The 144,179-nt window shown below is 42.7% G+C and overlaps 6 protein-coding genes across 10 annotated transcripts in view; 4 read left to right on the forward strand and 2 right to left on the reverse strand.

Annotated features, from left to right (window-relative positions):
* The first annotated feature begins 810 nt into the window (after nt 1-810).
* Nucleotides 811-29,561, forward strand: LOC110978673 (uncharacterized). Of its 2 annotated transcripts, none has more exons than XM_022233839.2 (5): nt 811-1,211; nt 12,441-12,566; nt 15,337-15,420; nt 17,125-17,460; nt 24,655-29,561. In XM_022233839.2, exons 1-5 carry the CDS (start codon nt 1,034-1,036, stop codon nt 24,660-24,662), a joined length of 732 nt encoding a protein of 243 aa, XP_022089531.2. In that variant the 5' UTR covers nt 811-1,033; the 3' UTR covers nt 24,663-29,561. The 2 variants fall into 2 exon arrangements, with proteins under 2 accessions (XP_022089531.2, XP_022089530.2); XM_022233838.2 differs by having other exon boundaries at nt 812-1,211; nt 17,122-17,460.
* Nucleotides 29,562-37,911: 8,350 nt separating this feature from the next.
* LOC110978672 (brefeldin A-inhibited guanine nucleotide-exchange protein 1-like) lies at nt 37,912-93,107 on the reverse strand. Of its 2 annotated transcripts, none has more exons than XM_022233837.2 (34): nt 92,833-93,107; nt 86,668-86,698; nt 84,162-84,309; nt 78,489-78,635; nt 77,620-77,799; nt 75,972-76,146; nt 74,803-74,874; nt 74,108-74,456; nt 73,426-73,660; nt 72,990-73,089; nt 71,949-72,197; nt 71,115-71,319; nt 70,284-70,430; nt 69,341-69,596; nt 67,521-67,683; nt 66,211-66,362; nt 64,808-65,095; nt 62,747-62,891; nt 62,344-62,478; nt 61,775-61,944; nt 61,116-61,267; nt 60,112-60,284; nt 59,604-59,764; nt 58,700-58,833; nt 57,624-57,744; nt 49,054-49,189; nt 48,111-48,249; nt 47,382-47,478; nt 46,151-46,322; nt 45,015-45,157; nt 43,218-43,401; nt 42,001-42,139; nt 40,986-41,103; nt 37,912-40,723 (listed from the first exon to the last, which is right to left on the reverse strand). In XM_022233837.2, exons 1-34 carry the CDS (start codon nt 92,954-92,956, stop codon nt 40,583-40,585), a joined length of 5,481 nt encoding a protein of 1,826 aa, XP_022089529.2. In that variant the 5' UTR covers nt 92,957-93,107; the 3' UTR covers nt 37,912-40,582. The 2 variants fall into 2 exon arrangements, with proteins under 2 accessions (XP_022089529.2, XP_022089527.2); XM_022233835.2 differs by having other exon boundaries at nt 57,615-57,744.
* Nucleotides 93,108-94,826: 1,719 nt separating this feature from the next.
* LOC110978661 (cytosolic carboxypeptidase-like protein 5) lies at nt 94,827-117,257 on the forward strand. 2 transcript variants are annotated; one of them, XM_022233813.2, is made up of 16 exons: nt 94,827-94,985; nt 96,143-96,478; nt 97,225-97,396; nt 98,251-98,414; nt 99,013-99,190; nt 100,129-101,213; nt 101,787-101,922; nt 102,639-102,823; nt 103,541-103,719; nt 104,474-104,955; nt 106,969-107,088; nt 110,740-110,852; nt 111,759-111,949; nt 112,458-112,521; nt 113,181-113,268; nt 113,719-117,257. In XM_022233813.2, the coding sequence occupies exons 2-16, from the start codon at nt 96,279-96,281 to the stop codon at nt 113,809-113,811; spliced, it is 3,450 nt and encodes a 1,149-aa protein (XP_022089505.2). In that variant the 5' UTR covers nt 94,827-94,985; nt 96,143-96,278; the 3' UTR covers nt 113,812-117,257. The 2 variants fall into 2 exon arrangements, with proteins under 2 accessions (XP_022089505.2, XP_022089506.2); XM_022233814.2 differs by lacking the exon at nt 106,969-107,088.
* Nucleotides 117,258-117,322: 65 nt separating this feature from the next.
* LOC110978662 (TATA box-binding protein-like 1) lies at nt 117,323-124,606 on the reverse strand. 2 transcript variants are annotated; one of them, XM_087148475.1, is made up of 6 exons: nt 124,547-124,606; nt 123,492-123,872; nt 123,276-123,358; nt 121,553-121,720; nt 120,678-120,772; nt 117,323-120,198 (listed from the first exon to the last, which is right to left on the reverse strand). In XM_087148475.1, the coding sequence occupies exons 2-6, from the start codon at nt 123,792-123,794 to the stop codon at nt 119,939-119,941; spliced, it is 909 nt and encodes a 302-aa protein (XP_087004601.1). In that variant the 5' UTR covers nt 123,795-123,872; nt 124,547-124,606; the 3' UTR covers nt 117,323-119,938. The 2 variants fall into 2 exon arrangements, with proteins under 2 accessions (XP_087004601.1, XP_087004602.1); XM_087148476.1 differs by lacking the exon at nt 124,547-124,606 and adding an exon at nt 124,127-124,320.
* A 75-nt stretch (nt 124,607-124,681) lies between these two features.
* On the forward strand, nt 124,682-132,488 carry LOC110978663 (uncharacterized). The gene is made up of 7 exons (XM_087148477.1): nt 124,682-124,982; nt 128,756-128,898; nt 129,470-129,577; nt 130,462-130,599; nt 131,170-131,298; nt 132,151-132,240; nt 132,309-132,488. The coding sequence occupies exons 2-7, from the start codon at nt 128,758-128,760 to the stop codon at nt 132,471-132,473; spliced, it is 771 nt and encodes a 256-aa protein (XP_087004603.1). The 5' UTR covers nt 124,682-124,982; nt 128,756-128,757; the 3' UTR covers nt 132,474-132,488.
* The window catches only part of LOC110978636 (uncharacterized), a 17,470-nt gene continuing 5,566 nt past the window's right edge, over nt 132,276-144,179 (forward strand). Inside the window, exons 1-4 of the mRNA XM_087148474.1 lie at nt 132,276-132,308; nt 134,581-134,762; nt 141,818-141,958; nt 143,407-143,675. Of these exons, the coding sequence (XP_087004600.1) occupies nt 134,582-134,762; nt 141,818-141,958; nt 143,407-143,675 (591 nt within the window). The 5' untranslated portion in view covers nt 132,276-132,308; nt 134,581. The remainder of the gene's footprint in view (nt 132,309-134,580; nt 134,763-141,817; nt 141,959-143,406; nt 143,676-144,179) is intronic.

Raw genomic sequence — 144,179 nt, forward strand, 5'->3', positions numbered from 1 at the left:
ATGGCATGACCAAAATGGATCTCCAATTGAAGTAGACACGCAAACAAAACTTTGACGCATAGCAAGACCCCCCTCCCAAAGAAACTCAGTTTTAGCTTAAAGCTTGGAATGTTTCTCTCGAACAGCTGATGACCAGGGTTGTTGTTGCTATTTCATTTTAACACAGCCCATCTAAGGCGTTGCCGAAAATGGTAAAAAAACTGTTCAACAATAAGACTTTAAGGTAAAATAACCAAAGAAACAAGCAGTGCGATTGTCATAATTTACAATCATCTACGGAATAATTAAATTTAAAAACATAACAAACAACAAAAGTAAAGCCGAACCTCAACCCCCAAAATTCTTTTCGACAAGAAAGATGAGCTACTTTGTAAGTTCTCTTTTTTCTGAAGCCAAAAAGTACCGGATTGACTAAAATATACAAGGTTTTAGCCAATTTATTTCTCCTGTGCTGCTTTGGTTATAATATTAACAAGGCATTATGTTCCCGACTGCATCTTTATTAGAAACTCCGCATGGGGTGCTCAGGAGAATTAATCCAAGATCTGGGAAAATTTGTTGTAGCCTTCCCGGAAGCCTGAACGAGGACAATATTCGTCTGCATCTGGTATACTGCGCGTGCAAGACTAATGGACTTCCACCGTGACTGCATTTCAATTCCTTTTTTTCATTGGCATAGTGCATCTCTCCTGGTGACGGTTACCCCTAGCAACGGGTCACAACATCGAAATACCTAGCACGCGTGCCCTGAATAGCACAATCACGTGGGCTTTTGTCTGCGTCTACATACGTAATGCTGTGTGTACACTTGTTAACGTCGTATCACAGGTGTATTTTGTATCGCACCACGCACCAGTTCAGTGACAGGATCGTAAGGGTCAGGTGTTCGGGCTAAGAAACTGGTTCGTCGTGAAGGCAAGATTCTGGATGAGTTATATTTGCTGAGCCTTAAAAGAAATTGGAGACACGTTTTTAGAAGTGTTTTGGGGACAAGTTCTGTGGGTTTTTAAACCGGATCTACAGAGAAGAGAAAATGGGGTGTTCCGGTAGCACGCAGACGAAACAGCAAAGTCCGCAACAACAGCCCAACAATGCACCGCAAAAAGCGGTCCAGGAGCCCGCGGTGGTCCCCCATAAGCAGACCGAGGAGGGGGTGAACGGTGCTACGCTTCCACCAACAGACAACAAACACATAGAAGATCAAACTACAGGTTAGCTTTTAACTCTTTCGAATTCCTTTTCCCTCTAGTTTGAAACTTGTGTTAATTTTGTGTTTATTTGAGGGCTGCCTAGTCCACGACGTTCCCAATCAATTATAAATAATAGGGGGTGGCGACAGCGAAACAGGTGGGGATGGTGGGGCGGGGGAAGATGTGATTGGAATTGATTCTCTAAAGGCCATCACAGTGACTTGGTATTAATGGGAAACGGTCAATGTAGAGAAACTGCATTTTTTGAGAGAGTCAAGAATTGCCAACATATTACCAGTGGGGAGGGATACAACGCGAAAGTTAATGGGAACATAAGATCAAAGCTGAGGGCTTTTCAAAAGTTTGCATTCTGCAGATATTCATTGAGGAAGTGCCTTACATTGGTTGGAAGTGATATGTAGATGTACCTCCAGAATAATGGGTTCTGTTTGAAGGTTTTTTTTATCAAAAGACATTTTGATGACATCTGTCTGTAATGCTGTTGCCAACAACCACGATGCCACAAACTGATCAGTGCAATGTGAAGATGCTTGTCTTTACCAATACATGGAATTTTCAGGCTCAGATCTTTTTCGAGACGGTTTATAAAAAGAACTCAGTGGAGAAAAGCAGTAATTACAAAAGTATTACTGTTCTTAAAAATGTTGTCTTGTATTGTTTGTGTCTTTCAAGTGAAACACCGTGAAAAGTGTAAAAGTAAATTACTCACTGACCTCTCAGACCGTGAAACAAAAAAGTTGGAAAGTTTTTCCTTAAATTTTAACCCCCCAAAATCCCGTACATACATGTACATGTATGCAGTCTGGTAAGTGACTATTTAAATGGCAGCTGAGCTCATCCACCTTTGAAAATATAGACATGTATGCACAAACAGCAGCAATTTATTGACCATTCAAGTAATCCTGAGGTTTAAAGGAGCAGTTTCCTTTTTTGCCTTGAAGGAATGTTCATTTTCTTCGAATTTGGGAAGGATTTGTGTTTTGGGTATGTGGCTACCCATGTTTTATTTCATGGACTGCCTGGTACACCTCTCAAGATGTGCAGTGAGGATATTGTTGGTGATGGGACGATGTTGAACAAGTTTTGCCATTTTTTTCCACTTTGTTTTCAGTATTGTAACAAAAAAATTGAGTTTGTTAGTCAGACTCAAAGCAATGTACATGTTAAACACAGGTCACTACCCGCAAAATCTACAATTTATTCATGATATGTATCAATCTGATTAGTAAATCAGACAAATTAATCAGACTTTAATCAAAAGTATGCAAAACTGTGGAGATAGAGTTGGACTGAGGCCAGATTACATATCATCAGCCCCCATGATGGATTTTTTGGCCTAAAACTAGCATTTTCTATAGAATAAATTACCCGGAATTGGTTAATCATGAAGATATCAGCCTCCAGTGTTACAAGACTATGCATGCACAACAGAGGGTGCTGTCAATTAAAATTTATGACTCACTGACTTACAAAACTGGAGTGTGGGTGGATCTTAGTACATGGTATTAATAGACTATATGGCAGTGTTACCTGGTCTGATATGTTAATAACTGTGATGCAGATTTTGGTAGGATTTAGTTTGCTTCAAGAGGGGATTGAAATGGTTTGAATAATTAAGTATGCTTACCATCTGAATTGCCTCTCAGTGGAGTTTTTCAGATAGGGGATTTTACTGGAAGGAGAATTTGGGGATGATAGTAAAGTGTTAGAAGATATCACAAGTGCTCATAAAATCGCATGTTTTGGACATGAGGCAGCGACTTATCCTTTGTGTGAAAAATGCATTTTGTAAGGACAGATTAAATAATGCCCAAAGTTGAACACATTTAAATGCAAGTTAGTTTCACTGCAAATATGTCATTAGGGCAAATTTGCTTCGCTTTGCGTTATGCCTGAAGTATGTAATAGCCTTGAACGTGTTACATTTTGTTAATTATTCTCAATAAAAGGGAATTTGCTTTTAAACGGAAGTAGGTCAAACAATTGGCATATCAAAGAGGTTATTAAATATGAACACATCCACTCTCCCCCCCCCCCAAAAAGATGCAAATTTTAGGGTTTTCTTCATTGAAAAGAGAGAAGGAAAGGTTTTGAAGATGATATGCTTTATTTCTTTTCTCTTCAAGAACCAGCATCTGACTTCAGAATAGCAATCGCATGAAAACAGCCCTCTAAGATTAGCATACCTCTCCCTCCTTCCGCCAAAAAATGGACGTCCCCCTCCGACAGTTTGGTCCTTAATCCTCCCAGTTACTAAATTGTAAACCGGAAAGTTAAATGGTTCATAACGATTGAAGGGATCGATGTACTGCAATTGTGTCATTAGTTGTTGTTTTTTTCAATTAAAACTTGCTCGGTATATGTCAGGTTATTGATGCAGAAATGAACGTGACTTTATTGAAGGAGGAAAAACAAAGACATTATGCGTAGGCATTTGGGGTTCATACAAATTGTACATTTGAGTGTTGTGGTGGCTTAGCAAGGTCATTTTGATTTGTGGGTAAGATTAACAGGAAGGAGGGTTATCCTTGGTAACCGACCTTTGTAAAATGAAGTTCACGGCGGCAACAGTAAAGGGCCAAGAGGCTTTTTGTAAAAAAGCTCTCACGAGGTAAAAGACATAATGGCACCCAGCCCCCATACTATGTTACCTTGAGTTCTCTGCACCTAATTATCTTTTTATAGGCAAGTGCATTAGTGTGCTGAAGTAAACAGATGTACCCGAATTTAAGAAATGGCAGTATCTCATTACAGGGAACATGAGCAATTACAACATATGTGATCCAGGGACCAGCTGGAACACAGCTTTTCTAGAGATGCTAATTAAGCTGGTACCCGGGCCCTTATTTCACGGGGATTGGCAATGGAGAGAACACAAGGTCAGGATAATGCTGTACATGAAGAGCGGGTAGACTATCGGTTAATGGGTCATACTCGAAATGCGGCAAATCAGCTGAATAGAAGAAAATGAGGCAGTATTTGGGGGGGGGGCTTTGAGAAATTATTGTTTGGATTGACATTTGTGGGCAGCTGCGTCTGTTTATGATGATGAGTGCAACACAATCCGCTGTTGCGTAATTTGATTGCCAAAAATAGACGCGGTGATGAAATTGAATGCTGTGAAGGATACAGAGGTCTTGAATTCAGAGATTGTTGTAAGTTGACAAGGTCGTCAGATTTTACATCAATGAGATGGGCAAAAAAGGTTCCGATTCAGTGATGAAGGCTTCGTCTCATTATTATTTGGCGATGAAATTTCATTACATGTTTTCTTTTCGACTGACACACAATGTGCGTCCCGTATTTGAAACTGTTGTGAAATTCTGAGGGAAATCTGCTCTTTAACCTTTTAAGCACTTTCTCGTTTTTTTTATGTGCATCTTGTGCGAAAATGAAACAAAATTTCTTGTTTTCTACATATTGATCACTGCAACGAGCATTCGAAATACGAACCCATCATCCACCACAAAACAGTAAAACTAAAAACTGACAGAAAAATTACTGACAAGCTTTCTGTTATGCCCCTTTTACTCACACCCCAAAGTATCTGTGAAGTGGAGTGGGTATTGTATTTTGAAACATATCGGACAAAGTGCTGGCAGAAATTCAATACCCTCAGTGAATTGCACATTAAACAAAGAAGGACAGTTCGATGACGGCAAACATTGGATTGGACACGTATCTCGACCATTGTCTGCCCGCATCCAAGAGCGACCATTTTCTCACTGGCTATGGATGTTTGCTTTTGCTTACTCTATGTCACAAACTCAAAGACACGGCCACACATGGGCCAAGTTGGTTGTGGACGTGATACCTTGCCTTCCAGATCATGCAAGATATCGTGTTTTGGGGAATCAATTTTCTACGTGTCTCTACGGGCAACCGTTTAAAAGTAGACTAGGTATTTATTCTGGGTCCTGTTCTCCTGCAAAAAGTATACAGACAGACAAAGTATAATGCAAACTGACTCCAGTTGGGAGACCGTCTACGTTTGTTTTCTCAAACAACTTTGCGATCAGTGTACTTACACTCCAGCATGGTCTAGGGTTGCTATGTACAGTCATTGATCAGTTGATTACTGGTTGGATGGAAGAACCTTTTTATATAGGAGCGGTGAGATTAAGAGAGATACACGTACCTGCATATTGCCAGGGATACTAAAAACTTCAAGAATTAATGAGTTCAGAAGAATTCTTGAGCATTTTGGTGGGTATCCTATCCTGTCTGTGTACTTCGTATTGAGGGCAACCTGTATCAGGGATAAATTAAGTGTCAGATGGAAATTAAGGAAATTTATGTGAAAAAAATACACATACTGCCCCCCCCGAGAGAGATTCACGATTTTGAAGAAAATATCGATAATAAAATTGTGACAGAACAAAAAATAAGCATTATGTACAAGTAAATCCTCTCAGAAATTCACCTGGTCTTGAAATTGTAATTTCTAATAACCAAAGAAATAGTGGTTTGAGTTGACAAGTTACTAGCTGACCACTTTTGTTGACCAACCGGTGAGGTAACTAGGGCTAAATTTCCGGGGGGGGGAGGTACTCCCATAGTTACGCCACTGTGGCCAACTAGTCATCAGTTTTGAAAGTAGCATCCATGTGCAAAAGAGCCGATTAGTAAAGTTACCAATTGACGCTGAACATATCACAACTTAATCTCCTGTAAGTATCATCTAAACCTTAAAGGTCTGAGGATCTTTGTACCACGGTCTCAACATGTTTTCTTCTTTAGAGCGTTGTTTACCCCAAGGCTAACAATTGGCTACCTTATGGCATTTGTTTACTCGTCAAAGGCTAACATGGAGTTTCTTTTACAAGCTCTCCTTGGGCGCTAGGGATCATTCAGGTGTCAACGAGTCTTCTGTGTATGCTGAGGAAGGGATGAGTGTTGGTTACTCAAAATGGCTGCCTAGCAACGCGGGGTAGGGCATGTTGTGATGATTCAGTGGATCATTGTTCAGTTGTCATTTGAACACTCCTTCATTGACGAATGCGTGCTCTGAAGGCAGCATGTTGTGTGTTCTATCGTGAACCTGCACAGAATTCAAATTTGACCAAAGATGCTCAGTGTCTGAGTTGCACTTGGAAAACAGAAGCCTATGTTCTTTGTCTATGGCGAAGGATAAATTAACGGAGAAGTTTCACCAGGATACGACATGGCATATTGAAGGAATACACCCCCATGCAAAAGTGCATCCCTGATAATTCAGACCATAGGGTTTAACTCCCATCACAAGCAATTGCAAATTTTTCAACCGCCAAGATGCATGATCTAGAAAAGTGAAATTTTCCAGTTGTGTGAGAATTATATTTTGTGCCTGGCATACTTTGCGTGAGTGGCTAATGGAAACAGATCCGATGAGAAAATAGGTCCAAAACCTCTTACCTTCTCCTATGGTCATTGATTGATTTAGACTAAAAAAAGACATCCCAGTATTGTATTCCAGACCATCACAAGACCAGTCAGAAGACCATTCACAAGCAACAGGGTCTAGTTTAACAGCCTCTGACTTGAATTCAGACTAGAAGTCTTGTGGATTTTTTTGTGGAGGTCTTGGGAGGTTTCTCACCTACAACATTGCTAAAAGCAACATGCATGTAAGAATCAGTCACTCTAAAGTTCACAATTTTTGATCCAGCATTAGAGCCTTTTTCAAGCATGGCAGGTGTATCTACGTGCAGTGTCTGTTGCACTCCACTGTTTTTATTCAGCAAAGTGGGGGAGCCAGTGATGAGGCTGCCAGGCATCAGCCATTAACAGACCAATAGCCCCTCCTTATTATAGGACCTGCCAAAGTGGGGGGGGGTGGGGACATGCCATCCCATTCAAAAAAGTGGGAGGGGGGGCTGTGGCTCCCCGCCCCAACTTCCACCACCAATTAAGCAAGTGCATGCATCCTTCCATTTTGCTTTGTGATGTCTGATGTTTCCGCTGTGTCATAAATTTTCCTTGGCCTTGTCATTAGTCAGGTTATATGGGCCTTTATTTATGGCTGCTGCATTAGGCCAATAACTTTTACAGGAGGAGGTTTCTTTAGTTGCCCCCCCAATAAATTGGAGTAGATTTCCTTATGTCATTGGTTGCTATGGTAATTGGTCATAGATTTTTAAGTGAAAGATACATGTAGCATACTGCAGTGTTGACATTGCTACACCAAAAGTGTCTTCAAACGTTTTTGTAAATTCCTTTCTTCACATGTTTCCGATGAAACAAAAATCCACTGTCCAATTACTGTTAAATTAGTTACTGTACCCATGGAGAGTTCCAGTCAGTAAAAGTACAGATAGTCCAGATTCCAGCTAAATGAATATCTTTGTAGCTTCTTACTTTGTTTTGCAGTGCTGTACTTTTTTTGCGGAGCCATCAGGGGCCAGTTTCATAGAGCTGCTTAAGCACAAAATTTGCTCAAGCGGGAAAAAACTTTGCTAAATAAACAAAGGTTACCAGCTCAAACTCTGACTGTCATGCTAACCAAAAACAGCTAAATACAATCCCCAAACAATATACATCACACAGAGTTTTCACTGGTTACCTGATTTATCAAGTAAGGTTTTCTTGCACTTGAGCAAATGTTGTGCTTAAGCAGCTCTATGAAATTGGCCCCAGGGTTGTCTGCAAAATGTTGACAATTCATCATTCATAAACAACAGTAGCTACATGTACAGCGGCCGGGCTAAGGGGGGGAGGCCACCCCCCCATGAAAAATTGTTGCCCACCCATTTGCATATCCAGATGTGATCACGAGTACGTACATGTATGTGTCCAACATCAGACCCCCCCACTTTAGCGCAAAATTTCCGCCCCCTCCTCCCTCAGAATCCTTGCTGGTCACTGTACATGTGTAACCAGAGCCTGATATACTGTATTCATGTATAACTTGGAAAGCTCAGAGTGATTTTTGAACATTACTGCTGTAACCAAGGGAAGTGCGAGGAAGGCAAGGGGGCTTGTCGCCCTCCCCACTGGGAAAAATATGAAAAATAAATAAAATCATAACATGAGGGGGAAAAGTAAAAGCAATGGAAGGAAAAAAGGACATGAAAAGGGATGAAAATCACCATACTTGCTTGAAAAAAATTCGAACTGGACCCTTTCCTACTATCGTAACTGTTTCTTAATTCCAAGCTGATGAGTGGTTCAGTCCTAGAAGTTTTTCCTCCCGGAAAAAGTGGTTCTCCCCTCCTCCTTATGTCATTTTTTTTCGAGGGGCCACAGTTATTCAGAAATTTCTTCCCTTCACCAATTGTCTCGCTGGCTGGATGTCTGCCAGCCTCTAAGCATGCATGCATTCATGTTGTCATGCGGCGGGTGTTGACCCACAGACCAGAAAAAAGGACTTTTGGGCATGAACTTTGGAGAAGTATTACATTGTGAATTGCGCACCGTATGCCTTCCTGCTAGACTTAGTTACAGTTCAGTGCACAGCTATGCATGATAGTTTCAGGAATACTTTACTTCATTTTAATTGCTATCATGCGTATGAGTTCCTTTTGATTTGTATTAATTAACGGGTGCGTGAACTGTAAAAAGAGTATTCAAGTGCATATGTAGCTCTGTAGTGGAAGCTTGGAAAAATAAGATCATGTCCTCCACGTTAAAAAGTGTGAAAGAAAGTCCTTCAGGTTAACCAAGTGACTGTCATTTTCTTGATGATGTGTAATTTATGTATCCCACTAAAGTATGTGTAAGCATGAGAAATCGACGATTTCAAATCGTCGTTCATTTGAGCTTGATATGGCATTCACTCTTGCCCTCAAACACATCACAAAACAGTCACTGCAATCACTGTAGAGAGATGTGAAAAAAAAACCCAGTTCACTCATGTATAAAATGGGGGGCTCTATCTATACCAACATGATATGTTGGATGTATTGTTCATACATATGAGACCTTCAAATATCACCCGATATGGGGGGTCAATGTCCTTAGCAACAGGGCAATATTTACACTTGAAAACATGGCAACAAGAGACCATCAACACCACATGGGCACTTGTGCGTCTCTACAGGGCTCGATACCAAAATATTTGCACTGCAAGTGGGCTCACACACACCTTGCACCCACGGTTGTGCTTGCATAATATCCACTCAGAGTTTTACAACGTAAGTGATAATTCTTGTTTGATTCATCAGTACTCGAGCTCATGACCGTTGACATTTTGTTGATGTGTTCAATGAAAGATCCAGGTGCAGGTACATGCAGCTCTGTTGGTGTCTTAAGTATTGCAATACATCTTCCATAATTCCTTAAGGGCCATCCATAATTCTCCTCATTTTCATAAATTTTCATCGGGGTGTGATCCCTGGCAACATGGTGTTTCATGTTTCATGGCTTCTGGCTAGTGCCCCCCCCCCGAACAGAGATATTGACAAATGGGAAGAACCACCAACGTACATGTAGGGCTGGACAGCTCAGTTGGTAGAGCACTGGTACGGTGTTCCAGCGGTCGCAGGTTCAAATCCCACTCCAGTCAATTTCTTTGCTCATCTTTATAATCATTTTCATAAGTGTACAAAAAGTAGACTTTTTACTACCCCCTCCCCTCCTCCCCCCCCCAAAGTCAACATCAGCGGGCAAAAAATGACAACGGATGGCGAGCTGACGGATCCTTCGACGGATCATCATTTTTCATATTCAGACAAAATGTACGCAAGGTCTTTAACCCCCTCCTCCCTGAGGATGAAAACTACGGACAGCACCGTAAGATTTACCCAGCCCCAATCTCAGTTGATAAGTTCACAGTAGTTAATATATCAACCAGTCCCTTTGTTGATTTGAAAGTCACCACTGCAGTGTGTGATAAGAATGTACATGTGCACCTGGGTACATGTTCCAGGATACATGTATATGGCTAGATCTTTTTATGTCGCTGTGTCGTTTATGATGGAGTGAGCTACACTCGGCATACCCCCCTCAGGGAAAATACCTTTTCCATGAGGACTTTTGCTGTCAGCTGATGAACTGGGTATTTAATAATTTACAGACAGATGCCCTGTTTGTTCGGCTTCAGCTCGATTGGATGGGGTACCCTCCTCCCCTGTTGAACATGGGTACATGTCCCCCCGTCCCTCTTTGCAAGCTATGGATCTTTCACAGGACTCAGTCGTGAGATTTTTGCACTTGTGGGAAGGGTCACGGCATGAAGTGCTTTGTGGGTATATTTATATGTAATTGTATGTATTTCCAGAAATGTTAATTTTTCTTCATCACTAACAATTAAATTCAGCGGTAAATTCATGCTTTGATAAACGACCATTGTGATATTTTCAGGGGTACTGGAAAAGATCTAAAAAGAGAGAACAATAAAGTCGAAATGTTAAAAACTTAATTCCAAAGACTGTATGGTGCTTATTACTCATCAAAGTTTGACCTCCATGTAATAAATTTCAAAGTTTGAAGTACATGCTGACTTACAGATGGATTGATATGCCTCGTACTGAAAAACATCTCGATATATATGTCATAGTACACACTACGCAGAGCAGAATAAACACGTTGACAAAGTAGTGTCCTCTTGCACTTTGTTCTCCAAAATGGTTGGAGGCATCGTTCCCGTCAACACAAAGAAAATATGAACAAAGATATAACCGTAAGCTCAGATAAGAGTGGCCCAATTTACAAAGGATCATTTTTGGAGTGTTTTGATCAATTAATCATTTAATGCTGAACGCAGGCTACAAGGCAGCATGAAACGTTGAAGCTGTTCCCCATTTTGGGAAGCGCCAAATTACTCCCGTGTCAGGCTATCTATAGCCAAGAAATTCGATTATACAGCAAAGATGTGAATGTCACACATTGGTGTAATTGATTTCTTCTTGGCTGGCCAAGAAGTCTTTTCATCTGCGGCTGCTCAGCATCTCAGCTGCGCTTTACACATTGTTACCTCCATCTACTGATGTTTTTCTTGTTACCAATTATTTTTTTTTGATTGTACGCTGGGCATGTAATCCTGCTACTGGAAATTTCAGCCATAATGCGGCCGCACCACTCTCACACAGAGGCCCACACCTTTATGTGTCTTTTACAAATAGGCCTTACGGTGTTGGGATGTGACTTATTGCAACATGCACCTTAAATTTCAGAATGATGTTTGCGCAGATGTGTTACATTGGTATCTGCTCAGATCAGTCCGTTTTAAGGCCTTAGGTACATGTACATGTACTGGTACGTGCAATGATTCCAATGCCGGACGTCACCGTAGGCATACATGTACGTGCAATAGAAATGTGCCATTTGACATGCAGTGTGCAACCTCATTGACGAACAGTGCTAAAAGTGTTGATCGATTGCCACAAGACCGAATCAGTTTTTGGATGTATGTAGGCTGTGGATCTTAGAAGTTGCACACATGTACTTCCACCTTCTGATCTTAATCATTTTGCCTGATGTGGTAGATTTTGACTTGAGTATACCAGAAAGTTCATGCTCGGGTAGCACGCCTAGGATGGCCCCTCCCGACTATGACAATGTGGCTAGAGTTGGACATGGGCAAAACCTACTTTGTAAATGTGGCACAACTTACCAAGTACCCATGGTCTCATCAGATGTGGACACACAAAAGATTTGGGTCTCGAGGTGATTAGTCCCTGATTCATGATGAACCAAATAATTTATCTTGAAACAATGACTGTTTTTCTTAACTTCAATCACTTGCACATTATGTTATTGTCTTGGTTCATTTTCCCTACATTCAGTTTACAGCCATATGTTGAATATTGCATCCTGATCTTTCAGAAGTAGCAGAGCGAATATGATTTTGACCGGGAAAGTACCATTATTTTGAGGGTAATTGTGTCCTGTAACACCATTCATGGGTAATTCCAGAAATTAGCTAGGTCCAAAAGTGTGACAATTTTGTGTCTCTATTAAACCTGACCTTTGTTATTTGACATGGAAATCACTGGAATCGATTTCAAACTATTACTATTTGTTTGGCAGGTCTTTTGCTAAATTTATCACTCCTGGACAATGTGATGTGTTCTGAACTTACAAAATCATATGTCAGGTGTGACAGGGACACGAATAAAAAAGGACCCCTAATTCATGGAACTACCCTCATACCATTGATATTATGAGCGATATTTGAGAATGATTATTTTCATGGTAAACAGTGTTAATTTTTGGAAGGACATGTTCTGTTCTGTTGCATCAAATGTATACAAGATTGGTTGATTTTATGTGAACTTACCACCCTTTTTGGATTGAAATTTCTTGATTCAGTACCTCCCAAAGATCAAGAGGCAGAGAAAGAGGAGGAGAAGAAAGACGAAGAGAAGCCCACAGAGGACAGCCAGCCTGAGCCGGTGGATACGAGGACAGAGGAGGAACCAGCACCGGCTGAACCAGGTAAGGCCATCTTGAGCATCATTGGACAAGTGGAAAAATCCCTGTCGTCTGATTGGTGGGTTCTGGATCAGGTGGTGTTGAATTATTCATCCCGGCTCTCAGCCACAGCACGAAAGTAGTTTATAAATGATGTATGTTTGTGAGTGTAGTGGAAAGAATGACTTCATGAGGTGACAGGTTGAATGTTCTATGAGGAAACGACAAAGGATCATTCATTATTTGTTTTACACCAAGCCAGACTAAATCCTCTCTGTGTATAAGTCGTCGTCTTGCTGTCTCAGCTTTTGGTGTAAAAGCGTGACATAATGTTGTACATTCCAAGCTGCGACTGGAATTACATGTATGTCTCTCTGTTTGAAGAGCTGGGGCCGTGCCTTCCCTGCGCGTATGATAAAGTGTCCTTTGCTTGTTTGAAGAGGGGCGACTGTGCCCACTACATACAGACACGTACATGTACAGACACGTACATACTGTAGGTCAGCGTCATATTTAACAGAGTATATTTAACTGTCTCAGTTTGCTTGTGTGAAGAGCTGGGACTGTGCCCACTGTGTACATAGTTCAAAGTTATATTTAACGGGATATATTTAATGGCCGCAAGGTTGAATATACCGAGTAAGTCAGTGACATATGATCAACCACTAGCGTGACAGGGATTTTTCTCGTTTAAAGACGTCTAATCCCTGAACACATTTTTTGAACTTGTAGCTGTGGTAGGAATATCCTGACAGTTGAGTGCCGGGGTATACAGGAACGAAGGATGAATGTTTGATATTCATGCAGGAAAAAAACGTTTCGTTCAGTGGCAGAAACTTCGCTTTGCCTTGTGGAGTAGAACACTTTAGCTGCTACTGAAAGACGTCATTTCTTCCATCGCGCAAACGCTCCATATGTGTATTTGTACATGAGAGAACTGATTCACTGTACATGGGGGAAGGCCTCTTTGTGCACAAACCAATGGAAAACTCCAAAGTCAGTACGGCTAATCATCTGGCTATTTACACCCATTTATCTGCATTTGTATATTGCACCTGTGCATTTTCACAGCTGATGAACCCTGAAATGCACACCCCAGAAACACTCATTTGATAAATGAGCATTTCATTTTGCTCTGCGCCAACATTGCATTTGTGCCGCAGGTGATTTGGCCGTTCCTTTCAATGCATCATACAGAAAATGCGCTTAGGACACCGTTCACGCGTGTTGTCAATGTTGCGGTGTATTTAGAAAGTAGGATTTGAAATTCACTCCATCTAATTTCATTATGTTCTTTAAACGTACGGATGATTTCAGAATGTCTGTACTCATAGCAACTTTAAAGTATCTCTGTCAGGGAATGAAGAGTGATAGTGCTCCGGTAATTAAATACATTTCTGTTGGTGTGACAAGTTGAGTGCACTTTTGTGGGAGAATTTTTTTTTTTTTACAAAAAGATTTTTGACGTTAGTAAAGACGAGCTTGATCGAAAATGTAAAAATAAGAGAAGAAAAAAGGAAACAAAAGTTGGGCGAGAGAAACTAAGAGAACGAAGAACAGAGATGACAGTCAACAATTTATCTGAAAATGCTTAGAAATCTACCCCCATCCACAGTTAATGGTTCAACAGTTTGCTGCTGGGGAGTGCTCCTCCAATAGCCCTGCCAACCCTCCCCCCAAAAAAGAAAAATCCTGGTGATGTCCATGATCATGAGGCCAAATTTTCACACAAACCAACTACATGCATGAACAACATGAGAAGTTCTAAAAGTACAAATGTATTCGCAGGGGAATCGAGGGGAGGGGACATTTCTCCTAACCTTTAAAAAGATGGCTATATTTGGCCCCTCCCCCACGCACACACCACTTTCTACCACACCATTTGAGCTACGAAAAAAATTGCCCCCCAAATAATCTTTGTTTGCCCCACTTTCAAAACTGTTCTGCTGCCACTGTTCTAATGTCAATTAATGCAGAAAAGGTCATTTGAATGCACTTTTTTCCTTCAAGTCTCGATCCCATGTGTCTCACCTGATAAGAATTTTACAGTAACGTGAGCAAATGCTTGACCGTGGTGAAGAGAGCCACACATGCAGAAGGTTGCAAAGTGCAAGAGTTCCTGCAAGAGTGCGCTGTCTGTGTCATAGCAGCATGGAAGTTAATCAATCAGGCTTTATTCCCTCACTAATCAAACATGGGACAATTCCTTTTGATTCAGAAAAAAAAAATTATGAAAAAAAAGTTCACACTCTCTGCATTGTGAATTGAATTTCAGGACTGTATGTTGGCCTTTTATATTGGACAGAGATTCAGAGATTAAGATGAATTCAAGATACATCTCAGGACTGTATATTGGCCTGTGATATTGGACAGGGAATCTGAAACTTTGATGAATTAAAGATAAATTTCAGGATTGCATATTGGCCTGCGAATCAAAGATTAAGATGAGTTAAACTTACATTTCAATGTATTAAATGCCTATTGGCCAGGGAATCAAAGGGACCAATAAGGTCCCTCTCACCCCAAAAAAGGAACCAATCACCAATGTGTTGGTGTTTTAGATACAACAAGAGAAGAATGGCTGTTAGCATAGGTACATGTACATTTCACGTCCTTCCTTAAGTGCTTTCAGAGAAGTAAAATTCCTCACACCTCGGGATACTTACAGGATCTGCTCTTTCTGACAGTTTTCTCACATATTCCTAATGTATCAGTTTGCCCATTGCAAGGAAAAACAAACATTCCTAAAGACGAATCCAGGATAGCATTGATTGATTCCTGATCTGGTCCACAGAACCGGAGCCTGCCCCAGCTCAGGAGGAAGCAAAAGAAGGCACTCAAGAAGATCAAGCAGCCGAGCAGGATGAAGTAGCACCAGGTGAGATGCTCAGAACAGCCCAAGATAGTCCCTGATTCTGGGGGACATCTTTCAGGAATTTGATTCACAACACCTGAAATATCTGCAATTGTGTATCTTTCCGGCATGCTCATTTAAATGACGTGAAAATTCACTCCACCAGTCTAAAACTAGGAAAATGATGTAATTTAAGTGAGGTTCAATCAAATATTTGACTTCCGCTTTCGAAAGTATACAGCGTAAGGTCTTTCTTCACAGTGTTCTAAATGAAATTTGTAAAGTCTTAAATTTTACAACATCCTGAAAGGAATTTGCAATATTTGTAAATTGCCCATTGCATAGTATACGCGTAATGTGCAGGACAGCTGTACAGTGAATATGCATGTACATACTTTCATCATTAATAGCCAAACTGATTCACTCCAGACGAGATCTGCCTCATATACTTTATTCTTCCCCATGTCACCTTATTTGGGTTTAATATCCCCAGTGAGAGATTACTTCGGACATATTTACGACTTGAATGTCATAAAACTCATTCTTTTTTAGAATCGCTGACAGTGTTAACCTTAACATCCGGGTTGCAGTTTGTAGACTGAAAAGTAGGTTGAATAGAAATGGTCTTCAATGATACTCAGACAAAACAGTGAGCAATAAATTGTTCAGAGAAAATTAGTAGGACAAATATTGTTTGTTTTACCTTATGAAGCAAACAAACCCGGCCAGGAAAATGGAGTGACATCTGTAAAATAAATTACAAGAAGAGACAGAATTTTCTTCATCTTGTGTAGACAGGTCTTTTGATTATTTTAAATTTTGAATGAGTTGCACCTCTTTAAGAGGAAAAACAAATCTTCTCGTGAGCCAGTTAATCAACAATCCACAAATGCGAGAAAAAACAGTTTGACCACAAAATGTTAAACAAGAAATCTTGCTCTACTTCGCTGACTCAAAACTCAATGACTTTTCATTTATTTCGGGCAGTCCAAGTTATTTGTCGGTTTGTGAAGTTAGAGAAATCCTGGACAGTGCGATTGACGCAATGTCCTTGATGTGATATTTTGCCTCTGTGCAGGTTGCCACAGCAACCACTCCCCAACACCCAAGGCAATTCGCTGAAAGTGTGTATATCATTACCCTGCGGTTGCTGTGTGCTGTTTTAAGAGTTCTGTGTGTGTGCGTTTGTCACCAGCAACCACATCACTGCATAGCTTCAATATGAATATTCATCAGCCCGCATTTAGTCTTCGTTTGCCATCTGTTTGAAAGCATTATTTTGTCAAAAGAAGCTTTTTGCAAAGCAGTCCCTGTGTTACCCTTGATAATGTAGAGATCCCCTTGCCTGGATTTCATTACGTGACACTACAGCTGTGCAAAAATTTTTTTTCAATTTTACGATTTACTTGTATGTTGTGTAATTTGGCGATCAGAATTATAAACAACGAGGCATGATGCTTGCCGACAAGTGAAAAGTAGGCCTTGCATGCCTTGTCGACCTAAAGAGTGCTGTGACTGGCCAATATCACACAAGCCTCAAGCTGAAGAAAATGTGCACGAACACGTTGCCATACCAGTTATAGCGTGTCCTCAGATTTTGGCCGTGTGTTTATGCTTTGAGCATTTTTCTTTCACATACGGCATCACATGTTTCCCATGCAGGTGTAAGACAATGATCTAGTCTTTTTAGATAAACAAATTCCAGAATTAATTAACTCCCATCAGCAGAGGCAGTTGCCACAGTAGAGGGAGGAGAGGACCCACAGCCTGCACAAACGTGTGGTGAAAATGGAGAGTTGGTACATGAAACAGTGGTTGAGTCCGTGCAGCCTGAAGACAGAGCCCTAGAGGACCCCCAGAACTCAGACCATTCACAAACAGAACAGTTAACCAACATGCAGGACACAGCAGATGGGGCCCATAAGAAAGATGACGATTCCGGAGAGGCCATCACGGAGGGTCAGGAAAGGGTGACAGACCCCGCCGCAGAACCCCCTACAGAGGAGGGTGGGGATATGGACAGACAAAGTGTCACAGACTCCAAGACGGATCCAGCGACTGAAGGTGATGAACGCTCGCCATCTCCTCCACGCATTCTGCATGATAAGACATCTATTCATACATGATCATTATCAACACATTCAACAGCACCCAGAGTGCATTCTCCTGCTGTTTTTTCCCCTGTTCATCATCGCATGACTTCGCAATCGCCTGTTAGCTTGTCCCCTGTCGGCTTGGCTTTGTGCGGTACCATCTTCCTCTTTGCGAAATCTTTTTTCATTGCCTCATCTTCCAACTGATCTGCAGCTCACATTGTCCATATACATTTCTACATGCATATGCGTACATACCAGTGTGCTGTGAACTTACAGTTCCATGGTGATCGTAGTATAGCTACATGTACATATTTCATTTTTGCTGCTTTTTGATGTGAATTTGAGCATGTGATGTGAGACAGCAGAATATGCCACCGTAACAAACATTTTTATGATGATTTGGTCGTTGACACGTACAAGCATTTGGCTATAAATGCACTTTCTGGAAAGTACATTCTACTAGACATTACCAAGGGCAAATCCAGGGCCAAATTTTTTTTGGAGGGAGGCCAAAATTGTGGTTTTTTTTTGGGGGGGGATGGATAACGTGCAGATTCTTTTTGTAATTTTTATGGCCTTTCCGGAGGGTGAGGCCAATTTGTATTGAACATTTTTTTGTGATTTTGGAGAAGGGAATTGCTGGGGGGGGGGATGGAAATGTCCCATAGATCCTGTAGCCCCCCACCCTAGGCCCACAAGTTGATATCAAAGTATGGAATAATAAATATAGTTTGCTTTATTGTCCTCGGAATGTTCTTTATGGTGGTATTCTGTTAAGCTTGACGACGTGTAGTTTGTACAATATAGTTTCATGTGCATGCAATGTCTGCAGCTCTCGGTCGTTACAATGTATGTTGTTTCTCGAACCACCCCCCCTCCTTGTACACAAGGTATGTGCAGTGTCAGTAACTCTTCTGCCCCCTTTCCCCTCCGGCGAACCTACCCCCCCCTTCTATTGAAGATGATCCAGAGAGCTTCTCTCTGACTGTGCTTTTCGTTGCATTTGATGGTCATTTTGATGACATGTTATAATATGGATGACTCGGAATACAGTGCGCCACCAAGAGGTTGTCACAAAGAGGCCATTAGCTTTACGGTTTACGACCAAAAAATGGGCGACTTGCCACGAGCAAATGTCAGTAGACAATTTATTAAATGCGTGATGGATTGGGGCATTCCGTGCCTCATAAAAATTACCATTTTTATATTAATACCGATGCTCCAAACAATTCCGGAATCTTCAACCCAGGGAAAAAAGTCAAACAATTCAGGTTCTCCATGCCCAGTGCAGTCAACTTGTAATCGACCATTTTCTAACAGTGCACTGTGAAAGGGGCACCTCTTAAGCCCTGTCCACACTGGAATTTTTTGGGTCAGACTTACTGAGACGATGGGTACTTTTCTCATTTAAGTCCAGCGTAGACATCCCGGGAAGTTTTCCTCGTGGTTATTTTTACCAGGCACGGTTGTTTTTACTGGCCAACATCTGCCCAGGAAAAATTCTTGAGTCACTTTTCCACGAGACGGAAAGTCCAGCGCTGACAGCTTGAGTCGGTTAAAGCATGGATAGTGGCTCAGGAGAGCGTACATCCGACCCCGAGCTCAGTGGAATGCTGCACACAGTTCAGAGATTAACTGCCATTTCCAGATGAAAATAAGGATAGTAACATTGTCTATTAAAGGATAACAACAAATGCAGAAAAGTCACACAAAGTAATCTCATACGTCATCGCAATGACAGTTTGATTACTTCTCCTGCAGTTTTAAGAAAATTTTCCTGTGTCAATAGTTCAAGTGCAGATAGTGGTCACATTTGACCATTTTCATTTTACAAGTTGCTCAGTAAACCCTTGGGGGAAAGAGTCCAGTGTCGGTATGGCTTTAGTGGTGCACAGCATTGCGAATCCCCGTCAAATCAAGATTTGAGGCAAATTCGATGCCCATCTGGGTTCACTAAAAACAGGAAACGATGGAATACACATGGCCATGGACTCCTGTGTTTCTTTTTTCTGAATTCAAATGAACTCAGATCCACCGCAGCTGAGTACATCAATTTGGCTTGTGTGGAGAAATCAGATACGATGAGTTTCAGAACAAAATTTGTACCCACTCAGCCAAACAGGCCTCCACTAACCAGGGAAAGAAAATTCATCCGAATTGTTGCCCGGAGCTGTTTGCCACCGCTGTTTTTCTTCCATCATATCCAGGCAAGGACAAGCATTCTGCCCAGCATACGGAATCAGAAATAATTGTAAGCGCAAAAAAAGAAAAAGTGAAATTCGGGCCATGCTAATTTGGAAGTGCAACTCGGGAAAAAAAAGCAAACCCTCAAGGGCCCATTGTCAGCATCTGAGAATGCTGTCACTCATTAGCGAGCAGTTGCATCCTGTGATTGAATGCTGGGACTGTATTTGTGAACAATACGTCTGTGTGCACGGCTTTTGCAAATGGTTATAATTATCGCCTATTATCACTGTGGGTCTCTTGTCTGGGACATTCTGTGCAATTTCATTTTTTACAGCTGTAGACTTGAAGTTGTGATTTGCATGTCAGATGAAGCATGTTGATGTATTTTGGATTGAATTTTTCAATGTTCTTGTGCTCCACTGTATCAACTGTGCAATGTTGCTCTCCGCTCATTTTTAAAATAAATAAAATAAAATAAATGCACTCATGGCATAAATTTTCCAGGACCCAATATTATCAAGTTGTACCGTTGGACTGGGCCTCAGTAGATTCAGAGCCCCCTTCTCTAAAAAGCCAGGATCTGCTCCCTCCCACCAATAAGCTACCATCGGTTTCTGGTTGGTAGAGTTTGAATTGGCCCTGTTGGATGTTGGAAAAGTTTATGTCTCAAAACAGAAATGCATTTTTTTACATTCAAAACCTTGTTACTGGTAGGTCTTTGTATGATATAACCACAATCCTTGAATATGCCAAGAAAAAAAAATAAGCAGTGAATTGGACGGCTGAAAACCTAGGAAAAGTTAATTTGTCGTATTTCATGGGTAGCATCATATTCATCAGTTGCGCCCTAAGTGACGCACATGATGGCACATGGTGGAGCACCACATGGCATGCCGTGCACAGACTTTGTGCACTCCAGTCAGTCCGGGGTGCAGACTATATGCACAGTATGCCACCTGGTGGTGCAACTGACGACTTGATCTGCATTCTGTGTAGTGAATCCTCTTACAATGGGCATTGTAAGGGTGGAGAGAGACATTGTCCCCCCAGTAAAACGGAAACTGAAAAGAGGCAAAAACTCTATAAAAATGGAGGAAAGGGCTATGAAAATCACTTATTTGTGTGATAACACCTTAGAATTGACCCTCTTTTTCCGTTGATAGTTTGTTAGTTAGCTGCTGATGGGTGCTTTGACTGCTCCTTCCCTGCCCTCCCCCCCAAAAAGAGCTTAACCTTAGCTTAAACCTTAAGCTTAAACCTTAAGCTTAAACCTTAAGCTTAAACCTTAAGCTTAAACCTCCCATTCTGCCAACATCCATGCCTGTCACATTTCTTGGTTTATTTCAAAGTGTCCGTAGCAACAATTTATAATCAGAAACAATTCACGCTGACCCATGTTCCAAATCTAATCTTCAGACAGGTTTGTCCAGGGCCGTTTTCCAATACTCAACTTCGGCTCCGTCTCAGGTTTCAATTGTTTTGTTTTTACTAGATGACTTTGAAGCTGTAAACGTAGTAATCAGTCTAATAGTGCCACAGAACATCAAATAAGATGCAAGAAAGCCAAAATTTACAGTAATCCAATGTAATTTAAACGCTCGAGGCCCACAATCGGGGATTGGTTTGGGGAATGAAGCCTGAGACAGAGACAAAGTCAAGTATTGGAAAACGGCCCAGGGTTGTGTCAGAAAATCTAACAGAAACGAGGAAGATTTGTAAGTAATGAAAACAAAGCACAGTATGTGGAAAGAAAAGAATTTTTCTTTGCATTTGTGCCAATCCCCCCTCCCCCCAAAGGGACCCACCCATTTCAGATACCCTGAAACATAATTGAACATTAACATTCTAACTTGCATTGCGCACAAATTGGAAATCTATGAATGTGGTGCGAAAACATCAGATGCATGTTGCTATTGTGTGCTGTTGCTATGGTGCCAACACGTACGTAATAATCTTTGGTTTTTATTGAGCCGACGTTTGACTGATATAGCAACATCAATGCCTTTCATTGACTCTTTTTTTTTTCACTGGAATTAAGTCCTTGGTAAAAGTACAAGATGACTGGTTTTATTGACTATAAAGAAATTGACTTTCTTAAAGATAAATGTTAAGACCACTTCACATTGAAAATGAAGGACATTAAAACTGATGAGTCGCCGTGGCCATGTGGTCTTAATATTTTGAAAACTATCGAGTGTGATTAGCTGTGGAGACTGTATGCTCATGATTTCATCTCAACTAAACTGAGGAGTTGGATTTGCGGGTGATGAATCAATTTGCTTTGGGATGCTCTGTATTGCAAGGGAAATAAATTTCTGGCTTTAGGTGGAAGTGTTAAAGTATGGCCCAACACCACCTTCGCAACTTTTGAGTTGCAGGGCTTAAGCAGAATCTTGTGCAGTGGGTCAATATAGGAATTATCCACATTTTTCATCCACTTTATTTCCATTGATATCAGGAAGCCAAATTGAGTGATACATCAAAACGATTTCAGTTTGCTCTTTCTTATGCACTCTAAAACAGCATACCTGAGAAACCTTTGAGACTCATTACGTTGGGTCGTGTCGAAAATTTGTACACAAATTTGGAAATGAAAGTTTGTTTTTCGTAGATAGCTTTCATCTGGCATCCAAATCGAAAAAAATGGACACATTCATAACTGGTTGTTAATGAAGCAAAGAAACACTTGGTCGCTGCTTAAAGTGAAACCTTTGGAAATCCATGATTTTCAGTTGCTTGTTCTTAATACAGAATGCAAATTCCTGAAGACAAGAATATCTTCATGTCTCCAAACCTAAGGGTTCGAGAAAGGGAATCATCTAAAACAACATTCACTGGCATATTTTGTCAGTGGGCAGTGTGTCATTGCTGTCAAGATCTGATGCACAGTGCACTGCCGTTGCATATTGGGTACATGGATATGTACTGTAAGCTATGTTACCCCTCAAAGGGGGGAGCAGGTTAGCGTAGCGGATCTTTCCTCGCTTTGCACCAATGAGGCCCAGGTTCGAGTCCTGGCTTGGCCCAGGCTTTAAACCCATTTGGTTTCCAGTCTATACATGCTCTTGCAGGTTTTCACCGGGTACTCCGGTTTCCTCCTGCCTCTAAAACTGGACCTTCTTCCTAACTCCGTAATGTGATGCTGATTAATAAAGTGTATGAATAAATGTACAGTTATTGGCGCAAATAACCTGAGTTGCTGAAAGCGCCATTAAAACAAAACAACAACACCCCTCAAAACAACCAAGAAACAAAGGGATTTGAATTATGTTAAAGGATCAGTCAGTTGTATATTGTTCATCTGACCCGTCAAATTATGCAGGTGCATGAGAGATGAGAATTATTATTTTTCTCCCAAAGAAGATAAGAATGGCTTTATAATTGGGTTGTGGGTTTCAGTAGTCTTCTTGACAAATTTATAGTGCTCTGCCCTTTTTTCCATGCTTAAAGCTTTGAGGCAAATATGAAGGAAGAAAAAATGTAATTGTAATGTGATTGTGGACGGACAAAAGTGAAAAAGACTTTGTGTCTGAACATGCAGACACAGACTATAAAAAGACCAATGCACTAAACACGTCTGTGTGGTTCGTCTGGCAAAAGAACCCATTCAGTTTCCCTGATAAGTCATCAGAATGGGAGATGGGAAGATTTAAACTCGTGCGTTGTCATGGTTATTTGGTGGCGTCATGTTGTGGCTGATGGGCTGTCCTGTGGAGATAATTGTTTGCGACAATGCGGTGGTGGATTCATTGGTCCTTCTTCCCCAAAGAGGATGTCCTCACAGTTGTCAAAGCAACATGCAAATTTCTTCCTAAGGAGCCAAGGCATGAATTTTTAATGATGTGTCGTCACTCCTTCCTTAACTTTGCAATTACAATGCGAAGTTAGATCTCTCTTGCCCGTTTGTTTCTGTTTTCTGAACATAAAGGGAAAAAATTAATCAAAAAATGCTTTCGTGCTGGCTTTTTGATCATAGCGTCAAAAAGAAATAGTTGAGGAAAGGGTTACTGTAACACTGAAGCTTAACAGCTGGTAGTTAAATTTTAAAGATAAAAAATGAGCATGTCATTTTTCTATGGTTGTTTGTGCATGCATGGTGGTTGCACTTCAGAACATTGGTTCAGCCTGACTGCCCGACATGTAAAAACTCAAAATGCATGAATATTTATCAGTCTTCAGTAAGAAGAAAGGACAGTGAAGGACTCTCACTTGTTTCATTCCCAACTGATGGGCATGTTATTATTGCTGAAGGTTTGCATTTCATTGCGGTTTTTAACATCCAGTCTTTCATTTTCTAGCAATCTAATTTGGAATCTCTTTTTTTCCATTGAGGTTCATTTTTCTTTGGCATGGAACATTGCATGTTGTAAAGTACCCCTTGCATCGCTGGTGTATGGTACTCATGCGCTCATAAAGTACTTCGGGGAACCCATTCTAAAAGCTGTAAAATGTGAAATTTGGGAGTGGTAGGTGTGAAATTAACCCCAACCTTCCCCTTTTGTTCAAAATCCATCAGGAGGGATTTTTTAAGAACGAGTAGGCTTGGGGAAGGTAAATCCCAACCACTTTGTGTTTACAAGGGGCGTGACCCTTCTTAGAAATGTTCCACTGGTCCCCTGCACAGTGATGGATTTTGGTAAGTTGGTTCCTGCAACAATATTTGGAAAGTTTGGCATCACCATAGTTATCAGCAGCATGAGTGTTGTTACGGTAGTAACTATAGTATATGTATTAGACATTCTCGTGGCTTTTTCAAAATGGTAGAAAGCATTTACTTTGTTGGGTTTTGTACAGAGCTACTGTCTTGGGACAGAGGCTGTTCATCAGTTACCACAACGCTTTGTTACCATGGTCACCGGATTCGTCTGCTGTAAGCAAAACATCGTGCGTGTCATAACAAAATCATTTGTCTGGCGGGAAGTATCATTATGGCACTGAAATCTCATTTTCTGCTGATTTCTTCTCTCAATTTCAGAAGCGTAAGCTCCAAACGAGCTTCCTGATGACACCATACGGCCCGTGAATGAAGCTAAGCTCAGTGACTAGCGACCCACAAAGGATGGAATTTGTTTCTTTTTTGCTTTTAAAAGGGGTGTACATATTTTTTTGTATATTAAAGGATCACGAATATTTCAAGAGAATCTCTTTGTATATAGTTTCTGTACAAGAGAAAGCCCGGTGTGATGACTCACGTTGTTAGAATTTGTTTAGAAATAAAATAATCATGCAAGGAGTTAAACCCCCTCATTCCCGGCCCTAAGCCCCTCCCAGAAAAAGTTATCGCTCCTCCTCACTAGTTTTCCCCTCTTCAAAAATGAATCCCGCATTTCGAGAATGCATCTTGAAAATGTGATTACAAGGTCTGATTACATGTTAGGTGTATGGTCAGACGCACAACAGGCTAGGAACTGCATGTAGACAAAATAGATTCTGCACAAAAGTATGAAGGTGAGCTTGCCTTCAGGGCTCGGGTTCTATTAGACAATTCAATACTGGAGTGTTAAAAATTTAAGGTTATTATAAACCCTAATTTGGGCAGAAATGTAAGAGATATGCCTTATAGACATGATAGAAGATGAAGCCACACATAAATGTCTTTCCCAGTATTTGCGGGGGACCCAATTTCAGTCGGATTCCCCAATGTAGTGTATTCATTTGAAAACGTTAAATAAAAAGAACCAGACTCTATTCTACGATTTCAATCTGACCCCCAGAATCACCTGGTACCATCACTGGCAGCGGAAGGGGAGGGGGCAGGCAGGCCAGTGCCCTCCCCCCCGCCCCCCACTTTTTCAACTGGGGGCAGGGCCCCCCTTTTTGCAGGGCCTGTAATGGGGTGGGTTTAATGGATCGGCCTAGCAATGGCTGATGCCTGATAGTCTAACAACTGCCCCCCCCCCACCTTTGAAAATCATTCTGCCACCACTGGGTACTATCCCATTAAGGGTTTCAATTTCAAATGTATACAATACATTAAAGAATACAACTGAAATTGGGTACCCCGAATACAGTCAATCATTGTCACCGCTGTAAAACCAGGCACGATTCTCCGCACACAACTTTGCTTTATTTCGTAGTTGTCAGCGTAGTCTGCAAATACGCAAGATTTTCCTTTTTACCTTAACAGTGGAGTATGTTCACCTCATCTTGTCTAGGAATATCCCGTAACGCAGTGTTTCCTGTTGAAACCCGAGATTTGCTACATTTACCTGTTCCCAAGCTCACATTGGACAAAACATACATGAGATTGAGAGTGTATCTAGTAGTATAATTGGCAGTGGACTTTGAAATGGGTAGTGTTTTACAGCTTTCCCACTCTCAAATCACCTGTGCCTTGAAAAACTGTTGTAACTCAGAAATAAAATATAAACATGCCAACCTACCGATATGGCCCGCCGTGAACTGTGTTGAAATGCTGCACTTGCAGTGATGAACCAAATGGGCCGTGGATGAACCAACTCCTTTTGCCCACGTTTTGGCAGTGAATAACCAGGGTTGAGTCCATCAAAAATCCAGTCACAAGACCAGTCATATGACCAGTCACACACAGCAGGACGAAAAGTGACAAAGGAATGTTTTTGTCACAGTTCATTTCAACATTTTAATTGTGACCCGGTTTAAGACGCTGACCAGCAGGGACTTGCGATGGAGTGGACACAGCCCACATTGTAACAAGTATGGGCAAGATCGAACAGTATTGGTGTTAACTGGTACACGTACAGGTTTTGTGTGTGTGCAATGTTTTGGATACCATGCTGGTTTAATCAGGTTTTAAAAGAATGCTTAATCAATAGATATTATACTCATGCTCTTTTTGCAACAATTTGTAGAATATGTGTAGTTATGAATACAAAACATCTATCGTTTCCACGGGTAAAGAAGTTTATTTGATATGCTATTTTAACTTAAACTTGGATCAAAACTTCAAAAAACTTAAGATAGTTGTTATTAACTCTCAAATATGCACGAGTCAGAATGATGGAAAATTATATTTTGATGTATAAAATGGTCGCTGTGAAGTTAAACTTTGATAAGGGGACTTTTGGGGTGTGCAAGAAAGAGATACTTTTCCATCATAATGTTTCACACCGAATCACTGTGCATAGCACTGATGCAGTTAGGGAATGATTCACTTAAGACTAGCAGAACTGCATAGAACCACACGTAGAATGGTGGGAAGGTATATTTTAATTTATAAATTGGTTTGCTACGATGTCAAACTTAGATGAGGGGACCTTGTAGGAGTGTGTAAAAAGTTATATTTTTCCACTGAATCTGTGCACGTTGCACTGGTACATTTATCGAAAAGTTCGCTTAGAAAAAATTAGCCTTTTTATACGTAGATAATGGCGTTCTAAGAGATGAAATGTGTGAAATCTGATTGGGTGAGAGATGAGGTACATATTGGTTAATGTGAATATTCATGAAGTTGAGGTCTGTCATGTTTTTTTTCTGTTGGATTGATAGGGTGCCATAAGATCCATACCTTTGCAAAATGTTGCAACTGGAGGTTTCCACAGGGTCCAGGGAGTTGTGTAAATAATGTGAAGGGGGAGATGGGTTAGATATGGTCAGTAAAGTTTAAAGTTCAGTTACATAATGGAAGCTAATTTTGTCTCCCCTCGCGTGAAGTGGTACAGTATATACTGAAGTAGTGTCAAATCATCTCACGGTTGTTGGCACTGCACGAGCAGAGATTCAAACTTTTTTTGCAAATAGTACCCTAGGACTCAGCCCACAGGAAAGATTGATCTTTTTTCGTGGCATTTAAGTGAGTGCAGGAATTATAACGTATCCAACAAATGCATTATAGTTTTTGGCTAATCGATGGTGCAGAAAAAGAATTGCTCGATGGTATCTTCTGTAGGCCTTTTTCACCCACGTGACTGGATTGCGCTAAATGTAAACAATGCCACCACGTACGCGTGGACCGCCGTGGCCACGGTGATCGCGAGTATTCCTACGGGCAGCTTCAACCACGTGTAAGCGCAAGTGCGAACGCAGCATGCATGACTAGCTCATTTTGAGTACTAATACTATGCACTCATTACCACCACAACACACCGCGGTCCAGCCACGGACGTGTATAATAAAATGGACTCGCAATGCCCTAAGTCAGCTTATAGAGTCACTGTATCCACTCGCGGCCATTTCACCGAGCCGAATACAAAGCTTTCCTGGCAATGCCCGCCTTTGTTCTTCCTGAGGTCGATAAAAGGGAGCCAACCTTCGGCTCTGTAAAATGGCCGCTGATTGGCTTCTTTTTCATACAAAGGCGTTGCAAGTCCAGGTTTTTTTGTATACGTCCGTGGGTCCAGCGCGATTGTGACATCATAAAGGTCTTTTGAGGTTGTTAAATTGATTTGAATATAGAGACCGGTGCGAATATGAATCCAGATAGTCTGTACATAGGCCTAGTTGTTTGAAAAGAGTGTGATTTCTCTTGAAAAAGAACAACTCATCAAAGTTGGAAATTGGTCGAGGAGCTGAGAAATTTCATTGTCAGATAAGCACAATTTGTGTGTGTACATTTTTTTTCCGTAAAGGGTCAGCAAGTTGAATAAGATAAAAATTCGTGTTCTTTGCTTTATCCTCTAAATTACGTTTATGATTGTTTAGAAAGTTTGCAAGTGTGAAAAATTCTTGACAGTTGTAGGAACACATTATAAATGTCACAAATTATCAGGCCTACTCCATGAAAATATTCCATGGCCTGCCCTTTGTTAATGAGTCATTTCGTCGTTTCTTTTGTGTCCAAATCAAAAGTTCTTGTCTGAAACGTGGTGCTCTGTGTTGCAGTTATGTAACCTCTTCGGCTGCGAGGCAATCACAAGTCACAAAACAAGTTCAATCACATGCAGGCCAAATCATAGGTACATTTAAAGTCACGTGGCCAAATCAAATGTCAGTGCCATGTCAAATCACAGGCCAAATCATAGTCGAATCACTACCAAATTGTAAACTGTAGTCACGGGTCTAGTCACAAGCACATACAAGCCCACTGAAGTAGCTATGTGTATGGAATGACCAAAGATCGTATAGCGCTGAAGGCGCAGATGGATAACTCTGCCCAAAAGATGTAATTACCGTAAGCGCCATTTGAGCAAGCGTTACGCCTGCGCAGTTTGCGGTAATGCTTGGGCGCAGGCTCGACAGGTGCACGTGCCTGCCGCAGCGCCTGCGCTCTGTCCATTAATGTGCATTGCGCACGCGTATTGCTTGCTCAAATGGCGCCCGTGCGATTACAACGTTTACGCGGCGCCATTTGATCTTTGGTAATGACAAACGATTTGATTACATGTACAAGTCTTTTTGTTGTTGAATATCGTACTTATTTTTCGTGTATACATTGCATAAACATAACGAAAATATCCACGTACAGGCCTACCCCTGGTCTTCTACGAACCTCGTTTGTACACGTAAATTCAAATTGCCCCTGGCTTTTAACAACAGTTGAAGAGAAGTTGTGTGCTTACACGAAAGGTGAAAGACAAGTGGAGTGGAGATGTTAGATGGTATTATCAGTAAATAGCTAAATTTGGAATCCATATCTGCGACTGACTTCAAATTATGTAGTAGTCATTCGGCTGCACCCGCGTAAGGTAATGAACTACTCTTCACTGTGAGATAAAAATGGTTGACGGTTCATCCCATTTTGAATTCGGGGTGGGAATGTTTTGACGATGACATCATTATGCAAATAAATCGTTGTACATTGTTAACTATATGATGGAAAACAGTCTTTAATTCTATTGTGTAAATATGGTATAATTCCACAAGTTTTGTACGTCCGTCCGATAAAAAAATATGTTTTCCCATTTTTTCCTCGTGTACAGTAGTGTTTGTGATTTAAACTTTAATAAATATGCACATTACCAGAAAGGTTAGTATATTTCCGCGAGTTGTTGTTTTGGTAGTCAGGCGTGCAGTTGGTTTTTGATTTATGTAAAAAATTCTTATTCCAAGCCTTGTTTGGACCCTTTCTTAGTAATTAAACCACCCGAGTATATCGTTCTGTTGCTAGTAATTTTTTTGTTCGAAATTTCTCGGGAAAAGTGGGCAATTAGTCAGCGTACAGGGAAAACCTTCAAACATTTGACCGGGGTCGCACGCCTCACACTGCGGCTTCTTCGATTCATGTCAAAAAGCTGCCGCTTGACAAGCATTTCCTGTGTCTTTTATGAAGAGCCATCAGGAATACGTCATCTTTCAATTCTAGGTTGCCAAGGTAATTTGTTCAACACACAAAAACACTCCACCGTATCCCTGCGATTTTGCAATGGATGTTTCATCAGACCTGTCAATGTGTAGAGCCAACAATAGTGCAACTAACGTCACATTCGGTTCTCGGCATACGCATGGCAACATCTTTTACTTGTAACACCGCCACTTACAAAACCTGATTCCGTGAAACGCCGCGCGAACAAATAAATGGTTAGAGTTCCGTTTCTTAAAATGAGCATGGCACGGTGTGCCGCTGGATAATTTCTCCCTTTCGAACGGAGGATACCTTCGCAAATTTCACTACATTTCAATAGCCTAAAACGGTTACGAAAACCTGTGCACTGCAGCTGGGGGGTGAAATTTCTCGGGGGCGCCCAGGAATACTTTTTGAAGGGGCACTGAAGAATTGTGGCTTAGCGTACATTCAAAAATTTCAGCTGGGGTGGGGGAACCGTGGGGACAAAAACCCCTCTTCCAGGGGCACATATCTTTCCCCGCACCACACCTGTCAAGTTTTTAAAAAAATGTATGTGCAGTGGGAAGTCAACCGGACAAGGGAGTCTCTATCTGAAATTTGTTTCTTGAATTTCAATTACATTTGGACCACGTTCCGATGATACCATTATCGAAGAAAACGCTTCAGTCTTGGGCATTCCTGGGATTTTGTTCAGGGGAGCAAACCACTTTTTCCCAAGGGGATGGGGATTTCGAGGTCGTTAGCTAAAAATGATAAACAATTAACGGCGGGGGGGTCAGTTAAGAGGTGTTTTTTCCTTTTTCAAGACAATTTGTGATTTTCATCTCCTTTTGACTCTTTTTGTTTTCATTTTTTTTTTCAAACTACCCCTTTTTTGTTTTTCATTTTGTTGGGGGCGGGGGCTGGCAAGCGCCCCTCGGCACCCTCTCGACGCCCATGGCTCTCATCCGTCAAGTTCTATCGGACACGCGGTCCCTGTTTACATAGCCTTTACTCAAGGAGCGCGTGGCTACCTGGACACATGACCCACGAGCAAGACGAAAACTGCGTGATGTGTCCAGGTAGCCACGCGCGCCTTGAATAAAGGATACTGTTTACGTAACAGTTGTACACGCGAACGATAATTTGCCCAAAAGGATTTGACGGGACGCAGTGAACTCAGTGTACTTTTAGCAAACGTAGGCCAGCCAGTCCTGTTTACGTGTGGAATGAAATACACTTTACGTCAAGGATGCATACACAAAACATTCAGAAATTTAGGCTAGTCATGGCATGAACATTTTCCGTCTCTTCCCAAGCATGTGCACAGTTCTATCGATTCCCCAACGTGTTTGTTTATTTTATTTTTCGAAAAACATCTTACTTCTTACATTTTTTCAGTGTATTTTAACATTAACCCTACTTCCTTATGGTTTATGTTGAGGACTGTTAGAGTTAATGTGTTAGACGGAAAAGTGTTAAATACTCCAGTCAAAATTGAACACGAAATGACTACGGCTTAATCGTCTTTCAGAATGACCCTGCAAGACTCCTGAAGTTTTGCTTGTTCACTTCGCCTCTGCGTTAGCACATCACGCTGTGAAGCAACCATGTATAGTAGAGTTGGTGAGCGTATAATGCAGCTCCTCAACACAGGGAAGGCGAGAAATTCGAAAATTCTATAGACACGTTTCAGAATTGTGCTACCTTTTAGCAAGAAACTCTGCTTAATCCCCCACAATCAGTTGAAAATGATGCACTGTAAAACAGTAAAGAAACTTGCGTAAGACCAAAAATCACTGTTAATGTGGCGAAGTGCGTCTTTGACCAAACTATGGTCATTATAATCCTATGCTAGAAATGACGCGTCCTCGGTTTTGTTTGACAAATAGGTTTTGCCGCACATTGTAAATTCTATTCATTCAAAATGATAACGGTTAATTAAATTAACTTCAAAACTTCACCTTTGTCTCTAGAAGACTTGAACGCGCAAATGCTACAATGAATTTAATCATCGGTCATTCCACGTGATCAGTGGTCGATCTGTTTTTTGGCATTTGTCCATTTGACACCGTCAGATTTCAATAGAATTCGTCTCATACTCAACCAGTGATTATCTACATGATATAAGGATTAACTGAGGCTTTGTTCAATCAATTTCAAGAATGCCTCCCCCAGATGCATTGGATTGCGTACAACCACGCACAGACGTGTTTGGCACGGTGTAATGCAAGACAAGAAGCTGACGGCTGAACCGCTGAACCAGTCTACGGAGCAAGAAGAACTGACTGGCTCAACTGTTTCTGAATGATGTGGAAATATGAATACACTTTGCTTTTCATACCTAAAGGCCGACTTATTTCTTGCATGAAATGGAAAGTATGGAGCTCCATTTGCCTTTTTATAGACCTTATTCCTTCCAGTTTTTGACGCATAAAATTGTCAAAGAACTAAACGGATACACAAAACAAGTAAATTTTGCAAACTAATAGATATGAAAAATGCTTACTTAAAGTTAAAGACCTTCTTTAAACACACACACACACACAAATGCGGTAATTATGTTTGAAGTAGAAATGAGGATATAAAAATGTAAATATGCCAAAGAAAGCGTGTGATCGTGTGACGAATTTAAATGAAAATTGTGTGTAACAAGATAACGAAAATGCTTCATCTATCAAACGTCCGGCAACTGAGGACGACGAAATTGAATTGTCTCTCACGACAAAAGTATGGAAATGGATGAAATTGTTTAAACAAAGTAAAAAAAACTGAAAGACTTGAGACAAAATTGAGCATGGGACATAAAAGGTCATGAATTTTTGAGATGAGGAGAATTTTAAGTTAACCGTTAATGAATTTGAGCAAAACTATTAATATGTGCGGAAAAGCTTAGCTATTAGCGATTTCACCTTATAGCTCGCTCGGTGAAATGCAAATTCATAAAATTACTACATCTGGGAAAGAAAAACATGTCTAAATCAATTCAGCATTGTAACAAATTGTGTTACCACGGCAACCGGCCAATAATCCTTCCAGGTATCTGGATTAACAAAACCAATCAGGCTTGCGTAAGGTCAGTTACTTGCCACATGCGTTGTCTCACAAATTAAAGGGATGGGCAGTTGCAGTAGTAATGCGTAAGGGGAGGCGTCTGTTTTTTTTGAATGTTTTGTTTTTCTTTGTTTTATTGATGAGAACAACACAAATAAACATATATTGGAAAGTAAAAGCACCAATCATCCAAAATTAAGGAAATTGGAAAGACAGGAGATAATTGGAAAGTACAGAAAACACTCCAGATGAAGAAAGAAAAGGAGAGGGCCATGAAGAGATGAAGGGAAATGGTCACTCTACATGGACATGTACATTTGAAATGATTGCATAGGGTCTACAGAATTAGAATTGAAAATTACATTTTTAATAATGAAGACTAAGGCTTTGATTTTACATAGCAATCTTATAATATATCATACTGATTTTGTAAAATAATCTTATGACACCCAAAAGGAAGGAATTTGAGTCTGGAATTTACATCTATAAATTTTAATTTATAATATAAAACTTATACAATGAAAAACATAAGTCAAAAATTTATTATGGGGAACAACAAAATACAATTCAAATTTCCCAAACTTAATAGGGTCTTTGAGATTTTGATTGGTAAAAGACATGAGGTCTGACAAGATGCGTGAAACATGATCACACTCATTCAAAATTTTAATCGAAGTTTCGGGACGTTTATCACAAAAAGCACAGTCAGGAGAATCTTTTCTTCCAATTTTAAAAAGAAAAACGGGAGGCTTCTGTTGATACGAACTCCTCTCGTTGGAATAGAAATGCCTCTGGAAGCATAGGGACACCACTCTCTGCCTTCTCATAATTATAAGAGGATTATGAACGGCCATTCTTTTGTGTCAGCCATGTTGACATATTCTAGATTCGAAATAAAATGGTGGCTTACTGACTGAGCAATAATGCACCAGTATGCCCAGCAACTTGGAAGGTACAGTTCCCAGCTACGAAACCTTCATGCAGCTGAACAAAACCACGGATGGCGAAATTGAAGGACGTGAAACCGTAAAACGCTATTTGCATTGTCAATTCAGATCGCTAAACAACAAGCCAGTTGCGTACAACCTGACGTAATGATAGAATAGAAAGCTCCAGAGAGCATCAACCAATTACTATAATAGGGATATATAACGGGAGCCCTTTTCCGGCGCAGTTAACATGCTTGAAAAAAAGCCTGATGTTAATTTTTCCAAGCTGTTTGTCAGGATTAAACTGCACTTAATCTGTACTTTCGCTCGACCAGAATTAAATTGAATTTCACGGCGTTGCACAGCACCAAAATTAATGAGGACTAAACTTCTCTCTGCCCCACAGGGTTGTTTTTGTAAAACTCTCTGCCCGTCGAGGTTGTTTTGTTGGGAAAAAATATGAACACTCTCTTTTTACATAAAATTTGCAGGGCAACATTTTTGCAGTATCGATTCCCAATATTCCGAGTATGAAAAGGAAGACGCCAAAACAATGATATCAGCACGTGTACCTGTATCTTTGTAACACGATTTTGAGCCTGCTGGGTCAGGAGAGGGGACGAATTTTCCCAGAAATGATTGTCCATTATTTTGTTTTTCATCTGTGAAACAGCCCTCTCTTCATCAAAGGATACTAATGTCGATTGTTCATGACGTGTTGTTGATACCATTTTTTTTTTACCTAGCAAGATGTCCTCATGGGGGCCGATTTCCCACCCACCATCTCAGCTGGTGATGAATTCAACAAGGCCGGAAATCGAGCCATTCTGAGACAAAGCTAACAAATTTAGGGACCGTACCCTGCCGTGTTAACTTCATCTTAAATACTGACAGTTCAAAGCCCATTCAGGGGTTGGTTCAAAGTGTCCGTGACAAATTATTGTGGTTGTTATTTTGCACGTATAGGCACGAGATTATAAACAACGTAATCAGTTCTGCACTTACGTTGGAATAGACCAACTTCGCCTGCAATTTTCCTAGCAACGCAGGCCCCTTACTTAGCATTAGTAGGTACTGCCTGCACTTCACTGGTTTACCATTAAACGACTATGAAATGCACGCATAACGATCGCATCGCTACCAACGAAATGAGCACTCCCGACCAAATAACTCCTTTCAACCGATGAGGGGGTGTTTCTGCTCAAGGCGGATAGGCTGTTTGTCTTATAGGAAACTGAATTATTTTGCCTGCCATTTCCAGTAATACACACGCTTTAGCACCTTTAAGAGCTAACCCAGCTGCCGCTGAACGGGGAGGTGATTTGAGTGGACGGTAACCTCAGTAGATCTCATGTCAGGGGGTTACCAAGTATAAAAAGGAAGGGAGTTATTTGAGCCCCCTCTCACAATTTTGGATAAAAAATTCTCGCAAGATGTCAAAACGCTCCTCGCAGGGCGCTGTATTTTAAAGTTTGATTTATTGACTGTACATGTAGGGGCATGTGCACAAGTTTACCGATTGCACTGCGAATTATAAGAGACGGAAATTTACAAAACACATTCACGGCTGTATACTTGAACTTCGCAGCAGTCTTTATAAGTATGATAAAGTTCAGTCTGACGCCCATGGAAAGGGTTTAAAGTAGGCCTAGTGCAGAGGACAGGATTATCAAGATGGTCGATGTTCGCAAGTGTTTTTATAACGCCGGAGCTACATGCGTTGTACTTCGCGCCATGGGAATTATAAAACGCCATTTTCCACTTTCTTCAGTGTCTGCAGAATTTCTGCAGAACAATTAGGCCTGTATTATTCTTTCAGTTTTCCTGTAAGGCTATGTCACAACTTTCTTCCCCTGCACACCGTCACCCGTTACCGTGGCAACACGATAGGACCCGTATTTTGGCCAATAACAAATGTGCACTGTCGCTTCAAGGTACACAGGCCCAATCATTTTAGTTTGCTTCAACACACGTTCTCGAAAAATGACGTCACTGACCACCAATGCGACCCTGCATATCTCACTAAACACAAGAATGCGGTCTTTTATAAAATTTGAACTTCCTTTTTTTATTTTTTGTAAAAAAGCACAAAGCACAACATTTCACCATTCATTAAAATCATCCGCAAAAAGACACCATCAGTTTCCACGGTAATAATTCATTGGAGAGAAAATCAACCATATCCTTGGCAACTGGGCTTTCGGACTTCTAGCGAACACATAGCACTGTGCTTTCGTAAATGCGGAATAAGCGTGGAGGAGATGTTCTGCAGCTCTTTGTCTTAGCAATTGTTATATCCGGCAGAACTATTGTTTGTTTGCCTCTGTGGAAAAATATACAAAATAATACAGTAAAAAAGAAAAGAAAAAAACCCGAACAAGCACAGGAACGTACAAAATGCAGGGGCAATTGATGAAAAAAGCGAAAATTCACAATGGTCCGTCGGCCTGCAAGCCCGCATGCCGACAATTAGCACAGGAGCTGCACTCAAGCACCTGAGTAGCCGGGCCTAAGGTGACGAATGGAGCAGAGACTATGCAGCGTACTGCCGGTCGGCTGTGTGCACCAAAGATCGTACGCGGCGCTATATAATCTTTGGTGTGCATCGGATTTCACGCCAGAATCCATCGGAACTTGTTGGGGATAGGGAATGAATATAAAATTTTGGGAATTAAGGTCCATGTCCAAATGGCAGACGTTGGACCGATAGTTAAATTTGAGCGCCTGCCGTCCACGCGAGTACTGTAGTACATCGGTGTCGAGCGAAGTCGAGCAAGACATGCAGCTGTAAACCGGGAAAGGGCGGGGGAGTGGAGTTGCTGATTGCAACGCGGGACGGATCTTTTATGAGGCAAAGTCAGGACACTGAGAAGACAAAACCGTGACGGTGAACGATTTTGCAACGGGCTAACAACCCCACACCCCTGAAGATATGGAGTCCGCAACATCACAACAAACTGTACAAAGAATGGACAAAACAAACGCCTAAATGAATGAATGCCCGTCATTTGATTGGTGGGTTGTCGATCAGCTGTCATCGAGGTACATGTAGTTTTCATCACACACGATATCGCAGCACTATAAGAGAAATGCGCGAAGTCGTGGGTGATGCATGAACTTCTTGAGATCATGCAGTGCTTTGTTGTTCACGATTAATTGGGTAAGGATAATCATTCGGGCTTTTTACACCGATTACCTATATCGATCGCTCGCCGGGTGGATCCTGTATGAAATTTCTAACTTTAGTTCTTTTTTTTTTAAATGTTTAAACAGTCTTCCACAACCGTGAAAAAGAAAGGCGATCGGCTGATGGTGGCATTGTTGACATGCGCCGCGCAAACGAAAGCGAAATTGTGACGTCAGATCAATTTCATAAAAGTTGAGCGTGACGTCACATTTGCTTCGTTTTCGCCTGATGAATGAACTGGCGTTCGTCGACAGATCGCATGGAACAGTCACATGGCATTCTCAGTATTAAGGTCCGAGTGTATGTCCTGTTGTCAAGATTCCAAAGTCTTCTCGGGTGGGGTCGAGAGGGTAACCTTGCACCTATGACCAAGGAAATTTCGGGTATAACGAAGGGATTAAAACAACAAGCCACGGATTCATTTTCGTGCACTAGAAAGAACTCATTCAATGAAACGTCCCATTCACAGAGGAATTCTTACCACAGGACCCATCAACACTCATCGTATAACGTGTAGACGACTCTCATTTTGCCTAGAATTTTCACGGGCGGCCAAAGTTTGCAGATACATGTATGTCACCTTTTCGTTGGTTTTCGATTTAACCTCTAAATTCGTTCAAAATGAATAAATATCCCACTGTTTCAAAAGGATTGAATTTCCACTTAGTATTTAGTATTATGTGTTTAGTATTATGCGCTGTTCTGATAGCTGCGTGGGATTTTTGACACTTTGTGAATAATCCTTTTACTGTTGCACCGACGGCCAACCATAATTTTAGCAGCCACTTATAGGAAAACCACGATTGTGACGTCAAAAGGGCAGCCCTTATAAAATGGCAGTCAAAAAAAATTTTCATATAACACAGACCTTAACAGAATAACTTCTCAGACATTTCTTCGGTTCTTTATTGAGTTACAACGTAATCACAAAAGCCAGAAATATAATTCTTAAAGCAACGATTTCTCTATTTAAACTTTGTCCGTAGCGGATAAATTAAACTTATCAGTTCCCAATGCATATGTACAGTCACAAAAGCTATACACAACGCCGGGTTACAAACGATAACGTGGCTACGAGAAAAGTAGTCGAATGATATCAATATGCACGAATCCATGACACACTTTGCAAAATTACCCAAACAACTGTGGAAAGAAACAGAAAAAGGAATGTCACACGAAAGCCTATTGGAATTACAGGGGTAATTTAAGGAAAACGCAGACACAAAACTAGGGGAAGTGATACCACAATCGAAGTTTCCTACGGATAAAATTTCAAATAAATATTTTAAAAAAATCGAATAATAAAAAACGGTGGCTTTATTCATAAATTTCTACACTTAGTATACCGCATTAGGGGAGAGCTGTAAGATTGATTTCAATTTATTCTTTTATTTCCGAGGCAAAAACAGTCCGCGCGGACGAATAATTAATTTCCCATTTCCTCCTTTTCAGAAAATGCTTGGAAATGTATAAACTGAGCGTTTGTTTCAATATGAAAAATAACACAGAACTCGTGTAGAGAGCGACACCTTCTGATCACTGCACACCGGCCAGGTTTCGTTGGCGAGCGTTTGACCACTGACCGATTTTTGCCTGGGTAACCAGGATGAAATATGAAGCACAGTTTTAACAGGTGAATCGACTAGCGGTTGAGATAAGATCGCCCACTGAAACTTGGCCATAAGTCTAATTATGGGCTCTCTAAACAAAGGGCTCTCTCGCAATACGATCTTGTGTGAGGTTTCGGGTCTTTCCCAAGAACCATTTTGAAAATCTTTTTGCGTAATATGCGAAGTTTGAACAAAAAAACTTTTACGTTTGGAAACATTTGCTTCCACGCATTTTGGTTCTAATGTGTGGATCTGATACGAGCTCAACGCCACAGACAGGAAAAAAGCCCAGAGGTTTGAGAAACGTAAGGGACCAGTCTTTCTGCCCGGATGACCTCTGACAACAGGTCATGGGCATGCAGTGCTCCGTGTGAAATTATTCTTATTATTATATTTCTGGTAATGACACCAAGGATTCCTCAAAAGTGCACTGTAGCTCGCAAGCCTGAAGAAACCTGTAAAGAGGAGAGAGTGATAAGCATTTACAGTTTTGGAGGTGGGAGGAAGCCCCCAGAGGAATATTCTGGGTAAAACGTACAGAATCAGGTAGGGACTGAAAACCCAATCCACATGTGGACCGGGCCGGGATTTCGAACCCGGGCCGCAGGGGTGGAAGGCGGGGAAAGAACCACTACGCCAACCTGACTCCTCTCAGAGGTAGTCCCACTCAGCCTTCACAAAAGGTGAAGTAATTGCCCCAGCGAGTATGTACGGTAACCAATGAAATATCTATGGAATCGGAGAGGTAATTAATCTGCCCTCTTTCAATGAGGGCAGGCCATCAGTCTACTAGTCTGTTACCAAGGAAGACAAAAGAGTCTCCAAGAAATAAACCTGACCACCCCTTAGCATGATTCTATTTTTCCAGTTGGTCAAAAGCCCTCAAACCTTATTTCAACTAAGATAATCACTATGGAAATTAGCACTGGAAATTTCATTTCCTTCAAGCTTTCTTTTCTCGCATCTTTACGAAGTAAAATTCTTCAACCTAAATACAAATAATTCATTATTTTTGACCAAACAATGGCGACAGTACTCCTAAAAATATCCATGGATGTACAGTACACATTTACAGCTGGGGTGTGTATAAAAGATACAGAATTTGTTTTATACAAACACAAAAATTATTTCCGATCCGATTCCCAGTATTTCTCATATCAAATTGTAATCTGTACAAGTCCACGTTTATTTATTCTTCATTTTAGTTCGACTACATCATTTGGATAGGAATGCTGGTTCTGAATGACACAAAAATACATGAACTTTTTTTTCCTTTGAATAATAGGCTGCCAATTCAAATACTTCATCCAGTACACTCATGAAAGGAATTTAACACAGACACTGGGGAACGGAAAGCGACATCGGGAAAAAATAATAAAAAACAACACGATCGCGACCGCTACCTGCTCAATTATTCTTTTAGTCGGCACGACTGAACAATTCGATGCTTAATGCTTTTTTCTATTCAACAGTCAGGCCACTTGCTATTGCTGTGCTAAATTCCCATTCAGTGGGAAGGAGAACCGCCAAGTCATTGCTGCTTGGGATGGGTTATAGTATGAACTCGTGAAGGATACAGGGTCAGACATCTGAAGGTTTGGCCAGAGAAAATAACACTGAATGACCTTTAAGTGTTACAAAATATACTCTTGACAGAAAGTTTTCCACTTGAAAGTAACAAAAGAAAAGTTTAAATGTTTCATGTTCATTTTTTAAATCAGATTTGCACGCCCCCTTACTGAATCTTAACAAAAAACTAGGAAAACAATATACATCTTTTTGACAATGATCCCGCCTCTGAGTGGTGTCTTCGTATCACCGTGTTTGTCTTGGTGTGCCTTTCTTCAAAGTCACAGCAAGTATCGGGCCATCTGTTAGGGTTTATGTCATGGTATTCGACTGCACAAGCATCCCCGTCGCGTCGCAGTGTCACCCCACCCTCATCATCTGGGGCTGGACGTGATGCCAAAGACGGAGCCGGTCCTCAGGAGAAACTTCCGGAAAATCGACCTCAGCTCGGGCCGGAGGTCGAACATGACAACCTCGCACATTTGGCTGTAGTACTTGGACGCGTGAATCTTGAACTGCAGAGATAAACGGACACACCAATATATACCCCGTCACCACAGCAAGCAAAATAACGTCACAAAATAAAGTAGCAGTCTGCGTTATGATACTTGATCAACAGATTCTGCATCTTGATTGGCCTAGAGGTAGTCAGGTGGCAATCGCCATTTTTCACTCTGCTGTACCCTACCCATAGCAACCAATGTATAATCCGTATCACAACCGGTACTGAATGCCAAAGCTAGCACGTTTGGGCGTGGGACGTCAGGACCTACTCACTCTTTCATCGCTCATCTTGAGCACTTTGGTCAGCAGCAGGACAAGTAGAGACTTCCAGGCCGCCCGGTGGCTCTCAGAGTCTAGGGAGTTGAAGTACTCCAGGGCAGCTTGGCAAACACTGAGAAAAAAATGAGGGACACGGGCTTGAATCACAAGATGGCCGTTTTGGGTCACGGCCCCCGAATCCACTTCATCTATCGAACACTCTGAAAAGGGAAGGAGCCTGACCATTTTGCATATAATTACGGGTATAGCCCCACTTTGAAAAAAAAAACTTCATTTGGACAACAAAGAAGACAGGACTTTTTATCTATCAAAGTGAATACGTTGCATGCAAACTTGCATGTGTAAAAAGGTATTAGTGTGAGACCAGGTGCGTGAATCAACACGCCCATGCCCTCCATTCACTTGCACTGCGCTTCCTAGTCAAAATGACATCACACTTTGGTACTCTATATTTCTACCAGTGCCAGTGCTCAAGACTCTCCATTATCCCAGCTCGCCAGGCCAAGAAATACACCTGAAACCATCTCAGCTCCACCAGGAATGTTGAGCTCCATGTGTACCGTTTAAGGTGCAAATGGCTGATCATACACAGCAACCATCTCTGCCCTCACAGGTACTCAGGTGTATATCTTCCTGGGTGGAGAGGGGCAGGTGCGGGAGAAGTGGCTTGCCCAAGGTCACACCACGTGCTGGATTCGAACCTTCTCATCCTACAATAGAGACTTACAAACTCTCACCACTCTGCAACCCCCCCCATATCTGAATATTTAAGCGGTTTCAAACAAAATGATTTTCTTTGTTAATCAACTTACGAAACCAGAAAACACCTTATTTTCTGAATTCCTAGATATGCAGAGAATAACTCCACACTGCTCTGCAGTTAACAATTTTGTCTTTGGAAAGAAAAGTGCACACATGATTGAAGCTGTGCAGCGTTGCAGGACGAAGCATCTGTACATAAAGGCAGAATATCTTGCGAGGGCAAAGATTAGGAAAAAAATCCAAGAACCTGAGGAGTTTGTCTTCGATGACCGGCCACTCGGCTTGCCGGGTGTCATCGCTGTACATCTTGAAGAGGAGCCGCAGGCAGCAGGCGAGGCTGGCCGTCTCCTGGGTGGACAGGTTGGGCTTGTTCTTGCCACGGAAACCTGGGAGCGGGGGGAAGTTGGGAGTAAAAAAGGAAAAACGACTCTCAGAGCTGAGCTTTTCTAAGGAGTGGTCTTGGGTTGACAAGGACGGACAATGCTATTTTTAGTCAAAATTGTACGTTCTTCAAGTTATGACACCTGATCCGTAAACCCCATCCTTTGTTTCCCCCCCCAAAAAAATTGAAAAGGACACAAAACAACACAATACACGGCCAGGATTGCTGCACATGAGATTTGGGGTTGGTGTTTATTTCCTTCCATAGCAATCACACCTCCGAGAACCAGCTTGAAATAATAGATTGACTCTCCAGGACAGGAAAATTCCCTCTGGCAACAATTCCACATCAGACCACGTCGGTGCCAAATACACCACCAATTTTACCCTTCTTTTCCAACCTGTCCCCCCCCCATGCAATGGACCCTTTCAAAACCTGGTGGGTGTGATGCTGCAAATGACTGTCCAGTGTGGAATTCTCCATTTTTTCTAAGCGTGCCGTCCTCTACTGGAAGGTGAAATATGCCCACGCGAGGAAGTCTCTAGAATTACAGGATGTCCCGTTACTTTCCTTTATGTCTGCACAGAATTTTTTCCCCCGAGGGCTTCAGGCTGCTTCTACAATAAGCCACTTGCGAGTTGAATTTGAATAAAATCTGGTACACTGTGCTATCTGATTGCACAGAAACTTAACAATTTGAATTCCCCAGACTAAAGACACTATTGCTATACCTCGTGATTCGGGGCAAGCTTTTGCTTAGCGACCACCATCTCTGGAATAGATTGGTTCCTTTGTGCTGTTCTTATCCATTGAGAACAACGTATTGTTGCAAGGCGTCTCTTATGTAACTAAGCAAAGCTTGCCCCGCATCACGAGGTACAGCAACAGTGGCTTTAGTATGGAGAATTCAAATTGTTATGTTCATGTGAATTTAAAGAACTCAGTGTACCAGATTTTATTTAAATTTAACTCGCAAATGGCTTATTAGCAACAGTGCACGATGGCTAAGAGTGCGTTTATTGAATGCATGAAGCGAATCAGTGGAATAAACAATAATCTGGAGTTTGACATCGTTTATTTACCTGCCGATCGGAGCAACTCTCGCTGGGCATTATTGCTATTGAACTCCTTGGCGAAGCTGTGCGACTCCATCAGGCAATCCATCAGTAAGAAGAGCTGATTGGAGGAGAGAAATCGGTACATACCCGGGTCCTCGCCGCTCAGGGTGGACTCTGAGGACACCGACAGCTCATCCGTCGTGTTATCCTGGGGAAAACACAGGATGACTCACTGAATAACACCATCCACCAGATAGTGGAACTCTGTACCATACGTAAGCCTTACAACACAAATCTGTGGCAAAGCTACACAAGTGAGTGCCGAAGTGACTACGTCACGCACACAATTAGTGTGTAAAAGGCATTAGCGCGAGAACCAGCGAGTGAACCAACACGCGCGCGTATTCCATTCGTTTGCACTGCACTTTCTGGTTCGTCACACTTCGGTACTCTATATACTTATGGTCAATTTGTACAGCAACTTTACCAGGGTTCCTGCACCTAAAGGACAATTAAATTCCATGACTTTTCCATGACTTTTCCATGACCAAATTATGAAAATCCACAACCAAATAATGCAATTTCTTGGACTATTCGGCCTTTTAGGTTGCAAATACAATCACAGGTTTTATGCGCTTATTTCTGATGATAGAAATCACACAGTGTTTTATGACTTCCATGACAAAATTCCATGACTTTTCCATGACTTTAGTCATTTTTACAAAATTCCATGACTTTTCCAGGCCTGAAACAGGAAAAACAAATTTCCATGACTTTTCCAGGCCGCAGGAACCCTGCTTTACAGCAACTTCGCAAATCTTGGAGAAGGCCAGCCACAGATTTCACACCAGCTTTTCCTTTTCAATATTACAGCAGGCCTTAACCACTTGCCGCCGGGGACTCCGGTTTCGGGCACCGTGTGTTTATATGTGTGGCCGGGGTCTCCGAAATCGGACAAAGGGAAACAGGCCTTGAAACAAAAGACCGTACTCGAAACAAAAAACCCGGCTGCTGGGCATTACCGACATTTTTTCACTCTCAGTAGAGTGAGACGCTCTGCCATGATAAAAATCAAAATAAGGCCGAAAATCTCACGCCTCTCTCCTAGTAAAATATTCCACTGCCCCCCTCAAAATACAAAACTGCATTTGCAAGGAGAGGGAGCTAGTAAGTCACTGTCGCGTTCACCATGTTTCCCTGATGGGTGTGCAATTTTGCCACGTTTTGAGCTCTGTACAACCTGCTCGTCATGTGCATCCGCGCAGAGCCTGAAACTGAGCTGAAACCTCAGAGTGGTTTCTGTTTTGAAACAGAAATTAATGGTTTAGATTTTAAAAATCTGACGGGGAGATTTTGTTCTGTCCATTGTTGACTGCAAACGGGAACAACAACTTTGGATGAAGAGCATCAAGTTCTCTACTGCTATCACTCAAATTACAGCCTCCAGGCTGACTTACACGTGTAAAATGTTCTTACGTGTTGAAACACTTGCAAGAATGTGAAACCATCGGGGAAACGCTGCTAACGTGACAGCACCCTCCCCCCTTTTCTGTGTTTTGTGTCATTTCTCGTACGCTACTTGGTAAGTTCAGAAATGCAGATCATGACTGAGTTAATGAGGCGAATGTTGATCAGTGGTGTCAACCCGCACGAAAGCTGTCGCTGGAGAACAAAGCGCCCTCGTCCAACTAGGCATGGTGTCCATATCACACTGGGCTGCAGTGGTAAAATCATAAAACTTGTAAACATGCTCTGTCCTTTTAGAGAGCTGTGGAAACTAACCCAGGTCGAGGGAGAAGAGTTGAAGAAGTGAACCCCTACCTGGGCTGCTTTGAGGTTGTCCGCGTCTTCGTGCCGACTGGTGGCCGGGAAGAATACAATGTTGTCAATGGTCTGAATGAGCTCCAGCTGCACCACGCACTTGATGAGCAAGCTGGAGAAGATCTTCTGGTCGGCGGGCGTTTCTGGGGGAGCAAGGAGAGAGAGACAGGAGTTATCAGCTCCCTGCACGTACCTCAGAGAAGACTTTGAGAGAACTCTCGACTTTGCCGCGTGGGCTTTTTACGAGAGCCACGCGTGGACACTTGACACCGATGGTGAACGGGAACCAGTTTGCATATATTACAAATGGAACAAACAAATCAAGGGCAAGATGATCCAATAGGCACGGCAGGCACTATGCCTAGGGCCAATGAAAATTTAACTTGTTGACAAAAAAACATCCCACATCAGCACTCGCACACACACAAGAAGACTGATGTCAAAAGTGTGGACTGCGTACAACCATTCAGAGATGTGCCTGACCATTATGCAACGGAGTTACGTGACGTTGACCTTTTCCCAAGATGTGGCGAGGGCTTTTACTTATCTGAACCCACTGACAATAGTTCATCAGTCACGTGAATTGCTCATATCCATGCATAGGAATGACATGCTTTTACATGGGACTATGTCCCTTAAGTGAGGAAACATGGTGTACACCCATACCTGTTTTGCATACAAAGTGTGGACATTCCTTTGTCCTCCTGTGGTTAAGGAAACTTGAGGGAAATGCTCCTTTTTCTCCAACTAGGAGAACTCCTTCCAGCTGGATTTTTGATGATTTCCTGGACTGTTCCTCTTCATTTTGCCACAGATAACCTTGACCCCAAAATGCCTCTGAAATTGTTTTTCAGAGGGAAAACATTGTGTGGACGCGTGCAAGTCCACACAACGCCATCGCATACTACATTATTTGGACTTCTTTTGTGCAGAGGTCCACACTATGTACGCCATGCCTGCACACCCACACACGCTGTACATGCACGATCAATTCCTGTTGAAAAGTATGGCCTTTGCTTTTGCACTGAAATTCGAAATTAAAATTTTCCGAGCCAGCCCGTGTCAATCTTTGTCGGTGACAGCAAATTTCTCCAGAAACGATCTCTCACTGTGGACAACAATTAAACATTTCCTACTGTGGATGTCTGGGGCCCGGCCGCTGGTCTTGCTCTCCATGCTGGTCGCGCTGGCCACGCTGTGCTCGCTGCCTGCCCGGCGTAGGTCCGCTCTCCGCTCGACGGCCGTGGGAGGTGGGTGGTCCTCCTTATCGACGGAGGCAGGTGATCCCGAGAGCAGGGAGGGGGAATCCTGCAGTGGTCGAGAACGGAACAACATCTGGTCAACAGAGGTGGAGAATTTCTTGGAACAACTGACAACTAACGCGGCAACCGAATCTTAGTCTTAATCTTATGTTTCCCTGACAGACTCTTTCCATGCCATAGAACTGGCTACGGACTGAAGTCAGCTTTCCATTTTGATATATCACTCAAACAGACTGTAGACTGTATTCATGTGTCGGCCATCTTGAATTGAGCGTGAGGTAACTTTTTCATTTTGGGAACCTGAGAGTAAACACAGCAGCAATACAATTGAGGATCAATACAAATTCACACCAGCTTTTGTTGAAAAAGATTAAAAATTTGTGATAAATTATATCTACATGTTTCAAGTCGCTTAGAAAACTGAAAGTGAGGTTTGGAACCCGAGAAAGTCTGACACCACCCCATTTAACAGATTACATTGAATAGGCTTCACCATGGCTAAGGTCGATTGGAGAGTTTTTAGATGCTGGTGGCAGCAAACACACTGCTCCTTTCTGCCAGTTCTGAGCACGCAAACAACCATGGAAACGGACCAGAAGTGTACCAAATCTCCTTCCAACATCCTGACCTCTACGAATATGACACGCGATACCTTGAGGGCTCCTCACACTCATCACCATGTGAGATTCTCCAAGGCCTCGTAACTCAAACAAGCTTCGAGCAAATTTGGCTGGGTCGGCTCACAAACTTAACTGAGTTTGCAACCTTGGAAGTACACCTACAAATAAGCATTTCGTACAAAGCTGCGAGGTTTTTCCTCAGGACCTTACTGTTACTATGGCAACCAGTATGCCTGTTGTAGGCATGCACGGAGAGAACATTCAACATAAAAAGTTTTTGATCTCAAATTCTAATAATTTGCTCCAACGAATCTTTTGAGAATTTTCCAAAATTCCTTCGGGTTGGGTTCAACATTCGATCACACAATTCACGTCTTGAACCTCTGAGAGCGTACTGCTTAGTACTGACATACACAACAAAAAGTGGGAAATCAAAGGGGTTGCCTCAACTCTGGGCACGCAATGAATTCTGAATGGAAGCTCACGTGATCAGGAGTTGGTAGAGAATCTCTGCTGATTGTGTCGGCATCTTTGGCTGGCTGTCCGTCGCCATGGTGTTCCTCCGGTCTCCAAGACAACAGACTACAACACAAAGACAGATATTCAGGTTAAGACAAGCCCTTGGAAGCCCTCATCTTTTTTTCATCTGCATCATCATGGCTGTTTTCATCAGGACGACAGACTGAGTGATACCTCAAACCGAAGAGTTCAGTTTGCTCTTTGCAATACAGACTAAAAAACAAAAGTCACGTAAGCTGTCCTCAAAAGACAACAAACAGCCAGCGAATGTCGGATTTTCTTACCCAAAAAAGCTGCTGGGGCATTTTTTTCCCCCCACAAATTCTTCAACCTTGCAATTGTGCTTTGACCCAACCAAGCATGATGCATAAACATGTCAACAACGGAAATGAAAAAAAAAATTCTTAAATGAGTGTACACGTCCTCCGTGGAATAAATAAGGAAAATGATGTGTGATTACACATCATCTGGTGTCAAGTGGCGGTGTCAGTTTTCAAGTTTCTACAAAACCAAATTTGGCCTGCAGTTGACTAAATGTGTAGAAGAGTACACAACAGAAATGTTTGGTGTCCGTTACAAGATGAGGCACTGCCAAACATTAAAACCACTGTCCATTAATATGCAAACATCATAGGCGTAAAGATTGAAGATTATTGGTCAGATTTGTGGAGTAACAGAGAGAATTGGGAGCTCACCCGTGGGGTATGGTGCTCTTGAAGATGTCCAGCATGCAGGTGCAGACACGGTCCCAGGTGGTGGCGCTGAAGGACGCTCCGTTGCTGATCACCAGCTGCTCCAGGCAGTTGGTGCCCGACCGCGCCAACTGCTCGTTGTCTGGACAGAACAGAAAAATGAACATGGTATTAACAGACTTCCTCAGACCTCACTAACCGTAACTAACCTGGATCCTTCAATCATCCACTGCGTTTTGGGAGGCAGGTCCCTTGTATGCTCTTGATTTGTGCACATTCTGATGAAAATTGGTTGCTTGCACTCAACACAGTTTACATGCACAAACCAGTGTGCGCATATGTATCCTTGACTTTAGTCTGTAGCACCTAACAGCATCATCTCTGGACTCCTGTACACAGTCCATGAAGCGATTCACTTCTGGCCGTGCTCAAATCAAAAGGCAGCGGCTGAGCGTTACACAGTTGACTATGGGATGTAGCTTCAGCCGCTGGCCAGTGGCTTCCACACAAACATGTCCCGTGTTCAGCTGTAGCCACAACTTTTGCACGCAGCCTCCTGGGGTCCACGTTTGCGGTCAAATCCAAAACTGGTTCACTTGTTTCTCTTTGATCAAATGTACTAATTCTTAATGCATAAATCATGGCCGATTATAATGAACCAGTTCAGTGTTTCACAAAGCCAAGGTCTTTCGGGAACAAAGCTCACAGTTGAGCGGTGCACGGGCACAGCTGTTCCTGAATATCCTTGTAGAGAGCACATGCTGTTGGAATACACCGAACTGGATCAATGCCAAATAAATTCAGGCATGGAACAAAATTAACCGATTCTTGGTTATGACCACTTAAACACAGCTCAAACAAAACCTCTTGTCACAAGACCAAGGCACACAATTTTGAGCACAACGCATGCATCGTCAATGGATAAATGGCGTTGTGGCACTCTCACCTTGTTGGACGCACCACAGGAGTTGCTGGAGGAGGTCTTCCAAGAGAATCTCGTTGAGGACATCAAAGTATTGCGTGAAGACGTCCACGATGGCGAACAGCGCGTGGTTACAGGTTGTCATCATCCATTCCGTTTTCTGCTCATGGTTTAAAAAAATACAGGTTATACAGAGTGAATGGGTGCTTCGCTACAGACAACATACTGGATCAGCCAAGCAAACTGCCTGAACCTACAGACGACATACTTGATCAGCCAAGCAAACTGCCTGAACCTACAGACGACATACTTGATCAGCCAAGCAATTTGCCTGAACCTACAGATGACATAATTGATCAGCCAAGCAAACTGCCTGAACCTACAGATGACATACTGGATCAGCCAAGCAAACTGCCTGAACCTACAGACGACATACTTGATCAGCCAAGCAAACTGCCTGAACCTACAGACGACATACTGGATCAGCCAAGCAAACTGCCTGAACCTACAGACGACATACTTGATCAGCCAAGCAAACTGCCTGAACCTACAGACGACATACTGGATCAGCCAAGCAAACTGCCTGAACCTACAGACGACATACTTGATCAGCCAAGCAAACTGCCTGAACCTACAGACGACATACTTGATGGGCCAAGCAAACTGCCTGAACCTACAGACGACATACTGGATCAGCCAAGCAAACTGCCTGAACCTACAGACGACATACTTGATCAGCCAAGCAATTTGCCTGAACCTACAGATGACATAATTGATCAGCCAAGCAAACTGCCTGAACCTACAGATGACATACTGGATCAGCCAAGCAAACTGCCTGAACCTACAGACGACATACTGGATCAGCCAAGCAAACTGCCTGAACCTACAGACGACATACTGGATCAGCCAAGCAAACTGCCTGAACCTACAGACGACATACTTGATCAGCCAAGCAAACTGCCTGAACCTACAGACGACATACTTGATCAGCCAAGCAAATTGCCTGAACCTACAGACGACATACTGGATCAGCCAAGCAAATTGCCTGAACCTACAGGCGACATACTTGATCAGCCAAGCAATTTGCCTGAACCTACAGGTGACATACTTGATCAGCCAAGCAAATCACCTGAACCTACAGACGACATACTTGATCAGCCAAGCAAATTGCCTGAACCTACAGACGACATACTTGATCAGCCAAGCAAACTGCCTGAACCTACAGACGACATACTTGATCAGCCAAGCAAAAAGCCTGAACCTACAGACGACATACTTGATCAGCCAAGCAAACTGCCTGAACCTACAGACGACATACTTGATCAGCCAAGCAAATCGCCTGAACCTACAGACGACATACTTGATCAGCCAAGCAAATCACCTGAACCTACAGGTGACATACTTGATCAGCCAAGCAAATTGCCTGAAGCTACAGGCGACATACTTGATCAGCCAAGCAAATCACCTGAACCTACAGACGACATACTTGATCAGCCAAGCAAATTGCCTGAACCTACAGACGACATACTTGATCAGCCAAGCAAACTGCCTGAACCTACAGACGACATACTTGATCAGCCAAGCAAACTGCCTGAACCTACAGACGACATACTGGATCAGCCAAGCAAACTGCCTGAACCTACAGATGACATACTGGATCAGCCAAGCAAACTGCCTGAACCTACAGACGACATACTTGATCAGCCAAGCAAACTGCCTGAACCTACAGACGACATACTTGATCAGCCAAGCAAACTGCCTGAACCTACAGACGACATACTGGATCAGCCAAGCAAACTGCCTGAACCTACAGATGACATACTGGATCAGCCAAGCAATTTGCCTGAACCTACAGATGACATACTGGATCAGCCAAGCAAACTGCCTGAACCTACAGACGACATACTGGATCAGCCAAGCAAACTGCCTGAACCTACAGACGACATACTTGATCAGCCAAGCAATTTGCCTGAACCTACAGATGACATAATTGATCAGCCAAGCAAACTGCCTGAACCTACAGATGACATACTGGATCAGCCAAGCAAACTGCCTGAACCTACAGACGACATACTTGATCAGCCAAGCAAACTGCCTGAACCTACAGACGACATACTGGATCAGCCAAGCAAACTGCCTGAACCTACAGACGACATACTTGATCAGCCAAGCAAACTGCCTGAACCTACAAACGACATACTTGATCAGCCAAGCAAACTGCCTGAACCTACAGACGACATACTGGATCAGCCAAGCAAACTGCCTGAACCTACAGATGACATACTGGATCAGCCAAGCAATTTGCCTGAACCTACAGATGACATACTGGATCAGCCAAGCAAACTGCCTGAACCTACAGACGACATACTGGATCAGCCAAGCAAACTGCCTGAACCTACAGACGACATACTTGATCAGCCAAGCAAACTGCCTGAACCTACAGACGACATACTTGATCAGCCAAGCAATTTGCCTGAACCTACAGATGACATAATTGATCAGCCAAGCAAACTGCCTGAACCTACAGATGACATACTGGATCAGCCAAGCAAACTGCCTGAACCTACAGACGACATACTGGATCAGCCAAGCAAACTGCCTGAACCTACAGACGACATACTGGATCAGCCAAGCAAACTGCCTGAACCTACAGACGACATACTGGATCAGCCAAGCAAACTGCCTGAACCTACAGACGACATACTTGATCAGCCAAGCAAATTGCCTGAACCTACAGACGACATACTGGATCAGCCAAGCAAATTGCCTGAACCTACAGGCGACATACTTGATCAGCCAAGCAATTTGCCTGAACCTACAGGTGACATACTTGATCAGCCAAGCAAATCACCTGAACCTACAGACGACATACTTGATCAGCCAAGCAAATTGCCTGAACCTACAGACGACATACTTGATCAGCCAAGCAAACTGCCTGAACCTACAGACGACATACTTGATCAGCCAAGCAAAAAGCCTGAACCTACAGACGACATACTTGATCAGCCAAGCAAACTGCCTGAACCTACAGGCGACATACTTGATCAGCCAAGCAAATCGCCTGAACCTACAGACGACATACTTGATCAGCCAAGCAAACTGCCTGAACCTACAGACGACATACTGGATCAGCCAAGCAAACTGCCTGAACCTACAGACGACATACTTGATCAGCCAAGCAAACTGCCTGAACCTACAGACGACATACTTGATCAGCCAAGCAAACTGCCTGAACCTACAGACGACATACTGGATCAGCCAAGCAAACTGCCTGAACCTACAGATGACATACTGGATCAGCCAAGCAATTTGCCTGAACCTACAGATGACATACTGGATCAGCCAAGCAAACTGCCTGAACCTACAGACGACATACTTGATCAGCCAAGCAATTTGCCTGAACCTACAGATGACATAATTGATCAGCCAAGCAAACTGCCTGAACCTACAGATGACATACTGGATCAGCCAAGCAAACTGCCTGAACCTACAGACGACATACTGGATCAGCCAAGCAAACTGCCTGAACCTACAGACGACATACTGGATCAGCCAAGCAAACTGCCTGAACCTACAGACGACATACTGGATCAGCCAAGCAAACTGCCTGAACCTACAGACGACATACTTGATCAGCCAAGCAAATTGCCTGAACCTACAGACGACATACTGGATCAGCCAAGCAAATTGCCTGAACCTACAGGCGACATACTTGATCAGCCAAGCAATTTGCCTGAACCTACAGGTGACATACTTGATCAGCCAAGCAAATCACCTGAACCTACAGACGACATACTTGATCAGCCAAGCAAATTGCCTGAACCTACAGACGACATACTTGATCAGCCAAGCAAACTGCCTGAACCTACAGACGACATACTTGATCAGCCAAGCAAAAAGCCTGAACCTACAGACGACATACTTGATCAGCCAAGCAAACTGCCTGAACCTACAGATGACATACTTGATCAGCCAAGCAAATCGCCTGAACCTACAGACGACATACTTGATCAGCCAAGCAAATCACCTGAACCTACAGGTGACATACTTGATCAGCCAAGCAAATTGCCTGAAGCTACAGGCGACATACTTGATCAGCCAAGCAATTTGCCTGAACCTACAGGTGACATACTTGATCAGCCAAGCAAATCACCTGAACCTACAGACGACATACTTGATCAGCCAAGCAAATTGCCTGAACCTACAGACGACATACTTGATCAGCCAAGCAAACTGCTTGAACCTACAGACGACATACTTGATCAGCCAAGCAAACTGCCTGAACCTACAGACGACATACTTGATCAGCCAAGCAAACTGCCTGAACCTACAGGTGACATACTTGATCAGCCAAGCAATTTGCCTGAACCTACAGGTGACATACTTGATCAGCCAAGCAAATCACCTGAACCTACAGATGACATACTTGACCAGCCAAGCAAACTGCTTGAACCTACAGACGACATACTTGATCAGCCAAGCAAACTGCTTGAACCTACAGACGACATACTTGATCAGCCAAGCAAACTGCCTGAACCTACAGACGACATACTTGATGGGCCAAGCAAATTGCCTGAACCTACAGACGACATACTTGATGGGCCAAGCAAATTGCCTGAACCTACAGACGACATACTTGATCAGCCAAGCAATTTGCCTGAACCTACAGATGACATAATTGATCAGCCAAGCAAACTGCCTGAACCTACAGATGACATACTGGATCAGCCAAGCAAACTGCCTGAACCTACAGACGACATACTGGATCAGCCAAGCAAACTGCCTGAACCTACAGACGACATACTTGATCAGCCAAGCAAACTGCCTGAACCTACAGACGACATACTTGATCAGCCAAGCAAACTGCCTGAACCTACAGACGACATACTGGATCAGCCAAGCAAACTGCCTGAACCTACAGACGACATACTTGATCAGCCAAGCAAATTGCCTGAACCTACAGACGACATACTGGATCAGCCAAGCAAATTGCCTGAACCTACAGGCGACATACTTGATCAGCCAAGCAATTTGCCTGAACCTACAGGTGACATACTTGATCAGCCAAGCAAATCACCTGAACCTACAGACGACATACTTGATCAGCCAAGCAAACTGCCTGAACCTACAGACGACATACTTGATCAGCCAAGCAAACTGCCTGAACCTACAGACGACATACTTGATCAGCCAAGCAAAAAGCCTGAACCTACAGACGACATACTTGATCAGCTAAGCAAACTGCCTGAACCTACAGGCGACATACTTGATCAGCCAAGCAAATCGCCTGAACCTACAGACGACATACTTGATCAGCCAAGCAAATCACCTGAACCTACAGGTGACATACTTGATCAGCCAAGCAAATTGCCTGAAGCTACAGGCGACATACTTGATCAGCCAAGCAATTTGCCTGAACCTACAGGTGACATACTTGATCAGCCAAGCAAATCACCTGAACCTACAGACGACATACTTGATCAGCCAAGCAAATTGCCTGAACCTACAGACGACATACTTGATCAGCCAAGCAAACTGCTTGAACCTACAGACGACATACTTGATCAGCCAAGCAAACTGCCTGAACCTACAGACGACATACTTGATCAGCCAAGCAAACTGCCTGAACCTACAGGTGACATACTTGATCAGCCAAGCAATTTGCCTGAACCTACAGGTGACATACTTGATCAGCCAAGCAAATCACCTGAACCTACAGACGACATACTTGATCAGCCAAGCAAACTGCTTGAACCTACAGACGACATACTTGATCAGCCAAGCAAACTGCTTGAACCTACAGACGACATACTTGATCAGCCAAGCAAACTGCCTGAACCTACAGACGACATACTTGATGGGCCAAGCAAATTGCCTGAACCTACAGACGACATACTTGATGGGCCAAGCAAATTGCCTGAACCTACAGACGACATACTTGATCAGCCAAGCAATTTGCTGAACCTACAGACGACATACTTGATCAGCCAAGCAAATTGCCTGAACCTACAGACGACATACTTGATCAGCCAAGCAAATTGCCTGAACCTACAGACGACATACTTGATCAACAAAGCAATTTGCTTGAACAAGAATCAGATGTCACAGGCTCATTTTGGCAGTGGCAACCAATACCTGATTCAGTTGTTTATCACTGGCATTTTGCAATTTCTAGTCAGTACACGTTTGATTTAAGAAATGGTTTTTGTTTTGACAAATGCCAAATTGTGCCCCTGGTGAAGACTAAAATAACACTTTGCTGGCAAAATGCTATGTCATGAGTGCGTGATGACAGCATTGTGGAAAGAGATGAGCAGCCGCCGATGACACTTTATAGGAAAGAGGCGGCCCGCATGACAACCACTAGGCTAGACCAGAATGGTCAACTAGTCTGGTCCTTTACCACCTGTGACTCTGCATGCGCTTGGCCAAAGGGAGTCATTCAGTCGAGCTACGTTGAGGGCAATACAACAAAGTGGGGCATCTTTCTGCGGCTCCCTCTATGTGTTAACGATGTACTGTGGTGCTTATCTATCACACAGTATGCATTGCCAATGCACCACTGAGTTTGGCGAATGCTTTACAAGAGTGAAAAATCAAGACAAAAATTGCTGCCACGGTAAAAACACGTCGTCTCTTCACTTTGAAATGCCCTTCCTGCACTACCGTTCTCAACAGGGTAAGAATGAAGGGATGGGGTGAAGGGTCCAGTCTGATTCAGAGGCCTGTTCATACAGGGGCGTTTTAAGGGAGAGTCACCATACTACACAGTACTGATCATTTACAAAAGCGCCAAAGAAAAAAAAACAGCGCAGTATCACACTGATGAACGTGTCACAATGAATGAATGGCCTCTACCTATTTTAAAGAATGCGCAGAAAAGCTCTACATTGCTACACTGAAGAATGCACTGATTGGCAGAATCAGGATTCAAATGCACTGACTGGCCAGTCAAGATTCAAATGCACTGATTGGCCAGACTCAAGATTCAAATGCACTGATTGGCCAGACTCAAGATTCAAATGCAGTGATTGGCCAGACTCAAGATTCAAATGCACTGATTGGCCAGACTCAAGATTCAAATGCACTGATTGGCCAGACTCAAGATTCAAATGCACTGATTGGCCAGACTCAAGATTCAAATGCAGTGATTGGCCAGACTCAAGATTCAAATGCAGTGATTGGCCAGACTCAAGATTCAAATGCACTGACTGGCCAGAATTAAGATTCACAAATGCACTGATTGGCCAGACTCAAGATTCAAATGCACTGATTGGCCAGAGTCAAGATTCAAATGCAGTGATTGGCCAGACTCAAGATTCAAATGCACTGACTGGCCAGAATTAAGATTCACAAATGCACTGATTGGCCAGACTCAAGATTTAAATGCATTGATTGGCCAGAGTCAAGATTCAAATGCACTGATTGGCCAGACTCAAGATTCAAATGCACTGACTGGCCAGAATTAAGATTCACAAATGCACTGATTGGCAAGACTCAAGATTCAAATGCACTGATTGGCCAGACTCAAGATTCAAATGCAGTGATTGGCCAGACTCAAGATTCAAATGCACTGATTGGCCAGAGTCAAGATTCAAATGCAGTGATTGGCCAGACTCAAGATTCAAATGCACTGATTGGCCAGAGTCAAGATTCAAATGCACTGATTGGCCAGAATCAAGATTCAATGAGAATTTTGCCTCCCCCCATAAAAAGAGATCACTTGAGTTTCCAAGTTCAGCATTTTACTTGAATGCAAGAACTATCGATGTAATACGAAAACGGCAAACTGAAACAGGCAAGTCTCAGTTACTTTCACTCAAAATACTGCTTTGATGAGTGAATAGGCCCGCTAAGTTTAAATGAAATAAATGTTTTTTTATGAAATAATTGTTACTTGTGCTGTTAGTGATGTTAACTCTGAGAAGAAAAAATGGACGCATGGAACTGTTTCTCATGGCAGAATGGGTGAAAGTCCGCCCTCTGTTGGTGGCTTTGTGGAAACTCTGCAGGCATGCGCAGGCTAAATGTGTGGAAAGTCACAGCACCCTACTGGTCAAACAGGTATTCAAAACTAGTCTAGTTCCCTGCCTTAAAACATCCTTCATGTCTCCTAAATTAGGTCAGGTGGCCACCACTGTCAAACATAACGCAGTGCAGTTTCAGTTTTAAGATGGAGCTCAAAAGTGTCCATTTGTGTTTTAAAAAGACAGCCTCCGCAAAGGTCGTATGCAAACGGCAATAGGCGTTCAAACTTACAATCAGTAAAATTGCAGCAAAGCAAATGGGAGACAAAATGGCGATTTATACGCTGCAGACATTCGTGAACATGAAAAACAACGAAATTCAGAGCAGCAGGTGTGGAAAGGAATGAGAGTAACAGTAATGTGACCATGGTGGCTACTGGACCTAGAGACGAGCACCTGACTAGGGAACCAGACTAGTCTTCAACGAGCATAGAACACTTTCACAGTTTTTAACACTTCCACATTTAATCAACAGAACAGGGTTTTGGTAACGTTGTTAGTAGGGTGGAGATCGGCTCCAGGTTTTTTGAGGGCGGACCATAAAAATATCCATCTCACTTCTAAGACCTGTTCCGGGAGCTTCATGTTGTCGAAGATGCGGAAGACAATCCGGAAGAGGTCCTTCCACCAGTGCTGGTAGAACGTGTGGCCGTAGCTCTTCATGATCTCGAACATGACGGTCAAACCCCTGAAAGGTTGCAACAGATTGGGAGGTTATAGCAGAAGGGCGGGTGGACCGGTGGTTAGGGTTTGCGGCTTGTGATTGAAAGGTCAAGGGTTCCAATCGGTTGCTGGTCTTACAGTGTGTTGACAGCTTTTTTGATTTAGAAGGGGCTGAACAACTGAATAGGGTTTGTGGCTTGCAAATCTGAGGGTCTAGGGTTCAAATCCAGCTGGTCAAGTGATGTTTATAGCTCTTTGATTCAAAGTTTTTTTGGGGGGGGAATAGGGTTGTGCCTTGTGATCAAAGGGTCAAGGCTTTGAATCCTGCTACTGGCCCTGTGATGTGTTCACAGCTCTCTCATTCAGAGGTTTTTTCAGGGGGGTGGTAGGTTGGATATCATGTGGTCTGGGGTCAAGGGTACGAATCTGGCGGCTGGCCTTACTCTGTGTTTACTGTTCTTTGACCTGGAGGGGTCTTATAAGGGAACAGGGTTTGCGACCTATGATCAGGGGGTCAGACCGAGGTTCAAATCCAGCTGCTGACATCGCGTGGTGTCCTTGAGCAGACCACTTAACACTGATTTACCACTGTCCACCAAAACATGGGTACCCACACTAGCTGGGAAGCAACCTGTGATATGGCAGCAACTTAAGGTGAGGAAAGAACCACTGTGCCAACCTCTATCCCTTGCTATATCACATGGAGCAAACTTGATACAAACATGAGCCTAACGACATGAATTTCAACGAGACATTCGCTTCCAAGTTGAACGAACCAACCTTTATTCGAGTGCCAAATACGGGCAAGCTCAATCTTTCTGTAAAATTTGAACTGATCCAACAAAACAAGCTTTAAGTTTATTTTTCATATGCACTATTGATATGCACTATTAAGCACATTCTAAGCTCTTCATTTTGTTACAGTGGATTAAACTTGTGCTTTTCCATCGGTTTTTCTGGGGTCCATACTTTTTCCTCACCTTGTCCTGACGTCCAGTTTACACCTATTGATGACACAGGAGAGCTCAAAGAGGACAGGGAACCATCCCTTGACCCAGATGCGATCCTCCTCATCAATGGGTGTCTCGTGGTCGCCGACGTGCTCACGGAACATCTAAGAGAGAGATCAAGAACGGGAAAAATGACACTTGTACGTTGTACTGCAATTATTCAGTCGACATGCACTGGACTTTTGTTTGACAAGACAACGGGTTTAGACAGAAGGCCCATAGGCTTCTGTAACATCTTGGTTTCTGATCAATCAAGCGATCCTGCAGAACCACGATGTTTTTTTCCGGAAATCACAAAATCTAGGCGAGTAACCTTTCTGCACGAGGGATACTGGGCGATGCTGTCAGAATGGTGGGCTCTGAAGAATCAGAGGAGTGAACAGAATGAAGGTTTCATGCAGAGTTGCTTCGTGCATGAGCTTGTTATGGGTTTCTGGAAGATTACGCATTATTGCAGACTTTGTTTCTGCAGAACGATGAGTGTCCATAGAATTGTGGGTTTCAGCAGACATGACTTGTCTAGAGAATCTTCTGTATTTAATACAGAAGGGCTGGATTTTTTTTAAAGTTTGCACTTTCAATGGGAATAACACCTTTATGTGAAATCGTTGCTTTCTTTGCCACTGTAGATTTAAGCAGATTCTTTGGTATATGCAATGGTCAAATCTCTTTCTTCAAACGCGTATTCTGAGTATTAGCTAGTTTAAGTACCTGTAGAAGTTGTCAGAAATATACGTGTCTGTAAGACATAGGTCTTCTCCAAATCTCTTACTATTTCTATTGAACTTTTTTAACAGGATTCAATAAAAAATGTCTTCTGCTCCCTCATGAAGTCCACTATAAAAGAAAAACCAAGTCTGGTACCCAGACTCACCTGAGGCTTTTCCATGACGTATTTGGCACAGCTACGGATGAGGCGGATGGCCTCCATGCTGGTGTCTGGGAAAGCGGCGTTGCAGGCAAACTCCGACAGACACTTGACGGCGTCTTGGAACGAGTCCAGGATGGCGCCAAAATACTTCTCAAAGACGTTGCCTGAAGGGAAAAGCGAGAATTGGAATGCCATGCATGACGAAGTCAAGCTGCCTCAAAAATCAAGTCCCAGTAGGCTATGTTACGAAGGCATGCAATATCAAGGTGAATATGCAAATATGGCGCTCTCCACTGCACATATCGAAAACCAATAACGAAAGTTAGAGCTGCTTCTAAAATGCTACATTTTCAGTGTGACTAACATGTAGACAATTTACAGATTGCTGAGACTGAAACGTAAAATTTTTTGCCCTTCTCCCGGTTTGGTGGTCACTCATTTCGAACTTTTCCAATCTGTTTTGTGAAGTTTTGTAACTTGGTGAAAAAGCCTTGTCACTGAGCACACTTACTGATGATGTTGCCGGTCGTCTGGAAAGCCAGTTCCACGATCCCTTCTTCGTGGTCGGCCGCAGCCAGGTGGAAGACGGAGAAGACATTCTTCCAGCCGGAGCGGATGTTGATGGCCTGTGAGTTGACCATCTGGGCTATGCAGCGCACCACCATGTCCCTGATGGTGGGCGATCTAGGAGAGCAGACAACACAGGTGATGCAAAATGAACAAACCGTGGCTTCAACTACTTTGCGGCATCTGTCCCACAAGTTTCAATCATTTCAAATTAAAAGCAAACTTTTGCCGCCAGACGTGAAAGCGCACCACAAAAAGAGGACTAAAGGAGCGATTCTCAAAGAAATGTGATACCTAAAAAGCTACAGCCAGGGACCAATTTCATAGAGACACTTAAGCACAAAAGTTGCTTAAGCGTGAAAACCTTGCTTAAAAAAAAACAAAGGGTACCAGCTCAAACTCTATCTGACTGTCATGCTAACCAAAAGACAGCTAAATACGATCCCAAAACAATATATATCGCAAGGAGTTTTGGCTGGTTACCTGATTTATCAAGCAAGATTTTCTCGCGCTTATGCAAATTTTGTGCTTAAGCAGCTCTATGAAATTGGTCCACGGTGTCTCAGGTTATGACAACTAATGGTCAAAAGTCCATCTTTATAAAATTTATCATCGGAGAAGGGCAACAAGTGAACTACAATAAAACATGGAATTCCGCAGCAATAAACATTCCTTTTAAACTTTGAAAGGAGACAACCATATTGGCTTTTTTTTAACAAAACTTCTTACCCCATCCGAAATGCAAGGAACCATGTAAAACAAAGAGAAAAAGAAGTAAAACAGAACGGAACTGAAAGGCAAGAGACGGGAATTAACGAAATGCAAGGCGAACGTTGCGATCCCATGGAGAGGGGAAAAAAAAAATCAGTGCTCAAAATGAGGAAGGGCATGGGGAGAAAAACAAAGCCAAGCCGGGAGAAACGGCGGACGGGGAGGAGAGCGACTGACTTGTTCTTCTTCATGATGTACTCAAACGGCCGCAGGAACTCCTTCTGGAACTTGAAGTTGGGCAGCTCTCCTTTCTCCAGGAACTTCATGGACAGCTGGCGGAGCGAGTCGATGGCAAAGAAGGCCACGTCCTCCTTGGGGTTGCATCCCACCTGCGTCGAGAATTGGTAGTTTTTGCAGTTATGTTAGAACGTCAGAGCGCCCTCCAACGTGCACAGCTACAACGGCAGTGGTGCATTTAGCTCTGCTTCAACACCCAAAATCCATTCCAGAATTTGACAATAAAGGAAAAGCTCTTTGTGATACAATGGCCGTAGCAAAAAATGCAATTATTCAAAAACAAACATAATCAATTAATGCACTTCGACTGATTCCTGGCTTTTCTTGAAGTGGTGTCGCCAAAGTTCTTTCATGTCCAGCTTTGAACTCCAATGGAAAATGCGTCTTGGAATTCAGAGCAAAAGTCAAACTCATGGACCATGAACAGCAATATTTGAAATTCCCTTGAGAAATTTGGAACACAACCATTGCCCGGGCATGTTGATGAACAGAAAAAAATTGTGAAAGTGCCCAATGTTAGGGCACAACAATTACTGGGACGGGCAAACGTTTCTGTTTACCACTTGGGCAATCTTCGTATTAAAGTTGGACGCACTCACCTTGTTGAAGTGGTCGCCGAGTATGCTCCAGATGCGTGACCACTGGACGCGCACCCGGCCCATGTTGTAGTAGGAGATCTCCACGATCTTGGTCAGGCTGAACATGCGGCAGGTGTTGGTGGCCTGGAGCTCGTCCACCGACACTTGGCACAGGGCCTGCACAAAGTCAACTGCAAAAGGGGAAAGGTGCGTTGTGTGAGTGTTTCAACAGCGGCGCAGCCAGGGTTCTGTCACTAGACCACTCTCACTTTGCCCACGACTTGTATGGGCAGATAAAGTTTGCAGAAATGTCACCGTTTAATTGGTTTTTGATTTTACCTCAAATTCGTTGAATACGGACATTTTTAGATTTAAATAGAGTTGCATTTTCATTCAGTATTTGGTGTATTATCACCTAGTATTCTGATAGTTGCGAGGGACTTTTCACACTTCAATTATTCTTGTTACTTTTGAACTAACGGCCAACCATAGTTTTAGCGGCCACATGTGGGAAAAACACGACTCTGACATCAACAGAGCAGACACCATAGGCGGGTACTGGGTAGCTGGATGTTAACGTCGTCATTTACCTATTGCGTCACCGTCCAGTCGGGTGGAGCCGGTGAATATCCGATCCACGGCGACCACAATGCCCTGCGAGGAGGTCTCCCCCATTGCTTCCTGCAGGCTGGCCATCTTCTTCTGGTCCATGTGAACCCTGGTCACTGTGATAAACGAGAACAGGAATCCTGGTGAGTGACATCGGAACAGAAAAGGCCACAGACTGAAGCTGAGACCTCAAATCCATTCTTCCAATCAAACTGTCTAAAATACAAGACTACAGTCAACGAGTTGGTATGCACAGAGTAGGGAAGGGATGTTGATGGCACTGCTTACAACTTGTAGACTTAGTTGCAGTGCTGTAGTTAAGACCTCTTATGACCATTATAAGACCTCTTCAGACCAGCTCTTAAGTGCAGCTAAAGTGCTTACCATCTCCAGATTCCAACAGGTCGTTGTGATGTCCGGAACTCCTGTGACCCCCGGCTGAGCCGCTGCCCGTGCCGGCGATGAATTTCCTCTTGACCCCCGTGCCGATGAGCTGAGCCAATTCCAGCTGAGATATGCACTTCAGGATCTGGGGACGGCAGGAACGAACAACGGGCTCAGGCCAGTGATACATATGTATTTCACACACTTCATGCCTTCAGTGTTTAATAGGACGGGCCTGGGCTTTGTCGTCTTCTTGCAGCCAGGGAGAAGGGGGATAGGTGAGACCCGCCCCCTTCCCAAGATCTTGGCTGTCCAGTGACTGATCATTGTGTAGGGCTATGCCGAAAATCTGAATATCCAATCGATTATCGATTAAGGTAGGCAAATTTTCTTTTGTTTTAAATGAGAAAACTTGCACTTTGGAGGCTGGTTTCAAGCAGATTCAAATGAAAAGCGACAGAAATCTTACGATTCAAAGAGTAAATTATTCATTAAACAATTTAAAAGGAGTAGAAATTTTCAACAGGGCAAGAAATATTCCTATTGTTCATCTCTTAAATCTTGCTAAATCGCGGCTGGAGATACTCCTAGATGTGAGAAACTATAATATAATTTATAATGTACAATTGTGTGCTTTATTGCAACTGATTTTGTGTATGATTTGTTCATCAACAATCAATCAACTGCATATTTGGATATTCGACCGAATTGAAGGTCGAATATTCGAATAGTTAATTAATTAGTCAAATTGACTCAGCCTAATCACTGTGAAACTTGGCATGTAAAGACATCTATATGAGTAATTAAAACTGTACCAAGTACCTGCCCATGTCTGAAACGGGCTTCCAGAGCTACGGCTAGGTCTATTGGTCTCCACACATTTCCAATGGAGCGAAGACCTAGCCCTAGCTCTAGACAACAGATTCGGATGCAGCCCAAGTGTTAGTATTTCCTGTGCTTATCTTCATCTTAAAATTTGTTGACTATGTCTCCTGCCTTTTGCAAAGTCATTTTTTGGCAACTGAAAATGGCTAGAAATAATCCTAACGTGAAGTGGTCAGTGGGCACGTATTGGGTCAGATTCAGTGTTCTGTAGGCCCTAATCAGTCAGAGGAAACAGCAACAATTTCATAATGCTTTTAAGCAGTAAGACCTTGCATTTCATGTTGGTGTTAAACTGTGTAATACTACAGTCATTTGCAAAAGTTTGGGACCACCCACATAAGTCATTTTTTGGCAACTGAAAATGGCTAGAAATAATCCTAACGTGAAGTGGTCAGTGGGCACTTATTGGGTCAGATTCAGTGTTCTGTAGGAAACAGCAACAATTTCATAACGCTTTTAAGCAGTAAGACCTTGCATTTCATGTTGGTGTTAAACTGTGTAATACTACAGTCATTTGCAAAAGTTTGGGACCACCCACATAAGTCATTTTTTGGCAACTGAAAATGGCTAGAAATAATCCTAACGTGAAGTGGTCAGTGGGCAAGTATCGGGTCAGATTCAGTGTTCTGTAGGCCCTAATCAGTCAGAGGAAACGGCAACAATTTCATAACGCTTTTAAGCAGTAAGACCTTGCATTTCATGTTGGTGTTAAACTGTGTAATACTACAGTCATTTGCAAAAGTTTGGGACCACCCACACAAAATGCATTAACCTGAAGGAAAACCAAACTTAAACCAATCGCTCATGGCAACTTACGTTCATTTACAATGTGCAACCTTAGTATCTTGGTTAAAGAGCAATTTGACTACATTTCCATGATTTGAAATATGAACAGTCCAATATTTAGTGTGCCCTCCTTTTTTTCTGATGACTTGGACTGGCTTTTTTCACCCGTACTGCCTTACAGACAAAATGTCACACAAGAACTGCCTTTGCAAAAAATTTCATTCATGACTGTGTTACTTAAGTTCAATAGTACATGTAAAACTATTACTGGCTATAACAACAACTTTGAAAATAAAAAAAAAATAGAAAATTTAAAGAGAGAAAAACACTGTAGTATCTTGGAGGCTAGTGGCTATGCCGCTTTTGGAAAATTCTACCCGGGGCACCTACCTCTAGCCACGCCCTGCCCAAGTAGTTGCCATCCGTGTGGGCCACCGTGATGAGCGTCTTGATGGTGTCGATGTTCTTGGCCTTCATCTCGGTGATGGAGGAGTTGGCCGTCAGCAGGGTGAAGCGGCAGAGTGCCTGGATGTAGGCGTCTCGCTCCATCTCCAGCCGGAAGATGCAGGCGATGCGCACGGCGCAGCGGATGCCGTCCAGACAGTGGGTGGCGATCTCTGGGTCGTCGCAGTCCTGCAGGCCCACGCTGAAGGCGGCCAGGAAAGGCGTCCAGGCGACCTGGAAAGGAAGAGGGCAAGCCGTGTCTGAATTACTAAAGGCCTGTCTGTCCTTGGCGTGAAGGCAAACATGAAAAAGCCTGTGTCAAACGAAATGATAGTTGTGTTTCTGCTTACCGGACCAAGCCTAGAAACTCAAGCACAACCTCATGTTTTTATTCAAACAACGAATATAACCTTCTGATACAAACCCATGATCTAATTCCGAGTACTAGGTACACTGTTCATTTTTTCCCCCATTTTTTGAAATTCTACTTTTTAAAACTGATTAAATTCAAACGAGTGTTTTTTTCTTGTCTTGTACACACGACCATCTCCAGTCAAAATTCCAACCTGCTGCTTGACTGTGTGATCAAATGACCGTCGATGAGCCAAGGGTGAAATCTGGGGTTAAAAAACATCGACCTTGAGCATGCTCTGGAAACTTGCCTGCACCAAAAGCCAGCAATCTACCTCCTTTCTCTTTCTTCTATACCGACCCTTATCTTCAAGCAAGCTTTTATTCTGGATCCTGATTAGTCAATCCATGGCAACAACAGAGTAGTATTATACCATACCGCGTGGTCCATATCACAGACAGTAGAATTCACGGCAGGCAAGGAGCTATAAATTCAAGTACCGCATCTGCGTTGATTGTGTATCGTTACGTGCATTCAGACACCCATCTGATACAATTCCCCCCTCTGCGCTCCAACACTGCATGTCCAATTTAAGAATGATCGCTTGGATCTAAGATGAGCTTTGAAGCGTTTCATGGTGGAGGTAGCAAGTTAGTTATAGAGGTTCACAGTTGCACCACTGAAGGATATCTCTTTCTGAGCATGCGTGGTTCCCTCCGTTTTTTTTTTTCAGAAAAGAATAGCCTCCAGTTCTTTTCAGAACCACACGTGCTCAGAATAAGGGATATCCTTGCATGGCGCTACCTCAAACCTCTATTATAAAACATGAATCAAAAATGTTGAAAATTTCAATACTAGGTGAATTATCTAATAAATGACATCTGGTTTCGTGTACGGCATCCGTATTCCATCTTTATAGCGCATCATGAAGGTGCAAGACATTGTTTGCTACCGAATGAATGCTCATGGGACAGTTTGTGTGCTATCGGTGACTCACTTTGAACATGGGCCTGACGTGCTCGTGGTGTGTGGCGCTGGTGAAGCTGGTCATGACGTGACTAACGCTCTCCATCAGCACCTTGGCCGTGTTGGACAGGGCCTCCATCTCCATGTTGTACAGCAATCTCCGCTGCTTCTCGCTGGTCACATCTGCGTCAGAAACACAACACGCGTTTTGAATGATTACCCCACGGAGATACGTTAGGCCAAACGCTGTTGTGCGCGCTTGTGTTTACTGGGGCGGATCTCTGAATTGCCCAAAGCAAAAAACCTGACATGAAAAGCGCCCCCTTGCAAAGAATGTCCTGTTTAAAAACCATCTAAGTTATAAATGCCATCGGCTGACATTTCATTATAGCAATAGATAGAAATTGCCTGCACCATTTTCAAGGGGGACATCGACAGTAGGACACCTCATCTACCTCTAGCGTGTGATGACCAGTGTTTTATTCAAGTCCATCACAAGTCCCTGTAAGTCCATCACAAGTCATTCAGTCTTAGGCCAATTCACAAGCTATTCCAGTGAGCTGTGACAAAAGTATTCTTTTGTTATTGTTCACCTTCATGCCTACAACTGGCCTTGTGAAAGGACTTGCGACTGGACTTGCGAAAGGACTTGTGACTGGCCTTGTGAAAGGACTTGCGACTGGCCTTGTGAAAGGACTTGCGACTGGACTTGTGAAAGGACTTGCGACTGGACTTGTGAAGGACCTGTGATGGACTCAAATAAACCACTGGTGATGACATACTGTTGGTAAGTCCGGGCGACGCATTCTTGCATATTCAAGAACAGCTCGATTTGCTGTTCTTATGTCAGCTGCTCAAATGCCAGGAACATACAGTCGGTTATCGCTGGTAGTTAGTGACATGCAACGTGAAGCATGGTGGCGTCCATGCACATTAATGAAGGGTAAAGGTTTGGATTTCTAGTCAGCATGCTCTCCTATTTAAAACGGAACATTCATTTCTGTAGTATGAAATGAAATTTTATTAATGCCAATTGTACAAAACTTTTCCATCCTCTCCAGCTTGGTCAGCCATCTCGTTTTTTTTTCTCTTCAAAAATCAAAATCCCGCACATTTTTCTGTGTCTCTGCGCAAATCCCTGACGAGGACTTGGCATGTGATCCTGTGTCCGAGAACAGCATTCTGGGGTCATGTTCCCACGGTTCACGCACGGGAATGCGACTGCCCGAGCTCGACCTGTAAGCCCACGATGGTTTGCGCGTGTACCGCACGGACGGTGCCCCCGAAAACTCCACTGCCGAAAGTCCTGGGGAAAACAAAAAAAATCAAGACTGGACCTACTTGTTGCGGTGACCACCTTGTTGCTGGCCGTGGCTTTCATCTTGATCTCGTTGCCTGCGATCTCATCGTAGATCTCCGATAGGTACTCAGGCGGAAGGTCCTTGCTGTCGTTGATGCCCCGATTCATCCGGATGTAGTCATCCTTGGATATCTTGTGCTTGACCTGAGGGTCAAAGGTGAAAGGTCAAAGCGTAAGGTCACACCTGTTTGGCTACACTTTAGATGTCACAAAAAAGGAACAGTTTTCTAAGATTTAATGTTTAGAACTTCTCGAGGATGGGTGTGGACAATTTCTGCACCCCTATTTCAGTGTTTATTGTTTAAAGAGTAATGAATAGGGAGTCAGGTTGGCACAGTAGTCCTTTCCTTGCCTTCCACCTCTGCGGTCAGGGTTCGAATCCCGGCCTGGTCCACATGTGGATTGGGTTTTCAGTCCCTACCCGATTCCTTGGGTTTTACCCAAAATATTCCTCTTAGGGTTTTCTTCCCACCTCTAAAACCGTAACGGCTTCTTATTGTCTCCTCTCTACAGGTTTCTTCAGGCTTGCGAGCTGCAGTGCGCTTTTGAGGAATGCTTGGTGTCATCACCACAAATGACCATTAATAATAGCTTGTAATTTACAGCTTTTGTTCTGAGTTGGAGTGTTATTAACTGGCCTGTCTGACTGGGTCGCTGCCCAGATGTCATTTAAATTGACTTTAAAGTCTAGAAATAAAAGGTTTTTTATCACAATATCAATGAATATAAATGATGACAGAAACCGGCACAATGTACACACGTACAACAAAAAATAAAAATTGAAGAAATGGAGGTTATTAGCAACAATCCAATGAAAAGAACACCCAATTTGATTGTAAGGACGGCTACGACTTCACAGCAAAAATAATGGACAAGTTTGATCAAGGACCATAGTTAACCATAGTTTGACTATCTCTGATTGAATGCACGTTAGTCGACGATGATTGGATTAGACAAGTCAACTATTCGTGACCAGCATACCGAGGTTGGTCGCGTTGTTGGTTGCCATAAACTGTGTTTAGTGGCACAGTGCAGAGGACCACTTGTAAGAAAAATGCTGGGAAAACAGTATGTCACTAGTAAACGACCATTTTCAGTTTTAATTTTGCTATTTTTCCCTTCCTGCGGCTACTTTCTCTCCCCTTCGGCCTAACGACCTGACAACGGTTGACGAGGGTCGTTCGCACTGCAACTTCACTGTTCATGCCCACTAGTAAACTAGTGGTCCTTGACTGAACTTGCCTAAAGATAAAGCAAAGCAGATAGACTATAGTCCTGCTAGTAATTATTGGCTGAAACGGGCATCATTTTGCGTATCAACACCACGAAGTACTGTAGTACTCATCCATAGATGTGTGCGCCGCTTCAGAGCGTATTTTACAGAAATGCGTTATATTCATCTTCACAAAGCAGCACTCGGTGCCGTGCGGCACGTGCTGCGTGAATTGTCGTTTTCAGGAATTGACCTTTTCCTTAATTTAAACAGTTAAAACGAGTTTTAAGAAGCATCTGTCAGTTAAGTCACGTATTTACGGGTGAATCAAATCATGTTACACCTTTCAAAGTGTTTTTATCCATGCTACAATGACAAAACACACATGAGTACTACTTCGTAAAAACGAAAATCGTTCGATTATGCATCAGTGTACGATGTGCGCGCGCATACTTGAGTGCTACTTTGTGAAAGCGAAATTGCTGTAAGCACGGTTTTCACGAAGTAGCAGGTAAGTGCAGTTGAGTGCTACTTCGTAGTGTTGGTGGAGATTTCTTTAGTATTGCCAACAGTTCAATGTAGACCCACCTGTGAACTGTGCAGGTCTGTTGTCAACAATATGATGGAGTAGGCCAGGACATAAGCCACGTCCGCGCTGGCAAAGATGGTCTGCTTGATGTTGGTGTCCACGTAGCGACTGGCAAACTTCTCCATCATGCGGTCGATCTTCTGGGCCTCACCGGGCAGTCGAAAGCCCTCCAGGAACGAGCGCAGGGCCGTGACAAAATCCTTGTCTGAGAAGTCCATTTGGTCCACGTACGCGTACATCACTTCTTTGTTGAACCTTGACAATTAGGGGGAAAAATGGAAGCAAAATAACAAAACGTACGTCACCCTCTGTGCAAAATACAGAGAATGTTGTCGCTCATGAACAGAATTCAATTTGCTTTACAGTTCAGAATCGAATCTATAGGGAAAACGTTAGTTACAGTTAAGATTTCTTGTTCTGATTGTGTTGTTTGGGGCTCCAAGGGATTTTGCCCATTCTGATGAAAAACAAGTCAACTATATAATACACAATATAAGTAGTGAACTAGTGAATGGGAACCAGTGTAAGCAAGTGGTCTGTTTTCATAGAGCAGTGTAATTGTTCAGCAACATTTCATAATCTCACTCTCAGGGAACAAGTAACCTGTGGTGACATGAAGACACAAAATGATCTCATCTCTGTGAAACCCACTGACCTTCAAGAATGAGAACCTGCTTAAAAATGCCACTGGCCGTTAGACATGAAGCCAGCGTCTTCCATATTACCACTCCATGAACCATAGACTTGTGTGAGGAGTTTCTTGGGGATTGAGGCGATTGACACTGGTTCCCTCCACACATTCCAGTCTAGGAACTGGGAACCAGCTCGTGGCTTTACTCATTTTTGCAGCTTTGAACGGCCACCAACAAGTTCTATTCTAGATTTATAAATAGCACTCAAATGAATTTTATAAATGTGTGTAAAAGGTTTCACTTTCATTACTTTTCATTTTCTCCCATGAAGTCTCCCAGCACCGTGGTATTCAAGCGATCGTCCTTGTGGAAGAATTCCGCAATGTCTTCTGGTCTCTTACCCAGAATGCCGTGCTCTTGCAGGAAAGCGATGCCCTTCATGGGCTTCTTATTGAACCTGGGGAGAATTTGACGAGAGGAACCAGTTTCAAAACCTAAGATGTACAAAATCTTCTACAAGATATACGCTCTTTCACCACATAGGTCGCACATCCCACAGATAAGAAAAGTCTGTGCAGGTGGACCACGTGTTCAACTCAGATGCCAAATATGGCCTACTGTAGCAATTAGGGCTCCATGGTGGGGCCTCCAAGTGCCACAAAATAGCGTACAAGCGTCCGTCCATGGTCAGTGTTTGTGGTGCCTGACTTCATTTTCAAATATCAGCAGCTGGACTTTGTCTTTTTTCTAAAATTTGATTTTTCGGCCAAAAATAATCTACATGTAAGCAAGAGTAATTTTCAAGGTCCTTTTAGGATAACGGCCTTTCCATGACTATGTCGACCCACAAATGCAAAAGTTAAAGACCTTTAAAATAATCTTGCAAATGGCAGACCAATCGAAGCCTCCACCTTTTTTACCCACACAGAGTAAATTTTTATCAGCAGGAGAAAACTGAGTCATACATCAAAAAAGAGAGCCCTGTTTATTCTTTGTCATGCAAATTTGAACAAAATTACTGAAAAGGTTGCCGTGAGACTCATTTCGCCAGATCTAGTAAACACGTGTAGTTTTATCCATACCAGTAGACACACGGTACTAAACCGGGTTAGTCTTTTTTCAAGTCGTTACATCAACGTACATTTCAATGCCCTGCTCCATTATCTCCTTCTGCTGTTTCTGGCTCTCAAACATCTCGGGGCTGTCGATGGGCGTGGCCTGCGACGGCAGGTTGGAGGTGGAGCTCGAGTGGGTGGAGTTGAGTGACCCCTGGCTGCCCGAGCTGGTCATGGTGCCCTGGCCGCTGTCTGCATCTGCTTGGTCACCCCCGACAGCCTTTTCTTGACCTGCATACAGAATACGTTCCATTGCCTACAGTTGGCCAATTTTGGCACACCAAATCAGATGTGTAGCAGGACGCATTTTCATCTAATTGAGTAACCTTCGGTCCAAACTTTCAGCCATTCCACTCAGGTCCAAATTGGTGACTAGCTGACTCTAGTCACTGTGGGCAAAGGACGCAACTGAGCTTCCTTGGCATGATGACTCAATCGGACTTGCGTCACTCTCTTCAAAATGATTCATATCAAATTGCACAGTTCACTCATTGCGACACTGCCATGAGATCAACTTAGAGCGAGACTTACAGCGCGCCCAAAGCAGCAGTAACCAGTGGTGTAGTTCTTGTATTCATACTTGTACTCGTATTCGCAAGAAATATTTCCATGTACTTGTACTTATGAAGTACTCATTCTCATAATGCTATATTTGTACTCGTACTCACAAAAGAAAATTCTATGTAACCATTATGTAGAAAGAAATATTCGTACTCATAAAACCACATTTCTAAGTACTCACACTCATGCAGAAGTACTCTTACTCACACTTGCACGCAATAATTTGTGTACTCCTACTCATACTCATGTAGATGTACTCGTACTCATGGAAATAAACTGGCTACAACATTGGCCCTTACCAAGGTTGGTCTGTATGTTAGGGTTGATGTAGAGATCCTTGCTCCACTCCACCATGCATTTGAGGATGGAGACCAGGCAGTGCAGCCCCTTGATGCGCATGCGCTTCTCCTGCTGGGGCGTGGCGCCCAGGTCCATGGCGTGCCGGCCCTGGGCGATCTTGGACAGGTCGCCCACCAGCCGCTCGAAGATGTTGGCACTGGACAGGTCGCAGTCGTAGTTGAGGTAGATGTCGACCACGCACTGGGCATCTGGCAGCACAAAAAAACATCGACTTTGTAAAAATGTTTCCTTCTGTCTGGGCCACAGACCGGGCTTTTGGCAAGGGCACAAAGGCTATGATTGTGAAAGTTACTCTCTTTACTCTGCGGTTTGTTTACACACAAACGAGTGTACTCAAGTTAACAGCCAGTAACATGCTCAAAATCAGCCCTACACAGGCATGAATTTTCTGGCGTTACACTAGACAGGTGAATAAATCCCCCCCCACTTTTTAAAGGCAGACCACACTGCATTTGAATTTTGAGGTTATTTTGAACTTTCCAACAGCCTTAATATGGTCACTAGCATTGAAAAATAGATTAACAACAGCCACAATGTGGTCAATGCCATTGAAAAGTAGATTAACAACAGGCACAATGTGGTCAATGCCATTGAAAAGTAGATTAACAACAGGCACAATGTGGTCCATGGCATTGAAAACTACATCAACAACAGCCACAATGTGGTCCATGGCATTGAAAAATACATCAACAACAGCCACAATGTGGTCCATGGCATTGAAAAATACATCAACAACAGCCACAATGTGGTCCATGGCATTGAAAAATACATCAACAACAGCCACAATGTGGTCCATGGCATTGAAAAATACATCAACAACAGCCACAATGTGGTCCATGGCATTGAAAAATAGTTAACAGTGCTAAAGCTTAAAATGCACTGTTTTGATGTACGGTTAGGACATGTGAAAGTGTACATCAGATGTGCATCTGGATCATGGTCAGCAGTTCAGAGGTACTGCAAATTGTTACGTCCCATACCTGCACATATCCTCGTCAGAGCTTGGACCACCATCCACTTCTGCTCAAAGGAACTGGTGGGCGTCTCCAGAATGTTGAGGAAAATCTCCTTGAAGAAAACCTGATCTCAAAAGAAGAAGAAAAATAACTGGTCCTGGCTTGGTTGGGAGGACATGTTTGAGGAGGGGAAGCTGGTGTCGTAGGGTCTGCCAAAAGGAAGTCAAGGCAAGTGGCACAAGTATGGGGGAGGGGGGGCACATGCCCACCCCCCTGGAGGTCCATTACTCCACTCTGGGTGCCCCCATTTACATTTTGGAACATGTATAGGACCAAGTATAAGCCACACTAAATTTCCTTTCAATACCCCCTTGGAAACAAAAGTTGGGACCCTGGGTACCCCCTCAGAAATTTTGTAATCCTTATATATCCCCCAGTGCTAAAGGTGGCACACACCAACCTCAATCTGCATCTTGAGGTGAGTCTTGAAGAGGCTGAGGAGCGTCAGGAAGATGGCCAGGGAGAGCTCGAAGACCTCCGGCACGGCCGAGACGCCGTTCTTGGACAGCGCTACGCACAGGTACTGCTTGATGGCCGTGATGAACATGTCGTTGGTGCGGAACACAGGGCCGGCACTCTGCAGTACCGACAGGAGCAGGTGGAGGGAGAGGACCTTGGAACGCAGCTCGTGCGACCTGCGAGATCAAACAGAAAAGTTTCCAAGGTAATTGGGAGGAGGTAGCTTTGACATCAAAATATTCTCTCAATCTTTTATTACTGTGATCGGGGCATAACTCTAGGGCAGTGCATTGGACCAGGTACTAGAATACTCAATTACTAATGTCTGAAACCCACGACATTGTGCCAATGACCAACTTTACAAAGTACTCAGTAACTAACTGAGACACATAGGTTATGCGAACCGGTTTGTCTAAATTTCAACTTTATGTGCACAAAATCAATCTTCATGCATGAACGTAAATACATATAAATGAAATAGCACTAGCGTGTCTATCAGTAACAGGAATGATTCACATTGTACCTGCTGAGCTCATACCTACACACCAAATACAGAAACATGTAAAGTCATGTACATCAGCAAAGAAACTATCATAAGAGACTGGCATTGATAGCATCCCTACTTGGGATCTGCTGGTCCATCAGGCAGTGGTTTCATGGAGAGCTTGCAGAGAGAACGGAACACCAGGAATGCGTCCTTCTGGAGGATGTGGGAGAAGGGCTCCTCCGCCTCCGCTTCGGCATCCCCATCCTCCCCAATAGGAGGCAGGGTTGGCACTGGAGAGGGCGTGGCAGCGGGCGCGGCCGTGGGTGTGGTCACGGGCGTGGCCACTGCCGCTGCTGTGGAATTGGTGGGTTGGGGCTGTGAGGCTTTGACTGGAGCACCTTCTGCATCGTTAGGGGAGTCCCCCAAGGAGACTTCAGTGATGATGTCGCCCAGGATGGAGGTGACAATACCTTGAACGTCCCCTTCTATTAAGAATACATGTAAATGGTAGAGGTTAGCAGCTATCACTCAAAAAAAAAAGACAACGGTGAATGTTAAGTTAAGGCCTCATTGTGTGAATAGATCGTTTCATTTTTTTCACTCAGATAAGATTTCAGAGAGTAAAAGACAAGCTGATGACAGCAGGAATGCAACATGCCCACGAAGCAATGCAACATCAAATGCCCGATGGCTGTAGCCTCAACTTCAGTGGCTCCAAAAATCATGGCGTTTGTGAACCCAATGACAGCCACAACAAGGCTGCACGGGTTGAGGACCAATGTAACATTTGCATGGATTGCTCATATTCTTGTCTTTGACAGAGGTGCCTACCGTTTGCACTGAGCGGGCCATTCTCTGCACTCTCAATACGACCACTACTGCTGGGTTCGGCAACGGAATTTTCTGAATATGACAGAAAAGAAACCAGAAACCCATGAATCTTGTTCACATATAATATCAAGAAATTCTTCACTCAATTCCTACTGTGAGAGTAGCCCTAATGGGCAATCCATGTATTTTTTTAATCATTTTTACTACTGTTTCAGCCAACCACGGCAGTACTTAGGCTAGCTGCGGTTACTAACCATATGTTCTACAGTGAATATTGGAAAGAGTGGCTTATTTTTCAGCAAAATACCCTGAACCCTTCAACCCTTACCCTCCTCAAAAATCCTTCAGGTCTCTTTGGAGGCTTTTGGAGGATTGAGGGTGAGTGGCAAAAGTGCACGGCTGATTACGAAGGACGCCATGCGTGATGGTCATGGGTTAGACCTTGTGTTATCTTTGCTTAGTCGAGCACAAATTCAGCCTGATATTTCTTTTGAATCGACCGCATAACTCACGAATGCCATTCGCAGTGCCTCAACATGACGACAGGAATTGCTGCAGGATTTTGAAAGATTGAGGTAGTGGGCGCACCCGAAAGTAACATTTTCCAGAAATTTTGTAGGATTTTGGAGGATTGAGGATGGTTCCTAGTAAAAAAGGCCTAGGGGGTTAGGGTTAATATTAGACAGCATTAACCCCAACCATCCTCAATAATCCAAATCTTGGCGGTTTTGAAGGATTCAAGCTGTACGGCAAACTTGCATTGCTGATTGCAAAGGATGCACCATGTCGTAGTCTTGGGTTAAACTCTCTGCTTATGCTCAAATTTAAGCCAAGATTATACAAGAAATCATCCACACGGCTTCAGCACACCATTTGCACTGCCTCAACATAATGACAAAAATTGCTAGAGGAAGTCGAAGGACTGGGGCAGTGATCATCCCTCCAAGTAACAATTGTAAGAAGGACCTGGGGTTAGGATTAAGGGTCACCACATCTGCCGCCGGCCAGGGTTGTTATCATTTCAATCCAGCACTGAGAACTTGCTCTGCGATTTTCTCGACTTTTTGTCAAGTACCATCGTTTTAAAGGCTTGCCTGAAATATTGTACTGCCTGGGATAATTCCAGACATACATCGGGTCACGTGGTCAGCAAGTCATCAAATATCTACCTGGTAATGTTGGTGATGGCCCATCTGGTGTTCTGCCAGGACCATCCCCGTTTTCTCCATTGGTAATACATGTAACCGCCGAGGCTTTCTCGGGGTCCTCTTGCAGTGAGCCGGAATCTTTGCTCTGCCGTCTGGCTTCGGTCTCCCCCTCCGCTTTCAACTTGGCATCAGCGACCTACAGTCACAGGGAGAAACTTGCTTTTGGCTACGGCTACGTTCAAAGTAGTTGATTATATGTTTATTTGAATATATTCAACCCCTCCCATACTTCTGCAAGCCGTAAGGTAGCCGCTTAATTTCATTTCCCATGGACACGCGTATCCTTCCAGCCAAAGCCAAGCCCAGTTCAGACTATGGCAATGTATCTGTTGAATAGGCTTGGGTGACTCCCATGTTTGAGAATCGATTTGGGTGTGCTATGAAATATGTAACCTACGAAAAATTGACTCATGAACCTTACTGAGCATGACTCAGTGCACAGAACAGTGACAACTAACTGGGACTTGAGAGGTTGGGCATCCATGAAGAGAGACCAAAAAGAGAAGAGTCAAGATATTTTAACGTTGTTTTTTAGCCAGGAGAAATGATTCCATTGATGAAAAGGACAAAAGGTAAAAAAGGTAAAAAGTTACCATCTGTTTGTAGAAACTGTTACACAGGACGGAAAAGGGTGAAAAAATACGGAACAGTTTTAAACTGATTTCCAAATAACTTTGAACATTTTTCAAGAAACAAAGGATTATTTCAAAAGTTTCCACATGCGTTTATATTAAGCTACCGCATAATAACACCAAACAATGGAGAGTTCACTGCAGGACGACATAAAAAGCCGACTATGAAGTAGAAATGAGGCCTGTTTAAATTAAATGCCTGTGCCTAGGGCATGATATTTTCTTCCACAACTGATCTCAATCAGTGATCCCAACGCTGGTTTGCTCCATCCACTAGGCCTCTGGTGTCAGTGAACAGTGTCGGATCACTGATTGCGATTAGGATCTGTGAAATTCAAACCGGCCCGGATGACTGTACTATGTTTACACATCCTCCTGAGTTAACTGCTTAAAGGTGTAGTCCATCATGTGTCCTTTGTGTATTATGTTCCTCGAGAAAACCAAATTTACTCAAAATCTAAAGAAGGGTGCCAAAGAACGAACCTGATGGGGCTTTGGCTCAGTGAATACTGCACATTCTGAGAAAAGCAATGTTCTAGGATTTTGATTTTAGACCAAAAGTTGCCGAGTGATGTCTTGCACTGCACCAGCCTTCGGCGTCTAGGACACATTCAGTCGAATGTAGCAACACGATGTCATGCACGGAACCAACAAATTACAAAATTGTGTCAACACTTGTGTGCACTTCTAATGGCAAGTTCCCAAACATGGGTCTTTGGATGCATCAACAGAAATGGCCTTTTCTCATTTTTTTCCTTCAAACTGGCAGCTTGCCACAAGGCATAATTTCACGGGACATGTTGTCCAATAACCATCTTTAAACCAACTATGGTTTTCAACAGTAAATCTGTGGGTTACATTTTAGACAACTGCAAATGACGGACTGCACCTTTAAGGCAAACGCATGGGGGCATGTAACTTTTATAAAGCCTTTTTAAAAGGAATGACTAGGTGGAGGAAGAGAGTGAAGCCCTTACAGCCTGCATTTCCATGCGGTTGAAGATGACGTTGAGCATCTGGGTGAGGGTGGCCTTGGCCGTGGTCTGGTTGACCAGGTTCTTGCTGGCCAGGTAGATGTTGTAGCAGGTCCGCAACACCTGCAGGAGGGTGCCCTCGTGGACCTCGCAGGTCGGGGAGGTGACCGCTGTCAGGAGCGCCTGGTGGGAAATATATCAAGAGGGAAATTGGGCAGAGTCTGTCTTTGTTTTTACCAGTTCTGTCATTCTCTGCTGGTGACGCATGGTGTATATGTATACATATTGTACTGAATGTTAAAGAATCCTAACCCCTTAGGGTGTATGTAAAATCATATTGAAATTGAAGGATTAACCCTAACCCCCCAAGGGTTGCTGGCCCTAACCTTCCCCATTCACACAAAGTTGTGCACAGAGGCTGTTGGACTTTGTTTTTCTGAGGTATGCCAAACCTAATGCAAAAGCCAGCTGTTATGGGCCTACCAGACCCATCCCCACAGAATTAAACACTTTACTACTGTTTAATTCTGTGTGGTTGAGGAAGCTTAGGGTTAAGGATTGTTAGGGTTAACAATGATTTCATGAGGAGACAGATTGAATGTTCTGTCCCATGAAGTGAAGCTGAGAGGAATGGGAAATTCAAATTCACTAAATGAAATTATTCTGGGATGAAACATTGGTTATGTTTTATCACAGAATGAATGAATCAATCTCTGTATACAAGTTGCCATTTCACTCTCTCAGTGCAGTGTGTAAAAATCGAACACCAGTTTGCTTCAAGAGGTTTGCCAGGACCCATCATTTTTTCAGTCGGATACCCGGTTCTCCTGATACCCGTAAACATACAGGCCTACACAGAGGGAAGCTCATACCTTGATGATTTGAAGTTGCACCCCTTCGTCTGTCTGGGTACCGATGAAGCAGCCGCATATTGTCTCAATGATGCGGTCAATCAGCTTCTTGCCCGGCATGGTGCTGTCCGGGCCATCGCCGGTCAGATGCCCATAGGCAATCAGTTTCTGTAAAAAAACAAAAAACAAAAATAAACATACATTGTAAGCTATGGGTTTTCTCAAGGAAAAAATCAATCCTTCAGAATCTTACCTTTAACCCTAACCCTCCTCGATCCTCCAAAATCCTTTGGGCGGTTTTGGAGGATTGAGGGTGAATGGCAAGAGTGTGACGCTGATTGCGAAGGATGCCATGAGGGAAGGTCGTGGGTTAGACCTTGGGTTGTTCCTGCTCAGTCACGCATAAAGTCAGCCTGATATTTCTTTTGGAATCAACCGCACTGCTCGAGAATGCTATTCAAACTGCCTCAACATAATGACAGGAATTGCCAGAAGATTTCGAAGGATTGGGGGAGAATCCAATCTCTTCACCCCTCCAAATTGGAGGATTCTGGAGGACTGAAGAGGGTCCTTAGCCAAAAAGGCCTCGGTGTTAGGGTTAATATCAGCTAGACAGCAGTGCCAGTGTAAATTTTGCTGTTACTTCAGGAGTAAAATGGAGGTCTAGGCAATATTTTCAAAATGGTTGCTACAGAGAATGTTTTTGATTGTGCCAAGATAAAACCATAATGGAAGTGTAAGCATACAGTGTTACATATTCTAAAATGTCATGTTCATATTAAGGTTTTTGGAATTTAATGTTCCGACAGTTTGGTGTTTCCTGTACATGAACAAGAGATGGAGCCTGTTGGACAAACCTATTCCTTGGGGTAAAACACTGTACATGTGCACATGTTATCTGCATAGATGCTTTAAGTGTGGTGGGGGTTGTAACAAAATAAAATGACACTTGTCACAACCTCCGACATTTCATGTTTCCCTGCACATTCCAGAACTGCAACAGAGCAGCACGTCTCCACAACCGGGCATGCCGGCGAGCTGGCGGCGTCCTTAATTAGAAAGCTCAAGGAAAAATAGGCAGCACGATGCTCCAGATGGGTGTTCCTTCACCGCATCGTCATAGCGGGGCTGTGGACAACAGCGACGCACAACGATCAATAGTTACTGCATGGACGGCTTTGTGGCTTCAATGCATTTGTGCACTGTCAGTGACACATCGGGCCGCATCTAGCTGTGAACACTTCCTGCCAATGTCTCCTTGTTACATGTACATAATAATGGATGCCTCATTATCCTAACATGCCTGATGAAACACCAAACTTGTTTCAATGATCAAATTACCATTTCATTAAGACGAGTGAGAATGCATGCATACACACTTAATGCAAGATTAACCCTAACAGTCCTCAGTCTTCCAACAGGTGAAGGATTGAGGACTGTTAGGGTTAATGCAAATTAAAAATAAAACCACCATGATGATGAAGTCTCTGCTACTGGTATTGTGAGAATTCACGGGATGCGATTACAATAGTAAGAGTTCTGAAAATAGAGGCCTGCCTGTATTTACAATGTATGGCTTATATACATATGTGGTCCTGCAGGTGTTGCAGACCTGCTACTAGCACATGTATATCTACAGTACCTGGCCAGCAAGAACCTGGTCGACCAGACCACGGCCAAGGCCACCCTCACCCAGATGCTCAACATCATCTTCGACCACATGAAGATGCAGGCGGTAAGCCATAAGTTTGGAATTTGCCTTTCATACTGTCTGGCAGCTTCATGTATGGGCACCCCCCCCCAAAAAAAAATGCTCTTGCTTATGGTTTCCCAACAGGCCCTAATTTTTCGGCAGGACCCTAAAATTTCCTAAAAGGACCTTAAAAGTTAGAAACACAAATTTCAAAACAATTGTAAAAATTAACAAATAAATCCTGTTGTCCTTTCTGTCTTTACAAAACACCTCGGAACCTTTTCTTCATGTTAAAGCGCTCTTCTTTATGTTTTCCAACTTACACTTGCAAATTTTGAAAAGAAACTTCGGGTATTTACATGAGTTCCCTTCACACTTCGCTGTCGCAGTGGTGAAAATGTGTGCGCGAAGCTCAGTGCATAACAGCTGTGCTGTTTCTGCCATGCCACGCCCATGCACAAGAAGGTGTGACGGAAATGTGGCAACCAGTCTACGAATCCCTGTCAAAATAGCGCTGTTACACTATACTGGCCGTACACGCTCACAACCCTTCAGCTGATCATCAAAAAAAAACATCGACGTTGCTGGAAGATATCTGTAAGTAATGCAAAGAACTTGGCCTCTTGTCTATGTGCATGTATTTTCTGTGTTCCCGAGTTGAATTTGAGGTTGTTTTGCTCGTACTTGAAGCGATCGTGTTTCCACAAAATTTCCTGCCGCGTCACTAGGTTTAATGCCCGCTCGTCTGGATGCATCATGCATGCTTACCACACGATACACGGGCATTGTTGGCCAGTTTGAGGTCGCGATTACCTGACTAGCATTGTGCATGGGGGTCTGAATTGTCAGTAATTCTTAAGAACTGTTGACTGTGGAAATTTTTACATACATGTAGATTAATTAAGGTAAGTTTTTACCATTGTAGCTTTCATCCCCATTAGCGCCATTTAATCAGTACAATAAAAAGGACCCCACCCCCCAAAAAATATTTTCCAACCTACCGACCCTATTTTTGAGAGGAATGTAATCAGAAGCAGAACTGTTTTGTTTTTTTTTTAGCCTGAACAGATGTTCTGGTATACATGTACGTAAAGATTTGTGTGCACATGAATGTACTAGTATACATGTACATTTAGCTACCGTACCTTGAGTCCAAAAGCCTAGAATAGATTAGAGTTGATGTATACAACAAGCATATTCAATTTGAATAACTGAATAAATGTCTCTATGATTATGCCCGATTTGCATGACATGAAAACGTAAGAGTCGACAGCTGGCCCTTGGTTCATGCCATATGGACCTCCTGGTGTGTATGAGAGCCAATTTCTGCCCTGGTGCAATATGATGCCACTTCCCGTGTCACATGGACAAGATCATTCAAAATTGCTACCGGTAATATGTGGGCTCCCAAAGTGGCATGCATGCAATTGATCAGATGCAGACAACATGGACTTGTAGAAATCTGAGCTACTCAAATTAACGTGGAAGTAATCTTGCTGACAAAAAAAAATGCCTCAGAAAAGAAACTGAATACTGCATGGAGGTCTGCATGCAATTTACCACAAGGCCACGTACGCTAAATATACATACATGTACATACATTGTACACATGTACCCGTAAGTACAGTGTACACAAGGTAGCTGGAATGGGAGTCGGGTTGCCAAGGTAGTTCTTTCCTCGCCTTCCACCTCTGTGGTCCCAGGTTCGATTCCCGGCCCAGTCCACATGTGGATTGGGTTTTCAGTCCTTACCTGACTCTGTGGGTTTTACTCAGAATATTCCTCTGGGGTTTTCCTCCCACCTCTAAAACTGTAACTGAATACTGTCTCCCCTTTACTGATGTTGGTGAATGTGGGTCGTTTGGCGGCTGCCCGAGGCACCCTTGTATGCCACTGGCTCAACCATGTTTTAAATGTATTCATTGTTCCACGCTTAATGTCTTCATTGTACACCACATTTGAACATATCTATATGAAATTTGCGCTTTATAAATGAATAAATTATATTAATTATTAATCTACTGCACATACATGTATACCTAGAACTACACTGTAACACGTAGACCATGTGTGTCACACTACGCCATCAGTCCCAATAGGAAATCCAAACTATGGTACTGCAGTCGGGCCAGCTCCCTGAGGCATCGTGGGCCAGCGTGAGCAACAGCGTGTGCCCTTTTCAGTTGGTGGACACTCACATCAGCGTTAACGTAACCAGCAGAATCTAAACGTAGCTTTTTGGTTAGTGTCAAGGATGAAATGCCAAGGGTTGGTATCATTTGGATGACTTCTGTCAGGTGTGAGCCGCAAAAAACCTGACAGGGGTTGGACAAATTGTCCACAGGAGTTAGCCAACTATACATGTACATGTAGTTGAGGCCTTCTCAACTGCAGCATTGTGCAGCAATGTGCAGCATTGTGATTGAGAAGATCCTAGATTAGGACAAATGCTATCCGCTCCGAGCAGAACAAAAGAGGGCATGGTTTTTTTGGTACTCACTGCATAGGCGAGCCATGAGGCGCGCAAGTATATATGCGCATTTGACGCGGAGCACGCTGAGTGCGCGTAACTAATTTATTCCAGCATGTATGGTCTTTGCGTACACGCAGAACGCGTGCAAGAACCCACTTGTAACCACCAGTCTTTCTTTCGCCGATTGGGGGTGCACTATAGCTCGGGGCGGATAGTTGGGACATAACACTCAAACCTCAGTCTTAGGATTACACAGTCCGGAGACCAAGTACATGTACATGTAACTACCGGTACCAAAAATGAAAGAGACCCCGATTCTGTGTTGGCACCGAAGGATAAATACATGTGCACTGGAGGAATACATGTACGTGCCTTCAACAACTCACAAGCACCAAATTGGTGGAAACATGCAAGTAAATATATGCCCAGACCAACTGCATGTGTACCTGTACATAGTATCACAAAAAATTCTACAGATTAGTCTGTGGGAATTAATCACTGGCTGATATACACATAGACTTGTGTACACGTAGCTTGGTAAAACGGTAAATGTACTGACTACACCAGTGACTAGAATCATCAATAAATTTCACTTACTGGGCACCTTTAGGATAGCTTCAAAATTCTAGGGCTGTGCTGAATATCCGAAGAACCAAATATTCGATTGATTGTTGAATATTCAAATATTATTTTTGAATTTGAATATTTGAATGTTATTTTTTGAATTTGAATATTTGAATGCAAAAGTCATGAAAAGGAAGGGAAAATTTCTTTTGTTTTAAATGAGAAAAATTGCACTATGAAGGCTTGTTTCAAGCATATTCGAATGAAAAGTGTCAGAAATATTACGATTTAAAAAGTAAATTATTCATTAACTAATTAATAATAAGGAATAGAAATTTTCAACAGGGCAAGAAGTTTTATCTTTTAAATCTTGCTAAATAATGGCTGGAGATCCTCCTAGATGTGAGAAGCTATGATGTTGATCATAATGTACAATTGTGCGTGCTATTGCAACTGATGTTGTATAATAGTTTGTTCATCAACAATCTGCCGGTCGGTGTGACCAAATATTCGGATATTCGATCAACTTGAAGATCGAATATTCGAATAGTGAATTACTCTAATTGACTCAGCCCTTCAAAATTCTCCACTGTGCAGGGACTATTACTGAGCCCCACGTGCATTAATCAATTTAATAGTGGCTGGGCTCTACCTTCCTCAATCCTATAAAACCTTTCCAAAAATATCTCAGTGGATTCTGAAGGATCTGGATGACTAGGATTATTGTTCAACAAATCGCAAATGCTTACTTCAGTTTGATTTTGTGCCACTTACAGTAAAATACACAAGGCTGGTAAATGTGACGTCTAACGATGAGTGTGACATGCGGTTATGTCACCCTGTCACGTGATCGCTCTGGGCCAATGAGGGCCAATGAAAAAAAACAGTATTCAAAACAGAGGTATTACACGTATGAAGATCACAGTACTACTACTGATAAAGTCACAGTAACAATTTGTTATACCTGGAGACAGTCCAGGGCCGTGTTGACGATCCGGGGAGCCTTGGACTGGCAGGCCAGCTCAAACGGCAAGAAGTAGCGGTCGGCCGCGATGAAGTTGACCTGGGTCTTGGGGAGGGGAAGAGCACCCGATGCATTCTGCTGGTTATTTCTGTGAGAAGGGGGAAGGGAACCCTGACTCCTGTTAGTTTCATCCAGGCACCTTTCTAAAATGCCAGCCAGTTTTTTTCCCATCATTGTGACAGGCATCAAATTCATTTTTTTCCCCTGGACCCCTACTTACATGTACATATACCAGTTTTACCAATTATGAATTGTCTGCGGGGTCCTTTTATTAAATAAATTGATGTTAGTGGTACCCTTTCAGGCCTCGAATTTCCCGGGCCATGGCCATCAGTGTCCTCCTATTTGGCCGTGATGCCTCCGAAAAGTGAGCGTGTTTCACCGCCAAGATGGCAGTGCCCTTTTTTTCTCTTGGCTGTAGTGCCTTACACGTACATATCGACTGCCCCTGTTCAGCGAGGTACACGGAAAGCGGCATGGAAAGTGACATACACGTCGTTCCACAATCGCTCACATTCGACTGGAACACTGTGCCGCGCCACCCAAATGTATGGCATGCATGCTTACACTGTGTGTATAATGGGGATACTGTACACCCAGCCTGGCCTGCCGCGCACCGGCGGCTCGGCCTGATCTATCCATGCACACTGCACAATCGCAAGTGTGTCACAGGCGACACCCGCCGGCCTATCCAACGACTTAACATAACAGCGCGTGCCCAAGCCAAGCATTTTAATGTACCATGCAATAACATTAGTCTAGAACAAGTGCTCATCAACGTGTACGCGCGATTAAAGGTATATCGAGAGCTCCACGTTTTTCATGCACACGAGACAATTGTATGGTCGTGGCAGTATTTTAACTAACACCACAATGTAGTATTTGCAGTTAAGTGCAATGTGCCAAGCGCGATCCAAACTGTACATACATGACATCGGTCAATCGGGACTGCCCTGATTAATTCTCACGTATGTTGTTACGTGCAAAATCACTGGCCTAGCCAGTTTTCTCGGTGTGCAAACAGGCCGAAGCCTTTCAACACTCAGTTGCTGGTTCGGCACTTATAACGGACATGTTCAGGTACATGTACATGTAAAATGCATATCCTAGTTATTCTTAGACCTGAATGAATATTGATTTTCTTACAACATAAAAAAAAATCGGGACGGCATCCATGCCCATAACTTTGGTACGCTGGTGGCATTAATGCCCATAACTTTGGTACGCTGATGGCATTAATGCCCTCACGTTTGGCATTACTGCCCTTTATTTCAGCCAGTCCACAAATGCCAAATGGCAGTGCCCTAAAAAAAAAAAGAAATTCGAGGCCTGACCTTTTGAAAAGCTTACATGGCCCTGACCAACCTCAAAACAAACATTCAGATAGCACTCTTGTGAAAATGATGGGAAAAAAAGGTCATAGGGCCCTGAATGTAATATGTACCAACGTGTAAGGCCAAACAAAAAATAGCTGTGTTTCCAAATACCCAACCCAACCTAGAAAATCAAGTGGAACCTATGTCTTTTTATTCAACAAATCAATAAAATATAAAAACTTATGGTGCCTTGCCCCAAGCCTAATTTTGTGTACATCTTCCTGTACATTGTATTGTTTCAATTTTTGGGGGGGTTTGAGATGGACGGCTCTTCTTGTACCGGGTATTTCAACAACCGGCTGCTTTACTGCTCAATCAATGTGCCGATATGTAATGTTGAGGTGCACATGTATAGTATGAATCTGACACTGACTTAGTATCTGTTACAAATAAATGCGCCCCCCCCCTCAAAAAAAAATACATACCACCATACAACTCTAACTTTTTGGGCTATAAAAATTTAGAGTAAAAAAAATATTTTACCCAACCAACCATTTTTCCAATGTAATAGGAAACACAACTAATTTTTTGTTTGGCCTAACCCGTTTTGTTTAATAGACAAAATTAATCAAACATGATTTTGTGGCGGATTTTATGGCAGTATACAGTGCACAGGATAAACACTCGCTTTGGCACTACACCATCCTTGACCATCAGGAGCCATTAGCTGGACCAAGAGAGGGCACAATTTTCCTAGCAACAGGGGTTCCTTTGGTCAGAACTGCACTCTGTTGGTTAACAAACGACTAGGAAATGCACACTTCATGGTCGTGTCACTAACCAGTAAAATTAAGACTCCCGACCAACATAGGAATGCTTCTGCTCAAGGCGGACTGGTCAGGGTGAAGTGATGCATGGGACATGCCTTCCTGAATCCTATCAAATCCTCCAAACCCTACAAATTCTAAGGGATCTCAGATTTCTATTGGGTTGCAAAAGTTAATATTTCATTCAGTACTGAAATCTGAAGGAAAACAAAATTATCACTAATGTTTTTCCAGACAATAAAATCTTAATGAATGGGAGGGGGGTGAAATTTGGATCAAGCTGGGGAAAAAATGTCAACTTACCCTTTGTCGGTGTACTTCTCATTGATTTCTTCTGTAAAAGAAAGGGAAGAATTATTTGTGAATAAACATTGGCACTTCATTATCAAAGACTTTGAATGAGGGCGTTGATGTAGCTAAGAAATGAAGAATTGATCATTGTTTCAAATCACCACAATTTGAATGTGAGTGCCAGGAGCCAACCATCCATGAAAAGCTAGGAAAATCCAAGTCTGGAATTTGACGACAGCCAAAACATGCATTTTGTTCAAGTCTGTCTGTCACGTAAAGCAACTCCAAAACTGCTTCAACAGTGCAACTGGCATAAGTCACCTGTTAAACACATATGACGGCAGGTTCCTTATTCTTAAATGCTCCCCACTGCACATGAAACACATTTTACGCCTGGAATTCACTTCGAACCAATTTGTAAAGAATTCCATGTATGTACAAAATGATAACTTGTCCACCATGTGGCATTACTCTGCTTCCAACCACAGTTTTGGCATCCAAGGGTTTTTCGACTCATCGTTGGCATTTGCAGCAAACCTTATATAAACAACATTGACAACAATGCTGGCAACACACTGCGTGAGAAGGTACACATGTTACATCACGAAGGCATGACTATTCACACGGAAGAATCCTAAGGAAGGAGACACTCTCTGACCGCAAGTTCAGGTTACTTTGTCATGAAACATCATTTTTCAAACACCTGTACGAACTCAGCTTGAAAGTAATTCCGACCGGTAACTCCTGCACAAAATTTGTCATTAAGCCTGGAGCGGAGAAAACACACAGTACAGTACATGTAAAATTAATTCTGACCCCGGCTTTTACTTTGAAGCAGGTTCTTTTTCTCCTCAGCAAATTATTCCAATAAAACTCACCAAAGGCTATGCAGTGGACATTTTGAAGCGAAGGAATACGGGCAATTCACAATATAGCACGCCACTGAGAGTTTGCCACTGACAGGCCACTTTCAAGTTCGGGGTCAACACACTGCAGTGATTAAGCCCACTTCGTAATTTGTTGATATTTGATTAAGGTATTCCATGCACCACACAAAACCATCATTTTGACAACCAAACACCCATTTGCAATGAGTAATGTCGAATTGTCAACCAAGATAAATAACTATTTAGAAAATTTTAAATTTTCCACGCAGAGTGCAGTTAGCAAATGAGATTTTGCCGACTATCCCATAATGCACTGCAAAAAGGCCTCGCCTTGGCAACCTCCTGTTGGTGCAATGCATTGTGAATTACCTATATTGTGTAATCTGACGATTCGGGATTCTAAACATTTGGGACTGTCTTATTGTGCAAGCAAACACCCTACGAGGCTGGTCTGAAAGTTTTACAATGTAACATGTTAAGTAAGGCCTCAAAATTTTGCCTGCTAAATTGATTTTTGAGGACAAGTTAGTGCTTTTGAAGGCTGATATACCGGTATCACTGCAAGGAAAAATTACTGAAATCTATGGAGTTCATGCTCACAAGAGTCCTACATGTAGTTTACATATACAGTACATGTACATGTACATACAGTGTAGAGTGAGGACATGCAATATACATGTACAGTAGAAACATACCGTAGACTGGCACCTGTTCATCTTTTAAACCTGCATTAATTAACTGTGCCAAAGGACACACCTGGTTCCTGGTTTCTGTTTAGTCTGTCAATAGTCATGTTAACAGGTGACTAAATGGATGAACCAGTCTACTGGCACTGTGGCAGGCTTTAAAATGAAATCATCTGCCATCACGCTAGATGCAAAACATTAAAGCAGTTGGCCACATTTAAAAAAAGATGAATTGGATGATTTCAGTCTGACTGGACACATCCGGTGACCATGGTCTTTTGGGGTTGGCCCCTAAAATGGCAGTAAGCGCTGTGATAACTACATGTACATACATCTGTATATGTGTACACACACTGTTAATTGCACTGATCCACTGTTTGTGACAGTCACTCCTTACAAAAATTGACCACAAAGCTTTCCACGGGTGCATGTACCATAACAGGCTGGCCACTGGGAATGTGCGTGTACAGTGAAATGTCGCTGTATGTGTTTGCCAGCTTTGGTTTTTGTACTCAAGGTCCCAGTTTGGCTGTCAGCCTGCCACCTTCAACTTGTAAAAACTTCAGTCCAATATGAAACCAGCCGTTGTTCCCCACCTCCCAGCCTATTGGTGTGGCCACAATCTTCCAACTTTCGCACATGACTACACCAACCGCATTCCCTTCAATGAGGTTGACATGTACTTCGCAAACTGCTTCAAAACACCTGTGACCTGTTACGTGTGTATTGTACATGGACATAAGGAGCAAGTTACATGTAATCAGATGGTCCTCAATGACACACAAACACCCCAGTCATTCCAATCATGTTTCCGCACGATTTCAGAATACCCTACCATTCAACTGGCCAACCTCAGAGCAGGCTGTTGAGTCACGCTTGAGTGCCTGAAACTCAGTACAATTACATGTACATGTACCATGACCAGGAAATCCAACAAATATTTGCAGTATTAAAGCACATGCTGACTACAAAACTCTGCAACCCACAGCCTGTGGCATGTAGACTGTATGTACAAGAAAGCCATCACTGCTTCACAAGTTATCAACCAGACCACAAACTGGACTTTGGTCCAAACCCCAATCTCCTAATGTCAAGAGAAAGGAGTTTAGGACCTGTATTACCCCAACTTAATGAAATACACCACATTTGCATCATGTAAAGTATACGTATAATGTACAATGTGCATGTATCAATACAGAGTAGACCTACACACATGGCGTTATGAACAACGCTAAGCTCCACATTTGCAACAAAACACTTGATTTTTATCTGCAACTTGTGATTCAGCCTAGGTTACGTACTTCCTTGAAGCTGCCAGTGAATTTACGGGAAGAAGGATTTTGTACATGTATTCCCTCCCAAAATTGAGGCAAAACAAGGGTCCCAAGTAAACCTGTTCAACTTTCAGATATTGTAATTTAGACACCTCACACAGTGCCCCAAGTCCTTTAAAGTGCAGAATGATAAGCATAGTTATTGCATAATTCGTCCGTTCAGAGATTGGGATTGGAGTCAGCGGGTAAAGCTGCAGGTTGCTGGTTCGAATCCAGCCAGGAGTCATGGTGCGAGCGCCCTTGGGAAAGGCTCTTTGTCACTCATTGCCTCTCCCCACCCAGGAGTAATTGAGTACATGTACTGGGTACCTGTGAGGGCAGACTGTGGTTAATTTAGCATTTTGCATCAAAATGGCTGTGTTGAGCTGTATACTCCCTGGGGAGCTGAGCTGGTATATATCATGGGCCCAGTGAGCAGGGTAATAGAAATGCCATGCACTTTGATCTTAGTTAAAAGTGCTGTATAATCAAATGGACCAAAATGCAACTCCGGTAGTCAATTTTCAAAACTTCTAAAAGAGCAAATTTGATCATGTAAAATACAAATTAGCACCTTCAGATTTATAAAAATGATTATTTGGGGATATTAGGCATACTGTGTACATTTGGTGGACATTTGGTTGGCCACCAGTGCAAATCAAATGGAGTTAAATTCATTTAAAGTTTTACTTCAAAGTGTTTGTACCAGAGGACTTGATTTCAAAACTTCTTTCAACAACGAGAACACAGTATATTTTTCAACTGATGTAATCTAAGAAATAACTTTAACAAAAAAATATGAGCCATGAAAAAAAGAACACAAAATTGACGGAAACTGATAAGAAAAGTTTGGTTTCTCTTCATTCTCTTACTGTTCAAAATCACTGTCACTGTACCAGCACATCTGCCTGGTCTTATACCTTTCAAGGACCGAAAATTATTTTTAAGTTTGGCGGCATCAAAAATGTATAATAAGTACAATATGTTCGTTGCAAATGTCATATTTGACGGAATTTTGATGATGTTCGAGAATTTTGACAGAAAATGCATGAAGTTTGAGAATGCTGAAAAAGCTGTCATTTTTAGTGCTTGAAAATTCCATGCGCGATGTTCATTTTGCCATTTATTTTGGAGATGTCCCCGCTGAAAAATACATTAAAGTTATTAACTCGGCGCATTCGATTTTCATCATGAATCGTATTTTAATGTCTCGGACGTCAAAACCTTGGTAAGAAGAGAAAAATCAAAAGTACCTTTTCATTTGTGCCTTATTTGTCAGTTCAGTACATAGCTGCATTTGGCTGAATGACAGCGCTGAATTTTGGTGCATTCAAAAAGTATAAATTTCCAATTTTTCATTTGAAATTGAGATCCTAGAATATTGTTTTTCGAGGACTATAGGCTCAGGCCTGAAAGCATTCACTGATGTGACTACACGTGAGGCACAAACTTCGTAAGCCATGTCGGCACCCTTCTTGAGATTTTGCGTATTTTTGTTGCCTAAAATATGCATAACGCACATTGACAATGGCAGACTGTACCATCAAGACCTTTAAACTTGCATAAAATTGGGCGAGGTCAAGTTGACAACCTGTTTGCACCAGTCACAAGCTTGTGCAAGCAAGTTCCACACAACATTCACTTAGCTGGATACGGGATAGACCAGGTGAGTGGCTGGCACTACAAATGTTCCAATGTTTGCACAAAATTCTGTTGGAGTTGAAATTGTGTTCAACTTACGTAAATTCACAAGTCACAGCATGTGCCATATTTGATCTGACATGTCAGATGTCACTGGCGCTCGGCCAACTCCACCATTAGCAAACTCAACACGGAACAACTAAATTGTTGAGACAATTCGACTAGGGGGACAACTCAACAATCTGCGCCTCAAATGGACACACAACTCGGCCGCTGAGACACATCAGCTTGAGCCAAGTTGACTTGTGAGTGTGCGTGCCCTTTACAGTCAGGGGACAGATTTACCATCTCCAGCACCTGCAGACGAGCAACTATCATTAGTACAGTGCGGCCGAGGCACCTGTGCACCACCATGCACGCTGTATTGGCGTTGTGGCCACACATGGTGCTGGTTAGGGCAACTGATGCGCTGTCTACCAGTCCAAAGCAGGCTGCATCACCAGGTCCCTATGCACACCATGCCTGGTGATTTAAGTCGCAATGTAATGTAAAACACACAAATTTGCCCGAATTCCTTCATGTAGGCCTAAATGCCTTATGGTAGGCCACATTATGGGGCTAGCTTTATGCATGAACAATTGATGATATGATCAGGTCGGGGATCAAACCACAATCTAGCAACGTCCCCAGTTTCTGCTTATGTCGCTAGTTCAAGAGGCAATGACGTCATTTTATCAGGTCACGTGATGATGATGTAACTTTCCAGCGCGATTTTGGGAAAATAAAAAGATTTGAAATGCCGGCGGCCAACATGGCTGCTGTTGTCGTTACCGTTGGAGTCTATGGCAAAATTGTATTCAATCGCTATTTTGGAAAATCGCCACAGTGAACATAAATTTGCCACGATGAATCAATGGAGATTTTTAATGGCAAAATTTTCAAGCATAAAGTAAACTTTGGCAAAGCTTCATTTTTTTTTGCAAAAAGGTTTTCATCGGCAGAGTTGGTCTCGCCTGCCTACCGACTTCAACACATCCAATGCAAGATTCGACCAAACAATCTCCTCTATCCGCTTTTATTGATACCAAATGAAAGGAAAGTTTCATTTAGATCTTGCGTAGCATGTTTCCTGTAAATTGGGCCGATAAAGAGATCGATGTCATCTGTGAACCGTGATCTAAAAATAGTTCAATAATTACATCATCGTTGCACAAACAAGCAGCGTATGCATAGTCTGGTGTCATCGCTAGATAGTGGTTTGGTCCCCGACCTAATGATCGAGTTGTCTACTAAATGGATTATGTGGTAAAATGTCAAGTTGTCCCACTGGTCGAGCTGTCTAAATGGTTAAGTTGTCCCCAGTTGAGTTCGTAAACGGTTGAGTTGTCGGACATCCACCATGTCCACATCATCATCTGACCATCAATGACCTGGTCATATCATCAGTGATCATGTCATACGCTGGTCGCTGATGATAGTCAGTCATCATCATGCTGATAGTGAGGCGTGACTAGGCTATCTACAAGTCAACAGAAATCAAATCCATGCAGCACCTAGCCTCTTGATTTTACAATATTTTGTTTTGTTGCTTTTCTTTGTTAATTTACTTTTTTGCTTTGCCTTTTTTTTCACGAAATCGGTGACACTCACCCAAGGCAACTTGGCATGCCTTTCTCAGCTGCGAATTGTAGGATTTCTTGGTTTCTTTATCGTTAAGAATTTTCTCCAGAGCCCGCCGAAGAAACATGTCTCTACCTTGCCGAGCATCCACCATCTCAGAGACTAGCACATCTGCTCAGAAAACTTAATTAATCACTTGAGAACATAAAGAATTTTGGAAAAATAATCCTACATTTTGCGATTTCATTAGCTGTTCACGGCCGCCATGTCACCTTGCCACCGAAATTAGTTCACTGAACTTGCACGTATCATACTGGTACCCGGCCAATGCGTCGAAGAATAGTTAATGTCATTTGGGACCAGTGAAATTTAGCCAACATGTACACGGTACCCGCGGCGCGGCAGGTGAACAACGTGGCCTTCCTAATAATAACGTTGGAGGGCGTTCACTTCACTTGCGTTCGCCGCGCCGAGATGTCAAATTCACAAAACCCATGGCCATAGAGGAATCAAACCAGACACCTGTAAAGCTACATGGTGTTTTTTTTAGATAGGAAAAATAATTACGCTATTCGGTGTAACTTTCGGGGCAGATTTTGAAGGGCCGCCCTGGATAGCTCAATAACGCACAACATTCTGAACCCTGGGTACCTGCCGGACTTGCGGCGTGTGGGCGCAGCAGGGGAGGCACCCTGCAGGCGCCGAACTCCGGGCCCCGTCCCCTACCTCATGATTGGAATATTTATATGACACGCAATTAATTTCTACTCAGGGTTGCTGCAGTGCCAATTTATCTTTGTTATCTGTACTGGTTTCATTTTGGTTGGTAGAGTAACATGTAATTCCCAGCATTTTCCCCTTCAATCCTGAACCCCGGCGCCCAAGTTCCCCTAGTACTAGGCTTATGATTGTTTCAAATGTCGACTCCCCACCGAAAAATACCAAGTAGGGCCTAGCCCACCCCCAGGTCAAAGACCCTCATAACCGGCTGCATTTCTTCCAGCAATTGGCAGATCAGCACGGTGATGATCTGGCTTTTTTGTAAAATGAAACTGAAAATTACCCCCCTCTTTTGGCTGCGAATATACTAGGAGTGACAAAACAAAACAAAATAGGAATAATTATCATGCACCTGCTCGCGGCCCTTTAGGGCTACGCGGACTTCCTTTTTTTTAATGTATGAGTCGGTGAAGATTTTTGTCAGAGGTAGCAAAATCCCCTTGCACGATAACGTTCCAACTGAATGAATTTTGCCATGTCCGTGACCACAAGTGGCAGGCCTCAGTATGTCCCCAGCCAGCTGTATGTGGGGGCGTCTTTTTTGCATGAAACTTTCCTTGCGATTTTGTCCCGTTATTATTAATTCTATCGCCAAGCGCAAGCATTCAGACAAAAATCGCAGAAAATTGATTAAGAATTATATTTGAGAACCGGCATAGTTTAGCCCGCATGTACTAGTAGTATGCTGGAGAGTTGGGGGGAGCAGACACGTGCGCATTGACCATGGAGGTGGTCAACCTCCATGGTGTGACCTCCATGGTGTGACTGAGCTCAGTACAGGCCATAGCCAATTCACTTGTGCCTTTACATGCAGCATAAAGGAGGGCACCTATTAGTGAAAAGACTAACTAGAGGTACAAGCTTTTGTAGCTACCTAAGTTTTGCCCACTATGCTTCCGCTTATATCAAAAATTGCGCCAAAGTTTTTCATAAGTTTATAGCTAGGCTCCTATATACGCTCGAAATCCGTATGTCACTGTCGTTTTACCGCTTGTTACCTTGACAAATCACCCTTCCGTCCAACTGAAAAAGCAGACTTGATCGGTACATGTATCATCGGCCAACCACATCTTTTTCTTGTTTTTTTTATTATTTATTTATTTTTTTATTCGGATGTATGGGGATCGAAAAGTAGGGAAGCAAAGTATAAGCCATCTAGTGAAATTGTGTTTCCATGTTAGCTCGAAGTGCCATTAAGAAAAGTCAACTGTAAACCAATCAGAATGCTGATCTTTATCACGTGACAGTTGCTAAACAGTTTGTTTTCAGTATCACACCGGCTACTGGTACAAGGGACAGATGCTGGCGTCTACATTCATTTTTATAAAATTTTAATGAACTCAGATTTCGAGATAAAGTAGAATGGTAAATTTTTAGAGTTCACCCATTTAAGAGCAAGGAAGGTTAGTATATTTGCTTTTTAAATGTTCATTTTTTTGAAATGCACCTGATGTTTTGTGCGTGGTTTTTGCGAGATGCGATGTTGGCCTGCCTTAGTTTGGTTTACGGCCATGACGGCGCTCATCATGCTTATGGACTCGTTAATTATGTTTGCCAATTTGGCGGCGGGCACTAGACATATAAGACGGCATCACTTGTCGGGTGGGCCTAGTCGTTTTTCTTTAACAAATGAAACATTCGTGTCCCGTTTCAGCTTGGATTTAGACTCATATATTAAGTACCTGAAGACTGGACTGTTGACATCCATGACCTCAGTGCAGCTTCATTTTCACTGGCCAATGTTTGCCGATACAATTGGATACAATTTTTCCAACAACATTTTGTCGTCAGCTCGTGCCAGCCCCAGTGTGCTTAAGGAAAGGTCAAGAAGGTCCTTAATATTTGAAAATTGCACTTAGGCCAAACAAATTGGTGGAAATATAAATAGGAAAGAGTTCCATATGCATGATATACAGACGACACTAATTTTCCCCTAAAATGTTGGGGCCTAGGCCTACAACAGCCGTCAGAAAGTGATAACATGTCCCAAAAAGTGAAATTTAGCAAGGTCAAGGAAAATTCCGAAGCATGATTTACTAGTACTAGGCACAGGCTTACTTAAAAAACTTTTTTTTAGACGCGTTGTATACTCACTGTAGGTTTGTGTACAGGGGCATCATCAAGTGGCCTATTGTCCATAGGCCTTGACGGAACTCTCTCTTAGGAATATATTGGCCCCAATTTAAACGGAGGATGGGCCTAGTCTGTTTCAATGAAATATTTTGTTCATGCTCATAAGGCCCTAAGACGAGAGTGCTTTCAAAAATAGAGGGCCTGCGTGGAGCGCCCTCACAAATGACAGGTCTTTGTGCCTTTGTGATATGCTATAGTACTTCATTGTCATCTAAATAACAAAACATGTCCTCTTTGAGGGCACTCCACGCAGGCCCTCCATTACATTTTTGCCGTAAGTCTAATTACTTTTGGCACTGAACTGACGATTTGTACATATAACTTTATGAAAAAATGTGTTCTCAATCCTGAAGGATGCCCTACCACCAGTGTTCATGGGCATGATGGGTATTGAGGTGAATCTGATAATGAATATTGCCCTTTCCAGTTCTCGTAGATGAATGGGGTCCAGGGAGTATCTCTGTTGGTGTTAAATTCATGAGGAAGGATGTGATCCGGACTATTCTCTGGTTGCTAGTGGCAACACAGGCTAAACCTCCCGCTCTCGTCTCCTTGACCTGACCATGGAGTACCGCAGCGGAGGTCTCCTCTTCACGTCAAAGTTCGACTCTGGCAACTTGGCCCGGGTCGAGCGTGTTTACCATGATGACGAAGATGATGTGACCATCAGACGGGTTGGTGACCCCAGCCCGACACCAGACTATGAGTTCAACGTGTGGACCAAGCCGGATTGTGGTGGGACGGAGTTCGAAAATGGCAACAGGTATGCGAGAGTCTTGCCAGAAATCAGAATTGATCTTGATTGACCTTGGTTGTTGACCTTTATTGAAGTGGGATTTTGGTTGTTTGAAGGCTAAACAATTTTATGCTTCGTAAATAATGCAAGGACACGTTAGCTGTAGCTCGAACAATGTTGCCCAAACGATGGATGATTTTGAAAGTCCAGTCAACCAATTGGAATTAGCCCTAGGGTATGGTCGCTCGGCTGTTTGTCAATAGCATCAAAAAACATTAACCAAGCTGTAACTCTCTGTAGTTTGATATTTCATATGCCTTGGTGTTAAGGGTTTGTTCCTTGAGCATCTCCAAGAATTGAGAGTAGTTGCTTGATTTTGTAAAAAGTAATATTTTTCCATTTTTTAAAAGATTACTTAACCTCCATTTACTTGAGGATTCGTCCGTATCGTCTAAAATGTGTATGTACAGTGTCTCATTGTGTAGGAACCACATGCTGTCTATCCTGAATCCTGTACCTTTCAGAGGATTGAGGACTGTGGGAAGCCCTTTCAGTCCTTCAAATTCTTGAAACCTTCCTAGACAATTTTTAAGATACCTGAAAGAGTATACTGCAATGTGTGGAAGTCAGCTTACAGGTGTGGAACCGCAGGGCGTGGTGTGGAAGTCAGCTTACAGGTGTGGAACCGCAGGGCGTGCTGAGCGGGCATCCACTTGCAGTTCAGAGCAGAGATGGCAGGGTAGTGATCCGTTCGTATGTTCATCCCCTGACAGGTCGTGGTTCCACTTTGCCATCAAGGGCTGCCCAATGAACAAGCTGGTGAAGATCAACATCATGAATATGAATAAGCAAGGGAAGCTGTACAGCCAGGGCATGGCGCCCGTGGTCCGCGTACTACCCCAGAAGCCCAAGTGGGAGAGAATAAGGGAAAGACCGACCTACGAGGTACAGTGCTGATTGTTTAGTATCAGTGATACTCTAAAATTGAGGGGGTCCGATTTTCGAAGTGGTAGGTGACTGAATTTATTCTTCCAGTGTCGCCGTATAAGCCGCCCGGAGTATAAGCTACAGGGACATTTTTTACTCAGCCTGAGAACCAACATATAAAGCCATGGCTTATCCAAAATGATGGTAATGTGGCGATGCACTTTCGTATTTTTTAGTAAAATTTGTTCTTCAGTAACAATATTTTCGATATATTTTTCAATAGCGATGTTTTCAAAGTTCCAGTATTTTTGATATTTCTCCAAAATCTGGTTTTTTTGATAATTGATATTACCAAATAACATCGGCACATCAATATCAAAAGCATATTGATTATATCGATATATTGACGGTGCTTAATGGAACCTCACAGGTCTCAAGTTACTTATAACTTGTTTTTCACCCACAAGCTATTAATCCCTATTTAGAAAGTACCGAAACCATAAGATTAACCCTCCTTTGGTTTTACAGCACAAATGTGCACAAATGCCCACAGTCACTGGTGAGCGTGTATTTTCAAGATGTAACTCAAACATGCACAGGTTCATTGTGTACACAGTAGGTTGCCAGCACAAAATGTCCCAGGGTCTTTTGTGCAGTCCTCTTTACTGCATTTGGTTTACTGCACAATGATGCACATGAAACAGTGAAGCACAGTTGTTGGGCAGCACAAAAGTGCAATCTGATATTCCTGTGAGGGACAGTTAGTGCAGTGCACAACACAACACAGCTGTGCTTCTTTGAGGTGTTTACCAAGTGACCCAAAGAGTGACTTCAGCATAGGAGGGTTAACAGACTCTTCTTCTATTGCACAGAATGCTGATGGTCAGTTCATCCTGACCTTCACCTACCGTTTTGAGTACCGTTTCTCCTCCGTCTACTTTGCCTTCTGTTACCCGTATTCCTACCTCGAGTGCCAACAGAGGATGGATGAATTGGACACCCAGTTTACCCAATGCCAAAACCTCTCGCCGTCAAGGTAACACACAGCATACACAGAGCTTGTGTGTACAGGTTTGCGCACATATGGCATGGAGCTTGCTTGACCAATTTTCACCAGAATGTGCAGTCTTCACTTGGGCGCCTGGTGCCCTGTTTGATTAACCAATCCAGCCTCTCTTTTCCTTACCAATGAAAGGGGCACCTATTCATGGAGAACACTTGAACAATGAGCCTTGAGCAAAGTAACGTGAGGTCGAGCTTTGCCTTCCTGTTGCCTACAAATTCAATCAAACTAAGGCAAAGTGGGGAATTTGGGGAAGTTAGGATTTGAGAAATTCCATCATTTCAAAATCAGGGAGTGACTCATTCATTTTGCGTTTGCCCAAGAGAAGACACGTTTGTTGCTAAGGAATGACGTCCCTTAAGGCCAACACACTGTGTACATATAGTTGTACTGGCCTGTGTCTGGTGCTTTGCATGCTCAGGTCATTGTTTGACTACTGGGCACACGGCAGAATTAGCTTGAGTCTCCCCAGCCTCTCCTTTTTTCACCGTTGAGGGTGCACTTGTGCACCAAACCCACAGAGTAATGCCAAGTTTTAATGCAGTCCCTAAAACTCTCTTGAATATTTCAGCCCCGTCAACTCCATTTACTACCACCGGGAGCTGCTCTGCTACTCGCTGGACAGGCTGCGCGTAGACCTCATGACCATCACCTCGTGCCATGGACTGACCAGTGAGAGAGAGCCACGGCTACCCAAGCTTTTTCCGGACCAGTCCTTGCCACGCGCTCACAAGTTCCGAGGCAAGAGGGTGAGTAGAACCCCTAACACGATTTGTTAACTGAAAATGACATCGTGTTTGGCTCGTTGTGTGTATTGGGCTTGCTGTGTACGTGCCACACAGAGCAAAACTTGGACATCACTTGGCAAGTTCAAGCGACTGCTGCGGTCCACAATATTTTGACTAACACGGCCCAAACGATGGATGGTTTGGTCTATTTAGTTGACCGTTTGGGACCAGGCCCAGGGGTACGGTTGCACTGCTGGTTATCAATAACGAATTTTATTTATCATCACTGAGGGAACCATTCACATAAAAATAATATTTTTGAGATTTCAATGACCACGCACTGTGAAATGTTAGTAACGATGAGATTTTGAAACAGAGGCTAACTATACAGTCATTCGAGTATAACTGAATTACACATTTGCATTGTTAAAATCATCTGACTACTGGTTGAACTATAGTTCACGCCCGAACTTGTCCACTCTGTACACTTGCAGTTATCCAGAATGAGCAACTGCCTCATTGTGTGTATGACAACATAGGTTCTTGAGCACGGGTATGTTGGTGGATATATGTGCTTTATAAATATTATAGCGCAAACTACTGTTTGTTTTTTATATTCTGTTGGTTGTGTGTGTTTTTGACAACTCACACCAGCAGTGACAAATAGGAGACTACACTTACCTTAAATCTGAGATGCAGACTAAGAAGGTTTTAGACACAGTGACATTCACCCACCTACATGAACTAGAATATCTATAGGCTTTATTCACAAACATGAAACATAATGGTGGACATTTGATAGGGCAGATCGAAGTATAACCAAAATATGTCATCTGTAGCACCATAGGAACCAACCACTGAAGATGTTCATATATTGTCTGATCTGAAACCAGTGTATCGACTTAGTGTCAAAGTGTCAAGAGGTATGTTTGTACTTGCAAAAACTTTTCCATTTCCAGGTATTTGTTCTAACCAGTCGAGTTCACCCGGGAGAGACACCGGCAAGCTTCGTCTTCAATGGCTTCCTGGAGTTCATCCTGCGGCCCAAAGACCCCCGGGCCGTCCAGCTGCGGAGGCAGTACGTCTTCAAGCTGATCCCGCTCCTCAACCCCGACGGGGTGCAGCGCGGCCACTACCGGACGGACCAGCGGGGGGTGAACCTGAACCGTGTGTACCTCGACCCGGACTTTGCCGTCTACCCGTCCATATTTGCCGCCAAGAGCCTGATCCTGCACCACCACATGAGCTCCAGGGTGATCGCGAGTCCGAGCCCGAGAAAGGCCGACTTGAAGCCTGTGGTGGGGCGAAGCGAAAAGGGTGAGGGAGAGGGCGTTGTGGCAGTTGTAGCCCCCAGTGTTGAGGTGCAACATTCTCCAGCAAACGCTATAGTTGTTGTCCATGAAGGATCCGGGGAAGCTGCTGAGCTGAACACTGAATGCCAAACGGACAGCACAATGGACCATCTCGATGTGAAACCGGACAGGGATGTTGTAACTGATAACCAGCAAGGTCAAGCAGAGCTGTTGGATACCAGCCGGCTGGATTCTAACACTGCTGCCATGACCGCGGAACGATTGGACAGCAAAAGCTTTATGGAGAGCGAGACACGGTCGCACATTTCCTCCGTTGCCAAGGAGAGCTCCGTGGATGGCGATTCAGGAGGCGAAGATGACGAAGACAGAACCTTCCAACGAGTCTCCGTAGCTCCTCAGGACGGGGTCACAAAGCCAGACCCAACCCCAGCAGCTGACGAAACCGCCTTGAACATCTCGCCCAGCGAGAGCGGAGTGGCGCTCTACATGGATCTCCACGGCCACGCCTCCAAGCGGGGTTGCTTCGTGTACGGCAATCACTTCGAGGACGAGGAGAGGCACGTGGACAACCTCCTCTTCCCCAAGCTGATCGCCATGAACTCAGCCCATTTCGACTTCGACGGGTGCAACTTCACGGAAAAGAACATGTACACCAAGGACAAGCGAGACGGCATGTCCAAGGAAGGGAGCGGGCGTGTTGCTGTACACAAAGCCACTGGGATTATACACAGGTTAGTTTTGCGTGGATATCGCTAATTTCCCATTGCGATCAGTAACATTTCAATTCCAAGGTTTGCAGACATGTGAATGTGTCTTACGTGTGAGCGAGGCTCTGAAGCGAGCTGGTGCACTCAGTGTCGAAGACAGAATGCTCGGTTCATCAACACCTTGCTATTTTCGTCAGGCAAATTTTCAAATCACACATAAATTCCAGATCAAGTTGTCGTTGTTTAAGAGCACCCATATTAAAAACATGGGTGAGCGAAGTGTCCTTCATAATCCGGTGTTTGATAAGGTGATTGTTGCAAAGTTTACACAGGAAAGGAAAAAAATATGTTTTCTGTCCATTATGCTTCCATTTGGAGGTAGACTTTAAAAATACTGTCTAGACAATTGCTGCTTTAAAATTCAAAAATAAAAACTCACTCAACTTTTCAACCTGGCTTTAATTAGGAAAACCACCCAATTCATCAGCAATATATTTATCAACAAACAGGTTTTCACATAATTTCAATAGCCCTTGATGTGAGGCTGATTGAGTGACTTGTAATCGTTTTCTTGACTTTCCCATCGCTCGTTGCCAGTTATACCTTGGAGTGCAACTACAACTCGGGCCGTTTTGTCAACTCCCTCTCCCCAGCGACCATGGACGACGGCCGCGCCACCCCGCCGCCCCTCGCCGGCTACCCACCCAAGTACACCCCTGCACACTTCGAAGAGGTACAGTAAATTAAAAAAAAAAAACGTGGTTTAAGGGTATTTTGTTGTCCCCATGATGGGGATTTAAGTCGGACTTGAGTCTTTTTTTTACTTTAGACCTGAATTTGGAGACTTTGACTTGTGACTGGACTTGGACAGATAGGACTTGTTCACATTACAAACTTCTGCTGAACTGGGCAAGAAACATGCTCCTGCATCTATGATTTTCCATGTACAAAACCTCAACTTGTCTGTTTTGGTTTCAATGACATGTTTTACTGGAAACATTCATGAGTATATAAGGATGGAAACATTTAAGCAGACCTCTTTTTCAGACCTCTCAAGACCTTTACAAGATCTTACTCTACTAGCACAAGACCTCCACTCTGAATGCAGGTCACAAGCCATTTGATTAAACTGCAGTGTATGACAAGATAAGCATTCCTTTGCCATGGTAGACCCTGGTACTCGTTACTGGTTTTGTCAGTGGTTTTGCGATGGTTTCTACTAGTCAGCAAATAGGAACTTACTGTATACTTCATGATACTTAAGTATCAAGTGTGACTACTTTATTGATTACACAATCTCTGTGATGATGCTGGCCAAACATTTTACAATGATCGTTTCTGGTTCTAAAAAACAGGAAAAAAAGATATGACTGGCTGGAAAGTCTTTCGTAGCTTGGGCCTGACTGTTACATATCGGTCCTAATTTGTGTTTTTTTTTTTCCTTGGAAGGTTGGCCGTGCAGTTGCCGTAGCAGCCCTGGACCTCACGAACACCAACCCCTGGTCACGACTGGCATCCACCGAGTACAGCAATGTCATGGGCGTACGGGCCTGGGTCCAGCGGTACATCCGGAGCATGCGCGGGGCTCCCTCGCTCCCCAAGAAGATGGCAAGAGTAGCCTCCAAGACCTCTAGGTGAGCTATCAAGACTCGAGTCTTTTTTTTTTTCTCAGAGCGTTGGTTTCAATTTACATTACAGAGTGCAAAATAAGTTGATACAAGTACATCTTGGCATTGCTTTAATGTAGGTGAAGATTGTAAGAGCTCCATTTAAAAAAAACAGGAGATTTATGTAATATTGAAGTTTTGTAGCAATGCTTGCTGAGTAAATCACAGAGGGATCGTCTCTTGTAAACTTGGAGTGGAATTTCTGGCAACACTCTATTTGTGACTGGATTCCACAAAATGAACTGCAAGGCCCTTTTTTTTTGTAAGTTGGAAAGAGCAAACTGAGTTATTAGCTTCAATGGTGCCACTCAGTTTGACATTCTGACAAAAGGGGATGTTTGTGTTGGTGGGAAATAGCAAGGCTGGCAAGGCTGAGCTCCCGTTGATTTACACTGTGTAAGAGTCACTCAAAAACAGCTTCTGGCGAGTTATAACTCATTCGATTGGGTTGGATCACATATATGGGATTGATAGTTTGCCAGGGTAACTTGAGTTCCTGTCCAATCGGGTGCTTGGTAGCCGGGTTGGTAAAGCACTGGAACTGCGATCTGATGGAGTCTGGTTCAAATTCTGCTACAGTCAGTGTACAGTCATGTACACTTAAAGGAAAGGTAAATTTATCCGAAAAAAAATGGCACTGGAATAGGTTAAATGATGCCTTGCTTGATTTTTTTCTCCATCTAGCATTGTTGCAAGTGCCACTGCCAATGCACTCCACAACCGGCCGCGATTCTCCTGGAGCGATACAGCGACGAGTCAGACGCCCTCTGGACCTCAAAATAATCCAGTTTCATCATCGGTGTCGGCGACGACCACAACGGCTGCCAAGAAAACAGCGACGCGCCATCTTGGACCAGTCAGAGGTTCGTATGATTTTTGCAAATTCATTTTTATAAAGTGATGACGTGGTTAAGTCTGTAGCCTCTTTCTTATCAATCAGTCAATGACGGTTTATTAAAATATCCGCCTTTAGCAACACAAGGCCGAATTGCTGGTGAATTTACAGCATCAAGGGAGTTTAAAAAGATAAATAGAACATAAACTTATATCGTTCAAATGAATGAGAAAGCCATCTTTAGTTTTTTTTAGATGCACCAAAATAGAATAGGCAATAATATCAATTTTTCTTTTCAATGTTTCCAGGAAGATCAGTTAAATTAATATGTTGAAAATGTTCGATCAAGCTTTATGGGAGGGCACTGTACTTCTTCAGAATGTTAAAAGAGAGAACATTTTTTTATAATGTCTAGTGAAGCTTGTACAATATCACTGATTCCCAACCTCAAAATACTGTCCAGACACATTGTTGTGTAGGGCGTACATGAGTTTCTTTTATGTCCTGGACTTGACCTGCCACTGAACTCTAGATGGATACTGTTATCATTATTACTATTGAAGGTATACCAATTGCCTTTTATCACTAAATTCCCCTTATCCGTACTCTCAATTTCTCTACTCTTCGGACTGTCTCGTTACATCCTTTCACTGTCGGCATTCTAATGGCCAGTACTGTGAGATATTCAAGATTCATTGGGCTTGCCTTTGGAATAGTGTACTTTGACAGTTTGTCTGCATTTAAACCTCCTGTAATGATCATGTGTTCTTTGAATTTTGCAGAAACAAAAGCAACACTTGAAAGGAAGAAGCACTTGCAACAACTGCAGGGGTCAAAGTTGGCATCAGCCTCCATTCCAGCCTTCGGTAGCACCACCCTGAGGTCATACCCTCTGCCGAACCAGGGTCGACAAGCCCTCCCAAACCCCACAACGTCGCACCACTCTAGCACCCCTCAGGTCACCGCGGGCTCGACAAGCAGTCTCAAGCCACACAAGACGAGCCTGCAGTCACAGAGCAGCCTGTTGCAAGGGGTGCCGCACCCCCACGTTCACGGGGTGACAAACCCGGTGACGCACGGGATGCCCCCACCCATCAGACATGGAGTGACGCTCCCGGGCACGCTCAAAGGCAAGCCCCAGAGGCCGAGCGAAGATATGCAGTCAACGCCAAATGTCGTCCACGAGTTACTCAGCAATGTGATGATAAAAGCACTGGAAGAGTCCATGATGGCACAAACGAGGGGTGTATCGAAGGTTTCTTGCGTGAGTATTCATTGATAGGGAAAGTTTCACTCCAGAAACGATATCCTGAAGTTGTTCCTTTTCACATTTCTTTCAAGTAAAAAACATCTCTTCTCAAAAATGCACAGGCTCTATAGCTCAGAAAGACTCAAGAAACCTTCGGAAGTAAAGCAATGAAGAAATTCTCAGTTAGTAGTCAGAGAAAAGACAAAAACCCAAGCAAGGAGTTGAGTACTAGTGTGTGCACTTAAGGACAGTGGACAGTTGATAACGATAAACGGAGGGCGTAAGCGCTTAGGCCCTTTTGCCGGGAAGCACGATCAATGCAAAAAATTTTCCCAGCAAAAGGACGAAAGTATTCAACTATTGTATTTTAATGAAATATGAAGAAGTAAAAAAAACAATGCCCAAGCCCTTTAATAAGTTGTTCAAAGGTTGCTTTTTGTATAGCCCAAGTTGATTTTGTAGTAAATTATATCCGTTTTTACTAAATAAAGAGAGTATGTTTCTTACGCCCTTCTGCCGGGAACATTTTTTCTGCTGTGATCATGCTTCCCGGCGAAAGGGCGTAAGCGCGCTTATGCCCTTCTGCCGGGCACCTGACGATAATGTCTGAGCAGCATTGGTTCAGAATTTGCAGTGTTTTGAGTATAGGAAGACAAAGTGGGTTTTCAGATAGCAGGTTTCTGAATGCAGGTTCACTTAAGAGTACCAGTGACTTTGCTTGTTTTTTTCCTGAAGTTTCAAAATTTGTTTGGCAGAAGTACATGTACAGTGTATTTTCCTAGCTGCAGCTCCATTCAGTAGTCCCGATCCATTAAGCTCCACTTCTGTGTTTTTTTTTACCATTCACGGCCGTGATTTACAGAACCAAAATGTCCCACAAAAATGTCTGGTGTGCATCTACCCATCGAGTGTGGATCTGTACAGTGGGGTACTGGAGAGGCATGCTTAAGTGCTCAGTGGGCAGAATTTTCAAAACCCTCATTTTACCTGCAACGCTCCTGAGTCCTCCACATTCCTTCACTGTGCAGGAAACCTATAAGGCATCCTTTGGAACTGAGACTTTCAAGGAGCCTCAAGTCCCATATAAAGTAATGGTGACTGGGCTGTACCTTCCTCAGCCCTCAGGAATCTACCAAAACCTCTTGGTGGAGTTTGTAAGGACTTGAAGGATTGGGATTAATGGATTGATCTATTGCGTCTCAGCATTAAAGGCCAGGGGTGCGTTCCACTCAGGCAAACAGTGCGAACGTTGCGTGTTTTACACACACGTTTTCAAACCGGAACGCATGTGGCGTCAAGTACATATGCAGCGTTAGCAAACTTTGGCAAATGCTCAAGAAGAGGTGTAGCAAATGTTAGCTAACTGTCAAAATGGATGAAAGCGGGGACAAAGTGATGGTTATATCTCTTCAATCCGGCCTGAAACTCAACCTGAATGAATGAAAGTGTGGCAAATAGAATTATATGTGGAAAGCAACAAAATTATAGTTCAGCTTGATTATAAAATGTTTATGGTCTGAGTTGGTAAATAAAATAGTATGATTTCTTTTATAGCAGACGACATTTTCTCCCACACAACTCACACACGATCCAACAATCTTCACTCTTAACTTCCGCTTTGGCTAAAACTAATTTCTCAATTATATTGGAAACCAAATCAGGAACATTATGACAGTCGCCAAGTGTGATAAATTCCACAAAATTTTGGCTGCTCCAAGTAAGAAAACGCTGCAGTCTTCTGCCATGCTTATAACCAGCGGCGAATATACATGTAAAACTTTTGTAAATGGTGCGTTCCTGTCCGTGTTGTTAGCATTGCTCAAATGCTAGCGTAAGTGGAATGCACCCCATGTCTGAATTTTGGGGGGCTACGGCTACAGAATGAGCACGCATCTATGGAGAGTAGTTGCAGTAGCTGGCTATCAGCTTCCATAGGTGCAGGTATGTTGCTAGCCGTAGCCGTTATTTTTGGACAGTGCAACTAACCCTCTTGTGCTTTGCTTTGCATTGCTTGCTTGGTCTGTGCAGGTCTCGCTCTCCCCCCTGCCGTCCCCTTCCCTGGAAGCCCCTCCCCCCTCGCATGCCCAGGCCGCTAATGCTGCCCAGTCCGACTCCAGCAACCGCACGGCAATGCCCATCCCCACCCTGGTAAGCAATCCCCACCGAGCCGATCAACAAAGATATCTGCTTAGCTTGTTTTACCTCTAAGCAGCATGCGCTATAAACCTCCGACAAAAAGGGGGATGTTCCAACATTTCAGCTTTGTTATGTTTTAGGCTTTGTTTAAACATTTCAAAACCACCTAGACCCATAATGTTCCTCCTTGGTCATTGGCAATATGGTAAATGTTTTCCTTAAAAAACCTACAGAATCACAATTACGCAAATAAAAAATTGACATTTTGACTCTTGCCCGAGTCTATATTCACTATTCACCTTTTTGATACAGAGTTTTTGAATCAGTCAAAATTTAGCTTGCTTCTGTGGCACCTTTCAAACCGAGAAATCTGACTTCAGGGGGAAACACCATTCTCACTGACACTATTCAAGGAAAACTGCATTCTTTTGAGAAATGTTTGGAAACAGATAACGCTTCTGTAAGGAAGCCATTTTGGTGAAACTGAACTTGAGGTCCATAAGTACTTGTATGGGACATGCATGTGGCTTGGCAGGAATTTCATTTTTGCATATTTATTTTGCTCGTAAAGCTTTTTAACTGCTTGGAGCAGGTTGTTACTGTGTTAACCTCATTGTCAATTTAAATGCTGAAGTTTGGATGTATTAACCCCTTAACACCGGGATTCTTTTGACCGTGACTCCTGGGCTGTGTTACGCCCAGTATGCAAAGCCCTGTCCAGCAGCAGGCCCACATTGAAACTGCAGCTGCATGGTGAATAGAATGTATGTGTGGTATGCACTAATCCTTTTAATTATTTTGGGTCTTTGTAAATAGTTGTTCTAATGGGTATTTTTTTTTTAATATTGTTCAGCACTCCTGAACATTTTTTATGAAATGAGTGCTATATAAATTGAATTTAATAATGATAATAATAATCCTTACACAAAGCCGCAGCTCTCCTGGTGTGAAGGGGTAAATACCTGTGGCAAGACCTGATCATCTGGCTGCGTATTACTTGCTGGCTCATGTAGTCTGTAAATGCTGGAAAGTTAAGACCGAAGAGTTGACCCGAACAGGACATTTGAAGCAAGATATGGGACGGAGAGAACCCCCCGCCTTTGTGTTGGTCATTGTTTGATCGGAATCTCAGGAATTCTTTACAGACTTCTAGGGGGGATGTGTTGGGTAACAATAGTCTAGAGTGTGTATAGGGATTGGACAGGTAAGGGGGGTACCCCTTCGACCCATATCTCGCCTGGTATAGAACAGGATCCATGCGGAACCTTTAATGAAATCAAATCACAATGCTATGGCTATGTCTCAAGTTACTGGCTACGTCTGGACATAACGTGTACCAGTGGAAGCTGAAGCCAGAGCCATGTCCAGTGGACTTGTGTGTTATTACCAACTGTTGATAATTAATTTAGGAATGGTCGATCGTTCAAAAAAGAAATTAATTACAGATGAATGTATTCAAATTTGCTTTTGCTGCAGAATCTACAGTTTAGTGTAAGAGCTGTTGCGTGTCTGCTCAATGGAAGTAACTGTTTCTTGTTTGTACATTCTAAACACTCTGGGGTCAGATTGACCCAGAATTGGGTCCCATTCAGCATGACCCTTTTCTGGTTTAAATTATGACCCAGAAAGGGTCAAATACAGTGTATGACCCAGAAAGGGTAAAATATGACCCGAAATGAGGTCATATTTTGACCCAGAAATGGGTCATGCCTATTTGACCCTTTCTGGGTCATAATTTGACCCAGAAAAGGGTCATGCGGAATGGGACCCAATTCTGGGTCAGTCTGACCCGGGAGTTTTTAGAGTGTAGTGAGCATGTGCATGTACGTGTATGTGAGAAATGTACAGATACACTGGTACACGTATATTGTGGCCTGTAGGAAGTCTTCAACCTGTTTGGGGGGTTGCTGCCAAGCATCATTCTTCGGACAATGCAGAATACATGATTTTGATTCCCCCTTGCGGAACTCTTTTTGTTGGAGGCATTGGTTCCAGGGCCAATCTTCAGACATTGTAAAATATGGGACACTGAGGCACTGTCTGTTGGGATGAGCCAGTTTGCTATTAAAAATGCAAGGCCATTTATAAATTAAGCACCTGACATTACGCCAGTTCAATGTGCGTGTGTATAGAGGGGCTTCTGGGGTACTAGAACAATGGGAAGTACCCCATAGGGTACTTGTGGGGTACTGAGACGGTACCCCACAAGGATTTCACAAAATAGATATTTCAAATTTACTCAAAAAGGAGGAATTTTCAAGTGCCATTCATCTGTCACAAAATGAAGTATTTTAAATAAGGGGCATTCAGTCGAATTTCCAAAGTAGGAAAGTGAATCTGGTTCAAATGGGAGTGATTTGAAAATTTTTGCATGTTGTGTGGGAGTTTTGTTCACGAGAACAAAGGGAATACCCCACAAGTATAGCTGTGTAAGGTTGTATGTGTCAGTTGGTGGTTGGTTCGATCTTGCGCATTTGTACTGATGTGCTTACTTTGGTTCATTCTGAGCATGCAGTGTTGGAACACCCAAGTGGCTCCTCCAGACTGTAAACCATCCCCAGGTCTGTGTTGAATTCTGCTGACTATAGCCAGTCTTACATGTACTCTGAGTGTGACCCAGTATTGACACGTGGAAACAAATTCAAGTTACATGTACATGTACACGTACATGTTGTTTTTGTGGGCGTCTTTGCTATTGTGATGAATTGTTTAAATAAACCTTTTCGACGTTCGCAATGCATTATGGGTTTGGATGATAAACAAGCAATGCATTTTATGCACAACCCTATGGGGCAAGTGAACCAGCCAGAAATCAATTTACAGTTTTCTACGACATATTTTTTACGTATCTGCTCATCAACTCACAGATGCATGCGTATTATCAGATTATACAAGAACGATTTTCAAATACGTTTTCAAATGTTTGTAAGAAGAAGAAATCACTCTTAATTGTCTTTTTTAAGGGCACCAGTCACTCTGTAGGCTGAAAATGAATGTGACTGGTCAGTGTGGGATAAATTAGCTGCAAGTCTTGATTTTGATTGGACAAGACTAGGCATAAATATTCACGATCTTAGTCAAAGTCCATGACAAAAAGTGGTGTTGTTGGAAGGGATTCTCCAAATTTTCCTTTTCTGCCAAGCTTTAAACTTTGAAGTTTGTGAATATCTTCGTCCCAAATAAAAAATGCAACACTTTGTCAGAAGGGGATGGCTTGAATTGGAGTATGAAATAAAATGGAAACAGATTAACGTTTTGCAGGTACACTTCTCCCATACGGTTGTGCATAAAATGCATTGCTTGTTTGTCATCCAAACCCATCATGCATTGCGAACGTCGAAAAGGTTTATTGAAAGCTTTGAATTTGCATCACTCCTGTATGTCAAAGTTTTTGCCTAGGGTAATTGTGTCAGAGCGATCGAGCTACGTAGCCCTTTTTTTCATGACATTGCTTGCATGTCTTCATTGTAATTTCCCGCAATTTTTCCAGTGACTATTGTCACTAGCTAGCATCTTCTGTTGAACATCTCTGGAGAGCTGGGACAAACGTGCCATTGGTTTTCTGTGTAATGCTGAATGTATTAATGGATGTACATGTAGGAAGGTTCCTTGGAAATTGTCTGGGGACTTACCATTGATGGTTTGATCTCCTCATTTTTTTAGACACCGGGCGTCAAAGTTCCCACCAATCACAAGATGCTGTTTCGGATGGCCAACAATGAGGCAGTTGCCAGTGATGACAACATCAACCCTATGAAGCAGCAGGATTCACCAAGGTAGCTGACTTCCAAAAAAATTTATTGAAAAAAAATAAACAAATCCAATAATGCAAAACAAAATCAAACATAATAAACACGCCCACTTCTCAAACATCAGTTGTTGATAACATTTGAGGTACTGCACACAGATGCCTGTTTCCAGGCAAAAGCCTGATTCTACCCTTTGGCCTTATTTTCAGTCCCTGGATAAGAACTTGGCCTTATTTCCAGTCCCTGGATAAGAACTTGGCCTTATTTCCAGTCCCTGGATAAGAACTTGGCCTTATTTCCAGTCCCTGGATAAGAACTTGGCCTTATTTCCAGTCCCTGGATAAGAACTTGGCCTTATTTCCAGTCCCTGGATAAGAACTTGGCCTTATTTCCAGTCCCTGGATAAGAACTTGGCCTTATTTCCAGTCCCTGGATAAGAACTTGGCCTTAATTCCAGTCCCTGAATAAGAACTTGGCCTTAATTCCAGTCCCTGGATAAGAACTTGCTTAGCATTCCTGTACTTCAAATATTCAGTATTTCACCACTGTAACCATCAAAACTGTTACAAACATAAAACGCAAGAATGTTTTAAAGATACAATTCAAGTACATGTGTAGCTTTACAGCTCCACGAGCAGTGTTGCATTGGAGTCTATCATAAGTCCTTTCACAAGTCCCTTCACGAGTCCAGTCACAAGACCTATCATACGTTACAGGGTGCATAAAATGCTTTTGTCACAGCTGATTTGACTAGCTTGTGAATTGGCTTTAGAGGGAATGAGTTGTGATGGACTTACAGGGACTTGCGATGGACTTGGATACAAGATTGTCCATGAGATTTCCACATCTAACAAGAAAGTGGTCGAGTTACTTGTACAGAAAACACTGAAGACAGGTTTTTAAAATGTGACTAAAAACTACTTACTCATTTAGCTCGGAACCTACCAAGAGACGCAAGAAACCATCGGGGTTGAAGCGACGCAGCGCCTCACACAGCCCCACCCGCAAGGGGCGACGCACAGGGAGGGGGAAAGGGAGCGAGACGGACAGCGAGAAGGAGAAGAAACAGGGTCGGAGGCGCAGAAAAGGATCCATGGTGACAAGCCAGTCGGACCCCTTGACAAGTGAGCTATCCGGTTGTCAAGACCTGTTGCTGAATCAATTCAATCCATTTATATCTGTTGTCAAGACCTGTTGCAGAATTGAACTCACCCGTGTAATTTTATCTGGGCCCAGATTTGAAGCCAATCCATGTGGATAGGACTGTTGGATAATCCTGGTGTTTTGGGACGGTGTTATGCTGTTGGGTTTGAATGCCAGATAATTTTGTTTCCTTCCTTTGTTTATTGCATTTCTCAAGTCCTTCTTGTCAATACGGTTCTTTCTTTTCCAATTATATGACTTTAGATGATTGTGTTCATGGAGGGTAGCATAGTCTTAGAACCGTGACTGATGTAGCAATCGTGGCAGTTGGATAAACCAAATTGCAGAGAAAAATTTCCACATGGGAACCTTCTTCCTTGGTCATTAATCTTTCTAAATATGGAAGTTATGTATACTTGTTTCTGTAAGCGATTGGTATATCTATTGAGGGTCCCAGTGTTCTCATGATGAAAACATATTTATTTCTAGGTGAGAGCGTGCCTGACTTGAATATTGGACCACAGAATGGGCACGACCAGACACCATTAAGAAGGTGGGCATTGTTGATGTTCTTTGAGAGTGTCTTGTTGTGGTGAAGTTTACATCATTATTTACAATTGAAATTATACCTGTGGTGTGAAAAACTGTTTTGTGCTTCAGGTAATTCCTGTATAGCTGAAAGAAAAGATCATTTGAACTATTGTGAGTAGAGGTTAAAAAGAAGATGGAAAGAAGATATTAAAATGCTCTTGTTTAATTAAAAAACTTTCTACAAGTTACTGTCCATCTAGTAAGTTATGAGCTGGATATTTGGTAGGTTTCTGACTTACTTTGCAAACAGTGTACTCATTTGTAAACCAGCTGGATGCCTGGTGATGTCATCATAACGCTGTATTAAAATTCACCATTTGGTATCAGTGTTGATGATCATGTCAAGCTTTTAATTTATCCGTTTCAGTGTTTGGAAGAAAACAGTAAATGATTATTGTTAAGAACAAGAGAGGAAAAGAAAAACGGATAAGAAAAACTGAAACAGATATAGGGGTTAATCGAGGCTCAGCTAGTCACCTTTGGGAATAGTCTTCGAGTGAATAATGTGGTATGTGTACAGATTTGTACACGTTTTCTACTGTGTCCGGTCCAGATGGTCAGAGTTCATCATGTACCTCTTACATGTATAATTGGTTGTTTACACTATGTGTTTACCATCAGACGAAGCTCAGACTTTGCATCACCAGACATAGCCAGCCATCGCTCCAGGCTAGCCGCCCGCTTTGGCAAGTCGCATTCCTTGGGGGAGGTAGGTGTGGCAAACTGTTCAAAAACACTGACACCACGAACCTTAAAATAGCCAGGCATTTGAGCTTCTCACCGCTGAAGCACCAATTTACCCCATGCCAAACTGTGCTAAGCTTTGTACTAGCAAGCCTTGAGCATTCTTCTGTGTGGGATTTTTATGGCACACTACAGTGTTTTGGTAGGACCCTGAATTTCTTGTAAAAGAGTGTTTATTGTGTTTAATAGATAAGCCAGTCCTGTCTGATGTAACCATGAGCATTTCTCTCAAGCATCGTTACTCAAGGAGTTTTGGGTTGATGTCAGTGTAATTTTATCACTGGATGTTTTTTCTACAACTACAGGTTATGTCACAAAATAATCACGCAGGTACTAAAACCTTGTAAAGGACAGCTAGGTTCATTTGTAGTTAATTTACTTTTGTTTGTTTTTTGATTGTCTTTTTGTTTTGTAGAATCCGGAGTCAAGTGTTTCATGCCAAGTGGTGGACCTGAACAGCATGAACAGTAACTGGAAGCCTAAGAAAGAGGTCTCCTTCTGGATGTGAGGGTGGACTGACTGGAACTGGATTGAACTGGATCAGTTTCAGGCCTCCGTCTGTCTGTTGAGCATGAACGGTCAGAAGCTGGATTGAACTGGATCAGGATGGTTCGGCTTTCCTGGATGTGAACGTGTAGTGACATGTAATGGATTGAGCCGGATCAGTCTGTTATGGGTTTCCTTGTGGATGTGAGTGTGGAGTCAGGAACTAGATTGAACCGGATTAGTCTGGTTCAGGTCACTGTGCACTCACGTCCAGATGGAGACCTGCACCAGACCGTCTAGTTTAATCCGCCTGAGCCAGATCAGTCCGGTTCAGGTCTCTAGATATGAGCCTGGAGTGATAGGAACAGGATCAAACCAAATCAGTCCGGTTTACACCGGATTATAAAGGATTAGGTAAACCATACAAACCTCCTATCTTGGAAGAGGCAAAAGCCCTTGTCACACGACAACAAAAAAACTCGCAAGGCTTGAGACACAATTTCAGAGCGGGGATTGTTTACTTTACAGACTGTGATGGGTCCCTTTCACACGGCACCGTGAGACGCTTACACTTATTCCGCGGGTTGCCAGTGGACTCCACACTTACTGAGCACAAATACCGCTAGTACCAGAGCAATGAGAGGTCAAAGGTTGGAGACCATCGATGAAAAATGGCTCATGCTACATCGGCAGAGTCAAACTTGCAGATGATAAAACGTTCTCCCGAAACCAATGTTTCGGAGAGTACCAAAAAGCAGAAAAGTTCCAAGAGGGGCTGGGAGTATGATGAGACTCTAAGCCTTATAACTGCCATGGAAAACGTCGGGATTATGGCGAAAATAGACGGCATGGTCCACAATAGCCATGTGTGCTGGGAAGTCGCGGGAGGTATTCCCTATTGCACTGGCGAGCGCGCTGTGTGGGGATGGAGGTCACTACGCATACGCACTGTGTAGGTTATCGCAGGGGACGTTGTACAATAAGCAGTGTGTCCATTCACACGACCGTTTCTCATGGGTTGCTTGAGAAATCTTCCACTAGCGGAATATTTTGTCGTAGGTCCGGACCTCCTCCAAAAAATCTCAAGGATTCACCAGGAATGCTTGTCACTCTCAAGCATTGGCGACCTTTCACACGATGGCAAGTTTGTAAGATTTCTCAAGCATGAGAAAATTTCTCAAACCTTGCTAGTTTTTTTGTCGTCGTGTGCAAAGAGCTAAAGTCATTGTGTGTGTGTGATGATGTAACTCGTTTCTATAACAAAGAGTGCTGTTATTGGAGTCTAAACAGTCACCAATGTATGCTGCTCAAAAGAACAAAAATTGTATTCTTGGAATCCAAGTAAATAAATTAAATTGTCAAATTAGAGAAATGTCAATTTTGGACAGGGGCCAATTACATGTATATTGGTCTTGGATGATTTTGTTAAAAATTTTGGGCCAGTTTTGAGTGGGTCTGAATGGACTTGGACCAGTTTAGAATGTTTCCACCAACTTTGATCAGCATATGTATTCTCATGCTAGTGATTCTAAGTATCAAACTTGAATAATCTACCAGAAGTGTTTCAGAGTACTGTTCTTTTTTTTTAACATTTTCACGACAATCACATAATTGTACATTAAATGCCACAACTTACATGTATTCCTGCCATTAAGATCTCCACCAGATATCATTTTTTTGTCTACCTCTTTGATTCAAAGTCTGAAAATCTACGACTAAATTACTGCGATGTTGCTGCACAGTCTTAACTGGAGTCAACAAACATATATGAAAAGGACCTTTATTCATTATGTGTTTCAGTTAGCTGCTTCCTGAACCAAAGACCAAGGTTTGTCCCAGAGGTAATCCCGTCTGCTACACAAGTGTGTTAGTGTTTGTCTTCCGCAGTCTGGTAACTCAGTGTCTCACTACAATGATATACAATATGTATACATTGGCATTGCGAGGCAACTCCCCCCTTCCCCAGAAAAAAAATAAAAATGACAGAAAACTTTAAAAGGGATGAAAAGCAGCAATTTCATTGAAAAACATCAATATTGGTTCCCTTCCGGTGTAAATGGTTCATCAGTTTGATGCTAATGAATGCCCCCCCGGAAGTTTCCCTTGGATGTAAACCTGGCATTGCCCATGTTTGTACACTAATTGATTGACCTTTAATACTGAAAAGTTGAGCAGAGGTAATTCAGTACTTGCATATTGTACATTATGCTTGCTGTGTTCTTTCACAATGGGATCATTACCAAAAGGTTCTCATACACAAGAATGTGTGTTTGTGTAAGTATGGCACCACTTCAGTGCAGTGCCTTCTGAATGGAATTTTTCCATTAGGAGTACATGTATAGAGGGTTTGCGTGGCTGCCATCTTGCAGGCCAGTGCTATTTTTCCGCAGGGTATGCACAAAGGCGGTTTCCCTGTGGAACACAAGAACTGCCCTGCAAGATGGCTACCACGCAAAACCTCTATTTTATATTTGCTGTTTAGTGAAGCCCAGTACAGTGGTGTGCATGTTAGGCCAGGCTAGCATTATGTGTAGTGTAAATTGTGTGTGTGCATCGCTGAGTCGTGTGTAGTTAGAAACCTGCACCCCTAGTGGATTGTGCGTGAAAAAGATAGGTGAAAACACATTTCAGTACTTCTCAAACGACCTCTAGTTTCACTGTAACATTCCTTTTCTCTGAAATAATGATTGTACTTTTTAAGTTGTTACTTTTCTTGACGTGCTTTTTCTCCTGTGTTTTAAACAGAGCTAAGTTATTTGTAAATATTACTGGAGATGAAGAATTGTGCCCGTCCATAGACTAATTCACGTTGTGAAACAGTTGTTGATGTCAAAGGTGCTGTGCCAGTCTAGGTTTTATCTTTTGAATTTTTCTTTACCAGAACTACGAAGTACTCATTGAGATATTACTTAATAGTTTTAATAGTAACCAGAGACAATCTTAAAGTTTAAGTTCAATGTTGATTTTATTTTTATGTACTTTCTGATGCCAGTGTATGGAACCTAAGCTGTTCCAAAGAACGTTCTGTGTATATATGTCGGTGACGCTTTAAGGCAGATATTGAAATCGTTTCAAAAGTGTGGTGCTTTGTTCCTGTGATATGCAAAAATATTCAGCATTATGGCGTCAGTCTCGTTTGTCATGTGTTTTCTTTGTTTTTGTGCGTCCGTGATTTTTAGGATGACAGCTGTTGTGAAGGTCTTAATGGATTGCACTTGTCGCAAATTTATGCGGCTTTTACTGCTTTGCATTCTGGGACACACTTTCTAAACCTTTGCTTCAGTTTCATCCCGGGCTTGCCATTAGCAACTTCAATAATTGAGTTATCCAGTGGACTATAAATGAAAACAGCTTGAGTTTTGGATACACATATTCCTCTTTTTTCAATTCTGAATATTTCTTTTTCTATCTGGTTGTACAATGTATTCTATGTTGTGACTGCTGAATAAAGTCTTCAAAAGTACCATATGCTAGGCTTTTGGACTGTAATATGCAGTTAGTTTTTGGAGGAGAAAATCTGAATAGCTAACAAGTTTTACAAACGTCAATTTCTTTATTTAGAGCCACTGTTGCCTCTTAAATATATACACATGTTACCAGTAAACGAAAGTCAGTAATTCTAAAGTTTCTACAAATAACACTCCATAGGAACATGCAATGTGTTTTTATAAATAACTAATACGGTAAACAACATCTTGGCCAAGTCAGTGGGTTCTGTCTGCATTACAAATTTATATGAAGCTCAATGAGGAAGTCTTAAGTGCCGAAATGGGTATGTTTGAACAGTAACCGAAACCGTTAACTTCCTCCTCTAGAAGCCGAAGGGCTCCCCCAAGTAACCCCCTGCCAAATGCACCCCAGTTACGCCACTACTTTCATGGGCTGAAATACTTCACTTAAAGATCATAACTGAAAGTCCAATGGATTATTTGTCAACATTTTATACAATTTATAATCGTCATGCTGCACGCATGTTATAACCAAATACAATGTAGATTGTAACCACATATCAACTTTTTAACTACATGTAACTGAACAATGTCATATTTTCTGGTACCACACCATGTGAATATTCACAAGCCAGCATGCTAATTGCATAATTTACAATTAACAGCACACCTTGAAGACGGTAATGAAAAGCTGAGGAAAAGGATAAATATTCATGAGGCATAATTAACATAAAAATACGGTTTCATACGTGTAGGCGCAATTTATGACCAAGTTCATCCCCAATGTTTGTCTACCAAAAGGTCTACATCTAGCTCGAGGGTCCATATATCTGTCAAGACATGTATGCAACTCTTCACCAGCTACAACGCTTTCATGATGGCCAGAAATTGCACAGGTAACAAGAAAATTTGCGAAAAATCATAGTGAAAAGAACAGAGAGTTGCAATATTTTAGTTGAGGGTACTACGATGCAGTGATCAATGTGTAACTAAGTCTCGGGATGCCGTCCTCTTCCCACAATGCAGTGTGCCCTTGCATTGATTTCAGCATTGGAATGACAGTTACATGTAACCAGTACTGCAAACCACTGCTACATGTATTTGGAGAAGCAGACCAAGAAATTACGGCCGACTCTGATAACCTCCTACCACGGAGTTGTGGGGCACATGTAGCCAAAACTAGCCAGTGCCAAATAGAGGCTATGCGTTAACGCTTTTATAGAGGGCAAGAGTTTTGTGTCACGGGGATAGGCTTCAGTAAACCTTTTTCGCATTCGTTGGAACTAAATCAAAATAACAAATACAGCCTCTGAGACGCCATGGAGACGCCAGCCATGCAAATCTCTATTATCCAATTGCAGCATTACATAAGCATATGTACGGCATAATTCATCATTTTTGGGGGGGTTTCACTTTAGAACAAGCTTTCAAGACAGACAATTTTATACTAAAATAGCACTAAAGATAACCATTCCTGCGGAACCAATTTTCTTCATTACAAATCTCTTTATCGTCTAACACACATGCTCATACCGATGAGAAATGGCAGTACACGTTTTTCCAAAACAATAAATAAAAACGAACGGTATCAATGCTTTTTCAAACTATAAATAAAAACAATACGGTGGTCTTCGCCACGGAAACCTGGAAACAAATGAAAACTCAGACAGCTTTTTTGGGGGGGAGAAGGTAAGATTATGAGTTTAACAACTTGAAATGTCTAAATGATTTTCGGAGACCCTTTCAAAGAACCAATTTGTTTGAATTCTTTGATGACTGCGTTTAATGGTCACAAAACATGGGAACGGAGTTTACCATCACGTCTCACATTCTCGAATCGAGTCATACCGGTAATCTATTTGCGTCTGTCATTGCTAGTGGAAGGGGGTGGGACAAACATGTATCACCTCACAGCGTTTTGGTTGTTTTCAAACTTCCATAAAGCAAGGTCTGTAGGACTACAGGAAAAGGACCGATTTCGGAACAAATTTTCGGAAGAAGGGGCCAAGATATTTGGGAATTTCTTGAAGCAACCTGTCCAAGAGCTTTCTGAGGGGGGGTGCATAATTTTACGGCTTTTAACACACTTTGATAAGCGAAGGAGGAAAAGTCCGTCTTTTGTTATAATTCACAAATGAAAACTTTTGTCCCTTTTCTTAGGACTATGCCCCCCCCATTTTTGAGAGGAACAAAAAACAATTCGTTGCAAAGTTCGCAGAGGTTCTTGAAGTTAGACGAGATCTGCTGGCACAGGAGCGACTTCATTGGCAAAAAATGGACAACTGGCCAGAATGGCATGCAGTGTACTTACTGGTTCCCCGCTGTCTGTTGCTAAGCACTATAACCTACGCTAAGGAATATTTCATGCACAGCCACTCCACAAATCAGGATCGTGGGTAACACAATGCAGGACTGCGGTGTAACGCGTGTACACTGGGAAGGATGCATGCTGACAGTATCCTTGTTGGGTACATGTAATAGTGAAACGCTTATCTCGGTGTCTAACAGAAATCATCCTCGTTACAAATCACTCAAAGGATTTTCCGAACTGAATCCCACAGATCACCACAATCTTCCAGATCTTCAAAATCAGAGAACAGAGATTACCCGCTGCTCTTGTGACAAATGTTCTGGAATTTACATGTCTGCCTTGCTTCTTTGCATATACCATCTGAGTGAAAGTTGACTAAAGCAGCCCTGTCACAAATCATCCGAATCTTCGTCCGAATCGTCACCCGAATCGTCATCGTTCGCCGAATCAACGTTGTCAAAATCGTCGTCGTCTTCCAAATCGTCGTCATAGTCGTCGTCCTCGCTGTCGTCAACCTTCCTCCGTTTCCGCTTCTTGGCACTTTTCATCTTCCTCTTGAGGGCGACCTCCTCCCGTAGCGGGGTGGCGTGGGGCTCCACCAGCGGGTAGATGTGCTGTATTGCAAGCGAGATGTTCTCCACACAAGGCGCTGCAAGTCAAAGAGAAGGAAGAATACAGACTTTGAAGTCAACAGGCCCGGCCAACCGGCCAACAAAGGAATACAATAATGGCACTATTCACAGTGGCACCAGGAACGTTGTACACACAGGGGCGTTGTGACATGGGGGGGGGGCGGCGGCACCCCTTCAATAATTTACTCCAGTCAGCAAATAGTGCTTCAGTTGGCAAATGAATCCAGCATTGGTATATAAATGATGTGCAATGGCTGCCGCTATTTCCCCTGAAGCATGAAATTAGCACACCACGAATTTCCCAGTTTACACGGCATGAGCTTGGCGAACAAGTCGGCAAGCGGACTCTGGTACACACCCCCCCCCCAAAAAAATGCCTTTGCTACGCCCATGGGTACACAGAAACTTAAAATCTGTTTTTGCTAAAGCAAGTAATGCCTGAATATATTTCTGTGCCTATTTGTGGTTGAGTGAGATTGGCAGCCTGACCACCTACCTGTGACTGTGATGCTCCCAGTGGAGAAGACCTTCAGTGTGGCCCGTGGGGATTTCAGTTTGTAGGTGACTGCCGGATGAAGTTCGGGCTCATAGCTGTGGGGGGGGCGGGGACCACAGAGCACAAACAGTACAGATGCGTCAGACAGGATTAGAGTTCAATGTAAACATATATGTGATGTGTTAATCCCTTCTCACTGCGAAGCGGTAAGAGCCGCCATAAAAACAGAGATCCCTCAGCCTGCTTTTCAGTTATTATTCTCGGCCCACGCTCAAGTGAACCCGGTGAAAGAAGGCATACCCTGGTTTTTGTATATATGGTGACTGGCCAAGAAATGAAAAGGCCGAATTTGCATCATAATCACCAGCTTCACAATAGCCCCCACTTTGAAAAGAAGCAACGGGAATGTGGAAGCATGAGTAGAGCCGTCCAGAAAGAGGGGTTACCTTGTTGACCTGACTTAGCCCACACATGGTTCGCCCCAGGTTTGGGGCCTGGGGAGGGGATAGATTATTTTCCAAAAACAATGGTCCGAGTTCTTTCATCAGTCAAAATTCCTCACTGGCCACTAAAGGTGGAAGAACCACTTTGCAACTGTTGGTGCTTTCAATTCAGAACAATTCAAGAAAAAAAATGGCACACGTGTCTCGGGGGCAGGGGAGGGGGAAGGGGAAGGGGGAAGGGAGGAAGACTCGCCCCCTCTGTCCATACTACGGGGTCGCACAACCTGCGTTCACATGGACCTCTGCTATTCACAGGATCTCACTGGGCGTCCAAGGTTGGCACACAAGACCTCGGTACTAGTGCGGAAGGCCACTGCAATTTCGCAAGTCCTCTTGCACTGAGTGGTTGGAGCGGACGCGACAAGCACGTACCTTGCGGCTCGTGGGTGCTGCATTGCAAACGGCGCTATCTTGATGCCGAACGGCATGGAGCACGTCCCCAACACGTTGACCACTTGGAAGTTGCAGAAGCGGACACGGAAGCCCATCTTCTGCAGCGCCCTCGCGCACCGCCTGGCTGTCTTCTTGGCATCCTCTTCACTGCAAAAAATATCGAGAACGAGTTTATTGGAAACCAACTTAGATTAAAAAATCTGTCAAGTTTTTCTTTGGGGTTTACAGATATGCAGACATGTACATGTATTTGAACGTGCTATGTTCAAGATATTACAAGACCAGACACAAGACCACTCACAAAACCATTCACAAGACCAGCCACAAGATCAGACACAAGACCAGACTAGTCACCAGACCAGCCACAAGACCAGACACAAGACCAGACACAAGACCAGCCACAAGACCAGCCACAAGACCAGCCACAAGACCAGCCACAAGACCAGACACAAGACCAGCCACAAGACCACACACAAGACCAGACAAAGGACCAGGCACAAGGCCAGGCACAAGACCACACACAAGGCGAGACACAAGACCGAACACAAGACTAGTCACAAGAACAGACAAAAGACTAGTCAAAACAAAACCAGTCACAAGACAAGACACAAGACCAGTCTTAAGACAAAACACATGACCAGTCTTAAGACCAGACACAAACCAGACTCAAGACTAGTCACCAGTCAGTCACAAGACCATTCATAAAGACCAGTCAAAAGACCAGTCACAAGACCATTCATAAGACCAGTCATAAGACCAGACACAAGACCACCACAAGACCAATCACAAGTAACAGGGTGAACAATGACAAAGGTATGCTTTTGTTGCAGTTCATTTGAATAACTTGTGACTTAAATTCAGATTGGAGGTCTTGTGCTGGTCTTGCATTCGTATTGGGATTGTGTCAAGAGGTCTCAACTGTAACACTGGTATTGGAAGTCACTACTGTCTGAAAACTGTGTACAGGACGGGAAATGCTTCTTCTAACATGGCGTGACAGGGCATTTTAACTTGCAAAAATAAATGCCCGCCTTGCACTAAGTTTAATCAGCAACCATTTTTGACCAAGGGTCAATTTTACCCAGGTGATATTTTATGCATACATGTAGGTTACCAGTCAAAATTGACTGTGGTTTTACAAGTGGTCACTGACCAAACTCTGCTTCAAGATTCAGAATGCGAGCAACATGCATGAGAGTTCGATGCCACAGGCTCAGTAACTGATGGACCAAGGAACAGTCTATGATGTTGTCTATCCTCACCCACAAAAACCATGCGAACAAGTTTGTTCAAGAGAGGTTCACACATTTGTTAACCACTTGCCTCTGGGGTTGCGGGTGCCAGACACATATTCTTTAAACACGTGGCCGGGGTCTCCGAAATCGGACAAAGGGAACTGGGCCTTGTAACAAAAGACCGTACTCGTAACAAAAGACCAGGCTGCTGGAAATTACCAACATTTTTAACCACAAAGTGATTAACCTCAATACATCTCAAACTATCCAAAATCCTTCACAAATGCACCTGCAGATTTTGGAAAATATCCAAGGATTTCGAGGAAGGTAGATTCCAGGGACTACATGCATTACCTGACATGGGAACTTGATGTCGAATCTAGAAGACAGAGGAAGGTTTTTGAAGGGGTAATATACGTAGGCCAGTTTGGTTCTTATGAGAGTTAGACTCTTTGAAACCTGCTCACCTACTGTTTCCAGTGATGGATACCCTTCCTGACGACCATATTGTGCAGGTCGCTGCTGGATTCCGAAACCTCATGTTAACTTTCTACAAAGAGATTCCAGACAGATAAAAAAGGATTTTATTGGCTCTATTTAGTGGAAAACTCTGTGATACCCTTCCTGACGACCACACTCTGCATAACATACACTATTAAAAAAAAATTAAGCAGTCTTCTCACCCCGTATTCCCTTCGGTACTCCACATTCACCCCTTCCATGCCGATCTTCTTCAAGTTCAAGTGGCAGCGCACGCCGAATGTGCACACGACGTTGTTGATGAATATATCGATGCTGGGCGTGGCGTCCACCCCATTCTCCCCATTTTGCTGCTCGTCGACGTGAGCAGGTGCGACCACATCCGGGTTCACAAATGTGTTATTAGCCTGGAGGTCGTGGGTAAGGCTGTTGCCACCTTCGAAACTTGTCGTGGAGTTGGCGCCTTCCAAGAGAAGAGTCGCAGCATCAGCTTCGGCTCCGGCCATTATTGGCACTTTGCCAACCTCCGGTTGGTGAGGTCACTTCCCTAAAATCCTGGAGTTTTTCATGAGAACCTCCAAAGCCTGAAACAGAGAAAATAAAACAGGATTTCTTGTTATTATTAGAAAATAATATAGTTTATCAAAGGAAACAAAGCACTCCACTTTTTACTTAAATGCTACTGTCTTGACACAAGGAAAAAGTTATTTCGGCATTCCTAGATGCTCACTGAACATAACATTAGAGAGAAATTGTGGACATGGAATTTCATCCGCACGTAATATGAAGAGATTTCTGGCAATGTTACTGATTGCAGCAATCATGCATTTTACTTTACTTGTTTGAACTTCAAGTTTCATGACTGCGCCATTAAAACAAGTCTTGCAGTTGTGACCCGAACGTCAGAAGTTAACAGTCTACGGGTCAATTAAAGTTAATAAAAATAAAAATAGAAAATAGAAATAAATTATGAAGGAGTACGACACAAACATGACAGAGCGTGTCCTGTCATGCCAGTGTACGTCTAGCTAGTACTGAGAAGTGGTAACTAGCATGTCTGACTGAGCTGAGGCTGAGCCCGGTCATGCCGGTCCAATTTCGAACCTGAAAAATACATAAGCAAACAGTAAAAATGGCGACTTTCACAAGCAAAATAAGCAAAGACAGTGTCTAAAAACATATATTCCACTGGAATGTAATAATCCAGCATCAGTCTGGAAATTATGGCGAGAAAAAATAGAAAGTTTAGAAACCGGACCTTTTCAGCTAAATGCACATTTCGTTGTGCGCTAAAACCTTTCTCAAACGTGACGTAGGTGGCGCTCCTCACAATAAAAAATGTCACAACTATTTTCTCATAAAACAGGTATTTTGATTGGTTCTTTGACGTGCGTTTACCAAATGGTTAACAACCACACACAAAACATGTTTGGATGAAAATGAATTTGACAATATCTAATATATTTTTTGTTTGTTAACTGTGGTTCACTGAGTATTTTTTTGTTTCTTTGCGAAGATTTTGTTTTGATATTTGCCTTCTCCGGAACTTCCCTGCTTAGCAAAGAAAGCCAATAGCAAAAGGGTTGACACATAAGAAAAGTAGGCGCTTACCGGGAAATTTAAAGGTCACAAAAAAGCCATCCAAGAGCTGCTTTTTTCTGCCACGTTTCCAGTTCGTCTCAGTTATTTGCACGGTAAGTGTACCAACTTGATACTTATACTTGCTAAAATACTAGACTACTATGAAGTCACTTAAACATGGCATAAATTACGCTTCGCCTTGGTGAGGTATTTCTCACTACTCACATGACTGACATGACTAAAATGTCACTTTGCATGCTTTGCCCGGCCGTGGCCCCATACCGACTCACCCCTTTCCAACTCGCCCCCTCGTAAACTCGCCCCCTCGTAAACTCGCCCCCTGACCGACTCGCCTCTTACCAACTCGCCTCTTACCAACTCGCCTCCTGGTCGACTCGCCCCCTGACCGACTCGCCCCCATAGGAACGTCAAACAAATATGGCTGGCCCAATGTATTTAAAAAAAAAACAATGGTTCTAACCAACGACGCGACACGAACGACTCACGGATGGTGATGGATATTTGGACATCACCACTAATCACTTATTTATTCAAACGCTTCCTACGTCCACTGTCTGATTAGGTTATTTGTACATCCAACATACCCTCAGGATCAACAACTTTGAACCCTCTGTCCCATTAATATTTTGGTATGTGACTGTATCTTCTTGTAGTTGTAACTTGTAGTGTTCTGTTGCTCATTCACTCGACTGGGACCTTACATATACTGCGAAAATTGATTTAGGTTCTTGGATATACGCTTTTTGTGTGATGTATAAAGTCATAGGGGTACATTGTACACTAATGTCAATTTTTAACGTCCCATTATTAATTTTTTTTATTTGCGTAATTTTTCTTCCTTTTTTGGAATTGAATATCTTTGAGAGTGTTTTCAATTTGTTTACTAGTAACGGGCACCAGATGACATGACTGTTTTTCCATGACGTCATGACACCGACAGTGCATGCTGGGATATAATTCAATATGGCCGATCAACAATGTGATCCTTGATGACTGTACTCGCCAAATAAATCAGTATTTAGTGTTAATTGTGAACTAATAATTGCATCCTGTGAAGTTATCGGAACCTGAAAGTGTGTAGCGACCGTTACACCCTTTGTCATAAATCATGTCTCCTTAACAGTTCTGTAGGTTTGCGTCGCCGGGCATTATGCCTAATATGTACCTTTTTTTTTTTCCGAAATAGTCCGCAAAGTTAATTAATATGGTAGAGTGTTGGTGTTGTGGTGCACAAAATCATATAGACAATACACAGGAAACGCTGCGCCATGGCCCATACACACGATAATACTGAATATACCAAATTCCACAGAAAGGGAATATCCACCAAGCTTTAAACAAACTCAACTTTGAGTGCCAGCTGCAAACCCCAGAACCTATTTTTTAGGGCAGCAATCACCGATTCCATCTCTGACTGATTGTATTTTTTATTAAATGGTGAATGGGCCGGCCATACATGCTTGGCAAACTTAGGGGGCGAGTTGGCTAGGGGGCGAGTTGGTCAGGAGGCGAGTCGGTAAGGGGGCAAGTTGGTAAGGGGCAAGTCGGCTAAGGGGCGAGTCGGTCAGGGGGCGAGTTGGTAAGGGGCGAGTTGGTAAGGGGCAAGCTGGTAAGGGGCGAGTCGTCCAGGGGGCAGGTTGACCTACAATTTGCCCCAGCACGCGCAGCCACTGCAGCACACACTGCAGATTAAGGCGCAATCTTGATTCTTGTGCAAATTTACTGGGAAAGATTTCCATATACGGACATCACTTAATACCCTTTGCACAAACCCTGTGAACCTAGTTGTAAGTGGTTTAATATTTTCTCTGATCAATCAGCTGATTTAGGAAGGGTTACTCTAATCATGGTAGTTATCACATTTCCCAATCAAATTTAAAGATTGCTCGCTCACCTTCCTGAATTATCGTATCCTTGTTGTTGCTTAACTTTTACTTTTTATCTTGATTCATAAAAGCTTGTAGTTCAATATATTTTCCTCTACGATAGCTCAGAAAATCTGTGTGCACACCATATGCAAGTGGAGTCTCTATTATTGCAGTATCAAGGAATGCTTTCTACAATAGCCTTTAACCCCTTCATGCCGGGACGCTTAAAGACACGCCGTAAAAATTGAGATCCTCAGCCCGCTTTTCAGCTATTATTCTCAGCCCACGCTTGAGCGAACATGTGAAAGAAGGCACACCCTGGCTCTTGTGTATATGGTAATTGGTCCTTGAGTGTAGCCCAGAAATGAAAAGACCGAATTTGCATCATAACCACCAGCTATACAATAGTCCCTACTTTGAAAAGAGGCAACGGGAATGTGGACGCTTGAGTAGAGCCGCATGCCACCAAACAATCAGCCTTTTCACCGTGTAGTTCAAAGCGTGCAGAGCACGCTGGGCCACAATCCGAGAATTTGCGGTCTGGCAGGTGGCCTTCGTGGCCAAGCAAAGCTGGAATTCTTGGAGTCGGCTTTCGGAAAGAAATTCCCACCGAGAAGGGGTTAAAGCGCTTTGTTTATGAATAAATAAAGATAGAAAGAATGATTTTGTTTTCACAGGAAACAAAATAGACTCATTTTGTAATAATGTTCCACTTGACCTGTAAATTGACTTCATTTTTCCAGTCTCCTCCTTAAAGTTGCCAAATGCCAAGAGAACAAGATGGGAACAATTGCACTGCGTCACCTTACACTCATTAATCCGGAAAGGAATGACTTCATTTTTTTCACCAGCATTTGTCTACCCCAATCTTAAATGTAGCAACAGCCCTGAAGTTCATGTTATTGCCTAAATTGGTGTTTTGCATTTAGGACTGATAAAATTTATGTGGGTATTGCAATTTTCATTTTTGGTTTACTCGTTCTTTTATCGATGTCTGACACAATTGTTAAAAATGTCTTCCTTCTGAGTTCCAATTCTCCAAGAGTTAGTGCCATTTGATTAGACCTGAACTATTTTATTCAAAATTTATGTTACAAATTCTAAATATCTGTTGCAAATTCTTCAAATTGTATGAGAAACAAAAAAAATTGCAAAAATAATGCCGACGTAATTATTTGCGAATTTCCCTGGGGTGTGGAGGGTAAAAGTATGAATGATATTAGTCTATTGTAATGAAGATTGGGGGTGCTTTACACATGCTAAAAGTTTTTCAGCGCAGAAGCCCTTATTTTAACTCCGAACAATTGACATTTTTGCAGCTAAAATGTGCCTTTAGACACCTTTGGCCATTTCAGAATTGACATATGGGAACCCATATATTCAAGGGCAGGGTTGTGTTAGAAATAACGGTTAAAGAAATAGACGGTAGGTAATGACAGACAAGGTCAAGGCTAATTTACAAATTTCGGAAAAATTATATCTTGTATTAAAAATTATCCAAACTTTTGGAAACATGCAGAATTTTTCTCTGTTTTCAGAAAACTTATCCTCAGACCATAAATTCTCGATTACCTTGGTGAATATTGCTGATTGGGAACTCACTGGCAATGCAAAATTCAAAATTTCCGAAACCGTGATAAAAGAGTTACCGCGATAATATAGGAACCAAGTATACCTACTGTCTGTGCGTTTGGAAAGGGTCAACAAATTTTGTGCATTGTGATTGGCCAACTCGTTGGAAACACTTAGAGGGGCACTATTGTGAATCGCCGTATTGTCATGCATGTACATGTAGCCCAGGCCTAGTTTTAGATCCTAGAGTCATGATATAGGAGACCAATTTTGCCATTAGTTCAAGATTTCTAACTTTGTAACGTTGAATACTTGTGTTTTGTGCATATAAATCTCCCATGTTCAACTTTCTTGGGTTAAATTCGGTTCATCTTTGCCTAATGAAGATATGCATAACCACTCTTGTTATATTTTTCTTGTCACAGCAATGTCTGACATCGTCGCTCGGATCAGCTTGGATGGCTGCATGAGCACAATGAACGGTGGCAACAAGATGTTCACTCCCATGCCTGGCGGACGAGCCCGGAAAACCCTCAAAGCAAAGTCGGTCCGACAGCAGGGTCATCAGGTGATGCCGATTGTCCCGTAGGCTCGCTGGAACAGTCACACCTAAACCCCAATCCTCCAGCCAAGCTTCCCGCATGTACCCCCTCTTTGTACTCGACCTCTCAACTGGCAACATGCCCCATGTACAGGACTAATATGTCTTGTAAAACTCTTCTAGAATCCCCTGCTAGATGTGGAAAATCTCAAGGCATAGGCTTTTTCATGTCTCATCGTGCATTTTTATACCATTATTTATAAGTGCTTTATGGTACCCTAAAATGATTTTTCTCCTGATTTCTTTGTATATGCACGTCGTAACTTTTTGGTAGAGCTGTACTGGAACTTGTTGGATTCAAAAAGTTGTTTTAAGCTTAGTTATTACTTCATGGACGTTAACGATAAAATGCTTTGAATGGAGTGGGAATATACAGATCTTTACTTGGACTTTACATTGCTGACTGAGTAAGATTCATTCTCATACAGAGAACACTCGGAAGTAGGACCACAATCTCCCCCCTTCCAAGCTGAGAAAAGGTCTCAAGAGACCGCCACTGCCGTGCAGTATAACATGAACTTGCTTTGTCCTTCTATAGACAACCCTGGGCTCGTCACCTGTTCTCAGCCAAGGTCAACGGAAGACTCTGCAAGTCATCCAGCCAGCCGTCTGCAGCAAGAAGAAACTGACAGAGACAACGAACAAGGTATTTCAGCACTGACGGGAAGCGAGTAGGCTGATTTAGATCAAATAATGCATGATCCTTTGATTTTGATTCTGATTGTGATGCATGGTGCATGCATTGCTCTGTTGAGTGTTGACTTTGCATCGATCATCCTGCCTAACCATTGCTTGATGACTTTTAGAAAGTAACTTGTTTCAAGCAAGGAAAACATCTTTTCACAATGAACCGTCAACAAATAGTTGGACCCTTAACCACTTCTTGCCGGGGTAGCCGCTTTTGGGCACAAAGGCTTTATACACGAAGCCGGGGAGCCCAAAACTGGACGAAAGAGCTGGGCCTTATAACAAAAGACCATGCTCAGAACGAAAGACCTAGCTGCTGGGAATTGCTAACATTTTTTCAGCTGTCAATGGCGAAGGAAATCCATCATTGTTTTAAAAGATTATACCACTGAAGCCCTCCAGCACGTCAGTGATGAGCGATACAATACGGCTGCATGCTTATCTGGCCCGTACTGAAAAGACGCCAGCCGTGCATTGTGCCAGTTTTGGGAACAAAAGAAACTTAATTCATGTAACACCGCACAATCTGGGCTCTTTTTGCCAGGCAGCAGGCCTGGCTGAACTACTCGGGCATCAATAGATGTTGTCTGTCAGATTAGAATAGCCACCAGACAGTCATATCTGTGGCTGTAAACGTCCAGTAAATGAAGTTATGATTTTTTAAAGAATCTTGAAAATGGAAGATCTTGAAAATCCCCCGGTTTTACGTCATGCAACTTCAAATTAAACCCGGCAGCAAGTGGTTAAAAGGTGACCTTAAAATGTATTTATGAAAAGTAGGTGATTGAGAAAATGTTTGAAGCGTTACTGTTGAATTGTTTCCGTTCTCCAATCCTGCCTCAGCCGAGATTGCCCAAACGGAAGCATAACTCAGACATGCTGGATAAACCAAGCAAAATCTCCAAATGTGAGCGGAACGGCCTGCAGTTTCCAATCTACGAAGATCCAAAGTCAAGCTCAGAGAGCAGCACAGACATTGAGGTACATGTAGGCCCTGGACTTTCGCTCGTCTCCATTTTAATGTACCAGCACAGTGCATGATGTCGGAAAAGTCTGCCCGTGCCAAGACGGTAGGAGCTGGTCTCATTAAACACTGCCACTGTTGGATCTTGAGGCGGCAGGCAACCACAGACTCCCAGGCCGCTTGGTCTTAGGGAAAGTTGACTTGTTGGATCTTGTTATACTCGGCTGACAAGCCACTTTGACAAAATGATACAGTAGTTGTCTATGTTTCAAGCCAAAATACTCTGGAGGCTTAAGGATAATGTAATAGAAATCCCACATTTTTGCAAGCTATGATAATAAAAATAAAGCAATATTTAGATTGTCCAATTTAATGAATGACTGACCCATGGTGCACTTGTTGTATTCTTGTCAGTATGGAAAGTGTCCACCCAAGGGGAATACTTACCACAGTGTTCCCCAGGGGTGCTGATAAGGATAAGGTAGCAAAAAAGGAAGGAAACCCCACAATCACCCTTTCCAATACCCAAAGCTCCATGACTCACGGATTAGCTGCTGAATTTGTCATGTCGGGGGGGGGTGCTACAGAAATCCAAGACAGCCGAGGAGGACGCGTGGGAGCTGATGGTTCAGGAGCCAGCCCCAGAGAGCTACTGGAAGGATCTGGCCGAGGAGAGGAGGCTAGCGTTGGAGGATACGCTCAAAGAGAACGAACAGGTGGGGATAAGGCTGGGGATAATTAGCTGGGGTATGGACCAATCCAGGTAGCCCCGCCCACCGCAGTAGGGTCACTTGACCTTATTCACAGGGAAGCCATTTTTGATCATGTTCCCTGAACCTTTCTCATTCAGTGTAATCTGTTATTTGGGATGGTGCCAGACTATTTAGGTTTCCACGCCTCACTTTCCTTTTTTTAAAATAATGTTGCTTAAAACACTTAGATATAATAATCACAAATTTTATTATTCTTCATCGTAAATGGAATTAATTTGTGCTGAACACTTACTTTACTGCTTTCGTTTTTATTCTTAGTTTCCCAAAGTAAAAAAGTTAACCTCGCTTTCGATACAATATGGCTGACTTGTGACTATTGTCAATTAACACATGCTTCTCTCCGATGTCACACGGAGTGTTGCAGCTGTGCATGTGCAGGCATGTTGGGGTTTTGTATTTACATGGAGGACAAACATATACATTGAAGCTGTAAGGGCAAAAGCTATAATTAAACTTGACATCTCCCCAACTCAAAGCACATCTTGAAATAGTTCACGGTGCCCGCTGCTACATCTAAGACGTCTGCACTAGTAAGCTGGTGGTCGTGGGTTTGAGTCCCACCCAAGTAAGCTTGTGAATTTTTTTCATAAGCTCTCGGAACAAGCACTGAGTATACAGTGTTAATGAATATATGTCGGTGGTAAGGCAAAACCTGAAATTAAAGTTTACATCAAAGCCGTGATTGGTCAAAGATTATTGTTTGTCCATTGCAAAACGGAATGTTCGTGTTCATTCGTAACTGCCTAAACCTTTAGACTTTTGCTAATGAAGTTGACTTTCCTATTTTTTAATCAGTTGCACAGTACCATTGCAGAACTTAGAACAGAGAATGGAAGATTAAAAGAGATGGCTGACCAGGCAGAGTATCTGGCCTCTGTCCTACAGGTAAGTGCCTTCCCCCTGCTGGCCAAACTATGGCTGACCAGGCAGAGTATCTGGCCTCTGTCCTACAGGTAAGTGCCTTCCCCTGCTGGCCAAACTCGGGCTCCCATCAGCCAGAGCCCGACGCCCATGGATCAGAGCTCTTCCCTCATGAATCTCCCAGGAATCCAAGTTTTGCATTCTTACTAAAAGCTCAGCTTCTCGTTGGGCAAAGCCCTGCACTGGCCCAAGACTGATTCTTTGGACTGAATCTGTGCCACAGTACTCGAACCTCAGTCTGCCTGAAGTTAATGCTCCAGTCTCATAACTATGATACAGTCACCAATAGGTATAGGGCTGAGTCATTTCGAATAATTCACTAATCGAATATTCAATCTTCAATTTGATTGAATATCCGAATATTCGGTCGCACCGACCGGCAGATTGTTGATGATCAAAGTATTATACAAAATCAGTTGCAATAACACACACAATTGTACATTATGATCAATATAATAGCTTCTCTTATCTAGAAGTATCTCCGGCCACGATATAGCAAGATTTAAGAGATGAACAAGACTTCTTGTCCTGTTGAAAATTTCTATTACTTTTAATTGTTTAATGAATAATTTACTTTTTAAATCGTTGTAAGATTTCTGACACTTTTCATTTGAATCTGCTTGAAACAAGCCTCCATAGTGCAATTTTTCTCATTTAAAACAAAAGAAAATTTTCCCTTCCTTTTCATGAATTTTGCATTCGAATATTCAAATTCGAAAAATAGTATTTGAATATTCAACAATCCATCAAATATTCAGTTATTCGCATATTCGGCACAGCCCAAAAGAGGTATGTGACATTGACTCAAGGCACCGCACATTCCACGGCCATGAATCATGCCTCATACATAACAACCGGATCTACCATTTGTGAGGGAAGACATATTACTTAGTGGCTTTGTAGGGTATACTTATCACGGGGTACTCGATGAATTTTTGATCTGAGGAATGCCGAGGTTGGAATCACTTCCAAAATTCCTTGTCTGCTTGTCACTTTTTTTACGAGTGGCGGCAAATTTGTTTCGTGTCGTCAGCAGAGAAGGGGACCAGCCTGTAGTGGGTAACCGCCATATTTACTCTGGTATGATCTGGATCTTTGACCTCAATAGGCCGATTGCACCTTGCTTAATCACGTGACCTATTCTGGGTGTCTCTCCCATGTCAAAGTGTGTTTTTAGTGTTGCTTATAAACAGTAAATCTGATCTACGGTGTTATACTACCCAGCACATCAGTTTTCTGAGTTCGGTACCTACGATCGGCTTTATTTTTGGTATATGATACTTATGAAACACTGTTCTTTTGATGGACGCTGTGTTTGTTGATATGTAATACCCACAACAGGTCGTGTGACATTTTTAGCAGGCACAATCGGTCTATTTCTTTGCTGGCGTATGGGGCACTGAAGAGAAGACGCACTCACCCCCTGCAGGAGTCTCTGCCCCCACTATCAGGTGCCCCCTCCCCCCAAAAAAAGGTTTGAAATGTACGCAGCCTGTGTACAAGCCACAATGAATTTTTTTTTAATGCCTCCTGGGACAAAAATGTACACCCACGGGTGCCCCCCCCTCAGAAATGTTGCCCCCAGTTGTGGCACCGTGTACACCACATTGATTGAAGCCTTTTCCTAGTTTTACGAAAGCCTTGGTTCCGTTGGCCGTGGCCCTGCCACTGTTGGCCCAATCCTTTCTATCGACTGAGCCACAGTCCCTCCCACAGGCCCAAGCACTGCCGACCATTGTCTATATAGTACCATCCGTTCCGAGCGGGAACAAAAGAGGGCGTGTTTTTAAATGAAATTGACAGTCCTTTGGTACAAACTCACACCATAGGCACACAAGTTTATGCGCGTTTTGACACAGAGCACGCTGAGTTCGTGTAACACCTTTATTCCGGTCGTCGCATGCACGCAGAATGCGTGCAAGAACCCGCCACCCAGTTAAAAGCTCTTACCAGTCTCTCTTTCTTTCGCTCTTCGTTGTTTTTCTTTCTGATGATACAAAGTTTTTGTAAAAACAAGATAAGTCCAAAGGACCTCTTTAGAGCTTCAATTGTACCGTCCAATACCGAATCATAATTCCATTCACTAAGCCTTGGTGCTGTTTGCAAAAAGCTACTCCCACGTGAAATTGTATTTCTAAAAGACTGAATTTTCCATTTTATACACATGTACCGTTGAGGAACATGTTGCATTTCTTGTGAATATCTTTGGAGGTCATATTTAATTTGACGAAGTCTGTTTGAATGACTTCACCAATAGTGTAGATATGTATGTTTCAGTTTACAGATTTTTTTCTATACTAATAGAATGTCATCGACGGTAAAGAAATTGACCAAGAGTCGGACGCTGCCAGTAATGACTCGGATCATGAAAGCTGCCCAACAAGTGACAAAATGTGTGATGAAGAGAGTGACAGACACCCTGACAGGGAGTGTGAAAGCAGTAGTGACAGTACAGAGGCACCGAGAAGTTAATGCTAGTGCAGAAGGTAACAGTGGGGAGAACTAAACAAAAAAACACTCTCGGCAAGAGTTGCGATTTCAGGGTAACTTAAAAGTTCATATTCACTGAAATATCTTCACATTCTGTACTCAACTCAGCATGATACATGTATGGTGGTGTACCTGACACATGCATGCATGTACGTCCGTGAGTGGTGCTCAGTGAAAGATTTCAGCATCATGGGTATTCTATTGTGTACGGTTTCTGTCCAGGTGTTTTTTTTTCACAGTTTATTTCGTGTGCTGTCTGCAGCTGAGCAATAAATCTCAGGGTTGGAAGATTTTGTCACCGTGCTTACCAGGCTACCTGTGGACTAATTTTCTTGGGACTGCCAAGCACAAGTGATAGGTGTCACTTAACAGATTTATTCGCTTAGTAAAGTGTAGCCGGAAATAGGTCACAAGCAATACACACTGCATTACATGTTAGTTGATAAACCCTGTGGGTACTGCCTGTACTTTTCTACGCTTACCAATATGCTTAGCAGTGCCATGAAATTGAATCCATCGCTAATATGGCGACAGTTTAAGCCCTATTTGTAAAGTGCTTGTAACATAAACTTAAATATTGTCCATGTTTTTATTTCTTGCTTTTTGTTATCTTCTTCTGAAGGTACTTGTCTGTCTTTAATATGGGGGGCGGGGCAACCCACCCGAATGCTCTCAGAGCACACAAGCTTGGATGAATTGAATTCTCCCAGATCCAGTGTCCCTTTGAAATCACTGGACTGTATTGCTACACGATGCGGCAGTGTTGTATTCGAGTCCATCACAAGTTCTTTCACAAGTCCCTTCACAAATCCAGTCACAAGTCCCTTCATGAGTCCAGCCATAAGTAACAGGGTGAACCATGACAAAGGAATGCTTTGGTCACAGCTCCTTTGAATAGCTTGTGAATTGGCTTAAGACTAAATGACTAGTGACAGACTTGCGATGGGTTTACTGGGACTTGCAGGGCCTTGTGATACATTTGAAGCAAGATATGGGACGGAGAGAACCCCCCCGCCTTTGTGTTGGTCATTGTTTGATCGGACTCTAATACAACACTGAGATGCGGTATCTCTTTAGTGGACAACAACGCAACATTTGACAAGTAGCCAGAACTGGTATCCATGTGCCGTTTCCTTTGGTTGTCATTATAGGAGAACATCAACGTACTGAATGATAAAACTCTTATCACCATAAACTGGGCCAGACTTCCACTGTTTAAACTGACACATGCAACTTTTTACCATTGAAAGTCATGATTAAAGTTTTGGAAGACACTTAGTGCACGGCATATCTTTCTGTGATAGTACCCCTGTTGTCCGTAGTGGCCACTTTTGGCCAGTTTCATAGGAAGGATCCCCAAACCCATTTATAATGAAACTGACCACGTCTGCCTGGTCATAACAGCATGAACAAGGCTAACTTGAAGAACCTTCTTGTGTGTGGAAATGATTTCAGGTAATTTTTGAGGCAATCCCCATATACAGGTAAAACATTTTAGGCCAACTCAAATGTATTTGTTTTAACATTTTTTTAAACCTCAATTTACGTGTCACGGTGCAGGCATTTATGTGAACACCTGCTGTGAACCAAAGAACTTGAAGGAGATGAATTGTTTATTGAAGCTATACATGTGCTGTTTTTGAATTTGGTTTCCATTTAATTTTTCCTTGTAACTATGTAAATGTCTAAATCATTAAAGAGAATTTAAGTTCTGTTCAGGAACGATTTGTATTGTTGCTGTTGTTAAGTCTTTCTGGTAATGACACCAAGGATGCCCAAAAGTGCCCCAGGCACTGTAGCTCGTAAGCCTGAAGAAACCTGTAGAGAGGAGACACATGAGAAGAAGTTACAGGTTTAGTGGTGGGAGGAAAACCCCAAAAGAATATACTGGGTAAAACCCACAAAATTAGGTAGGGGTTGAAAACCCAATCCACATGATCCGATTTGATTCCTGGCTGAGCCAAGAATCAAACCCTGGCCGCAGAGGTGAAAGGTGAGGAAAGAGGTACTACGCCATCCTGACTCCCCCGTCTCGATATTTTGTGTTTTACACTGAATAGAGTACTTCTTTTTAATAGATTTTTGTTTTATGGTTTTATATTGAAAGGTATGGTTTGTTTTGGGCTATGTTTGTTCACATTTCTGTTTTTGAAGACATTGTCTTGTTGCGATTGGATCATTTAATCGACTGAAAAGTGATAAGTTTTTATTATCCGGAGTTCGGTCTTAACAGCTGATTCACATTGGGGGTGATAATATGCAAATGCAAACTTGTGATGTCAAATCAGATATTTTGCACTGCGAAATCACCATAGTTGAACAAGTTTTAACTCGAGCTAAATTCGTTACGGGCATTTTGTAACGTGAAAGTCGTTTTGCTGTGGCATACGGGTATCTGTCAGTCGGCCTCAACGCTTGAGCCGAACGGAAGCTTTGCGATTTTGATGAGCTGTTTGCCTTTCACAACGTTCACTATGAAGCCCTTAACGGTAAATTGCTTGCCCGATTTGCAATATAATTCTGTTATTCTGCAAAACTCGATACATCATCTTACCATCTGAAACGAATTTATCTGAAAATTAAGTTCCCTTCCCCCAAGAGTGACGACTGATCAATTTGTTGAAAAATATACATGATTTTCTTATATTATTCATGGTTTCCTTCATTTCAATCATGCATTTCCATCTAATTTTACTCCTCATGAATGCCACAATAATTAAAAACTGATATATACTGTAAAAGGCATGAACTGAATTTCCTGTTTTGGCCCGTTTTATCGGAAAGTGACAGAAGTACTGTACATCCTAGTAGTTGCTATTCCGCATACGAAACCAAAACTTGGGCCTTTCTTAAGCTTCACACTTCGTGTTACATTTGCATTTATTAGTGAAGTAGTCTGTTCATTTGAAACCTTGTCCATATGCTCTGACCTAAATACAGTCATGTATGCGTTTTGTGGGGGTTGGGACAGGGCGTTGTTCCTCCGTGATATGCTCGGACAAACAATTTCGTCCACAAATTTAAATCTGCCCTCATCAGCTACGACTGGCCGGCGGTACAAGGCGTCTTTTTCCGTCCGTGGTCAAAGTGGGTATCTTCGGATCGGATCCAATTAAAACGTTCGGTAGCCACAACGTGGGTGACAGTAAAGGAAGACGTGTACCGTTGCTATTCAAGATTGGATCTAGATCACATTTTTTGGTGGGGGACGAATTTATTATTATGTAATCTTGTATTGCCTTTCTTTTGGACGAGGCTACAGTTTGGGGCTTTTTACACCCTTTTGGATTGAGGGGAGTGAAATAGCCCCACAAATCGCCTTACACTATTTTTTTTCCAAACATGTCTTTGGCTCGTTTTGTGGGGGATGTTCGGTATAAGTCGGTAAGTTTCAGAAGAGGTTATTTGACACCTGACCCCGTGTTGCGAAAAAAAATGCGTTCCGTAGGCCCGCTCGGCACCAGTAGGTACTCCGATACAACTCGGTTACAGCCACCAGCATACAAGTAGAGGGGTTTCATGGCTGCCATCTTGCAGGCCAGTGCTTTTGTTCCACAGGAGATATACACAAAGGATGTTTCCCTGTGGAACAACAGAACTGCCCTGCAAGATGGCTACCATGCAAAGTCTCTGTATGCTAAACTACAGTGTCGTAATATTAATACTGAACTTTTTCCGAGTAGAAAATATTACGTGGAGTAGCTCACTGTGATGTCTTCGTAGCACCCCCCACCACCACCAAATTGGTTGAAGGACAACTTGCTGTATTTGATGATCCAGGAAGTATTATAAGCATGGTTGTCTGTGTTTAGCTCGGAGACAATTCGCTCCAGAGTGGTCAAGGGGAAGTAGGCAGGTCGCCAAGTGACCCACTCTCGGTATTGCGGATTTCCTATTGGTTGGCGCTTGTTGCCAAGTCACGTATTCAATATTGGTCATGTTTGACAAGGCAATCGTCATCTAAAACCAGGCTTGGGTTCATCAGATCACTATAAAACCCCGGAGTCACAGAGCCACCAGTGGTCTCTCAAAATAAGCGTTAGCTCGCCAATTCAGCTGATTTATTTTCTGTGAAAGTGTAAACTCTATAGAAAAGTGGGATTTTGCAGTTCAGCTCCTGTCTTCCAGCATCTTTGACATCTGTTAAGATCGAGAAGTCTTGCGCTAAAAGATGGAATTAAGCAGCTCTAAACTTACAGCTTGTGTGATTACTGTCCTTCAGCTCCTGAGAGTGGTGACATCAAATCGAAGTAAGGAAACAATAATTTTTATTTAAACTGTTTATTGTACTATTGAAATAGTACTGTGTAGGTTTTCCCGGCTGTTGTAAAACGTTTTTCACCTTTCGAATTTTTGAGTTCATCCAATACGAGTTTTGTGTTATGTTGTAAAAACCGATTTAGTCATTTTACAATCAGTTCCAATTCTCCACATCACTATATGTTCGGAGAATTCATCACTATATGTTCGGAGATCAAATTAGTCTTGTATCAATCAATTAACACTTTTGCAAAATAAGTTAGTCGAGAATGTGCTTGTAGGCGTTTCCTTGTGTCCTTAAGAGCACTTGGGCACATGGAACCAATGTCAAATACAATGTATCAACAAGACCCACCAAAACCTAACTCTTTTAGATTCAAAACAAATGGAAACAGAAAAAAAATGAACAGGACAATGCATGAAGATTTATGAGCCTTATTTTGCTCATTTTACATTTGTGTGCACCTTGAACGAGTTTAGCATGTTTCAAGAAAACTGAAAATTCGAAAGAAACGAGACGGACACAGAAAGAGAAGAAATACACAGTGGAAAGTGATCTTTTATCTGCGACCTTTATGCCTTTTGAGGATGTGGCAATGGGACGTTGTATGCAATGGAACAAACTTTCACAATTTAAATTGTATTGCGAAAGAAGGATAGGCCTATGTTTTTCTGACATAACAGTTTGGCGTAAAGGAGATTTCAGCTCGTCTTATTGTACTGTTTTGGAAATGGTATACGGAGATGAATGTCTGTTTTTTAAGTTGAAGTTGATGAGATTGAAGTCTTAAATTCGACATCGAAGCTCCCCGCTGAACTCACGTGGCATATGTGCTCTTGGTTTGAATTCGACTGAACCACATGTGAAAAAATATGAAAATGATGCTCTTCATTGTTGTGATACGAAAATATCCAGGAAATCTTATAATTTACTTAGGCCTATGAGAAGGAACAGTTTATCGTGATGTGAAAATATTCCTGTATACATTTAAGTTCAGTTTCGTAAACCATTATGTGATATGTGTTCTACCTCAAACCAAGCGCGGATACTGGGGGCGTGGGGGGCGTACGTCCGCTCCCTTTTCCACCACCCCCCCATTAATAAATAAATGGAGAAAAAAAACGAGGGAGGGAGACGAAAAAAGGGGTCATACGGCCTGAAACTGTACCACAGCGCGCCTACGCCGCCGCGGGCATTTTACTACTGCTGTGTTAGTTCACGCCCCCCTTTTGGAAAATCCTGGATCCGAGTCTGCAAACGAGAGAACAGTTTCGCTTCAGTTTGTACCGTGTTATTCTTCAGCAAGCTGCACGTCGTAATTTTCAGTTCCTAAACTTCAGTCCTCAATAATCCTTCAGTGCAACACGCACAACTGCACAAACAATGCACTTTTTCACTCACAGTTCCAACCGAAGGGTATCTGCCCCCCCCCCTCCCGGGGAGGGGTATGTTTTACAGTGCAGCCCCTGTGCCACTCGGGCTACTCGGTAAGTTTTGGTTTGACGCGTGGGAAAGAGAACAGGAATTCACCGCGAGTTGATGTACATATTGTTTTGGTCGGCGCGGTAATCGTTGTGTTGCCAAGTTCAGTATTCCGGTTTCTAAGGTTAGGTTGAAAGTAAAATTCTACTTTGCCTTTTCCAATCTTTGAAACTGACGTAATTCTTCAACTTCACACTAAAATCCATTCTGTCATGTTCGTTGAAAAAGGGTAACTTATAATTACTGTTGCCAAGTGAATTTGAAATCTAAGCTTAACTGCGACCGTCTGCAAAGACCCATTCATTCCAAACAGGTGCAGTTCCAAAATGTGGTAAATAGAAACCTAACTGTTGACATTCAAAAGGACATAGTCCCAGGCGTTGAGAAGCCATTCAGTGCCAGTCAAGGCCAACGGGAAATCAGCGTGTGTTTGAGTAATTGCTACTTTCTGCTACAGTTTTCCGTATGGGCCGTGCACACGGAAGGAAATGCTGTTCAATTCACAAGTACAGTTTTTATGGGTGAACTCGGCAGGGATATTCCAGCATGCGTCATTATGAAATATAAGATCTGTGGGTGCATAGCAGTAGGCCCCTTTTTGCACGCCGAAGTAGAAATACTGTTTTGAGTTTTGGACCACCTATCCACATTATGGGTCCGTACGTCTGACATAACATGTCCATCAGAGGACTCGAAGTTCTTAACTTAAAGTGAAATGTTTAAAAGGAAACCCTTAAAGATGTACCCCTGTGTCCCAGTTAATCCTGTTTAAATTTTTGTCACTTTGAAGGGTATTTTGGAGCATTTTGGTTTGCACATTCATGAGCATGTGATGTCATCCCAAGAAGAAACCTCAATAATGTAGTCATTCCATGACCAAAATGTGCCAGAACTTTGGATATCTTGCTGTCTTTATTTGGTTCTTTTCTTTAGTGACTTATTGTATCAGGCTATGCGAAAGTTTTCTAAAATATTTTCAGTGACAAATTTGGGCTCACAATTTAAGCACAAGATCGCTGTTCACTGAGCGGTGTCTTCTCGGATTGGCATCACAGCAAGTGCATCCTCTATTGCAGGAAAAGCATAAAAAACTACAAAAAAAAGATTGTTGAGTGTAGTTTTCAGTACAATCAAAAAGCGATGCCGAATAGTTTTCATGCATTTAAGAGGAGTATTATTATTATCATTTATTTATTTCTGGTAATGACACCAAGGATTCCTCATAAGTGCCCTAGGCACTGTAGCTTGCAAGCCTGAAGAAACCTATAAGTTAAAATTTTTTGGTACGTTTCTTTTGCATTTGTCAAGTCCTGTTGTCATGCAGCTTTGAAACAACATGTGGGTTGAGTTATACTGCTAAATCTCAATTCTACTGGTCACGTGTCAGTGGAGCCACACCCAACCAGTACACCGGCCCCTCAAACGACCACACGTTTGGGAACAGTTATGGTGAGTATTTGAATGTTTCCAGGTGTGTGGAGCTCGAGAAGAGACAGACAAAAAAAGAAAATGGGCAGGGAAATATCTTTTGACCAATTCATTCCCTCGAAATAATATTTAGCCCCCCCCCAAAAAACATTTCGTTTCCTCAAAATCAGTTTGTTCCCTCGGAATAATTATTTCGTTACCCCGAAGAATAGCGTTAGCACCGAATGACGTTTTTCTTCGAAATACTGGATCAGTTCACCGAAATGCTGTATTTCAAAGTTCCCTGGAAAAAGAGATTTCCTTTCCTCCGAATAATTTTTCGTTACTATTTTACGGAAGCCTGAATTTGCCATATGCATTTCTGGCGCGTCTTTTGTTTTATTTATTTATTTATTTTTTGTTTTCTGCATTGAAAATGGTTTTCAACCAGTTTATCTTCAGTAATACAATTAGTAATGTAATGATCATTTTGGGAATACTTCTGAGACACTAGATCATCCTAATCAAAATTGTTTTCTGATAATGTCCCCTTGGGGGCTCCTTATTACATCCTTACGGTTGCAATGGTTTAAGAATACTTTCCCTCGGAGATGGATGGAATGGTTCATTCCAAGAGACGAAACCTGGCAGCATCATAGGCCTAACCGATTGGACAATATATACGAGGTTTGCATGACATCAGTTGTTGTGGTTTATGATGCATGCTGAACCACTGATCTCTTTACGCTGGATGGGCAGCTCATAAGTAACTGACTATGCATGAATTGAAGTGACCGCGCGGCCATCTTAGGATATTCAATATAATGACCTCCAACTTCGGTCCATTCACTAAGCGCATTCAAGCACGGCGCTAAACGCCATTGTATTGAATAGCCTAACATGGCCGCGAAGTTTCTTCAATTCGCAGAGCAGAGCCGCCAACCCAGGGTATAGAGATCAGGGCGTTGCACAAAACCTCTAGTTGGGGACATAGGGATGTAGCACGTCAGTCCGATCCTTCTTTGAGATTTCAATCAAAATAAAAACCCAAAATAAAAACCAACAAGCACAAAGGAGAAAAAAAGTGTACATAGGGACCCCTGAAAATCATATACACCCTAGTCATATTTATAGTACATGAAATGATATTCACATCTTCTGAAATTCATTTAAATACTCAAAATGTTATTATTTAACTGACTTTGTTTTTTCCGCTATTGTTTGTCATGAAAGAGCTGGATTGAATAACCGTTTGTAGAATTACAGGCCATAATTTCCATCGATTCGCAATAGCTATATCATCAAAACTTTGATTAAAGGTCGTCGAATTGGATTATCTGTTTGAATCTAGAAATTGTCACTTGTAGAAATACCTGAGCAGTTCAACATTTGCACGGAGTTTCTCTCTTCCCACCCCGTGTTCCAATCCAGAAGCCCTTCCCCTTAAACCCTTTCAACCCCTGTGTTTTTCTTAAATCAACCTCTAAAAGGCAAGTACATCTACGCCCCGTCCAGCCGGAATGAATACGACTTCGGCCGGCGGAGCACCCTCTACTCGCCCGCCTACCGGCTGACGTCCGGGAAGGGCCGCCTGGAGTTCTACTACCATATGTGGGACGGGCTTCGGCCCGACGACATGGGCAGTCTGAGCGTCTACGTTTGCGGGGACGACTCCCCGCTTTGGATCCGCCGACAAAACCAGGACAACCGATGGAGGTGGACTGGCCTGTTGGAATTCTCCTGCGACCAACAATTCCGGGTAATATCGCTTTTCTTAAATCCTTGTAAGAAACATGTAGAAAGAAATATACTACATGAGGTCATTCTCAAAAATCCAAAGGCGATCCTATAAAATAGGTAACTCGCCCTATGGCTACATAATGTGTTGTATGGTTACTCGAACCTTTTTGTTTTGTTATGCACTTTGGAAGTAGTATTATGGGAAAAGGAAATAAGTAAGTGTTATTAATAACTTTGTTGAAGGTGCATATGTGGCGTCTATTGGTCCTGGAAATTACACTGCAAATACTAGGGTGTTAAATTTAACACCCCCGGTGTTACCAGAGGACTACACCAACACTTTTCGCTCCTGTTAAAAAGTTAGGTGTTATTTGGTGTTACTTTTAACACTATTAAGTGCATTGTAATACTTATAGGTGTGCAAAGTAACACCAGCGGTGTTAAAGTAACACCCTGTGGTGTGGTCATCTGATAACACCAAAAAGTGTTTATTTTTAACACCAAAGTTTTTGCAGTGTAATGT

The sequence above is a fragment of the Acanthaster planci genome, linkage group LG18 (assembly GCF_054643075.1).
Source record: "Acanthaster planci isolate LZ-2023a linkage group LG18, COTS_SCS, whole genome shotgun sequence".
Classification (NCBI taxonomy): domain Eukaryota; kingdom Metazoa; phylum Echinodermata; class Asteroidea; order Valvatida; family Acanthasteridae; genus Acanthaster; species Acanthaster planci.

Coding starts and splice junctions, on each gene's coding strand:
- LOC110978673 (XM_022233838.2), top strand. CDS start 1,034: ATGGGGTGTTCCGGTAGCACGCAGACGAAACAGCAAAGTCCGCAACAA. Junction 1,212..12,440: donor CATAGAAGATCAAACTACAG/GTTAGCTTTTAA, acceptor TTCTTGATTCAG/TACCTCCCAAAGATCAAGAG. Junction 15,421..17,121: donor GCAGGATGAAGTAGCACCAG/GTGAGATGCTCA, acceptor AACTCCCATCAG/CAGAGGCAGTTGCCACAGTA.
- LOC110978672 (XM_022233835.2), bottom strand. CDS start 92,956: ATGGTGGATGCTCGGCAAGGTAGAGACATGTTTCTTCGGCGGGCTCTG. Junction 84,310..86,667: donor GAGAAGTACACCGACAAAGG/GTAAGTTGACAT, acceptor CCCTTCTCACAG/AAATAACCAGCAGAATGCAT. Junction 45,158..46,150: donor CCGGGCCCCAGACATCCACA/GTAGGAAATGTT, acceptor TTGCTCCCCCAG/AAACGCCCGCCGACCAGAAG.
- LOC110978661 (XM_022233813.2), top strand. CDS start 96,279: ATGGAGTACCGCAGCGGAGGTCTCCTCTTCACGTCAAAGTTCGACTCT. Junction 96,479..97,224: donor GAGTTCGAAAATGGCAACAG/GTATGCGAGAGT, acceptor ATCCCCTGACAG/GTCGTGGTTCCACTTTGCCA. Junction 111,950..112,457: donor CCAGTCGGACCCCTTGACAA/GTGAGCTATCCG, acceptor ATTTATTTCTAG/GTGAGAGCGTGCCTGACTTG.
- LOC110978662 (XM_087148475.1), bottom strand. CDS start 123,794: ATGGCCGGAGCCGAAGCTGATGCTGCGACTCTTCTCTTGGAAGGCGCC. Junction 123,359..123,491: donor AGTACCGAAGGGAATACGGG/GTGAGAAGACTG, acceptor ATCTCTTTGTAG/AAAGTTAACATGAGGTTTCG. Junction 120,773..121,552: donor CAGCACCCACGAGCCGCAAG/GTACGTGCTTGT, acceptor CCCCCCCCACAG/CTATGAGCCCGAACTTCATC.
- LOC110978663 (XM_087148477.1), top strand. CDS start 128,758: ATGTCTGACATCGTCGCTCGGATCAGCTTGGATGGCTGCATGAGCACA. Junction 130,600..131,169: donor AGAGCAGCACAGACATTGAG/GTACATGTAGGC, acceptor GGGGTGCTACAG/AAATCCAAGACAGCCGAGGA. Junction 131,299..132,150: donor CGCTCAAAGAGAACGAACAG/GTGGGGATAAGG, acceptor TTTTTTAATCAG/TTGCACAGTACCATTGCAGA.